Consider the following 131,493-nt stretch of genomic DNA (forward strand, 5'->3'; position numbering starts at 1 on the left):
ATTCCAGGAGTGCCTCTCATTTTGATATGGTTAAAGTAAGACTGACTGCTCTTATATCACAATGACAATTGTGCAGTCAGCTTCAGCATTTAGAGAATTGGCTTAGGAAGCCACGTGATGAATAGGATAGTAAGTTGTAATAACTTAGACAGAAGAGTGAATGCAAGGTTTATTTATGCACTAAAGAACTGAGAATGGTTACCCCACCATAGCAGTCTTTGTCTAGATGAACAAGGAATTAAGAGCTGCATGCATGTGACTGAGTGTGTAGGCATACATTTTAGTAACAACAACAACTGTTTAGTGTACTTATGAATTGTAAAAATAAATGGGTTAGTTAGATTCAAATTAAAACTAACCAGATGAATTGCAGAGAGGTAGCTTTGTTTGTTGAAACAGATTTCAGTCATGGTACAACCACTCATTTGTAAATTCCCACGTTTTTTTAGTAGGAGAACTGGATGTATTTATTATTTTACAGGAATAAGCAGACCTTAACATTGTCATGCAGAAGGATAGGTTGCTTACCTGTAACTGTGGCTCTTCAAGTTGTTATCTGTGAACTCACATGTATGGGTTATACACCTGCACAGAACAGTCATTAGAAACATTCTAGAGCTAAACAGTTTTAGACGGGAACCCCGCCTCCCCCTCTGCGCATGCTTTGGGCATGGCTCCCACTTGCCTCTCAGTTCAGCATGCACTGCAGCAGAGAAATATGAAAGATGAGGCATTGAAGTGGGGAGGAGGGTGGGTTGTGTGAGTTTCCAGCTGACCACTGAAGAATCAGTTACAGGTAAGCAACCTGCCCTTTGTGGTCTCTGTGACTCACACATGTAGGTGACTGAAAAGCAAGAGAAATACCAGAGGAGGGAGATGTCATGCCAGAATTGAAGAAAGGACCACTCTGCCGAAAGCCACATTGGGATGAGCTCTGATATCTAGCTGTAATGTTTGATGAAAATAGAGGGCTGAGCCCAGGTCACTGCACCACACAGCTGCAGAAGCAAAATACCTCTGAGGAAAGTGGTAGAGGAGGCTATGGCTCTAGTCGCGTGATCCTGTACTTGTAGGGGGCCAGTGACAGTTGGCCCACTGGATGAAGTGTTGCAATGATACCAGGTGGCCTTTTTTGGGTCCCAAGTGGCAGATGAATAAGCGGATAGATTTCTTAAAGGATGATGTTCTATGGACTTAGAAAGAAAGTGCCCTTCTGACATCTAGAGAATGAAGCATGGCCTCCATTGGGGAGGTAGGCTGAGGAAGGAAAGTTGGTAGTACAATATCTTGAGTTAAATGGAATGGTGAGACAACCTTTGGAAGAAAGGAGCAGTCTGGATGTAGCACTACTTTGTCCCTGTGAAAAATTAGGAACGGTAGGTCATGCCTTAGAGCACATAGTTTGCTTGTTCTTCATGCTGAAGTAATTTTCTATGAAAAACCACTTCATTGTGAGGAGCCTACAGTCAGCAGTAGCCATAGGCTTAAACGGTTTGGCCGTTAATTGAGCCAGTACCACTGACAGACTCCAGGCTGGGACTAGTGGGGACAGCAGTGGATAGAGGATAGCAAGTCCTTTAAGGAACGGTTAAAGTGAGGGGAGGGAGAGAGAGAGAGAGAGAGAAACACCCTCTATATTGTCATGATTAGCCGATATGGCTACTAAATAAACTTTGAGGAAAGAGCTAAATGTCTAAATTTCAAAGAAAGAAGGAAGTCCAGTATATGTGGTAGACCACAGGATTTGGGGTCCTGTTCTGTTGGAGTGATAAATTATAGAAAAACCTTCCACTTGGCAGCATATGAGGCCCGGGTGGAAGGTTTGCATGAAGCAGTCATTACTTCCAGGCTCTTGTTGGAGAATTGGTGAGGTTGCTCACTTTCCATGCAGTGAGACACAAGAGTCTCCAGGTCCAGGTGCCTGATCTTCCCTTTGCTCATTGTGAGGAGATCTGGGAGCTGAGGGAGATGAAGAAAAGTGTGGTTGGACTGGAGGAGAAGTGTTGCAAACCACGTTTGCAATGGCCACCATGAAATTGCAAGATGCAGTGAGCCCCATTGTCCTACAGTATTTCTCTTTCACCACTCGTTTGACTAGAGGGAAAGAGGGGAACACATAGGTTAGAGTGCCTCCCCAGTGAAGAAAGAAAGCATCTCCCACAGTGTCTTGGTCGTGCCCAGCTCTGCTGTAGAAAGATTGGCATTTCGTATTAAGTGAAATGTGGCGAAGTGGCTGATAGTTGGGATGACCCATACGTTGAAGAGTTCTAGTGTGACTGTTGGAGAGAGTTCCCACTTGTGAGGGATGGTTCCTGACCAGCTGAGAGAGTCACCGAGAGTGCTGGATGTTCCTGCGAGGTGTATGGCAATGGGAGCCATGTGACAACACATGCACCAGTCCCAGAAAACTGAGGGTGAATCGAAGGAGGGGAAGGGATCTCATCTGCCCTGCTTGTAGACAACTGGTATTGTCTGTTACGATTTGGATGGATTGGCCCTTGATGCAAGATTCAAATGCCCACAGGGCTCTAGCAACAACTAGGGATGTTGGAGAAATCCACTACGGATTCAGATGGATTCCAAAGAATCCAGCCTCCAAAATCCATGGCAGAATGGCCCCACTTACCTCCACTGCAGGAGGATTCCCCGCGGAACGGCACTCGGCTTTAGGCTTAACTGGACCCATTTGCCTCCGCGCCAATCACCATGTTGCTTAAAAAAATGGTGAGCAGCAGGATGTGCCCATAGACTTATACGCAAAATAGACCCGTGAATCTTGCGTATAAGTCTTTAAAAAATGGTGATCGGCAGGATGAGCCCATAGACTTATAAGCAAAATAGAGCCGTGAATCTTGTGTGTAAGTCTATGGGCATATCCTGCCAATCGCCATTTTTTTAGGCAACATGGCGATCGGCCCAGAGGTGACCGGGTCCACGTAAGCGGCCCTCAAGCTAATTGGCTCTGCAGAATCCTCGCAGAGCGGAGCCGCTCTGGAGGATTTCAGGGGCAGGGAGGAATGGATCACGCGCCCCCTCCGGCGGATTCCCCACCAGAACGGACGGTGGGGAATCTGTACACCCCTACCAACAACAAGAAGCTTGAGTTGATTGATGTGTAGGGTTTTCTCCTGATGGGACCACAATCCTCTGATTGTGAGTGAACCACAGTGGTCTCCCCAGCTGTAAAGCACCTCCTTGGTGACAGTTAGAGAGTCTGGAAATTGAGTAGGGATGTCAGAGAATTCCGCCATGGATCTCGGTGAGGCCGAATGCCAGTGCATTCCGTGGCGGAACGGCCTGCCACCCCCCGCCCCCCTGCGGATCCCCCCCCCCGCTTTCCTAAAATCCAGAGTATGCATTTGACTACACTCGGCTTTTGCTTCCCTTAGAACCAAGAATTCAAGTATAACATGGTCACTTTCCCCCTGAGTTCCTGTAACTGCTACTTTATCCACTAAGTCCACTAAGTCATCTCTGTTGGCTAGGATCAACTCCAGGATAGCCAATCCTCTAGTTCCTTCCTCTACTTTCTGTAGGAGGAAGTTATCCGCAACACAAGTCAGGAATTTCCTGGAGGGGCCATGTTTTGCAGAATTTGTCTCCCAAGTCCCCCTTAACTACTACATCATGCTTCCTTGAAACATTGGCTATTTGCTTTTCAAAAGTTTCATCCTCGTCTTCTCCTTGATTGGGTGGCCGGTAGTAGACTCCGACCACCAGGTTCCTTTTATTCTTTGCGCCATTTATTTTGATCCAGATGCTCTCGATGGGACTACCAGGCTCATCCTCCTGTATTTCTGTGCAGAGATATGTATTTTTCACATCTAGTGCAACCCCACCTCCCTTTCTGTTCCCCCTGTTCTTTTTGAACAAGTTATATCCTTCAATTTCTGTATTCCAGTCATGAGAGTCATCCCACCAAGTCTCAGTTACACCTATCAAGTCATAATTTCCCTCTTCTATTAAGAGTTCAAGTTCGTTCTGTTTGTTTCCCATACACTGGGCATTAGTATGTAGACATCAAAGACCATGTGCTTCATAGTCCGGCTTTCTTCCTACATGCTTCTGAAGGCATTATTGGGCGCTATTAGAGCTGTTCTCTCCATTGCAGTGCATGAGCCTTCGTCCATTGTTACCCCCAATTTTTCATCTTCCTTCCCCATAGGATTCAGTTCAAAGCCCTCCTGATGAAGTTCTTCATGCTGTGGCCAAACACATTCTTCCCAGCCTTTGTGAGGTGCAACCTGTCCCTTGCCAACAGTCCATCTTTCAGGAAGTATAGCCCGTGGTCCCAGAATCCAAATCTCTCATGCCGGCACCACCTTCGTAGCATTCACCTGGAGTATTTTTCTTTCCCTCTTCTTTCCCTCTTCTAACTACTGGAAGGATGGATGAGAAAACTATCTGGGCCCCAAAATTCTTGAGTTTCCTTCCCAAGGCTTCAAAGTCTGACGTGATTTCTTCGTAGCTCCGCTTGGCGGTATCATTTGTTCCCACATGGATGAGAAGAAAGGGATACCTGTCAGTGGGCTTTATGAGTGCAGGCAACCTTTCAGTCCGTCCTCCCGGGAGACAACATACCTGGCGAGGTCACAGGTCTTCATGACATACTTGGGTCTCGATCCCACGCAGCAAGGAGTCTCCCACTACTACCACTCTTCTTGTTGTAGGCCTGGGTTTCATCACATCTGTTTGACTGACCTTCAGCCTCTTGCTCACTCTCATATAGGTTCCCCTGTGATTCTTCCTCTGCAGGCTGTTCTCCAGTCTCATCCGCAAGTACCTGGAATCGGTTCCATAGCTCCACTGCTTCCACTGATGCAGAGTGGCGTCTGGTTCTTCTCCTAACTGTCACCCTTTTCCAAGGAGTATCCTCTACTCCATTTTTCTTCACCTCAGCATTTCCCACTGCCTCATCTTGCTGTTGCTCTTCAAGCTTCTAGTCTTCCCTTTGCTGCTGTAGTTCCACCATTCTTTCCAAGAACTCTTCGTGTTCTCTTATTCCCCAGAGGGTCGACAGTTGCCGCTCCAGTCCCCTTTACATTTTCTTCCAGCAGCGTGATGAATTTGCACTTGTTGCAGGTGTAGGCCGTGTTGTTCTCAGGCAAGAAAACAAACATTGCACACACCTTGCACCACTGGAGAGTCTTGTCCTTCCATAGCCTCTTTTCCCTTTTTGTGTCTCGCTTTCTGATTGTTCTAGACTAGCCTGTGCCTAGTCCTCTACTCACTGGAGGTTAAAAGCAGAGTCCCACTGGTATGGAAGTGTGTGTTACAAGAATTTTTTTTTTTTTACGTTAGGGGCCTCCCCCTTGACCTCCCCTGCCGAACTCCCCTGGCCAACTCCTGTTTGCTTCCCCTGTTTGCTCACTCTGATCACTCGCTCTCTGGGAGCTTGCTTGCTTCTGTAGTCCCTGGACCAGCTGGAGCAGCTTCTTCAGCTGGGAGGCAGGAAACAGAAGGAAGCTTCCTGCCCACACAGCGGCTAGGAGTACTCAGGCCACACACCCCCAATTCAGTTGGAGCTCTCAGGAGCACCTGGTGAGCTCACAGCCACTCAGAAGGATAAAGGGCAGCCCCCTGGGCTTCCTGCAGCCCACTTACCTCTTTGCCTGTCTCCTTTGTCTCTTCTACCACTGCAACTCCCCTGGCCAACTCCTGTTTTGCTCCCCCTGTTCGCTCGCTCTGGTCGCTTGCTCTCTGGGAGCTTGCTTGCTTCAGTAGTCCCTGGACCAGCTTCCTTTGCTCTGCTCAGCTGGGAGGTGGGAAACAGACAGATATGGTTTGTAGCTTTCGTCAAGGGCGTCATCCCTGGATGCACTGAAAAGGCCTTCACTGTCAAATGGAAGATCCACCACTCAAGATCTGGCCTCCAGGTGGAGTCCTGCACTGTGAAGCCAGGCATGATGTCTCAAAGAGATAGCAGCTACCATAGCCTTGGAGCCACAGTTGGCCATGTGGCGGGCCATGTTAATTTGTTAGCCTGCTAATCTGTGGGCTTCAGCTTGCAATATAATTGCTAGGTTTTTTCTGTCCCCTGGGAGACAGTCAAAGGAGGTTGCTGCTTTTTCCCATAAGAACTCGTGGTAGGGGAACATCCGTTTGGAGCCATGGCATCCGGCAGTGACTTGTGGAGTTCTGCAGGTTGCTTATCTCAGCTGGGAAAAGGTTGAGAAACCTTTTTACCTTCCCCTGGAATTAAAAGGGGAAGCTTACAGCACCATCCGGATGAAATCTTGGAAGAACAGCTGCTTCTGTGAAGGAACAGAGGGGCTGAAATCTAAGATTAGATGCCAGAGTGTCATCTACTGAACGCTGTTTGAAACTCCTAAGCAATTAGGCGACATAAGGAGAAATGGCTCCAAATAGCATTTCTGAATTTAAATTACCAACAATATCTGTAATTAAATCTGCGTGTTTGCTTTTTTTGTTTCTGCAATTATACTTGCTTGTTGTGCTTTTGAAAGTGGAGAATGGCAGTACCAAAGTAAAAAAGGAAAGGCTTGAGAACGCCACCTACCCCCCAAATTGCTCCCTCAGCAAAGGTTTCTTGAAATGCCGGAGATGAAAAGGAGTTGTTTGCTTTGATAAAAACTATGTCGTCTCAGCTATCAGAGTGGTCAAAGAAACTTGAAACAATTCAGGACTCAATTACTGCCCTTCAGGGGGCTGTGGATTTAATTAATATCTCTTTTCAAAAGATGGAAGCGAAGGTTAATGCTCTTGAAGATCGGGTTACTGCTCATGAAATGGCCATCGAAATGTCTTACAATATTTTTTCTGCTCGAATTTCTCAACTGGAGGCCTTCACATGCAGAGCGAATCTACATATCCTTGGTATTAAGGACGTGGCTACTGATATAAGTCTGGCTGACTTTATGCATAAACTTTTGCATGAGCTATTTGCTTTACCATTTGATTTTTTACTTGATATTGAGCATGTGTATCATGTTCCTGGTTCAATACGTGGCACTAAAGGGACCTTTGGGACTGTTATTGTTCAATTTTCACAAGTCTCCACAAAAATTATGTGTTTGGCAAGAGAACGAGGTGAGCTCCGGTGGAGACCAGCAAATGACAAAATTATGCTATTTTCTGATTATACTAAAGAAAGCGCTGACAGAAGAAGGCAATTCACCAAGGCAAGAAGTGTGGCGAAGCAAATTAACCTGCAATATCATATTAAATATCTGATCACATTTTGTATTCTTTTTGAAGACCACATGAAATATTTTTGGATCCTGATGCTGCAGAATCATTTTTAATTGGTATTAAAACTAAAATAAGGCAACCCAACTCTCTCAGCCTCCGGAGTTGGAATGTAACCATTTTTACTGTTCTTTTGAAGTGTTGTTTGGGCTTTAGCTGATAAGATGTCTAGGCAATATGCCAGAATAAATGTTTGCATTTTTTTCTTCTTTATCCTTTTTAAAAATGTTATATTGTAATAAATTGCATATTTGTGTGTATACATATAAATATATTTTAGATATATTACTTAAAATATACAAATGATTGTTCCTGTTTTTATCCTTTTCTTAAACTTTTTTTCCTCTCCCCTTTTTATTAATATTATTATCATTATGGGATTATTATTATTACTATTCCTTGTTGGCTAAACCTTTAATGTTTATTAATACGTGTTAACTGAATGGTAATTTATGGCCAATGGAAATTGACTGTTTGCTTCTATTCCTGTGCTATAAGACTGTTTGGATATTTGGTTTGTTCTTATTGAAGTTTAATATAATTTTTTTTCTTTTTTTGTCTTTTCCTTCTTTTGCTATCTTCTTTTTTCTTTTTCTTAGAATATTGTACTGTTGGAAACCGAAGATTCTGATTATATTGTTGGTAGTCTTTATTTCATTTATAAAAATAAAATAATAATAAAAAAACAATTTGTGGTAGGCTGCCATGCATGCCTTGTAATTCACCACATGGAATGGCAGGGCTGCAGTGGAATAAATCCTGTATCCCTTAGAATCCAATTTCCTTCCCTTTGAATCCACAGGGGTAGAGTGAGGCTTTTGTCTCATCTTTGATTGGGATGATTCTAGTATTATGGAGTTAGGTGTGGGGTGTTTGTGGAGGAAGAAGCAGTCATCTTCCTGGACCCTGTATAAGTTTTCTGTTTTGTAGACATGGGCAGCAGAGTAGAAGGTTTTGCCTAGGATTGTTTGATTACATGCAGTAATGTTGGACGCATCAGGATAGTAACTGGTGGAGCTAAGTCTGGTTGTACCTTTTTAAAGACCAGATTCCAGACTGGGACTGATGGGACCTTAGTCTCTAGCCCAAGGGATTTTGCCATTCTGAGGATTTGTTCTGCATATGCCGTTATGTCATTTGATGAACAGAGAGGATGTTGATCCCCTACGACAGCATCTTGTGAGGAGGTTGAGGTCTGGACAGATGAAGTGGAAGATGAGTCTGAGCAACAGTCATCCTGCACCGAGGAGGGGGCATTCAGCAGTGTATCCATGTTAGGGGCCAGTGACGGCTGGGTGAGTTGTACTGCCGGTGGCGACTGCATAGCAGTCTGTGGTTCTGGAATATTTTTCAGGATTGTGTCTCTGCTGGAATAGGAAGGCAGAGAGGCAGACTTGTAAAGCTTGATGCTGTGGTAGTCTCTGGTAACTGAGTGTCACGTAGTTTAGATACTGTGTGACAAGCTGTTGCAGTTAGAAGTTGACTTAGGTTGTTCTAAGAAATGAAAGAAATGGAGTGAGGTGGGGCTGAGGGAGGGAGAGGGAGCCATGGAAGGTGTGCAGTACCCTGCAGGCTGGATTGGAGGTTGCCCTCCCCTGGTTTAGAGGAAATGCTCAGAAAGTAAATCTCTATAATGCATATATGTAAAGAATTGCCATAGATTGATATTCAGCTACTTTATCATAATGCACAAGCTGTGTTCTTGTGCACTTATTTGGGAGTAACTAATAGGATAGAGAACTTGCTTCTGAGTAAAAAGCACTATAGCTTCTAAACTTCCACTTTTATGGGTTTGGATTCAGACTTGCCCTTCAATGAACAGAAGGTCTTTAGATCCAGCAGAATGCCAGCTGGAGGAAGGGGAGGGGCAAGGTGATTTTTGCTGATTCTCCCCTAAATCCCCAGTCTGCAGCCTTTAACAAGTCTATATCCTCTGGGAGTGGACAGAAGCTAGTAAACTCTTTGAGCTGCTTGCTTATATCACTTGAATGTAGCCATTAGGCTTGATGTTGACTTTTCACCAGGCCAACTCTTTCCCTTGCCCCACTGGTTTAATAGGGAGGGGGAAAGCTACCCTGCCAAAAGGGCTCTAGTCACTCAGCCATGAAGCCCCCTGCATGACTTTGCCCTCCTAGTCACTGACTCTCAGCCTAATCTACCTAGCAGGGTTGTTGTGAAGATAAAATGGTGAGGATGAGGAGGATCATGTATGCTGCTTTGGGCTCCTTGGAAGAAAGTTGGGATATAAATGTAACAAAGAAATAATAGATGTATTTCACTCATCCCTTTATGATCTTGGATTATTAACAGCTTACTTCATTTCTCTATGGAATTTTGAATGTCAGTGTTAAGAGAGAAGAGCATGAGTTATTTTAGGAAGAACAAATAAATAGGTAAATCAAGAGCTCTCGATTTGATCTCCATTTCAATTCATTTTCCAAGGAATGAGAAGCCTGCAGGCAAAGAATTAGCTGGTTATTTTGAAACATTGCTACTTGAATCATTGAATGGGTAACCTCCCCCCCCCCCATTTTGTGGGTGCCCACATCATTCTTTTAATATTCCAAATGTGCCCACTGACCCAAAAAGGTTAGGAATCCCTGCTGTAGGCCTAGGAACAGTATGCCCTCTTAGTTTGCTGGCTCCCAGAACAGCCCTTCTATGCCTGCCATTTTCCTACTAAAATATTATGCAGTCCTACTTCTTCATGCCATAAGTGCAGTAGAATATAGATGGTCTTTGGCAAACAGACCAGTTTGAAGGCTGTAAACTTTTGATAAGGTCTTGTGTCAACAAATTCAAAAATAGGGCAGAACATGTGTTCCCATTTCTCGAACTGTGTATCTTCATTATCAATTTCTTGAAACATCTAGGAATGGTACATTGCCAGAACAATCACTGGTCATTCAGAAGGGATTAGAGTCAAATTATTTGAGACACCATTATTAAAAGACAAATGTTACTTCGACTACAATGAAGTTTAGAAATGCACATTTATTTGATTTTATTCAATTTTACTATGGTTTCCATTAATTTTTAAAACAAAATGATTTCCAATTAAAAAAAAACAATGCACTGTGACCACATAATTCTTTTTCATTTTATACAGTTATACAAATATTCTAAATACACATTTTCTCAAGATGATGGCAAATAAATTGTAACTGTACAATACATAATGAAATATTAAGCATATTTAGAAGCAATAGAAATGTCTATACAAAAGCAAAAATGGAATAAAATTTCTTATTTAAAGTATTGCAACAGTCCCACAGTTTTGTAACAAAAATGTCTTTGCACAGTTCCTCACAATGCCCCAATTAATAACTAAAGCAAGACAGTGATTTTTAGAAAACGTTTCAAAAATGCTACACATACTACTGTTTGCACAGTCTGGTCAAAACAACAAATCTACTTGGAATCAAGCAAAACTGAAGAGGAACTACCTCAACCAACTTTAAAATTGTCTGTATAAAATTCATTGCACGTTATTTTACTCAGTTGTTTGAAAAGTAAAAAAGTGTATTTACAAAATATTCTGCAGTCAAAATTATAAAGTGGATGAGATATCTATAAGTAACACATCCTGATACTGACAGTTCAATAAAACACAATGGCATTTCCCCAAAACATTTTCAGTACTTCTTTAGAAGTCCATTGGGAAGTAAACTTTTATTTGAAATGGATTTACAAGATGTTAACACACAGCTATTTCAACATCTGCATTATAAAACAGTATGTTAAAAAGGCAGAAGAATGAAGAAAATTGACATCTTAAAAAGTGAGCTATTAACAGATTAACAAATGTATTTTAGTTTACTTGGGACAAACATTCATTATTTTTCAGAATAAGTCAACAGTTAATGAAAATCCTGGACAAGATGAAATTGAAGGACCATGCATGATAGTTTTAGAGTGGTAAACATTGAAAAAATAGCACCTGGAATCCTGTGAATATAGGCAATCTAAAACTGATCAAGTAGTTGGCGAAGATATGGTGCCTTGGATAATTCCCTGCTCACTCTGGAGACCTTGAAAAGTACTGGACAGTTCAACGAAACACATGGTATCTGTCGATCCAAGCAACCTGTACAATTCTTGCATATCTAGAGGTATATAAAATGGATTTGTGTAAAATATGTTTAACTGGAAAAAATATGTAATTAGGCACATGACAGTCTTGACTAAAACTGTAACTCTATAAACATTTACTTGGGCATAAGACACACTGAACACAGTGGAATTTACTTCTGAGTTAATATGCACCGGATTTGGACTTCAAATCACACATTCCAATTTTCTCAGTCTACGCTAATACTAAAGACACAAGATGCTGAGATAACTCAATGGGTTGTATGCAGTGGTGGCTTTGCCTTAGTGGAAAGTACTTCCGCTCGCGCTGTCAGGAGCGCCCTGGCGGCCTCTTTTAGTAGACTCCAATAGCCAACTCAAGACACAGACGAAAGAGTTCTTTTCAAAGCTTTAATCCTTTTACAACTTAATGACTCTTTCAGATGCTAATCGCCAGCAACTAAAGCAAGGAACAGCAGAGTGGCCTAAGCTTCGAATAGGCAGTTGATCCCCATTTGAAAGAGAGTCACTTGAAGACCCAGAACTTATGGGCTAGGGAGAGATCCTCCCTCTTTCTCTTGGGTCCATGGGAGGTGGCCGCTGCTTGCGCACCAAACGGGCGCTACGCCTCCTTTCTGCGCCCTCCATTGCTCGTTGCTCTCTGCGTCAAGCATTTAGCAAGCCTCGTTCCCACACTTTCTCACTGCTAGGATCACTATCTAATTAAGGAATGCCGGCAGGAGGAATCTGTTGCTGCTGTGCCTGTGAGGGATGAGCTGGCTCCTCCTCAGAATCAGAACTGCTCTGGGGCTCTATGGGCTCAGTTTCCACCCTGACACACACAACTTGGAACCAGATTTTTCCCAGTCCCTTCCCTTAACAACTTGGATAAGGTTCATTTGATAACAGATTGGCTTATACTGTGGTATAAGCCAAATCAGTAAACATATGTATGTAGATTAGAGACAATCCATCATGAATGATTTTTATATAAAGGGGTTCCTGTGTAAGATACTGGGTAGTGCAACATAATTTAATATCAAAAAGTGATTGTTATGATCAATTAGCCCTTAGCACAGTTTGTTTTTGGAATTCCTTTTGTTATTTTGTTTGCAAGTGAATGTGTCTTGTTTTTATGTAATTAATTACATACAAATATTCATTAAAAGTTTATAGTTATTAAATTATGGGGGGGTTAATGTCAGAAGACCTCTACCACCTTCTAAGATTGTTTTCTGTATTTGTCCAGTTTACTGAAAGCTAAAGGGATTATTCACCCTACTGGTTTTCTCCCTACCTTGACCAGGTGTTCATGTTTACGCTCCAACTCTCGAATTTCTTGATTAAGGATTACTACTACATGCTGCGGTTGGCTTCTACATCTACTGCAGATCCCATGCTGAGTCAACTCATCACACACAGGGCAATGCAGAGTGGTGAAATACTGGGAAATTGTTCCTTTTCGACTTTCCTGCTCAGTGTGGAAATTAGTGGCAGCTTTCTGGATCTATAGGGGAAAACAAATTAATAGGATACTTACAAGAAATAGCTTTATCTTTGCCAATGTAATTTTTAATAAAATTTACACTTTCCCAAATCAATATTTGTTGAGTCTAGGCAACCAATGTACCCCAAGGTATATCAAGAACTGCAACTATCCTTGAGAGCTTCTTTGGATATGCGCTGCAACAGGCCTGTCCACACATAAAGTTGTTCACATCAGGAAGGAAGGCAGCCCTGCTCATAGTAACATTCTTCCTCCAGACAGTTAAGAACACTAGATTGCTTCACTATACTGACTGCCAGTCTCAACACTACAGACTAGGAGACAACCTTCAATAGCTACAGAATGATTTTTCCAAACAAGGGAAAGAACAGCACAGTTTCATGTCATCTGCAGGCATCAATGAAGGTCACGAATGTCAGTGTGCCTGTCCAGTGGCATTCTTAGCTGGTCCACTCAGCTTTAAAGAGCCAGAAGCCCCAAATCGCTGGTGGCTAGAAGAGGGAAAATGCATGTGTAGCAAATGCTGGCAAGAAGCGTGGACTTGCAAGATAGGTAAACATCTATTCCACAGAAATATGCAAGATTATCCAATGGCTGGTGAGGCAGATCTCTATACTCATCTAAGTACACTCTTGATTTGTGTATCCGAACAATTTTACAGAACATCCTCAGTTCTATGGCTGCAGCCTCATACTCCATTTACTATTTCACTTACCCTTGGTAATTCATGATACCAGCTGAAGACATCTATACCAATAAGTGATAAGATCCTAGCCAGTGGAGGAAGAATTTGCTTGGTGATATAGTAAGTGGCATTCAACCGCAGGTTAGGGTCCTGTAGAATCTCAACGGGCCGCCTAACCAACTGTATAAGAGGCAATCCTGGCATGCCATACACAATGACATAGGGCACTCTTTCACCAACTCGTGGCTCAGACCGCCGGTCATAAGCAAGCATCCTCCTGTTTGGAGAAATAGAATCCATTTCAAAATCCATTCTTGCATATAGAAGAGACAGTCAACTGAAAGTGTAAACTACTCAAAAGCCGGACAGATTTATAAGTTGTTTGATCTCCCATTAACAGTCCCCATATATTCCTGCAATCTTCTCCCACCAGTCCTACCTGCATGACACTAAACACACACAAAAGAAGAAATAAAACAAAGATGACATCTGATGTACCCAGAGCAAATTCAGAGGACTGAAAGTCTTGAACTTACCCCATCAATTTTCACAGAACTGTTTTAATGCTTTGAATCATCCCAGAAAGGGGGCTGTAACTTAGGGCTGGTTCCTATAATCCTTTTTGTACTCAGAGAGCCAAGTCTAGTGCAGTAGCTAGAGTGTTGCAATTAGATCAGGCAGACCTGGGTTAAAATTCCCACTGAGAGCCATGAATCTCACTAGGCAAACCTTGGGCCAAGCACTCTCAGCCTAATATATTTCCCACTCAGATTTCTAGTCTTCAGACAGCTCATCTTGTCTCTAAGATTTGTGTGAGGCTTTAATCCCAAACGGACGATGTTTCATTTCCTTACAGAAGCTACAGGGAAAGTTCTGTTAGTGACAGTTTTGTTCCCTGAGTAGCTGGAATGTTCATGAACATTCTTTGAAATCACAAAAGTGTAGCCAGTTGTTGACAGAGGTTTTATCACACTATCTTTCAGTACATTACAGCACAGATTCACTAGCTATATTTTTTCTATAACGTTATATAGCTTTGAGTGGCCTACTGCAGCAGTTCAGCTAGGTAGGTTTTTCTTCAAAGGTAACAGTGAACTGCTTTGAGAATGACATTTAGTTGGCTAATAATCACACAGTATCAGCCCCCGCTCTCTAAATCTTCTTACAGGCCTTGTCAAGAATAACCCCTTCCACATTACCAGACTTCCAGAACTCTCTTTGCTTCAGTGATAGCATCTCTCCACACACCCTCCTATTCAGGGTTGACTCTCGAGATGTATAAGGCATAGTTACAATAAAATAGAGATAGAGAGCTGGTTTACACATAACGTTAACCCGTGGTTTATTAACTCATGGCTTGTTGCCCTACCCAGAGTTTGTCTGATGGATGATTGAACAAATTGCAGTTTATTTTCTCAATCCCTCAGTTATTTGTTTCCCTCCTCCTTCACCCGCTCCCTCCCTGTATCCCCAATGCCTTTGTGGTGCTGTAGTACTGGCAAGTAGAACGGTTAGATTTTTTAAAAATTGCTCTTGCCTGCCACCTCTGTAGGCTAGCCAAACAATCCATTAACAATCCACGATTGTGAGTTCACACACAATGACCAGTGATGGTTTAAGCAACCCAGAGTTCACAACTCAACAACAAAACATGGATTCTCTTTCTGGGTTGTTTGTGGTTAACAAACCATGGTTTGTTCATGTGACTGGGTTCACACAAGACAAGAGCCCAGAATTCAACAACAACCCAAACTGTGAGTTAATGCTATGTGCAAACCCAGCCAATGAAAGTTTCAGGTTATAGCATGTATTCATATGTAAAAATGATTTAGATTAAGAAAAATAGTGTTTTACATAGAACTCATCACTTCAAAGTGTTATGGCTATGGAATTGCAGATCTCCCTTCAATAAGATATTGAAGTTATTATTTCAAGTTATTTTCTACATCAGAGGTTGGAAGAACTGCTGTTCAGCTATTATAATGTTTAAATAACTCATGACTAAGAAGCTTCTCAGTGACCTGGTTTGCATGTAATGACAACCCAGAGTACAGGTTGAGTATGGATTGTTGTTACACGCGAACCCTACACTATGGTTTAACTATGAACAACCATGAACAACCAGAGTTCACAACCCAACAAACCATGGATTAAGGAGCAGGGCTGTAGCTCATTGGTAAAGCACATACTTTGCATGCAGAAGGTCCCAGGTTTGATCCCTGGCATCTCGAGGTAGGGCTAAAAAAGAGTCCTGTCTGAAACCCTGGAGAGCTGCTGCCAGTCAGTGTTGACAGCACTAGGCTAGATGTACCAATGGCCTGATTCAGTATAAGGCAGCTACCTATGTTCTTCCTGGGTTGTTTGTTGTTTAACAACCCATAGCTAAACCATAGTGCAGTGTCCGCACGTAACAACAACCTATGATTCCATGGGAACTCATACTCAACCCATACTCTGGGTTATTGTTATGTGTGAACAAGGCCACTATGGGTAGTAGTGGACCCACCAAGATTATTCAGCTGTGAAGATTTTGGAATTTCAGAGCTTTTTGGGGGGATCTGAGCAGCATCAACTCTGAATCAACTATGGAGTTGTGGCATTAATGTTGAGGTATGAACTGCATCAACTTCAAACAGCAAGTCATATATATATTTAAATTATAATTAAGGATACTATTTCAAACATTTTAGGGGATTAACCCATGTTCTTAATGTCAAGTAATGATAGACTGTATTTTGTTTTTCATTACTGATGTATTTTCTATTATTCAAAAGATAGCTTTTAACATAAACATTTCATATTGTATTAGCTATGTGTTTGCATGAGAATGGACTTTTGGTATACTAGTGAGTTGTCTTCACTTTCTCCCTTCTTTGATTGTATTTGTGGTCTCTGGAAAGTTACCAGAACTGTTTCACTATATCTTTCGCTCTTATCCTCTGCCTCCATCTTCTACTAAATAAGGTAGCAACTCAGACTTCATTCCTTCCTGATTCATAGAGAGACTATGGACTGCATGAGAATATGGCAATGTATTGTTATACCATTAGCAATATTATTTTATTATGTAAATATCCTGCTTTCCAGCCAAGATTGGTTCCCAAAGCAATTTAAAGTTAAAATCCATGCAACAGTACAATATAATCAGGGATATGTTGGTGTGCATATTTGTGTAGGCCAGTTTCTTCTGGCCTACAGGTTCCAGACTTTGCCCTACAGAGGAAGGGTGCAGAAAGAGTTGTAGATGGATTCAGGTGCTGGCTGATGGTTAAAATTATCCTTTGACATTTTTGAAAGGAGACATAATTTCTATAATGGGCTTTAAACTAATCCTTGAACTTACACAACAAAAATGATTTAATATCAAATAAAATATTACATTACATGTCCTTATTACCTTGTGATTTCTAGAGCTGGTACACAGGCTCCAGGCCTGTATGCAGAACTTCCTCTGTACTCCTTTGCAAAGATAAAGTCTTGCATGCTGGCCTTCCCTTCTAATAATTTTATGCATTGATTTTGCACATACTGCTTGATATGACTTATATCACGTGTTTCAAACAGCAGCTTGATAGAACGCTCAAGTATCTGGAAAAGAAAGCATGTGTTCAAGTATCTCTTGTTGCTCAAACAAAAATAAAGATTTTTTTTTCAAAAGAAAGAAACACTATTTGAAATACTGACAGCACTATTAATCTTGTTCATTATCCTTCAACTTTCAAAGGGCTTTTTACTGCTTTGAAACTGTTATGGTATTTAATAATTTTTTTTAACACAACAAAATGCCTGTGCCCATTTACCTTAGAAACAGCAGGGCAAGAATCTCTTCTAACAGTTTCTATTCCTTTTGCATCAAATACTGGGTCCTTCTGGTCCAGAGTTTCATACATGTAACCAACATACCTCTTCTTGGTCTGCAGAATACATGGCAAATAGACCTAAAATGTAAAAAAGCATTTTAAAAATCTGGTATTAAGTAATGCAAGCAAATTGCAGAACATTTTTCTTTTCTACACATTTCATAAGTACACCTAGTTATAATACTAACAGACACATCTAAACCATGCCTATACATTTATCTTTCAGCAAGAAATGTCATTTAGTCCCTGAGCAAGAGGGCCACTCTGCACGTGTGGATGGGTTTCCAACTCCCAACTATTTTCAAAATCAACTCCCTGCACCACTTGGCAAACAGCCCCCAAAATTCAGAGGAGCTTCGAAACATCCTCTGATGCACTGTGAGGAACTCCTGATATCTATATATATGGGACTGGGGGAGAGAACCCACTGTGTTAATACAGCGTAGCATAATACAGGACATTCTCTGCTCCCTTGGAAAGCTTAAAACCTAAAGCCATGCAATTTATTTAGATTTGAAGCCTGCTTTTCAGATAAATATCGCCCTGGTTCGCACATGACAGCCCACTGCAGCTTAATATACTTGCAGGGGCTGCTGAGTTGTGCCACGCCCCCGTGGGTGCCATTTGAGAGAGAGAGAGAGAGAGAGAGAATGAATGTAATGCACTGGGATAGGAAGTGTGGATCAGTGGACTGAGGTCTAAGCTTTGATCTGGGAAGGCTGGGTTCAAATTGCAGCTCAGTGGGCAGCCAGTATATCAATTTTCCATTTGTGAAGTGGGACTAATAATGTTGATTGCCCTCTTGCGACTGCTGTGTGGGCTATTTTATTCCCTCTCTTCCACCATGGTACTCATGGTGTATACACAGTACAGCGACGTAATGTATGTTCCACTGTGAATTATGCGTACAGTGCCTTGCACAAGTATTAACCTCCCTTTTGACTTTTCCACATTTTGTTGTGTTATGACCTGGAATTAAAATGGATTTAATTGGCGTTTTTACCATTTGATTTACACAACACACGTAATACTTTTGCGAAATATTTTTATTGTGGCACAAAAGTTAATTAAACAAAAACAAACTGGCATTTGTTGTTTGTGTAAGTATTCACTCCCCTGAGTCGATACTTGGTAGAAGCACCTTTGGCTGCAATTACAGCTATGAGTTTTTTGGGGTAAGTCTCTACCAGCTTTGTGCATCTGGGCCCTGGAATTTTTGCCCATTCTTCTTGGCAAAATTGCTCAAGCTCTGTCAGGTTGGATGGGGACTGTTGGTGAACAGCAGTTTTCAAGCCTTGCTACAGATTCTCAATTGGATTGAGGTCTGGGCTTTGACTGGGCCATTCTAAGACATTGAGGTTCTTATTTTTAACCCACTCCAGTGTAACTTTGGCTGTGTGTTTAGGGTCATTGTCATGTTGGAAGGTGAACCTCTGACCCAGTCCCAAGTCCCTTGCAGACTGAAACAGGTTTTCTTCTAGAATTGCCCTGTATTTGGCTCCATCCATCTTGCCCTCAATCCTGACCAGTTTCTCAGTCCCTGCCAATGAAAAGCATCCCCACAACATGATGCTGCCACCATCACGCTTCACCGTGGGGATGGTGTTCTCAGGGCGATGAGCACTGTTGGCTTTATGCCACACATAGCGTTTTGCGGTAAGACCAGAAAGTTCAGTTTTGGTGTCATCAGACCACAGAACCTTTTCCCACACGTTTGCTGTGTCTTTCACATGTCTTTTGGCAAAATCCTAACAGGATTTGATACTTTTTTTTCAGCAATGGCTTTCTTCTCACTACTCTTCCATAAAGCCCAGCTTTGTGGAACATCCAGGTGATAGTTGTCCCATGGACAGTTTCTCCCATCTCAGCTGTGGATCTCTCCAGCTCTTTCAGAGTTACCACTGGCCTCTTGGTTGCTTCTCTGACTAATGACCTCCCTACCCAGTCACTGAGTTTTGGTGGACAGCCTTCTCTAGGCAGAGTTGCGGTTGTGCCATATTCTTTCCATTTTGTAATAACGGATTTAACGGGATGTTCACAGTTCAGGATTTTTTTTTTTATAACCCAACCCTGCTTGGTGCTTCTCCAGAATTTTATCCCGTACTTGTTTTGATAGCTTCTTGGTCTTCATGATGCTGTTTGTTTAGATTTGCTCTCCAACAAACTCTGGGGCCTTCCAGAAACAGGTGTATTTAATCTGAGATCATGTGACACTTGAATTGCACACAGGTGGACTCCAACTAATTATGTGACTTCTGAAGGCAGTTGATTGCACCACAGCTTATTTAGGGGTGTCACACCAAAGGGGGTGAATACTTATACAATCCAGACTTTTCAGTTTTTTATTTGCAAATCATTTTGTAAAATATGTGGATTTTCCCCCCATTTTGACATTATGGACCGTTTTGTGTCAGTCAGTGACAAGAAGTCCTCATTAAATCCATTTTAATTCCAGGTTGTAACACTGTGGAAAAGTCAAAGGAAGGGAATACTTATGCACTGCACTGTACCTGCCCTACATTATAATGTTAAAATATGTGTTATTTCATAAAAATCAGTAATCTGGAAGTAGGATGCACAGTAAATCCCAGGTCTGGACAGATTGAAGAGCACTGATATATATTTTGAAGTAGGTATAGTAGTGTCAGGGTGGACACTGAGCCCATAGAATCCCAGAGTAGTTCTGATTCTGAGGAAGAGCAGTCGCTCCTGGGAGAGGAGCGCGCTCTGCTTTCCCAGGGCCCACAGCTGGCGGAGATTCCTCCCACCAGCATTCCTAGACTTGAAAGCAGTCCAGGGAGTGACTGAGCAGAGATAGCAGACTTAGTAGATGCGCGGCGCAGACGCAGAGAGTGGCGCCAAATGGAGAGCGCAGAAAGGAGGCGTAGCGCCCAGTTGGCGCTCAAAGAACGGTTGCGCCCAGAGAATCCAAGGGAAAAGGGGAGGGATTCTCCCTAGTCCTTATATTCAGGGGTCTGCCAGTAATTGCCTTTCAAACGGGGACCAACTGTTCTAACTTAGGGCATAGGGATGCTGCTGCTCAGATCTAGTTGCTACCTGTAGAGCTGTTAAGTTGAAAAAGAAGAATAAAGCTTTGAAAAGAATCCCTTTGTCTGCGTCTGGACTTGGCTACTGAATTAGACTGACAGAGCCCTCCAAGGAGCCCTTGACAAGTAGGTATAAAATAGAGCCTGTAGTAGTGATCACTGAGGCCATTCCCAGCAGAGGCTGACATTGCTCTCTCCCTCTCTCACACATTCAATTTCCCCTCCAGTGGCTGTGCGGTGCACCACTGCAGCTAGCCAGGCATGTTGCTCTTTGCCTCTTGGGCTCCTCACCCACCACAGCTAATTGGCTGATTGCTCATGTGTTTTCCCCGCCTCCCTTGCTATCTTAAAACTGATGAATAGCAAGTTTCCTGACTCCCCACCTCCAAAGCCTCCTCTGGTAGCTTAGATCACAGCAGCTGTCCCACTAAAGCAAACATCAAGACAAAGCTAGGGAGCCTATGCTGAGAATGAGCAGCTATTGCAGAGGGGGAGAGAGTGAAGGAAAGCGAAAGGGAAAGAGAGAGGCAGAGAACTGCACTTGAGGTGACTGGCCACTGGCCCTCAGGTCTTGCACTGAAGAACCCTGGCCTATAGCATTATACAGGCAGCAGCAACTAGAAGAATGACATAACTGGTAGTAGAGTGAAACAGTATAATTAATGTTGCAAATAATTTTATAAATCAAAATATATATATTTACAAATTAAAATAGATCTCAGTGTTGCATCATCCATCTCTTAACTTATTAATGAAACAGTTGATCTTTATTTCACCCTTTTAGCTTCTCTTATCACATATGTATAACATTTCTGAAGCCATGCTCCCCCATGCACGTTCATTTTCAGATAGTTTTCTGCTGCAAAAGTGTACAGATCTCTCTACATTTTATAAGGAATTTTAATACTCCAAGTTGAAGATATATTCCTAAACCTCCTTATTCTGTCATCTTCTGGAAGGGTGCCTTACTAAATCTTGCAGTCAAGCAATACTAAGAATTGTTAGAATATTTAAGAAAAATACACAATTTTGAAATATTCCTGGAAAAATGTGAATTAATAACTAGTGTAATTATTTAAATACAAAAATGCACATTTTCACTTACCTTTTCAAACTTCAGTTTTACTGGTTTTGGGTTGGTAGAGGTTACAGCTTCAGCAATTTCTTGGCCAATCTTAAAAGATTGTTCCTTGGTAGCTCCTTTCAGTAGTACAAACATGCTGAAATAAAAGAATGAAAATTGGGAATCATCTATTTAAAACCTTTTCCTAGAACCATTTAACTATATGGACGTTTTTACCTTTTACCTTTGTGAACCACCCAGAGCGCTTCGGCTATTGGGTGGTATAGAAATGAAATGAATGAATGAATGAATAAATAAATAAATGTAAGCAGTATGGTAACATTTCTTCTTTGTTGGGACTGAAAACAGAAAATGTCCAGGTAAGCAACTGATATTTGGAGATGTAACCTTCAGTTAAATCTGAAGTTGGTAATGGGACTACATGTGGGCTAGCAAACTGAAACTTAATCCAGGTAAAACAGAAGTGCTCTTGATCAGTAGGGCTATTGGCCCAGCAATAGGTCTGTTTTGGACAGGTTGCACGCCCCACAAAAAATCACACTCACAGTCTTGGGGTGCTTCTGGCTGAAAAAGTTACAGCAGTGACCCAGAGTGCTTTTGCCCAGATTAGGCTTTTAAACCAACTGTTCACGTTTCTGGAGGAAAGTAACCTGGCCACAGTCAGACATGCAGTATTTTGAACAACAACTCTCATCAGGCCCAGCCAGCATGGCTAATGGTCAGTGTTTATGGGAGTTGTAGTCCAAAACATCAGGAGGGCACTAGGTTGCCTACCCTTGCCTTAGTTACATCAAGATTGAATTACTGCAATGCACTCTTATTTTGGGATGTCTCAGAAAAGTGTTCAGAAACTTCAGCTAGTACAAAATGTAGCAGCAAAATTGCTGACCAGAGCTTTTTTGTGGGGGGAGGAGCATGCATTAACTCATTAACACAAACTTCACTGGCTGCCAGTCCATTCCTGGGTGCAAAGTTCTGGAACTCCCTGCCCCCGGAGTTCAGTCTGGCCCACTGTTTTGGTCATCATATTAACTGATTACTCTTTAGGCAGATCTTTGGTCTGACAACTGATTTAATTTTGTTCTCCCCTGACTGTATTTTTATTTGGCTGCTGTTTCTTTTTAAATTGTTTTATCTTGTGGTTGATATTAACCACCATGAGCACTCTACATGGAGAAGAAAGTAGGATAAAAATCTTGTAAATAAGTAAAACCATGCTATGGATGTTTTACCTTTTCCACTTGCAGATAACTACAATTTTGCTCTTCCCTCATCCTTTAAGTACTATTCCCAGTTTTAGTAACTGCTTTCACTGGCATTTCTATCAATCAACCAATAAAGTTTGTTCCTTAGTTTTGTTTATTGCATTACTAGTTCCAAGTACCAGGGCATGGTCAGTGAGTGGCAGGTTTTGGAGTATGTAGTTTTGCAGAAACTCATGTGTACACAGCAGTAGAGTTTGGGTTTCCTAGCTTTTGTACAGTTTTCCCCCATTCTAAAAGGTTAAAATGCCTCTCCTAAGGATTAGTTACTGGCAGTAAGAGATTTAACCTAAAATATGTTTGGCCCTGCCCCTGCCCACCACTTCAATACAGCTCTCAAGTGCCTCTCTGAAATAGAATTCAGCCCTTTGGCTGAAAGAGGTTCAACACCCCTGCTTTAATGAAACCTTTGTGGTTAAGGAAACTGACCCCTTCCTGTCCCTTCTTTCTACTGTGTGTGCTAAATTCTCATACTGGTTCAAATCCCATATGAACCAGGAGCATTTTGATTTGTGGTAAGGAAAGGAAAATAATCCAATTACATATTACTGATTTATAAGCCTCCCAAATGAAAGAACAGTTTCAATTACCTGTCTGTGTCCCCATAAACAACCCGTGCTCCCCATTTTTTTGTATCATTCACCAGCTTTATTGCTCGTTCCAAGGTCTCTCTGGCTTTGTGCACAATGCTGTCACCAATCTGTAGATACAAAGATATTGAAGATTGTCCTTTATCAGAGCCTTGATTTACATAACATTTCTTAATTGACCATGCATAGACATTTAATTTTATGATACTCTGGCCACAATTCACAAAAGTGTGGGACTCACTCTAAATATCTTGTGGAAATGTTTTGATTTAAAACAATAATACAGCAACCCTCCTTTCCCCATATGACTAGCTGTTTTTCAAATTCAGGAGAATTTCAAAAGCAGTTTGTGCTGAAAGTACAGAGACATGATTTTCAAAAAATAAAAATCACAAATGTCTGTTGACTGTATCCAACCCACTGGGCACACCAACATAGTTCTCTGGATTAGTTGCATTCAACAATGTAAAACAAGTAGAATTTAATATTTTTTAAAAAAATTATTATTTAAGTATACTGCTTATAAACAACGTACGTAACTATTTGAACATGTAAGCGCTCGGAACCAGAAGTTGCATGGGGGAAAGGTTCCCTTGTCCAATTTCCTACTGCAGGCCTCCTGCACAACATCCCATGCTAGGCTGGTTTGCACTATATGACAGCCCGCTGTGAGTTAATTTACCCATGGTGAGGCTGTGGGTGTGCGGCCACCATTTTGCATATCCAACCCACGCTTGGGGGTTGTTATGCAAACCTGGTGAGCATGGGTTATGCGAAGGTTAAACAACCTTCACTTAACCATAGGCGAGATCATGAAGTGTGCCGTATCGTGTGAACCAGGCTATTGTGCAGTCCTCCCGACTTTCCAAAGTGGCTTTTCAGGGCTACAGGGTGCAGGAGAGGAATGGCAGTAAAACCCTGTTACACGAGTTTGGATCCAACCTAAGGTATTTTATCAATCTTTAACTTGCATGTCCTCCTCAGAATCTTCTGAATCAAGTCATTATTCCTACATTACAATTAGGGAACTGAAACTGAAAATTAGCTTTTGCCTTATAGTAAATATTGGATCTGTTCGCACGTAATGGTAGCAAACTGTGCGTTAATTAACCCATTACTTTCTGGGTTCTGTGCTATGAATGAGCCGCTTCTGCTTTGCATACAATTGGCCTTATTGTAGGTTGTTGCATGATATAAGAACCTTGACACTTTGGGGGTTTTGTGGGTTAAAAACCTCAAAGTAATCTAACAACTAATTAACCTGTGATTTGCCACTGTTATGTGCAAACCAGGTCATTGTTATAGTAAAGACAGGTTTGTTTCTTTTTCCTGAAAAATCTTAGCATTTTATTTTCATCACTTACCTCTATACATGGCATCCTTCCAGAAAAATTAGCAGCAGTATAACCAAATGTGACATTTGATATAAGTTTAAGGCCAAGCTGACGTGCGTCAAGCATTCGAGTGATAGCTTTGTCATGTTTATAAGCTTTCATAGACTGCTTCACCATTATTCTAGTCTTTAGAATTTCTTCCAGCATTCTTGGCAATACACCCTTTCTCACTGAAGACTGCCATATAAAAAAGAAACAACAAAACATTAAAGTACATTTTTAAAAAATCAAAAGCTTTGGTAACTTAAGGATTTATGCACAATATTAAAAATATACAATCAGCATCAATATTAATTTTGTTCATTGCAACTAAGTATCATCTCTGTCCATGACGGCTGAATTAATATTTTTGAATAACCGCCTTATGAATATATTATGAATTCATATATTTATGGCATTATATTGATAATAATTAGGGAGGGTTACCAAAATTTGTGCAGGCAAACTCACGATTATTTATTTATTTACTTTATATCTTGCCTTCCTGTCAAAAATGGCATTCAAGGCCCCTGACTCAATCAGAAACCAGATAGGCCAGTCAAAAGCCAACGAGTGATAATCAGATTGTTTTGAAACTTTTCCTTTCTCACAATGTGAGCATCTTAAATATAAATGTAAAATGTATTTGTATATATGCCCAAGCTGGGAAACACTTTGCTCCTTTTGCAGTCTCCTCAAATGAATCATCAAAAGGGGAGCCCTTGTCTCAATTTTTGAACAAGGGTATGATCAGAAGGCCCATTTCAGCTCAGCCCCATTTTGAGTTTATTATGGCAAATCACACAAATATTAAAATAATTGTACTATGGCAGCCTTCACCAACCTTCCAGATCCAGTTGTTTTGGATTTGAGATGTTTTGGATTTCAACTCCCATCAGCCCCAGCCAGCATGGCCAATGGTCAAGAATGTTGGGAACTGTAGTCCAAATCATCTGGAGGGCAACAGGCTGGGGAAGGTTATACTATACGAATGGGTGATTACCAAAGTGCTCACACTGAAAATCAATTGCTTCCCTTGGGCGTTCAATATCGAAAGCTCGGAAACTCCAAGTTCAAATGTAATGTTCAAATGTAATGCTTGATGGATGCAATGGCTGGTCAGCCCTACCCATCTCCCTGGGGAAAAAAGCCTCACTTTGCGGGAGGAAACAGCAGGCAGTACAAACCTCTTACAAAGATAGGAGAGGCTCATCAGGCCCCATACTGACAGGAAGTGGTGGTCAAAATGTCTTTTTCTCCATGGAATCATGGAGTTTTTCATCTATCTCTATGGCTCCTGGCAGGAAAAGATGCTCAGAGCATCATATCCCATTGCAGAAGAGGCCCAATGGGCCTCTCCCATCTTCACCTGAGTTCTTCTCCACCAACTACTTCATCCCCTTTCCCCAAGGAAAGGACTTTTTAGCTTAGGGGAGTGGAAAGGAGAGTGGGCAGCTGAGGGCAAAGTGGAATGCAAGCAGAATCGAGGCAGGAGACCTCACCTTATTCCTATTCTACTAGTTACCACTTGGGATTTTTGTCCAGACACCAAGTGCTGATTTCAACCTTTCAAAGCAATCTATATGGCCCAGGCCTGGGATATCTCAAAGAGCACCTGCTCCCTTGCCTTTTCCTCTGTGGGTTGACACTGGGGATGAGGGCCTTCTTTGGGTGCCATATTCCTGAGGCAAGATTGGTTGCCTTTAGAAACAGTGCTCTTTCACGGTGGTGGCCTCAGTCTATTGAACACCCCTTGAAGGAGTTACATCTAGATCTGTTTTAGGAGGGCGTGAAAACATTTTAAAATTTTAATTTATTGCCTGTTGAGAGCTGGATTGATTTTTTTTAGAGCTACTGTATATACTGCTCTCTGTTTATTAATATGCTTAGTATTTGTAAGTTGTATGCTTGAATGCTTTTATCTCTGTGGCTGAAATGTGAGAAAGAAATAAAAAATATAGAATGTAAGCAAGAAAATCCAATTGCTTGAGATAGCACATTACCACTGTAAATCAAACATTACCTTAACAAAAGCAATTCCACTGGGTGATACTGTGATATCATGCCGAAGCTGATATAGTAAATCAGGAGATACTCTCAGAGATGTGCAGCCAAATTTAAATTCATCATATCTAGAAAATAAGAGAAAGAGAACGTAGCCTTGAGGAACAACATAGACCAACTACTGTTGCTAGTCTGCATTAACAGATGAGATCTTTCCATGCTACACGTTATTCAGTGAGACTATGGCAGTATAATACATTTTAAATTGCTCTGCATCCGCTCTATACCTCTCAGTCTCTCTCAAGCTCCAGCATGCCCCACTCTGCAAACTACCTCCCTCTCATCTTCGCCTATCTTCACAGCTCCTGCCATCTCTTTTGTTCTTTAATTAAGGATTTTACCCCCTTTCCATTTATAAAAAAACTTGTAACTGTGCTTGCAGTAAAATATAGAAACTAAAACAAGAATAAAATAGCAACACAAAATAAAGCCAGCAGATCATAGGAGCCATGCTCTTAATTAAAAGCTTGAAAAAATAGGAGGGTCTTAACATGACACCGTAAAATTACAGCCGCAATGGCACCAGCAAATTTTATAAACTGATATACCGACATTAATATGATGGGCTTCATACTACACAGTAAACAGAATGCTACATTTCTGTAGTACCCTTTGTATAATTTTGTTGTGAGAGCAGATGCAAGAGGTTTTCTGAATATTTTAGAAGTTATCAATTAATACCTTACACTTTAAGGTTCAATAATGGTGCAATCCTATGCATGTTTAGACAGCAAAAAGTCCTACAACTCCTAGCATGCCCCAGCTAGCTATGATGGGAGTTGGATGACTGTTTTATGTCTAAACATGCATAGGATTGCATTGTACGAAAACATTTGCTCCATCCTTTAATGGAAGTGTGGGCAACTTGTGGCCCACCAGATATTTTGGTCTACAACTCCCATCATCCCTCACTATGGTGACTAGGGCTGAATGAGAGTTATAGGTCAAAACATCTAGAGGGCCACAAGATGCATTAGCATCTTGAAGAATTTTTCAAGAACTCATCTTTTTCCTCAGAACTTACGATATTTTTATGTGTGCATGTGCACACAAACACACTAACTTTATTCCATTTGACTTTTGATATACTTATTTAGTAACAGAAAAATGCATGGAGATTTAAATGATTAATACTTACTTCCCCAAGTTCTCAACATGTCCCAAACATGTGGAAAAACAGTAGTTGTATGCTATCACGATAGATGGATATAAAGACTGAAAATCTAGTACAAGGACAGCATTACTGTAGAAGCGGGACTCTGGCTCCATTATTAAAGGGATGCATTGAGGGGCTCTCATTTGAGCTCGCTGCTGAATGCTGGGTGTCACAGCAATGTAATTCATTGGCTTAGCAATACGTAACATCATCGACTCCACACGGTACTGCAAAGGAAAAACATTACTGATCAAATTTAAACACTGTGGTGGAATGACTATAGATTTGATATTCTTAACCTAATGAGCAACAAGGCTAGTTACAACTGTATTTTTAATGTCTTTCCCAATTGCCACCTTGTTTGCACTGATGCTCAGATTCAGAATTTGGGAGAAATACCCTGTGGTCTGGAGTCACTTTGGATAGCACTGATTGCTCTATGCACTCTTGCTTCATGGAGGACTTCTCCCAGGTCTCAACTGTTCAGAGCTCTCCATTCACAGAGTTACCTATGGCTTTAATGCAGAGTACCACAACTGTTGACACTATGAATGCTTCATTGTCAATGAGATGTGGCATCAGTGAACTGGAGCTATAACCAGTGGCTATAGGCCTCTAGCAGCATGGCTGGAGACAAGGCTTCAAAAGACAGGAATGAATAGAAACAGTCTTCCTGTTACAAATGGCTTCCTCTACAGAACAGTAGCCCTCAGCAAGAGAGTGGAGTGGGCCAGAGTTAGCAGCATCTGCCAGAGAAAAGATATCAGATGAAAAGAGAAAAAATAGATATCCTAGAACTGATTCAGGAGAAAGTTTTTCTGGTTTGACCTGCCTATTAAATGTTGCCCTTCCTCAAAGCGGCAGGATAGACCTCCTCCATGGGGACTCTCTCTTGAAATCTATGTCCTGCCTATATAGTTTAACTTTAAGACCATCTTGAATTTTGATTTACCACATTTCCCACACATTAAAAAAGGTCCTCCTAAACATGTTAATTTTTCAAAATTATTAAGGAAAGCTTACTTGTGATCCCCTTGTTAATACATGCAGGAACTGAATTCCAAATAGCCTTGCCATTTCACTTGTTCTGCCAATCAAGTCCACTTGTTCTAACAGTTGGACATTCCCTCGGACACGGGTAGTGTAATAATCAACCATTTTCCACCTTTGAAATCAAATCACAACATGTAAGAACCTTGAGAGTCTGAAAACAAAAGAATATTCTGAAAAAAAAGTTTCAAAACAGTAATCAACAGTTTGTGAATATTCTGAGTAAGCTGAAGAACTGAGAGAGCCAAGATTGCTGCTAACTGAAAATGTATGATGGCTCTGTTGCCACATGGAGATGAGCATCTATCAGATCTATTCATACCAGATAACCTGGTTCTACTGTGGCCATGAGGTCTTTCATGCAAAAGGGGCTCAGCCCTAGACATGTGTTTTAGCCATGAATAAGCCCAACATCTGTGCAGTGATGTAGGGTGGATTTTTTTCCTTTATTTTTAAGGGCTTTATTTTTCTGTGGAAAATTTTATGTTTCAAAAGTTCATTAATAAAAATTGAATGTGTGACAACTGCAAATACAATATTAGGAAATTCCCGCATGAAACCCAGAGGCATTCTTGGAAATAAAGGTGCTGAAAGTGGCATGCTGCTTTGCAGCACACCAGCTTTCTGTTATAAAACAAAATACTTAAGTAAAATCTAAAGGTGTTTTTTTTTTAATCAGGAGGGGCAGCGAGCCTGTCAAGTGCCAAGGGAGGTGTCAGTAGGCACAGTGCTACATGCAAACTCTCCCACTGAGATTGATTTATAAGCCTTAGTTATTTCAAGTCATTCCTGTTGCTGGGTTTTGCCTCTTTTGTACTATATGGAAGTATACAACTATCTATGAATGAACTGATCTACCCTAGCCATTGAGGAGGAATAGCAAAGTGTTGATTTATATTTAATACGTGAATACACCAGAAAGAAAACTGCAGCATGAAATTTTGTTACACTCGAGACGGGCAATGGTAAGGTCTAGTTTACACCTTCCCCTTACAGCAGACTTGCTACTCCTGTGGTCAGCTCTCATGTTATTTAATTTCATTTATTATATTTGTATATGCCCCATAGCTGAAGCTCTCTGGGTGGTTCACACACAAAAAAAGCATTAAAATACATTATATAAAGTATAAAACCATTTATGTAATGACATGGAACCAACAGCACACACAACATATATCTAAAACAATTTAAAACAATCAGCCCAAGACAATCAAAGAGACTCCTTATATGCTGCCAAATGTCTGAGAGAAGAGGGCAGTTTTAACCTGGCGCCGAAAAAAATGGCAACGCTGGTGCCAGGTGGGCCTCGTCAGGGAGATTATTTCATAAATGGCCGGGGGGGGGGGGACTTATGGAAGTAATGTCTTACATTCAGAATCATATAGATCATTTTGATAATATGAGTGCTACTTTCATTGGGTATGTGGAAGTACCCACTTGATCCACTACAAACTGTACTTGATGAGACAGGGGAGCTGATCATGCAGGGGTGGTATGTAAATTTGGCCTAAGTGATTGACAGCTGAGTGATATGGGTAAGAAATTGAATCATGCACTTGAAATTGACAGTGTATTTATTAATCTTCTGCCAGAAGGCAACTTACTTTCATTTTTTCTTTGCTAATTAAGTTTTCATCCCATTTCTGATATGTTCAACAGGCTACATTTTGTATCTGGAAGCATACTTTAAGATACTCATAAAAACAGGAAATTACCTATAGATATCTGCCTTGTTGTCAAACCAATCAGACAGAACACGAGAAGTAAACAGTGGAAAGCGCTGATGGAGTATATGAAAGCCCACATTTTCAAAGGTATAGTTAGTTAGAGCCACCTAAAACAAGAGAAGACTTGTATGATCATATGTTTATATAATCTGTGCCCACAGCAGGGAGCATGAGAATGCAATAATTACACCAAGACAGGGAATGGGATAAAAATGGTCACAACTTTTATTGGTTACGGCTTACACTGAGTCTGGTGTGGCAGAGAGCAAGGATTCAGGTCTCTGACAGCTGACTAAGACAACAACCCAGCCCCCGTGCTGGGAAACTGTTAAGGAGTGGAAGGCAAGCTTGGGCCCACCATGGTGCAGACTGGTACTGCAGGCTATCACTGCCAATATGGGCATATAGCAGGCATCCCAACTCCCAAGCTGGGCTGGGGCCTGAAGCGACACCCCCAAGATCCCTTAAAGGGGGTCCCCAGTAGAGTGGGAGCCCACCCCAATGCCTCCAACACCAGCAACAAAGCTGTGAGGAAACTATAGGGCAATGTAATTGAAAACCAAGAACATTGATACAGAGAAGACCCCCACACACACACACACTGCTAAACTAATCACAATTCCTTCCCAGCCTTGTCAACCAACTTTGACCATTACAAGGTGATGAGTGCTGCAAGACATCAAAGGGCAGGAGGGAAATTGGCAATGACACTGCTGAAGCCCAGGCCAGTCCCGTATTTATAACTGCCTCTATCAGTTATGCCTCTGGTCCACATTGAGGCCCTGCCTCGACTCCCAGGAAGACAACTTGTGTAGCCAATTGGCTCCAGGGGTGTGGCCTGGGCTACACTGTGGCAGGACAGCAGGGAAGACCCTCTCACCCTCCAACCACCGCCCATGGCAGACACAAAAGGGGACACCTTGATAAATGTGGGGCATTGTTGTTTCACTGAGAATGAGAAAGATCCTAATCTCATCTGAATGAGTACAGGGCATTGCTTTGTCATTACAAAATCCAGAGCAATAGTCATGCTAGCTTGTGGCAAAATCAACAATCCCATGGAACTTGAAGGACTAGCAAATTCACTGACCCGGTTCATATGAGCAAAATGCCCACCAAATCTTATTTAAACCATAGTGGGCTATGGCGTGTGACAGCAGCCATTTTGAATATTCACCTGGCTGCAGCTTGTCATGCCGTCTGAACCCAGGCAACAGGGATTGTGTAAGGAAGACTCTTACAAGTCCCCTGGACTGCAAGGAGGTCAAATCAGTCAATCCTAAAGGAAATCAACCCTGAGTGCTCATTGGAAGGACAGATACTGAAGCTGAAGCTCAAATATTTTGGCCACCTAATGCGAAGAGAAAACTCTCTGGAAAAGACCCTGATGCTGGGAAAGACTGAAGGCAAGAGGAGAAGGGGACAGCAGAGGATGAGGTGGCTAGATAGCATCACCGATGCAATGAATATGAACTTGAGCACGCTCTGGGAGAGAGCGCAGGACAGGAAGGCCTGGCGTGCTATGGTCCATGGGGTCACGAAGAGTCGGACACGACTGAACAACAACAACAAAACCCTAGAACAGGCCATGAGTTATATGAGGGTTGTTTAACCCTTGCACAATCCCCGCTGCCCGGGTTCACATGACACGACAAGCCAATGCCAGGCAGTGAATATTCAAAACAGTTGTTTGCGTGTGCTGCAGCCCACCATGTTTCTAATAAGCCATGGTGGGCTGTTCAATCATGCGAACCAGCCCATTGTAGTATAAGTCTTTATAGGCTAGAGTTAATTTTGACAGATGTGCTACTTTGTATCTGATGACAAGGTATCTTTGTATCCCTAGCCCAGGAATATGTACACCACAATGAATGTTATTCTTTCAGGTGCCATGGGGCTCTTTGATTTTTCATTACAGATATGCAGTTAATTCTGAAAGGCAAGAAGAAATATTTAAGTTGGCAGCAACACATATGGGTTTAATTAATACATTTCTGCAAGTGAAGTAACTCAGAAATTAGGCCATTAGGCTGTAAATGCTAAAATGCAACCTCGCCATGAAATACAGAGGAAAGGTTGTTTTAAGTGGAAAATACAGAGTATGGGTTTTATCCAACAATGTAATCCTGCTAGCAGGTAGAGTTTCTGCTCACAGATATTTAGCCACCTGCGCCATCACTTACCCAATTTAGGAAGTTTCCTCAACCCTATATGTATCATGGGGCGGGGGGGGGGGGCGCTAAAAGGGAAAGGAGGGAGCCAGAAGTTCTACTTCTGTGAACTCCCTTCCACTAGCATGACTTTGGACGGAACCCTATAGCAACAGCTTAGCAACATAATGGAAAACTACAGTCATCAATATATTTCAACAGATTTCATATTTCCTGTACCGACAGAAGCATATGAACACTCTAGATGGGGAGAGGGAGATATAAATTTGGAAATCTACATAAAAAGAAAATGTTTATTACTGAAAATATGATGGGAAGTGATTTATTTTAAAGTAAAAACAGTAAGTCTTGTGGCACCTAAAAGGCTAGCAAATTTATTCTGCCCTAAGCTTATATGGACATTGTCCACTTCATTAGATGTACTGTCCAGAAGTAGACAGTGTCCATGAAAGCTTATGCCAGAATAAATGCGTTAGCCTTTAAGGTGCCACAAGATCCTTCACTGTTTTTGCTGCAACAGACTAGCACAGCTACCCCTCTGGAAAATTGTTTAAAATATGTTCTTTTGAAGCTATAAATAGTATATAATAATTTGAGTCAGTATACTACATACCAATTTTGTTACAAATCAGTCTTATCCAATATTCAATATAATTTTGCTAGACTTTACCTCATTTCGCATAATTCTCCAGATATTTAGTACAACCCGTCCAACAATATTTATTTCACTCATTGTATCAGACCCGTATTCATCTTGATCTGCAGCAAATCTGTTCTCTTTCTTATCATCTAAAACAGTAAACACAGAATATTTCAATAGCTCAATCAACTCTACTACAAAATCCAACGAAGTATTTATCAGAAGAAACAGTGATGCTCTGAACCAAGACACTAGAATAGTGGTGGCCAATCATTTTGGCAACTATGCTGCAACTCAACTCCACAGAAGTTACTTCTACTATATAATATGCTGCAGCACATAAGCAACTCTTGTTGTGGTTTTTCCTTGTGGCATTTTGCGGTGGGCATGTGGTAGGTGTGCTTAGTGATGGTGTCGTCACTGTGTGATGCCCCTTCACTATTGTAGTCACCCCCTCCTCCTCATTCCTTTGCAGCTGCGCGGTTACAGCAGCATGAAGAAGCGTGCTCATTTCTTCAACTACTACCTTCGCAGCTTCCTATCTTCGCAATGGCTGCTTTGGAGTCAGTGGCCAAAGGCTGGGGGTTTCATGGAAACACCTCGAGATACTGGACTACTAGATGTGTAAGGGGAGCAGAAGGTCCAGGACCAACTTCACTGACTGTTTGTATTTAATGGTGGCAAGAAAGGAGAAGCTCTGCCTTTGGCACAGCAATGCTTTTGCCCTCCACCGCCTAGCATCTTGAGATTCAAGGCCCAGAAATATTTTGTAAAGACTCACTATGTTCCCAAGAACAGCCAAGATTGCAGAGAGAAACATCCTAATTTCAGAGGGATCCATTTCTGAATGATGGTTGGGCATGTACCTCTCACGAAGGCACACCCCTTTGCATGTGCAAACCATCACAAGAGTACGGGGCTGGAGGACCACTGGTGTGATTGAGTACAAACAGTTGGCATGGTAACGAAGGAGAAACTTGCCTATATTTTACTGAATGAGAAACAGGCAGACACAAAAGAACCCCTAACATGCAAAAGAACCACTAAAAACTGGGGTATCTCAGCTGCGTCCTCATGATTCTGCTCAGCTGAGCATTTAAAAAAATGTTTAAAAAATATGTAGCAGTGTGACTGGAGACTGCTGCACTTTACTCCGCATTCACAGCTGTGTGTCACAGCACAGTGGATTTTTCCCTTGGAGAAGTCTGCAGTAAATCACACAGTGTACCGCAGCAGAAGCTAATTAGTAGCCACACTACTGCGCAGTTACAGCAGAACAAAGGTTGAAAGTGGTGCTGTGTAGATGGCCCCCAGGAAGGAGTGCAGAAAAGGCAGATAGGAATGCAGGTCTGATCTTATGCCATAGCCAGGTTTTCAGGTCCTCCCCCAATTCTGTTTACACATGCCTCAAATCCCATTGCCTAACACACTTATGGCACCTATACTGCAGGCCTGTTCTCCATATACTAAAAGGACCAGAAGTGTTCATTATTTTAATTTGTTTTTAAAATCTTTGCTTTGTAGCAAATGGAAAGAAGGATCTGTACTAAGCTGATTATTTATTAGCTTGCTAGAAAGTGGTAGAACACAGGCAGCACACATAGCTACATTCATTTTGAAAAACAGTAAAATGGGGCAAACATGAGAAGATTAATGGTTTTATATACAGACAAATATTGGAATAAAGTTACAGCTTCTCACAATGACTAAGAATGTTAGAACCACAAACACACCTGGAACACGAGAGATCATCTGACATAAATCAACACCTAAAGCAGCAGCTCTCTGTAAGAGGTATCCCCAAGAATGCATTTGGACTTCATAGCCTAATAAAATATCTGGGTCGTACCTAAAAGAGAAAATATATTTTCTTCATAGAAACAATCCTTTATATGTTTAACAAATTTTATACTGAATTTAAAGTCAGCAACCTCTGATAAATCTGACCTGTTAGCTTCATTCCTAAGAATATAGAAACAAAGACACACCCTGATCCAGAAACACAACCTGCATGGAAAAGGTTTTAGCACACAGATCTGCTGCATTGGATAAGCAAAACTCTGCCAAGTTGGTGGACTGGGAAAAAGAACACAATACATTTAGTTACCCATTAACAAAGTGTAATTCTGTATCTTTCACCATATAGAAACTTGTATATATGATTAGCTGTGAAGTACCATGTATGTAATTCTCTGGATTAGGTCTAATGCTTGCAGATTTTCCAATAATTATGAACAGCAACTATTTGTGGCCAATCACTTGTGTTAGAGGGTGGTGGAGACAGTTGGAAGTTACCAATGAGATGCGGGGGGGGGGGTGTGAATGGATTTAGAGCCTGCCAATTCCCATCCCTGGATCTTTTCAGCACCAGAGAGGTACAGCCCTCACCGCTGAAAGGATCTGTGGGAAAGGGCGAAGACAGAAGAATAATTGGATTTGGAGGATGTGTGCACCCTATTTTACAAAATAGAGGAAGTGCTTTAAGAAAAAAACTCACACAGCTTTACGGTGGGACTCATTAATTAGGTTGACAAACATATAGTTTGAACTGAGAAAGTACTTCTGTTCTGTTGTCCTTAGCACTATTATGACTATTTTAGGAAACCTACTGTTAACCTGCACAATCTTTAATGCCAGGAACAATTTCCAGAGGGATATCTGTGTTAGTCTGTTGCAGCAAAAACAACAGAGAATCTTGTGGCACCCTTAAAAGACTAACTTAAAAGACTTCATTCATTCATTCATTCATTCATTCACTTATTACATTTCTATACCACTCAACAGCCGAAGCTCTCTGGGCAGTTCACAAACATTTAAACCACAAAAAGCATAAAATATAATATAAAATATAAAAGCTTAAAAAACTACAATATAAAAGTACAGCCAGCATAAAACCTAGCAGCAATGCAGAGATTTAAAACACAACAGCAGATTAAAACAGAGCTAAAAGACTAAAATGCTGAAATGCCTGGGAAAATAGAAGGTCTTCACACTTATTCTGACATAAGCTTTCATGGACACTGTCCACTTCATCAAATGCATGAAATATTAAGTTGGCAGATTTATATACACATGCTTTGGGGTGCGGTGGAGGGAATGTAAACAGTGTGGTCAGAAGGAAAATTGAAATGCAAAAAAATACACAGTGATAATTACCTTAACAATTGCCATTCACAAAACCTTGTTGGGTGATTACGCAGACAGTAGTGCAGTGGTGAGCAAATTAACATATGTACTGTACGTTATGCCAAAATAAATATTCTAGAATAATTAAAATTTACCCCAGAATAAACTTGTTAGTGGTTAAGATGCCACAAGACTTTGTTAGTGCCAGGAAATAGTTTTGCAGGTCAGAATTCGTCAAGATTTGTTCTATTTCAGGTTCTGCTCCAGATTAATGTAAAATTGAGCAATTCTTGTAATTCATTTTTTCCAGGAGTTACAGTTCTACTCCCTACCTTCACAGGTTTTATAAAAATGTGATACATACTTTATTTTAAGAATATATTCCTTGCAGAGAGTTCAAGCAGCATGACTTTTACAGTCCACAGAATGGGGGGGGGGGAGGGGAGGGAGGGAGAGAGAGAGAGTGTGTGTGTGTATATATCTCTATATATCACCTTTGATGTGTAGCTAGCATTCTACAAATTTGTCTTCAAAAAAACTTCACGAGGCAATCTAACGTTACAGTTATTCCCATTTTACAGATGGGAAACTGAGTTGACAATTTGTATCAGCCTTCCCCAACCTGGTGCCCTCCAGATGTTTTGGGCTACAACTGCCATCATCCCTCACGATTGGCTATGCTTCTGAGGCTGATGGGAGCTGAAGTCCAAAACATCTGGAGGGTATCATAAATCAGGAAGGCTGGTTTATACCCACAGTGGCTGGGATCCAAAGAGCCACTTTAGGCTTGCTCAGTAAAGTTTTTGTCTTTTTTTTTTTTGAAACCGAAGATCCTTATGCCATAACATAAACTCCTCAGTTTTTAAAAGAGATGTGCCATGTGGCATGGAAGACTGCTGTTTGATACACACAAGCCGAAAACTAAGTTGGGCACACAGAACTAGTGATTCTTTGGCTTCTACCTAGGAAATCATTTGCCTAGTTCAGATGTAATGGAGACTGCAGGGCTGTCAGTGGGTTTCATAAGCCAGCATAGTTTGAGTGAAGTGGTAATATGGGGGCTTTTCGAATGGTTTCTGTGATTTGTGCGATCAGGGTAGCTAAAAAAAAGCACTGCAGCAATCATAGAAATCATGGCAGCCATGTAGATAACCACCATTTGGAAAGCTCTAGTTCTCACAAGCAAGACACCATTGGAGCTCTCAGTGATCTTAGTTCAGGTGCGATAAAACATCTCTCTCAATGTTTGAATAAGTTTTGCACACCTAGGAATCTGTGATGCTTCACACAGACAGCAAAAATTGTTGGCCAAGTTACACATTGCCGAGTTGACAGGCTGGCTACCAGGTTAAGGTATGCCAGCAGAGTATTTTCTTCATAGAATTATTAGCTTAAATGACGGTCCGTGCTTCAAAAGTTATTTTGCTTGCCCTTATGCAGAAACTGAGCACTATTTATATTCAGAATGAAAACACAAAGAACAAAAAATAGTGGTCTCATTCTCACCAAAATGGTACCTATGTATCAACTGTACCATATCAAGTATGCTCCTTCATACCTAATACTCACTCTACATAGAAAACTAGACCTAGGAACATATTAACTACCTCAGTGAGAACAAGGCCTGAGTTATATGCATCAGTGATGAAAGAATCCACACAGTTTCCCATAAAGCATGAAGTGTCAAGTATTCTTTAGCTCCCCTGTAAAGTTAACATTTACATGCTCCGGGAGAGAGCGCAGGACAGGAAGGCCTGGCGTGCTATGGTCCATGGGGTCACGAAGAGTCGGACATGACTGAACGACTGAACAACAACAAAGTTAACATACCCTGTATCAAACTTAGCTTGCTGTAATTTCCATTTGAATTTTCCTATAACACAACGGCCCACACCCCGGTGAATTCTTCCCATGCAGCAAGGTTTCTAAGACTCTGTTTCCAGAAAAGGCCTGCACAAACCTCTTCAGAAGGAGCCTCCAACTTGGCATAAGATGCTGCTGCCAAATAATACTGGGGCTCTTTGAATCATGGCATGTATCTATGAAATAATCTTCCACATAACTTTGGCTAACTATTCTGCTTTCCTTGTCTCCTTGTGAGCAGGGTGGTGGTGGCGGCAGCATTCTTGCCATCTAATTTCTGTGATGTCCATATCTTGCTTCATAAGGTATGACAAGTAGTTCACTATTTCAGTGAAAAAAGCCAATCTTCTTCTCATTCTTTTCAGGAACCTGGCCTGTCTCATTAAAAGTCCAGGTTGCCCTCTGAATCCTATGACAGATGGGTTGGAGAATCCCTCTAGTCTAGATGTCACACATCAGTAATTATGGCAATTCTTCAATGGCTCTGTGAACTTGTAGGCCACAGTTGGTTTCCTACATTCTGGAGGTTTTTGATTTTTTGGCTTAAAAAAATCCAAAGAAGAATATAGCTACCATAGTTCTGGCTCCATTTTGTGTGTGGCTATTTTGTTCTGTTTATCCTGGCTAGACGTGTTTGCGGGGGCTTTTCAAAATAAGAACTTACTATTATTGGGCACCTGTCACATTCTACATTTCATAGTGCAACAGTATCCAGACTTGTGAGCCCTCACTAGGCAGCGCACCATAGCCCCCAAAGGTGTTTCTCCTCTTGTCCCCTTCACATTCTCATATAGGTTATATTTGTTTTCCTCAGAAGGGGGCAAAGGGCTCTTCTAAATTGCATGGTTTACACTAGAAGGAACTGCAGGGCATTCAAATATGCAGAAAGTTATTTAACTAGGTTCATCTATTAGTAATGTTAAGGTATTTTCAATTTCTCAAAACATTTTCAGGTTCTTCATACAATTACAAAAATATTGAGGTTTCAACTAGAAATTAATTTCATTCTTTTCTTTGTAAAGCTTCTGATTTCTGAATTAACTCATTAGGTTTCTGAAAAATCATGCAACAGAGATGCCACCATTTTCAGGTTTGTTTCAACATAGTCAGAAGAATCCGTGAAAGTATCATCCACAGCTAAAATGGCACCTACGAATGCCAGATTTTTTTACCATCTTGAATTCTTGTGAGAATATTTGAAAATGAGTAGAGACCATGGCTTAGTGGCAGAGCACGTGCTTTGTATGCAGACACTGCCAGGTAAAAGCATCAGTTAAAAGGTACTCTGGTACCAGATGACAGGAAAGACCACTATCTGAGATGCTGCTGAGATGCCACTGCCACTATTCAAAGCAGGCAATACTGGGATAGATGGACAAATAGTCTGACCTATTTGTCCATCTTAGGAAGTTTTGTAAATGCTTATTCCGTCTGGCTCACTGAAACCTTTGTCAAATCTTGGTCAGGTAAGTTATTTCCGAAAGCCAAAAAATAAACCATGACAGATTCAGGTATATACTACGAGCACATCGTGATCAATTATGGTTTAGAATTACAAAGACGCGCTGTGGATTTGCTCGTTCCTCCCTCCTCTGTTCCAACACAGCTATGAAGAGATCAGAAGATTCCACCAGCCACAGCTTAGCATGTCTTCCAAACCCTACACTGTGATTAACATTAATGATGGTTCATGAAAAGAAGGAATATTTGTAAACTACAGTTTGAAGCTGGCATGTTTCCATGAACCATAATTAAGATTAAACACAGTATGAACAACATAAGCCATAGTTAATAAAAAACACTCTTCCTTGTGCCCATTTCGCAGCAGGAGTGGAAGCGTAAGAACCTGAGGGATCGCCTAGAATAGTTCTTGTAATGCTAACTATAGTTTAGTATTATGTTCAAACCAGCCCTCTTGTCACAGAGAAGGCCAGGATGTCTTCTTGATCATCCCAGAGTGCAGGACATGGAATAATGGGCTCAAGTTACAGGAAGCCAGATTCCGGCTGAACATCAGGAAAACCTTCCTGACTGTTACAGCAATACGACAATGGAACCAATTCCCTAGGGAGGTGGTGGGCTCTCCCACACTGGAGGTTTTCAAGATGAGGCTGGACAGCCATCTGTCAGGGATGCTCTGACTTGGATTCCTGCATTGAGCAGGGGGTTGGACTCGATGGCCTTGTAGGCCCCTTCCAACCCTACTATTCTATGATTCTATGAAAGGAGCCCCCGCTTTTTTCAGTTTGGGGAAACTGTATACCATAGTCTTAACATCAGTCACAAAGGCCAACTAAAATGTTTTACGTTACTGGAACTGAAGCAGTTACAATGTCCAGCATATACTTTAGTCCGTTTCTTTGTCAAACCAGGAATTTTTCCAATCAGTAGTCATTCTACTAAATCCAATGGAACTGTATTTGTGATGCATAATGATTAGCAACAAAAGCCATTTTGGATTTTTTTGTCCAATACAAAATCTATTACAGTTAAACTTTTAGCCAATGATAATTGGGGAAGGGGGAGAAGAGAGGTTAATATTCTAGTGAGGGTTCGTACCCAAATTGGAACACATTTACCTGGAAGAAAGTCCCGCTGATTTCAACAATAAGCAAAAATGCCACCTACTTTTATGCTAAGTGGAAAATTGCCTGAAAATGTCTCCTGTCAACTCTCTTAGGGGAAGTATAAACTGCTATTCTTCCCAGAATAAAAAAAATACTCTAGTCAAAATATTTGAAGATACATATTGTACTCCAGTAGTTGTATAGAGATTGCAAGCAGGTATATAACACCTCAATAAGCGTTTACCAGGTAGAAATGTATTTGCTTTGATTTTCACCACAAAGATCTTAGAAATCAGTGTGCTTTCTTCATCCAATGAAGCCTTCAGCACTCAAGTCTTCATTTGGTGATCTTGAGAAATAAAAAGTAGTAATAATGTGCTATTCTGTGGTATATTTTTTATATGTAGTAAAGTGATTCTTTCCCTTTGGACTTTAAAAAAAATAAATAAAAGGACAGCAGTAGCTTGTTACTTCCAAGTTGTTTTCTAAGCCAGACGGAGCAGCGGATTCCCAAAAAAGAGAAAGATAAAATTAATTTCCTTACCTGTAATTTTGTCTTCTCTGAACAGGAATCCGCTGCTTCGTCAGGACCCACCCTGTGTTGGTTGCTTTCAGCAACTCTAGTATTCTGGCTTCCTGGATTTGGTCAATGCCATTCTCATCAGAAGTTTTCTAGTTGGAAAGAGAGAGAATGCAAATGTACTCTGCCTAGTACACATTTTCCTTGAGAATGTATTCCAGCCAGATGTTTCTAAGTTTAGTTTTCTTGGTAACATTAGGAATGTGAAGCTTTGGCAGTTGACCTGAAGAAAGACACATCTGAAGTTCCATAGATGCATGATCAGAGGGTGCTATAAAAATGGGTCAGAAACAGGGAAAGGGCAACCAAGCAGTTTTCCAAGCCTGGAAAGCAGGAGTTTCCCACTGGGAGAAGACATGTAAAAAAGCTAGCTTTCATGAGAGCAACAAGTTTTGCCACAAAGTTCTTCAAAAAAAACCACCCTTCTTCCTACTTATGATAGTGTTTCTTTTATTTGTATTGTAAGATGCTTTAAGCCCAAAGAGTCTTCTAGGTTTGATATATATTTTGAGGATATTACAACTTCAGTAAGATTGATGCGAGAGGTCTATTTGGAGACTTGCATAAAGTACCTTAGAAGATAAATATATCTGTTGTGAGCAGGGAAAGCAGACTTTTCCAAGGAATCAAACTTTTTAAACTTGGGGAAAGAAAGTAGGGAGGACCAGAAGTTGAAACTTAATTAGAAGTTCAGAAGCTGGAAAAAAAACAGAACACAGATATGCTACCTTTTAACAATATTCACTACTTCCTGGAAAAGTGTTCTCTCATCGGTAGCATATGTGACTTCCAATCCTGAGAGACCAGACCTTGTAAGCAAAGGGGCATGGTCTCTGTTACCTGAAAAGCAAATTAAAAATTTATTTATTTCTAGAAAAACATCACCATTCTGTTGGAAAAAACAATTAAAATGAAATGATGGTTTGACATTGTTCATGTCTCCCCACCCCACCCCCTGCCATATTTCTGCTGCTCACAGAGAATGAAATAGTTTATGGCAATTTCATATTTGAAAAAAATATGTTGGAAGGCATACCATATGAATTTTGTAGAGCTTTATTCCATCCTAAATATATTGCACATAAGTGGGCTAAGAGTTCTGTAATGCTCAAATATTTATGAACTATCAGAAGCATAAATCTGGCAAAAATAAATTGTAGCACCTCCCCAAGTTTCTCTATCTTGGAGGGAAATTTGGTTTAACTATCCATTAAAATGATACTAAACAACCTTATTTGAAAATGAGGTTCTTAAGCAGTTTGTATTTTCTCTTCACCCACAAATTTTACAATGAATACATTTTTCAGTGCTTATCAACTTCTAATCTGCTTGATCCAAAGAGCAATGGAACCTCTTTACACCCACAACAAGACAAGTTACTTTTAGAGAACTTTGTAAGAGCAGTGCTATATAACTCATATCATTATGTAACAAGTACAAATCTTGCTGGCCCCACATGCAGAGAGCAGGGTACAAAGTGGCTCCATTAAAAGTTAGCGTAGAGCTTCCTGACCATGATACCTTGGTGTCCAGCCACTGCTGCTCTTCATGCAAGTTCCCTCATGGCCTGGGTGTACACTTCAAGGAGTACCCTACTGCATCTTGCACTGATGGCATTCAGGGACTACCTCCTCGACAGGCTCCTTACGCTTGGCATAAGCAGAACAGCTGTAGTCAGGGTACTGGGCAGGAGGTGGACATTTTGCACTTCAGCATGAGGCATGGCAGGGCCTCACTTTGAAGAGGAGCTGAGGCAGTGATAGCTCATCCAAGAACAGCAGTGACAGGCTCTGAGCTTGCACAGTGGGCAGGGCGCCACCTATACTTTGGCCTTTGAGGGAGCTTCTCTGCACCCTAGTTCCTGCATACAGGGCAAGCATGACCTTATCCAATATTTAAACTGTTAAAAATGGATTAGTAGTTAGATTCAAATGATTACTGACATAAGCCTTATCAGTTCAAGTAGTTACAAGTAAATGGTTTTTTAAAAAAAACCAAAAACAACCAGCCACAAAAGCCTTGAGCCAAATTAAGTCAAGACAATATAGAAGACACTCCCTATCCACTTCAGTTTCTGTTTAGTTGATCATGACTTGGCATAAGAACCCATGAGTAGCTAATATGTTTTTAGAATTTAAAAAGAAACATGGTAAGATTTAAGATTAACCACAAACTAGACCTTACTTTGTCATTCAGTAATACTTCAAATAAACCAATAGATTCTTCAGAGAAATATGCCAACACTCAATACTAATAAAGGACTCTGCAACATCAAATGTTATTGCAACTTCTAAAGAAAATGTATTTAATCTAATGTGACTTTACAGTCTAGTTTGATTCATACGTTCTCTTTTCAGAATTTATCAAGGCAGCCTCTGGTCAGGATAATTTTATACAATGTCAGGATAATTTAATACAATGATCTATCATAAAAGTAAAAGTTTTAAATAGAAATGCTACCAAAGTATACTAAAATAAGAACAGGAAACTAGTTTTCATAACATCTATAAATAAAAGTGGATGAAAGACAGTACTAAATTTATTTTTCTCAGATCTTAATGACAGGCAGCATAAAGTTGTTTAATAAGTCATATCACAGAGTTTTAACATTTTGCTGTCAAGATCAAATCTAGTGGGGTTTTTTTTACTAGCCTAAACCAGTGGTACTCAACCTTTAACAGCTGGAGAGCCACTTCACCATTAACTGTTGTTGCAGAGCATAAAATAAAGTATTAACATTGCAACCTTTGCATCATGATGTTACAGTAATTTGTGATGGTGCTTTGTCAACACAAAACATCACATATTGAAACATTACATGACACATCATCCTTTTTCCCACCACTATGAACTTTATTTCCTACTAGCTGCTGGGAAAAAGAGGGAGGCTTCCCCATTCTCCCCCCCACCATGGCTGCTGGGTTTTAGGTGATTTCTATTCTTACCTGTGGGGGGGATCCCAGCAGCTCCTTCGCTTTCCTCCTATGGGAGGAGGTACTTCAGTGACTCCCACACTGCTGGTCCTTTGGTCAGTGCTCCCCGCGCTGCCTGCTAGAGTGGAGCGCCGATCAGATGCCTACACTGCGAGAGCCGCCTGTAGGGCCTCAAGAGCATCCGGCTCTAGAGCCACAGGTTGAGTATCACTGGTCTAAACAAAGCCAAAAAGGTACAATACAATAAGGGCCCTGTTTAGACCCTACAAAGATCAGAGAAAACCACAAAACAACCCTTATGCAACATTTAACATAATTAACTTTCTATGTCTACTTAAACCAATTTTGACAGATTACCAAAGTTGCAATTCTTGAACAGCCCCACAAAGGTAAAAGGGACTGGTCTAGCACAAGGATTTTGAGGACTGCCATCTAAGACTTGTTTTCCTCTTTATATCTTCAGGACTTCTGCAGGAGCATGCCACAAAATATGAAACACTTGTTTAACATATATGATATACCTGGTTGATACTTAAGTATTATAGCCCTTGCAAATTTCATAGGAAGATATAAGGTGGAAAGCACTACTATGCTTCCCATGATTCTACAGTGAGATGACATGAATTTAAACACTAGCAAAAATCCTTCAAAATCACATTTTATCAGATTGTTTAACACCTGAATACAATGAAAATCAAAATGTCAAAGTGAATTCCTAAAGAAAACAAAAGTGAAATAAGAACCTTGGCTTGAGTTTGTTCTTGTTCTGTCTTTATCAATCACTATAGCACCAGTGATTTCCATTTTATCAGTATTTGGCAATGGTGTATCAGATGAGATGCAGTAGAATAAAGCACAGATAGGATCAAATTCAGGATCTGCCTCCAAGTCTCTTCTTGTTCGAGCGTGTAACTCTACACTGAGCAGTGTAAGATGTTGAACCTATGGATAAAAATAAACATTGTTATCTTCTTTTAAAAAAAACTTTTGAAATAATATAAGTAAAAGCATTATAGACTGCAATCAGTCTATATCAATTAATTTTACATAAAAATAAATAAAAATAATCTCATGTTTCTTTGTGAAACTAATAAAAGCAGTGTACTTGTATTTTGATCATTATAATGATAATAGGGACCAGAAGGATAGGTAATCTGAAATTAGGCTGCTCGCCTCTTTATTATAAAGGATTTATGTAATTTTTTTAAAGACTTGAAGCTCTACTGTTTGCGGTAGGCATCAGATATTTAATAAGAAGTAAACTTCAAGCATTTTATAAGATGCTTTAAAACTCTGGGGATATTTTGTAAGGCTTGTGCCATGTCTCTGTCTTCACATTTCCTCCCAAGGAATTATTTTGGAAGAGCACTAAAACCAAATATTTTAACAGACTTCAGTCATTACTAAACATGCAACCATACAAGAAATTACAATCAAGATAGTTAGAAGCATCCACAGCACATATCTATGATCATTGGTGGGCTCAAAATGTGTTTCTTTTTAGATTTTTAATTGCTAAGTAAACATAGTAAGAATCACTAAGTTACATTATATTCTATAGCTATATTTACTTCTACTTAATTCAAATACACAAGAACATCCACCCCGGTTGAATACCATTGCAATTCACATTTCGCATGAAGTTTTAAAGGCAGGTAGCTAAATTAAACACACGAAACCACTCCGGAATTTATTTAAATATGGAGCAGTATATAAATGTTGTAAATAAATAAACATTTACATGTGGATTTTAATGTGAAATCCAAGGAATGCAAACATTAATGAACTGTACTTCAGTAGCTCTGAAACAATGGGTTCATATGATCAAAAGAAGTCACGGTGGTTTGTTTAAATCATGTCATGTGTCAGGCCCGATTTCCAATTTCCATAATTTCCCGGGGGAAGCTTGTCATGTCATCTGAACCCTGACGGCATGGCTTGTTGGAGGGAAAACAACCCTTTAATGACCACACAACAGCCCGTGGGTTATTATGGAAATCATGCCCCGCAGATGCTGAGATTTAAATAAGCCACTATCAGAGAATAAGTGAAATTTAAGTTCGTCAGATACAGATCATCGGAATAGCTATTCCCTGGCTTGGCATTTTTACCACCAGCCAGCCTTGAGTCCATCTGTAGTTTCTTCTGCCCCCTCCCCTCTGGAGGGAAGAGCCTGCAACCTGGACTATAACATTAACTGGAATCAGTTAGGGATCAGAAGACACTGCCATAAACATCTTGACCCTATCCCTACTACATTATACACTTTCTAGATTTTAACTGTTATACTGCTTCTGGAGCCAATCTTGGCTGAAAAACAGAGAAATAAAATATTTCATCAGATCAAAAACTTGTTAAAATTGTGTAAGCTGACAAATTTCAAAGTTTCTCAGCCATAGATGACCAATGCAAAAGTTGAAACGTCTTGTTCTATGTTGAGGAGGATGGCTACACCTGGCAGGGTCTGCTACTCTTAAAACAAAGAATAAGAAGCAGAGCCTCTTAATTAGAATACAGAGGAAAAACTGAATGAAGAAAGTGTGGGAAAACTAGCTCTCATTTAAACGGGAATAGAGTGACTTGAGCTATATCTACAATCAACTAAAATTGATCCCTATGCATTTGATATGTCAGTTCTGAGCAGTTGTCCCAGAGCAGCCCAACTGCAGAGGGACAGTGAAATGCGATTCCAGTTCTAAAGGAGCAATCATATTAATGTATCCTCAATAGACATGGTTCTGTTGCAGTACTGACTTACTACATGTCACTGGACTGAGTCTTATGAACAAAGAAGAGATTATAAAAACAGAGATATTGACCATTACGGAGGTAGAGTGCAAAACTGTAAACACTGCCATTATCAAAGCCTGATGGAAGCCTGCAGAACAAAAGAAGAGATGAAACAAATATGGCCACGTATGATACACAGTTCACTGGCATGTAGGGATTGGATCCCTTTTGCATCTGAATCCCCCTCCTGTGTTTAGCATTACATGTAATAAGGATCAACCGGGTTTGTTTCTAACACACACTTTAAAAACCACTTTTTAATAGAGGGGAAATTAGTGGGGGGGGGGATGAGGGGATTTGTGATCCATGGGTTATTCTTGATCCCTAAACCCCATTTAATGATTTGTAAGCCTGAGCGCAGGATCATGCTTGATCGATGCAAGCCGCTTTATCTGATGAGCAGGATAAAAAAGATAATATAATTTAATAAATCCAATGGGTAAGCAAAATTACACATTAAAGTCCTTCAATCCAATTAGAAACCAAGATCTTCAAAATTTAGTTACTACTACTACAGAAGTTTTCTTACAAATAAAGCTTGAATACTAAAACAGAAAGATAAATGTAGGTAAATCATCTTCACTGTTAGAGAATATTACCTCATGTAAAGTCTTCGCTTCCTGAAGATTTTGTACACTTAGTTTGAATCCATAAGAGTTGTTTAAAGATGGTCCTAAAATCTGAGAAGTCTCTTTCTTTGGGGTACTTAGAGCAGTGAATTGATTCTGTCAAAAGAAAGCATGCAACAACAGCAAAAAAACACTTTTCACCAATTAGATGTGGTATAGTTAATACCCTAACTACTGGACAAATTGTGCTTCTTTGTTTGTTTGTTTATTTATTTCATTTCTATACCGCCCAATAGCCAAAGCTCTCTGATTATTCAGATTACTTGTGTTTATTCAATTATTAACAAGAATAAAATATGGTGATTCCTCATATCAATTTCCAGGAAGATAAGCCCTGCCATATCAAACTTCTATTTGTATTAAAAAAATGCCTCTTTCATACCCACAGGGCCGATTATAGAGCAAATGGCTAAACCTTTAAATGCAGCTATCTGGATCAGGCCCTCTATGATGATTTTGTGATTCTGCTCTTAAATTTCTATGTAGTTTATTTTAAAATATGTGTTTTATATTCTTTTACCCTGTATGCCAGTGGTCAGTAAACCTACATACACACAGGTGTCAGAGCCACTTCCCTGTAGTGTCTCTGTCTCTCTCACCCCACCCCACCCCACCCTCCACTGGGCAGTATTCAACTGGGTCTGGGCAGTATTCAACTGCAGACTCAAATAGCACTAGCAGAGCTCTGCTGAATCTTTTCGTTGTGCAACCATGCTTGCACAAATATAACTTTAGCTGGATTCTCCTCTTGTTCATAGTTTGGAACCTATTTTCCATCAACACAATGTCATTGCCCACTCTTTCTAAATGAAAGCAGTGACATGGGTAGAGCAAATTGCTGCTCCTGGCTGGGTGACAAATGGATGGAAACAGCTGCACAACTAACCCTACCCATGTGATTCAAGTATTCACATGCATATCACAACACTATATAATTTTTTTATTATTTCTTATACAGTTTTCTAAAAAAAAAAAAAAAAAGACTCAAGGTGACTTAGAACAAAATTAAAATACACAAAATTCATGGAATTGCACCACAGAAAAACGCTACTCGTATGCTGCCGCATTCTAACTAAGGAATCCTTAGTCTAACTATATCAGGCTCTAGGTGAGAAACATGATCTTCAACACTATGGAAAGTATAAGCTACTACTGAATTTGGCTTGAAAAAAAATCAACATTCTTTACAATCAGTATCATCTTTAAATACATTTTAAACAAAACAATTACATATATATATATATATATATATATGCATGCGCAAGAACTAATAGCAATTTTTGTAATGCAGCTTCTCCTCACAGAAGGACTATTTTACAAAACCGTGCTAGAGCAGTTTCCAGTATTGAAAGATATTTATTTTTATTCTATTTATTAAAAATTCTACCCTGGTTTTGAGAGTAAACCAGCTCAAGGCAGCTTACTGCACAGTGGAATATAATCTCAACATTATAGAGCAGCAAAAACAAAGCCATTAAAAGGTCTGATATATTGTTAAAAGTCCAGAAGAAAAGGTTGGACTTCTCCTGACATCTAAAAAAAATAGCTTGAACCAGGTGAACCTATCTGGGGAGAGAGTTCCATAATTTGGATGCCACTACAGAAAAAGCCCACTCTCCAGTAGCACCCACCTGACTTTAAAATGTGGGGGCACCCAGAGAATAGCTCCGAACATTTAAATGGACAGGCAGGCTCATGAGGGAGAAGGTGGTCCTTTAGGTACCCTGGCTCATGCCATTTAGAGCTTTAAAATAGCCCAAACTGGCACTTTGAATTGGGAAACAATTCAAACAACCAGATTATTTCATAACACTGAACTGATGTGTTCACGATGGTCAGTCCCATTTAAGAGTCCTGTTGCACTCTGCACCAGTTTATGTTTCCAGACCCTTTTCAGAGGAAATGTTTTTATCATAATTTTGATAGACAGAAAAAATAAAAAATATATAATTACACAGAAGTAAACTTATTGGAATATGAAGAGCTGGAATCATGTACTACAGAACTAGAAAAAAGAATTAAGACAGAACCTAATAAAATGTGTATTTATCTTCATTCCATTTTTACCTTAGCCTGAGTTGTTAAAAGTACTTTTCGAAGAGCATCAGCATTACGCCCTCTTCGAGGAGTCAATTTCTGGATGTTTGGTCCTGTGGTTGAAGCATGAGGGAGGGGGTGAGGAGAAGATAATGAGTGTATACACCAAGTGGTAGCACACTAAAGCATGCTACTTGCTCAAAAACTACAAAATGCCCCTTCTGAATAGCAAGGGGCCATAGTTCAGTGGTAGAGCACATGCTCTGCATGCAAAACATGCCAGGTTCAATCTTTGGCATCTCCAGGTAGGGCTGGAAAAATATCCCCTGAAATCCTGGAGAGCTGCTACCAATCAGTATAGTCAATATTGATCTAGACAGACTAATGGGTCTGACTGGGTATAAAGCAGCTTCTTATATACCTCATGTTTAGAGTGCAGTAAAAAAATTCATGCAAAGCTCAATATCTAAGCATAGAATGGTCCTACACTGCAGCATCTTATATTGCTGGTCTTAAAGTTAAAACTAGTTACTACTATTCTAAGAATGAAAATTGTTCTTCATTACTTTGGTCATGCTAATTGCACATATATTCTGATAGATATGACTACTTTACATTAGAGAATATAAAATTGCTTGTCTAACAATACTTTCATATCTAGTTTCAGCCAGTCAGCATGCCTCTCCTTGAATAAGCTTACCTGGTAATAATGGAGTAAGTCCAAGTGCTTCTGGTATTCGTCCTTCAGACACTTTCTCCTTAATAGGTGTACTATGCAGGCAAACAGTTTCAGAATTGTCATCACATTCTTTGCTCACCAATGGGGAGACACTGAAGGGTATTTTGCTTTCCTTTTTTACAAACTTCTGTTCTCTCTTAGTTAGTGTTTCATTTTCTTCCACAGAGGATGATATACCCTCTGAGTCTTCTGAGTTAGACTGTTTGGAATCTGGGGATGTTACTTGTTGCCAAGGAGGAAGTACTGATGAATCAGGAGAACTGTAATTAACATAATCCTCATCTCTGTCCATCTCTGATGCTGCAGTGACAAGTGGCACTGTTCTTTTTTTGATAGCAGTCTTATCCATTTCAGTGATATTTGTTCCACAAGTTTCCAAAGTTTGTGGTGGCATAGGCCTTGAGGATGAAAAACAAAAATCTTCTGATAGTGCAACAGGTTTGCTTGATAAATTGGAATTATCAGCTGCCTTGGCCATTTGATAACACATATTTTTACGCAAAGACATGAAGTTCAAACTCTCACCAGCCTTTTCTATCTCAGTCGATTTGATGACAGTTCTTTTCTTAAAGTGTTCATAATCTTCTTTGGCCTGAAGCCATGACTGAACTTGTTGGCAACTTGGTGCACATTTGCAAGGCATGATCACAATCTTTTTGTCATCACTAGTTTTACGGCTATTTCTTTGTTTTTTGTCAGTAGTAGATTGGCTATTGCGAAGGGGAGACCCTGGTCTAGGGCTTTGTGCCATTGCTAAAAATGCAGTCTTCCATAGACGTAGCCCTTCCAATGAGAAATCTCCTTCAAACTCAAGCAGGTCATTTGGAAGTCTAGTTTCTACTGTAAGTAATCTTCCTCCAATCTCTCTGTGAAGATAAAGGTTTCAGTTATTTCCCCTTAAGATAAAGTTGAAAGAATTATTGCTTTTTCTAGTAGTTTTACTGGACATTAATTGTTTTTTTCTTGTAAAAACTATATTAGAATACACAATGTAATACTGGCTTCAATACAACACTAACACATATAATAAAGTTATTTTAAGAAAAGAAAACTCAAATAAAAACATTTCTTTAGTTAATAACAGTAAGAATTTAAGAACTCTTTATCTCTGTCAATTTCCAAGTTAGGACATCAGTGTTTCTAATAGTCAGAAAGTCTTTATTTCAGTACTTTCCCATAACAATGGCTAAAAAATGCTCTGTTAAGGTCTTCACGGTGCTACAGACCTATTTATTTGCAAAGATGAAATGGAATGTTTTCTTTTTATAGATCACAATTATTTTAACCCATGGAGTACTGGCCCTTGCTTATGGGACCAGAAGAGAACGCTATATCAAAGCTATGTCCAATTTTTTAGTTCATGTATGACATTTTAAAAGCCATAGTAAAATGCATGGATACAAAATAGGGAAGTATGACCATAGAAATCTTGATAGCCCACCTGTATTGTCACATTACCTTGGCTTTTCGGGTGCATCAGAAGGGTTGCTGCAAAATGGTTCCTGATAAATTGTTTCTGCAAGATCATGATCCAGTAAAGTAGACATGATTTCTTCGCGACTTGGAGGTGACATAAGAGGTTTAAGGATGTGAGCAGCACGAGGTGTAGAACTTCCATTTTTTGACTGGGAGGGGGAATTTGTAGATCTGGGGGAACTTGTAGATCTTGGTGAACTATCTGGGGTTGGTGTTAATCCCTCATTGTTTCTTGAAATATACAACTCTAAATCCTCAGAAGTGGCATCCATGAGTTCACCATCCGGTGAAGACAAAATGGAGGAAAAAGATATACTAACTGAGTCAAGTGACTGACTGGGTTCAGAGGTAGCTTCCTTTCCAGAGTGATTTTGATTCCAATCACTATTTGGTGATGAAAGATTAAGAAAAATTCCTTTCTTCACTGCATTTCTTTCCATTTGAAATTGCTCCTTCTGACATATATCTGCCTGTTGCACATCTACTGGTGAACTAGGTTGAGATGCTGATGGAAGAACATTATTTTTCCACTGGCTGTGGAGATGGTTCTCATTGTTATCCAGACACCTTTTATCAAAAAGTTGAGGACTCAGTGGACCAGATCTTAACCATGTTGCGGTGTCTGAAGAGTAATGGTTTTCTTCCTTAGATAATTTGCTGTTATGACTTAAAATTTCAATTTCTGCTGCTTGACCTGGAAAAAGGTCCTGAGCAGCATCACTCAGAAACTTCTGTGGCAGATTTTGATCTGCTGGGACAAACTGACTTGCAGAATACAAACTACAAAATCCAGTCTGCCCTATGGAATTAATATCAAAATTGTAATTATGATCAGGTGACAGACTGTCTTCAAGTGAGTAACAACTTTCAAAACCTGGGTCTGAATAAAAAACTGGACTATCTACAGGTGTAACGTGACCAGTTTTACTATTTAGATGCTTTGCGGTATCTTTTAAGAGCTTGAGTGTCTTTTCTTTACATTTTTTATCCTTAGGAATACGAGGTTTTCTTGGGGATGCAACTGAACGAGACTTTTTAATTGATTTGTTTTGATCAAGAGGATATGTAATACCTCTGCTCAACTGAGTTGTAACTGACAATTGTTCATGCATGTTGTTCACATGCACTTTTTGTTGTCTCTTTTGGAGTAATTCCTTCAGAACAGCTAAGCCAGAATGTCCTTCACTGAATGCTGAAGGAGTTACTAGAGTCTTGCCTTTACACTGGGAATCAGTTTTGGTTTGGGAGATTGCTTCTGATAGATTCTTTTGTTTTATATTTTTTTCAGGGTTAAAATGTGACATATCTAGAATAAATCCTCTCTGTTTCTGTTCCCATCCTAACTTTTTAACTGGACTTCTCAAAGAAGCTACAAAACATTTTTTTGGTAACTGAAAAGATCCATGGCTTTCCTCAGAAGTTTTAAAAAAAGAAATATGATCAGAATGTTTTGTTGCTTCTGATAGATAAACTATCTGCTGCTGATTATCTTTACAATGCAAAAAGTTACCATGATGAACCTGATCAGTCTTCATTGTGTCAGAAGAATTATAGTTTTCACTTACTTTTCCAACTGAGGATATAAGTCTACTTTGTGAATTTGTAACTTCTTCTGCCTTTTTAGGCATTATGTCCTTAGAATTGTATGCATTCAATGCTACCTGAGATATAGGATTAGATTGGTCAAATACGTTATTTTGAATTAAAGAGGGTTCTTTTGTCCTAAATACACCACTTTGACTGTTAGATCTTTGGAAATTTAGTTTGGCTTTTTCCCTTCCAGACACCACAGAAGCTATGGCTGGATGAAGGTCTTCTTGTGTCAGGGTGGAGCCTTGGTGCCCTACAGGCTTTTCATTTTCCAACAGAGAATGGAAATAAATCAATGGATTTACTTGTGCATTAGCAGTCAATGGAAGTTGTGTTGATGGTAGATGTCCTGTTGAACAGCCAGTTGGCGAGATCTCTCTCTGGGTATAAAATGGCTGTGAATTTCCCAAGCTGTGAACATTCTCAGGTAAATCACGGTGCTTCAGTACAAGTTTAACTTCTGCTGCAGAAGGAATACTATTTTTTTCATCAGTAACCGTTATCAATTTTGATACTTTTTCTATTTTTTGTTTCTGCTTTGCTCTAGGTTTTTTCTTCACCTCATTTCCTACTTTATTAGTAAGATTACTCTTGCTCTTTTTATTAGTTCTTAAGGTAACACTAGCAAATTGCTTTTTACATTTCTTAACCTGAGTTTTTGATTGACTATGTTTTCCCATGTAGGGATTAAGAGTCTTATTACTGTATGTGTTGGCATTTTTAAACACTAACGTTTCTTTTTCTAGATTAGTCATAATTTCTTCTGCATTTGGATCAGTGGGAGACCAGCAGCGAGGTGGAGATACATTAACTGGACTTGCACTTCTTTCTGATAGAAAACCTAATTTAGACATAACATCACTATAGCTCAAGTCACAGTCTTCAGCTTCACCACTATATGATGGTAGAGGGGGAGAAAGAAAAGCATGCGTTCTTTTTCTAAAATACAGAGTTCTTTTAATATTTTTACTATTTATATTTTGTAGTTTCCCAATCTTTTTCTTGGCAGACTTGCATTTTGCTTTCCTTTTGTGGCTTTTCTTTGGTGTTAATGGATAAATAGGATATTTGGTAGCTGGTGAATCAGGAACTTTTGGCCAAAAGTCCTTTAAAGGTGCAAGCTTCTTATATAGATTCATTTTTTCTTCTGTAAGTATAACTTGTTCCTCACTAGAATCAATTTTTGCTAGTTTAACAAGCATATTTTTCCTCCCTCTGAACCTATTAATAATAATATATTTTATAATAACAGGTGGCAACTTTTTAGAAAGTTTTCTTCGTTTTCGACATTTTTTAGACCCATCCATATTTTCATAATTTTCCACAGAATGAGGTAGGATAATTTTTGAACTGTGCGTGCCAAAGCTAGATTCACTGTCTTCAGTCTCATAATTTATCTTACGTTTAGCTCTGAGTGTGTACTTATTTCCACAAAGTCCAAACACTTGCTCAGGTTCTTGAGCGCCATCTTCAAAATGGCAGTCAATACAACTACTTGTATCCATAGACATTTTGTTTTCATAAGCACCATGAGGAACTTGAACAATATCGTTTGGTAACAAACTGTCTTTATCAGGAATGTTGTTACTAGCATTACCTTGTACGTAACAGCTCTCTTTTGTGGATGCAATATCATTGACACTTGAAGACTGTTGATTGCGAAATATCACTTTCTTTTTATTTAGTTTTAACTTAGACTGTTTTTTGCCTTGTTGCAGCTTATATGTCACAGGACCTAATTTCTGTGGCTGACTGAGACAATTAGAAAGGACAACACTAGGAAAGAACATGTAATGTGCCGTTTGATGATTCACATTTGCTTTTTCACCCTTATGCTCCTGAAATTCTTCATACCTAATTTTAAGATTATTAAGGCCATTGCCATCAGTGCTACTTTCAGAAGAATGAATGATAGTTTGATTACTCTCTGAGCAAGACCCAGACTCACTGTTTTCTGGTGCTGGGAAAAGGCTATTTATACTTGTGCTACTGGCTTTTTTATTTGTTTCAAAGGATGCTTTATTTTTGGAGTGGCCCAGATCTGAAAAGTTGGAATTTTTAACTAAAATACTTTCACCAGCTTGGTTCATATGCAGAGACATGTCCTTTGTAGCCTTTCTAATTCCAGTGTACTTTCTGTTAGGCAAGTTCCTGTTTACTGAAGAGATATCTTCATAAGCTGTTTCGCACAAAACTGGGAGTATTTCACTTTTATTACTTTCCTTGTGTGAATTCTCAGAATGGAGGATATTGTTGAAAGATGTTGGGTATTTCACATTGTAAGTGCTTTCTTTCGTAAGAGAATGGACTGATAATTCAGGTCTTATGTCTGCTGTGTTTGGCTGAGAAAGCCCTTCTAAGTCATCATTGTTCAAAACATGAGAAGAAAGGGCACTTGTGTGTTTACACTGAAAGGTAATCTTAGCAGAAGATGGAGGTTCCAGCGTAGCAGCATCTTTGTGAAAAATAGAAGTCTTTACAGATGTTTTGCTTGTTGCAATTACAGAAGTGTGAGTTCGAGAACCTTCATTGTTCAAAGGATTGTCTAGAACAGAACAGACACAACACAAGCAAATTTTACTATTTTTCTCTCTCAGTGTTATTCCTTAAGATGTCAGCCATATTAAAGATGTGTTGGGTCAAATAATGGATAATTATTGGAGATGTGAGAAGATGTACAATTAAGGGAACTGTACAGTATAAGGAAAACTATCCCCTACGGCTGCCAAGCTCCATTTTAAAGATTGTCTCCACTTACAATACAATCCTGTACATATCTCTTCAAAAGTAAGTCCCACTGAGTTGAGTGGGGCTTATTCCCAGGTAACTGAGTATAGGACTGCAGTGTATGTTGTAAGAGTTTCAGAATACCAAAGAAATGTTATTCTATAATCTTAGAATAATCTATAATCATAGAAACCCTGAACCAGAAACAAAATCTTCATACTTGTCTATATCACCTATGCAACCAGTTTGATTTAATCTTACAGACCCACATCATTAACTTTAACCCAGTAAAGTTAATGATAACTGCAGGAGATATTTAAATAGATGAAATAATGTAGTTTTACAATTCCTATTCATCATGAGAATTCTAATTCAGTCTAATTCTGCAACTAGATAACAGAAGAAACTAAAATTCTATAAAGGAATCAACTGGGATATTTTAATACAGAAAGGGAGAAGGAAAACCTCCAATCCATGGAAAAATGAGATCCCAAGCTATTTTAAGTCTACTTACCACTGTTTTCATCTGCAGTTCCATCTAACTGAGGTATAGATAGGCTTGCTAGAAGCAAATGGTTATCATTCCAATCCATATCATCTTCTGAAGAGCCATCATCTTCACTTGAGCTCTGATTCCTACTTCTTCCTACTGACCTAGAAGTGCAACTTATTTTAGATATCTAAACAGTTTTGGCCAGCAACCACATAGTTTAATTATTATGTTGCATGACACCTTATTTGAGAAGGAAGTAATAAAGCATTCGAAAATCTCTTTACTAAAAACGGGACATTCACCTTACACTACAGAATGTGGTCTAATACCATGGGTTAGGTTAAAAATAGACATGGAATGAAGCACTTGAGGACTGAAAACAGGAACCACATTATCTTGCTTTTGTGCCACTATTTTCCAAAGTGACAGGGTGCAAAAAGTAAACCATCACAGACTAGAAGGAGAGTAGGGGCTGTTTCATGCAAATTATGGTAGGGTACAAATTTCAACAGTGGTGAAGTACCTTGTGATGCATGTGGAAATGAACCAGAGAAGAAAGCATTAGAAAAGGCCGTGTTGGACAAAGACCTTTAAGAAGAAATTCTCCTCTTCCTATTCCCAGAACTGACTTCTTTCAAACAAACAACCATGTGTCATTGTCCTTTTATTTATCTCATAGGAATGTCTAGTTCAGTATTGTCTACACTAACTGGTAGCAACATAAAATGATATTTTAATCAGAAAACAAAGATTTTCCTATATTCCACATAATTTTCCTCTCATTTTGATTCTTCATTCTCACACTTGGTATAACCTTATAAGCCTTACATTTCTCTGAGTATGCTAACGGACACTGCAACTTAAACTGCAGTTTCCCTAACTTAGTTTGGTTGCATTGGCTCTCCTGGCAATGGTATTTTGAAAGCTACTTGGAGAAGCTACTATGAATGCAAAGCCACCTAAAGAGTTCATGGCACAGGCAAAACTTAAATCCAGGCTCAAATCCAAAGCTCTGCTTACAGACAGTACATTAGCTTTCTATAAAACACTTCTGTGGCCCTGCAACCTGTATATAATTTCATTTGTTTACACAGCTAAAAACTGGTATTTTATATTGCAAAATGTGCCATTGCATAATTTAGCTATCTGAAATTAAATGCACTAATTCTTATTCAGGAAACCAAAAGTTCTAGATTTTTTAAATTCCTCAATATGTATTAGTGTATTTAATTTCAAATTGCAGAATTTAGCACCAAACCATAAAATTTGGTTAATTCACAATGCAAAATATGCTGTGTTCATTCCCAGGGAGGCTTACTACCCTGATTTCTGCAAGCTAAAGTGTCAAAAGAAGGGGAAAGGGCCATATCTCATGCCTTGCATGCAGACAGTCCCAGGTTAAGAAAGCCAAATTATATAACTTGGTCATTTGGTTATTTCTCCTGTTAGATGAAGCAGTTGTCATAGGCTCAGCTCAGACATCATGTTTCCCCATCTCCAAACAAAGGATTATTACACCTTCCCTCCAAGGACTTCATGGTACTCCCCCATCTTTTATCTTCACAACAACGTTGTGGGGAAGGTTAGGCTGAGAGAGTGTGAATGCCAAAGTCACCCAGTGAGCTCTATGGCAAATTGGAGATTTGAACTGGGTCTGTATACCCTGGCCCTCATGTGCTATAGATGTGCACACTCATTCTCTCATGTGCGCAGATTTCTTCCCTCCCTTTTATGGTTTGCTGTAACACTGTGTGAAGGTAGACCTGACTAGGCCTTGTAAGTAGTTTGGCTCAGGCAAGGTGCCTGATGGGATTGAAAGAATGTGTATGTGTCTGACCATGAGAAGTTAATTGTAACTTGCTCATTATAAGCAGGAAATTCCTATGCACCAAAGTAGTTCATCCCTGAAGATAAAAATGCGGCTGTGGGGATAAGACTGTCACTAACTAAATTAGCTCTTGAGCATGCATAGTGTATTTTCTTTGTTCTCCAACTAACAGCCTGTATAAATGCATATAAATGTTTTTTGTATTTGGGGAGACTCAGTGTCGACTGACTCTCCCACAGCTGTGATGTGCTTTAATAAATTCCTGACTGTTCAACCTAACCTGCCTTGGTTATTTCCTTAACCATTAGAATCAGGACTGAACTATATTTAGAGCAAACAGGGGTTGTGTAAAACCATGGCTTGCAAACATACTTCAAACCATGGAATACATACAATCCAATGAGAAAGATACCTATCATTAAGCAAAAATATAACAAGCTATTGGCTGCCTGTATGTTTCTGAGCTCGATCCAAGGTGCTGATTTTAACCTATAAAGCCTTACATGGCTCAGGACCGCAATATCCGACAGAGTGCCTCTCCTGACCTGAACCTATCGGACACTATGATCAACATCTAAGGCCTTCCACAGGGAAGCTTGGAAGGTGGAACAAGGAAGAGGGCTTTCTCAGTGGTCCCCCCCGCAATTATGGAATCATAATTGTAGAGATGATTTCATAATTACGGAATCATCTCCCCACTGTGGCCCGCCTGGTGCCAACACTGTCATCTTTTCGATGCCAGGTTAAGACTATCCTGTACTCTCAAGCCTTTAATGGCATATGATGGGGCATTTATGCCAGCTGTCTGAACACGTATAGTATGTTATTGAAATTGTGTTTCGCTGTTGGGGGGTGCAATCCTATAGCCTCTAGTCAGCGGCTAGACGGCTATAGGATATGTGGTTTTCCAGGAACTGACCTCAGAGCCTGAGCTCCGAGGTCAGTTCCCAGAGAACCAACCTTTCCCCCTATTCCGTGTTGCCTCGCAGGCAGTGCGGAACAGTTCTGTGCTCCGCACTTGGAAGAGGAGCATGAAGCAGCCAAAACAAGGCATTCTGGGGGGGCGTTCTGGGGCAGGGAAGGCAGAAATGCTGGTACAGTACATCCTACATGTCGTTCGGCAGCCTCCTCCCCCACTCCGACTTGTGAAATCGGCTGTCTAGCCGCAAATGCAGGGCAGGAGAAGTGTGGAGGGAACGATCCGCTCCATGCTTCTCCTGCCCTGCATTGGATAGGCGGTTGCCTCTGAGTTCGGAGGCGGCCACCTATCCCCATAGGATTGCGCCTTACATTGTTTTTAAATTTTGCATATTTAATTTGTTATTGTGCATTTTATTTTGTGGATTGTTGTGATCTGCCCAGAGAGCTTTGGCTATTGGGCGGTATAGAAATGAAACAAATCATCATCGCCATATTTTATAAACAGAAGAGAAAGCAGGCAGAGAGAAAAACCTGAATAATGTATCTAAAATTAATTACTGGTGTTATTCTTTATTAATATAATGTAACCACTGTGTAAAATATGCCCCTACAGCAATATAGGATAAGGAGTAGAATTCTGGAATAGTCTGTAGAACAAACAAAAAGTCTCTCCTCCTTCATTCAAAGTCGGATTATCTAGTAAGCCTTGAGTTCTCTTATCTGCCCACTTCTTGAGCCACCTGGGTTTGCATCACCAACTACATTTTACAGACCTCTCTTCATAGTATATGAAACTCTGGACACTTAGATGGACTTCCTTTGGGAGTATGGGAACTTCAGCGCAGGATGATTAATGTAATTTCTTCCAGACCTACAATCCCACAACCAGAATATACCTTTTCTTTGCATTGACATCATTAGGGCTGCTGTCCCATCTTTGGGACATAAGCAAACTGAGCTCTATTTCTTCCTTTTCAATTTGTGGTTCATTTTCTTCATCATCACTGTTCTGTGGATTTCTACAGCTTCCAGAAGAGAACTGTTGCAATAATGTATTCTGTCCTCCAATTTTATATGCATCCTCCTCCAAACCAGCCAAGAGATGTATCATGGCTTGATCAGCACTACTGTCTACTGCAGAAAAAATAAAAACAAATTCAGACATATCCTTTTAGCCTATAGCTTGCTTTTTAAAACGGTGTCTGGGTTCAGACAACACGATAACTCATAGTCAAGGGTTGAGTGTGGGATGTCGTTGAACCATGGGTTGTTATTGAAATGTGGGGTATCATGTTGTCTGAACCCAGCTGTAATAACAAACCATGGGTTGTTATCATGGCTGGGTTCAGACAACACGGTAACCCACATTTAAACAACAGCCCACGGTTCAACAACAACACACACTAGGTTTTAATGGTTTTTAGTCATTGTAAACTGCCCAGAAAGCTTCGGCTATGGGGCGATATACAATTATAATAAATAAATGAATAAATGAATAAATGAATAAATGAAAACAACCAACGATTCCACAGCAACCCAGATTCCACCCATACTCAACCCTTGAGTGTGGGTTACTGTGTTGTGTGAACCCAGACTATGTCTATCTTGTGAACTCAAAAGATATTATTCTTTTTCTTAAATGGCCTATATACCTTACATTTCCAGACTGAATGCTTAAAAAAGCAATATTACATGCTTTACAAGATCTTCTTTGGCTCCTCTGTCCTTCAAAACCCTAATAAATTTACTATTACTTCTACTTTTAATGTATATTAGAAATATTTTAATATAAACTAGGTATATTTTATGCTCAAGCTTGCACCAGAAAGTAGGTCTACAGAGCACTAGGATCCAAAGACTCCTCTTTTCAGAAGACAATGACAATACACTACTGAACTATTTATGAACAACTGGACTCAGAAATCTATTTTTGGAGGAGAGAATCTCTCTCAGTTTAGACAAATTATATGGGGTACTAGTGATAAAATTGCAAGTATATGGAAGAATAGCTTTTCTTACTGTAGAAAAGGACAATATATTTCTGGATTAGACTTACCGAACACTGAGGTGTTATTAAATCTCTGAGGTGAAGGTTGAAAATGCTGACTATTTTCAATGATGTTCAAAATGGCTTCTTCATTAATAAGTGCATCCTCCTCTTTATACTTGTTGTTGGACTCCTCTAAAAACGAGATTAAGAATTCTGTCAACATGATTTCCCTGTATAAATAGCTCAGGACTAAACATATTAGCATACTCAAATTACTTGAACATAATTTTCAGAAGATATGATTAGAGACACTTGTACTACGAGAAGTCTGCCACTTCATATTGCTTGCACTGTTCAAAACAGACAGGCATTGAAGATTTCTTCAGCATTTACATTCTGCATTTCAATCAAGTGAGACTCATGGCAACTCTTTTTTCCTTTCTTTTAAATTTTTTATCACATGAAACATATATAAATGTAATATTACATCCAAATATTGACAGGATAACTATACAGTAGCTTAATAAACACATACTACTTTCTTATTTCAAAGATGGGGAAGCTCTATACAGTCAGTAAAAACAAGACCTGGAGCTGACTGTGGCTCAGATCATGAGCTGCTTCTTGCAAAATTTTGCCTTAAATTGAAGAACGTAGGGAAAACCACTAAACCATTCAGGTATGACCTATATCATATCCCTTATGAATATACAGTGGAGGTGAGGAATAGATTTCAGGGATTAGACCTGATAGACAGAGTGCCTGAGGAACTATGGACGGAGGTCCGTAACATTGTTCAGGAGGCACCAATTAAATCCATCCCAAAGAAAAAGAAATGCAAGAAAGCAAAGTGGCTGTCTGATGAGGCTTTACAAGTAGCTGAGGAAAGAAGGGAAGCGAAATGCAAGGGAGAAAGGGGAAGATATATCCAACTGAATGCAGAGTTCCAGAGAATAGCAAGGAGAGATAAGAAGGCCTTCTTAAATGAACAATGCAAAGAAATCGAGGAAAACAATAGAAAGGTAAAGACTAGAGATCTTTCCAAGAAAATTGGAGATGTCAAAGGAACATTTTGTGCAAAGACAGGCATGATAAAGGACAAAGAAGGAAGGGACCTAACAGAAGCAGACTGTGGCAAATTCTTAAAGAGATGGGAGTACCAGACCACATTCCCTGTCTCCTGAGAAACCTGTATGAGGGTCAAGAAGCAACAGTAAGAACCGGACATGGAACAATTGGTTCAAAATTGGAAAAGGAGTACGACAAGGCTGTATATTGTCGCCCTGCTTATTTAATTTATATGCAGAGTACATCATGAGAAACGCCGGGTTGGATGAATCACAGGTCGGAATTAAGATTGCCGGGAGAATTATCAACAACCTCAGATACGCAGACGATACCACCCTAATGGCAGAAAGCGAAGAGGATCTAAAGAGCCTCTTGGTGAGGGTGAAAGAGGAGAGTGCAAAAGCTGGTTTGAAACTCCACATTAAAAAAACGAAGATCATGGCATCTGGCCCCATCACTTCCTGGCATATAGAAGGGGAAGAAATGGAAGCAGTGACAGATTTTACTTTCTTGGGCTCCAAGATCACCACAGATGGTGACTGTAGCCATGGAATTAAAAGACGCTTGCTCCTTGGGAGGAAAGCTATGGCACACCTAGACAGCACTGTAAGAAGCAGAGACATCACCCTGCTGACAAAGGTTCGTCTAATCAAAGCTATGGTTTTCCCAGTAGTAATGTATGGCTGTGAGAGTTGGACTATAAGGAAGGCTGAGCGCCGAAGAATTGATGCTTTCGGACTGTGGTGCTGGAGAAGACTCTTACGAGTCCCCTGGGCTGCAAGGAGGTCAAATCAGTCAATCCTACAGGAAATCAACCCTGAGTGCTCATTGGAAGGACAGATACTGAAGCTGAAGCTCAAATATTTTGGCCACCTAATGCGAAGAGAAAACTCTCTGGAAAAGACCCTGATGCTGGGAAAGATTGAAGGCAAAAGGAGAAGGGGACGGCAGAGGATGAGATGGCTAGATAGCATCACCGATGCAATGAATATGAACTTGAACACACTCCGGGAGAGAGCAGAGACAGGAAGGCCTGGCGTGCTATGGTCCATGGGGTCACAAAGAGTCGGACATGACTTAACGACTGAACAACAACAACAACTTTCTTATTTAGATAGTAATTAGTACATCTACATTTCCAACATGTAATCTATCCCTTATCTTCCTTACCGTTACCCATCTTAATTTTCTTAATAGAACCTATATTCCTAACACCATATATATAGTGAAAAATATAGCTCTTAAAATTCTTTCATACACTGATGTAAAAAACATAGTCACTGAAATTATTATAGTCAGAAGTTAGCCATAAGTCCTATTTAAATAGCCATTAATAATCATTAACAGTCATAACAAAAACAAACAAAAGAATATTTATATTAAAAAGCCTTAAATAGTCTTAAATGTTCCTAACTAATCACAAAGTAAATACTAACAAATTTCATATAAATATATGTCCTTAAAATGATTAAAATAATATATAGATTTATTTCCATAGTAACTCATAGCATATTAAATAATGGTATCTCTTTATATCCAAGCATATCTTCTTTGCATAAAACTAACAAATGGTAACCAATTCTCATGGAAAGACCTCATCATTTTCTTCCTATCCCTTTACTAGATATCCTCTGTCATTTTCACTACCTCTGCAATATGCCTAAGCAAGTACTTACTAGCAAGTACTTCACTACTTCCCTATTTAGCAGCAATTAGTATTTTGTCTGTTGTCAACTAATTCCATAGCACTTGGTAGTGTTTTTTATGACATCTTTAATATACCCTAATAACATTCTGCTAGGAAAAGCAAAAGAAGAGAGAGAGACACATGTGGACACATTCCTTCGCACCCTCTCCCTGCCCCCCATATATACACAGAAAAGAGCAAAAGGGCAGCACGCTGGGAATAAATCTGTGGTCCCCTGTCCCCATCTGTCCTCTTGTGGATTGATAGGCATGCAAAAGGAAGAAATAATTCCTGGTGTCCTCTTTCGTCTCTGATCTCTCTCTCTCATTTAGTTTGCTTACAAAAATAATTCTAGTTAGGTCCTATTAATGCAAGAGAGTGGTATTTGGCCTAAAACATAAACTGTACTAAAAGTTTATGTTAGTTTATGTTTACCTTTGTTCAGCTCTTTATCTCTGTGCACTTCTACCATATTTGCTGGTGAATATGGAACCTTGGGAGATTGTATGTCAGAATGTAGTGTCAACTCAGGAGAGAATTCTTGTGATCCACAGTCCGGTGATCCAGATATTGTCCTAATTAATAAAAAATGACATTTAAAATGACTGAACGACTGAACAACATAGCTCACAAATAAAGACAAGATTAATAGCCAAATGAATGCTTACACAGAAAGACTGCTTTGCTTGAGGATTTCTTTAAGTCTCTTCTGAAAGAATTTTTCACTTTCTGTTGGGGTCACAAATCCACGATCTTTAGTTATGAAAAAAAGGTTATATAGGATGTTTAATATAACAAAGAAGGATTGCTGATATAATTCATAAATAAGGATGGAAACGTCATATATATATTCTATTAACAATTACCCCTCTCCTTCATGGATTTTTTTTTTTTACTAAAAAAGTAGTTGAGAGCAAGCAGTACATGGTCTATGAATTTCAAGCAAACCTGAGCCAAAGGACTGTTGTCTTTTAACAACATTTTTATATACTTATATTCTGTATATCCATAAAATTATTACAAGGTTATCATACACAGCTGTATCCAAATGTATTGTTTCACTTGTAGAATGCCTCTTCCACTCACAGATGGGCTGTTTCCAACTTAGTGGAAGAGAATTGTGTGAGAAAATTGACTCCAAATCCAGATGAGTCCTTCTATTTGCACACGCTCTTGCGTAAGGCTTTGCACAAACTCATTCTCAATAACTTTTTATGATCCACTAGAACGGGATTATATATTACAGACTTTATTTTCCTTATTCATCATCACTTAGACTGAAATGCAACAACTGATACACTGGGGCACTGCAACCATGATGTCTTCCACTAGCTCTTGAGCAGGAGTTCACAGAACAGAACTAATGCATTTTCTCCTTCTACTCACTGTTCTCTGAATCTAAATCTATAACAAATTTTACTTGAAGATACAAACTTTTAAGGTAAAATGAACTATAGAACAGGGAAGACATATGACAGCAAGAGGTATAATACCAGGAATACAAGGAATAGGTACACATCTCAGTTGACACAATCCAGTCAAAGTTAAACACTTTCATCTCCTGTTGATTTCAATTAACCATTCGATACATATTTAACTTTTTCCCACTGAAAGGAATGGGAAAATTTTGCTTAATTTTGGCAAGATCACTTGTTATTAGCTTTTTAGTTTCATGAAGAAACCAGTATTGCATGCTGAGACATCAAAAAAGCAGGGCCAGGATTAAGTATCACAATACAAGTAATAAAAAGAGATGGACCTCAATATAAAAAGGAGAAAATATAAAAGGAAAAATAAGTATAGGAGTATTGGGTTCAAAAATATCATTGTTAGAATTAATTATATATATTTCAACTTAGATAAAAGTCATGAGAATCTAGGAGATCTACTTGGATAAGACTATTTAGACCTATTTAGATAAAATGATCTCATTAACCAAGTACTCTCATTTCATAGCAAGTAAATCAGGTATTACAGACTTAAGCAGCAGCTTACATAAAAAATGTTAAGTTCAAGATCACTTCATGACTTATTGCATTAGAATAATAATTATGGGAATGTTTCTCAACTTTCTGGTTAGAGAGATAAACTTAGCAATAAATGCTTGATCAGTACTGACCTATACTGACCTATCCAGAAAAAATAAATAATAACCGTTGTCCATCTACCTTGTGAGTTAGGAGGACTAATTTGAGAGGCCTCCTTGTTCTCCCTACGTCGTTGTTTCTCATCTTCCCATATTGCTTGTAAACCTGGATTCCGACCAATCTGGGCTGGAAATGTAAAAGTAAAAGATACAACAGATTAAATGGAAGTATCAAGCTTACTAAAACCTAATACAAGAGCTTTCAGCCATTCATGTCCTACTGTTCACAAGAATTAACCAGTTTCCTGTAAGTAATACCAAGTTAAGCGTTACCCACTGCCTTGTTGTGGCGAAGGGGCTTGCATAATTCAGTGAAGCCATAAGCTATGCTGTGCAGGGCCACCCAAGACGCACAGGTCATGGCAGAGAGTTCTGACAAAATGTGGTCCACTGGAGAAGGAAATGGCAACCCATTCCAGTATTCTTGCCAAGAAAACCCCATGGAACATATCACAAAGCTAAAAGATATGACGCCGGAAGATGAGCCCCTCAGGTCGGAAGGTGTCCAATATACTACTGGGGAAGAGCAGAGGGGATTTCCAAGTAGCGCCAGAAAGAGTGAAGCGGCTGGGCCAAAGTTGAAAGGACACCTAGCTGTGGATGTGTCTGGTGGTGAAAAGAAAATCCGATGCTGTAAAGAACAATATTGTTTAGGAACCTGGAATGTCAGATCAATGAATCAAGGTCAGCTGGAGGTGGTCAAACATGAGATGGCAAGATTGAACATTGACATCTTGGGAATCAGCGAACTACAATGGACAAGCATGGGTGAATTTAATTCAGGTGACCATCATATCTACTACTGTGGGCAAGAATCCCTTAGAAGAAATGGAGTAGCACTCATAGTCAAAAAAAGGGTGGGAAAAGCAGTACTGGGGTACAATCTCAAAAATGATAGAATGATCTCAGTACGAATCCAAGGCAAACCATTTAACATCACAGTAATTCAAGTCTATGCCCCAACCACTGATGCCAAAGAAGCTGAGGTTGATCGGTTCTATGAAGACCTCCAACACCTTCTAGAACTCACACCAAAAAAAGATGTCCTCTTCATCATCAGGGATTGGAATGCTAAAGTAGGAAGTCAAGAAATCACCGGGATAACAGGCAAGCATGGCCTTGGTGTACAAAATGAAGCAGGACAATGGCTAATAGAGTTTTGCCAAGAGAACACGCTGATCCTAGCAAACACTCTTTTCCAACAGCACAAGAGGCGACTCTACACATGGACATCACCAGATGGTCAATATCGAAATCAGATTGATTATGTACTTTGCAGCCAAAGATGGAGAAGCTCTATCCAAGGTAACTTAAGGAGTGCGCCTTCTCCCCTACGTCCCCATCCACCACCTAAGGTCCTCTGAGGGCTCTCTGCTGCGGCTGCCTAATGAGAGACTTGCAGCCACACACAAGGAGACCTTTTCCTTTGCTGCCCCTCAGTTGTGCGATGACCTGCCAGTTGAAATGCGCCTGCTGACCTCGTTGAAGGTTTTTAAGCAGGCATTAAAGATGCTATTATTCCTGCAGGCCTTCCCTTTTTAGAACTCTTGTTCCTTTTACAGGCTTTTGTATACTGTTTTTAAGCAGTGTCATTTTAAGCTGTGTTTTATTGTTGGATTTTTAAAAAATTCTTTTTATTTCAAAGTTGCTTTTAGTTATATGTTTGTATATATTGTCCATATGTTTTTATGTAAATGGTTTTTAAACTTTGTATATTGTATTTTAATGTTTCAACTTTTGTAAACCGCCCAGAGAGCTTTGGCTGTGGGGGGTATAGAAATGTAATAATAAATAAATAAATAAATAGTCAGTAAAAACAAGACCTGGAGTTGACTGTGGCTCAGATCATGAGCTGCTTCTTGCAAAATTTCGGCTTAAATTGAAGAACGTAGGGAAAACCACTAAACCATTCAGGTATGACCTATATCATATCCCTTATGAATATACAGTGAAGGTGAGGAATAGATTTAAGGGATTAGACCTGATAGACAGAGTGCCTGAGGAACTATGGACGGAGGTCTGTAACATTGTTCAGGAGGCAGCAGTTAAATCCATCCCAAAGAAAAAGAAACGCAAGAAAGCAAAGTGGCTGTCTGAGGAGGCTTTACAAGTAGCTGAGGAAAGAAGGGAAGCGAAATGCAAGGGAGAAAGGGGAAGATATATCCAACTGAATGCAGAGTTCCAGAGAATAGCAAGGAGAGACAAGAAGGCCTTCTTAAATGAACAATGCAAAGAAATCGAAGAAAACAATAGAATGGGAAAGACTAGAGATCTCTTCAAGAAAATTGGAGATCTCAAGGGAACGTTTTGTGCAAAGACGGGCATAATAAAGGACAAAGAAGGCAGGGACCTAACAGAAGCAGATGAGATTAAGAAGAGGTGGAAAGAATACACAGAAGAACTATACAGGAAAGATCTTAATGTCCCTGATAGCCATGAGAGTGCAATCACTGAACTTGAGCCGGACATCCTCGAGAGTGAAGTCAAGTGGGCCTTAGGAAGCATTACTAACAACAAAGCTAGCAGAGATGACAGTATTCCAGCTGAGCTATTTAAAATCCTAAAAGATGATGCTGTTAAAGTGCTGCACTCAATATGCCAACAAATTTGGAACACTCAGCAGTGGCCACAAGACTGGAAAAGGTCAAGTTACATTCCAATTCCAAAGAAGGGTAACGCCAAAGAGTGTTCAAACTACCGTACAATTGCGCTCATTTCACATGCCAGCAAGGTGATGCTCAAAATCCTACAAGCTAGGCTTCAGCAGTATGTGAACCGAGAACTACCAGAAGTACAACCGGGGTTTCAAAGAGGCAGAGGAACTAGAGATCAAATCGCCAACTTTCGCTGGATCATGGAGAAAGCAAAAGAATTCCAGAAAAACGACTATTTCTGCTTCATTGACTACGCTAAAGCTTTGGATTGTGTGGATCACAACAAACTCTGGCAAATTCTGAAAGAGATGTGGGTACCAGACCACCTTACCTGTCTCCTGAGAAACCTGTACGAGGGTTAAGAAGCAACAGTAAGAACCAGACATGGAACAACCGATTGGTTCAAAATTGGGAAAGGAGTACAACAAGGCTGCATATTGTCGCCCTGCTTATTTAACTTAAATGCAGAGTACATCATGAGAAACGCCGGGTTGGATGAATCACAGGTCAGAATTAAGATTGCCGGGAGAATTATCAACAACCTCAGATACGCAGATACCACCCTAATGGCAGAAAGCGAAGAGGATCTAAAGAGCCTCTTGGTGAGGGTGAAAGAGGAGAGTGCAAAGGCTGGTTTGAAACTCAACATTAAAAAAACTAAGATCATGTCATCTGGCCCCATCACTTCCTGGCATATGGAAGGGGAAGAAATGGAAGCAGTGACAGATTTTATTTTCTTGGGCTCCAAGATCACCGCAGACGCTGACTGTAGCCATGAAATTAAAAGACGCTTGCTCCTTGGGAGGAAAGCTATGGCAAACCTAGACAGCATAGTGAGAAGCAGAGACATCAACTTGCCAACAAAGGTCCGCATAATCAACGCTATGGTTTTCCCAGTAGTAACGTATGTCTGTGAGAGCTGGACTATAAGGAAGGCTGAGTGCCGAAGAATTGATGCTTTCGAACTGTGGTGCTGGAGAAGACTCTTACAAGTCCCCTGGACTGCAAGGAGGTCAAATCAGTCAATCCTAAAGGAAATCAACCCTGAGTGCTCATTGGAAGGACAGATACTGAAGCTGAAGCTCAAATATTTTGGCCACCTAATGTGAAGAGAAAACTCCCTGGAAAAGACCCTGATGCTGGGAAAAACTGAAGGCAAAAGGAGAAGGGGACGGCAGAGAAGGAGATGGCTAGATAGCATCACTGATGCAATGAATATGAACTTGAGCACACTCCGGAAGAGAGCGCAGGACAGGAAGGCCTGGCGTGCTATGGTCCATGGGGTCACGAAGAGTCGGACACGACTGAACAACTGAACAACAACATTCTTTAAAAACAGAACAATAAAATGTTTACCTCTAAGAACACCAACCAAACCTTATACAAAGATAATGCTACGGGAATAGTTAAAGAACTGTTACTTATATCTTTCCATTATCTTATTAGGAAACAAGAACTTCCAAATTACTTTTAAAGATTCTCTGTTTTTAAACCTTTATAATACTAGGTTTTTCTAACATTTGGCTTCCCTCTCTTGTGTTTATTATTTAACTGACTCCTCCTATTATAATATTTTATTGCTAACTAAAACCCGTAGGTTTTAAACACTGAGGCTAAGCATTGTAGAAACAACTTATCAGTGTCTTGAATGATTTACACACAGAAAATGTGCTTACCTTCAATATCCAACCTATTTAAAATATCAGCAGCCACTGCATCCACTTCCAGTTCACAAGTACTCTGTGGTTCAATAGCTTCCAGTATTAAAGAGCTGCAGTTACATTAAAATGAAAGTTCAATTAACATATGATATTTCTTATTAAAATTATATTATGTTAAATTCAAAAACAGGAAAGAATGACATTAGACATTTTAGATCAGAATATATTTAAAATAAATAGCCGAATCATGTCAGGTTCATAGCAGGTCAGGCCATAGACTGATAGCAGGCAGAGATGGCTTAGTTATGTGCCCTGAGAGCTGAAACAATAGGACTCATCACTTATTCTCTACCCTAAAAGACACTAAAAGAGAGAGGCTCCCAATCTCACACAGCAGCAACACAGGAAGGCAGGCACCAGAGGTCAGGGTATACAAAGAAGCTAGGTTGGGATCATGTCACATGGTATAAGCAGAGCTGAGTCAGGTTACTGGAATCTGAGGACAGGCCTGGAGAACAGGTTTGTGAATGTACTGGAAGGGGAGGCTAATTTACGTATTTACAACAACAGGCACATATGCAAAGAGGGACTGATTATAAAGATCAAAGACAGACATGCTTTTAGTTAAGCACAGAAGATATTCAGAGAAAGAATTCAGAAGGCAACCATATAAGTATTTGGGTGAAATGTGTCCAATATATGTTACATGTTACAATGTTCCAAATTAATAAACACAAGTCTTCTTCTATCAACTAAGCAATGCTCTTCAATAAATCCTGTTTGGTGGGAACTGTATGCTCACTAACAAACTTTTAACAGCAATTCATATGTTAGCACTAGACTGTTAGGTCATCTTTATCATTCCCTGTTACGACAACACACCAGAGCCAAAATGACTTCAAAAATAAAGTGACTTCAACCTCAGCCCCACTGATTAAATTTTTTGCCTCTGCTGATTAGTCAAACTAAAAGCTTTTGTTGGTTAAACTAATAAGTAAAGTTTGCAGACATATTTAAAAGTGATGCTGAAGTAATACACACAATGGGATGGAACCAGGCTAAGTCAATCAATGGGACTTAAATCATGATTAACTTGTATTTATGATTTCAACGGGAACTAAGTTCAACTTAGTCTGGATCCAAACTCATCAATTTTCTACTTTGAACTGTGCTTTATTTAAAAAATCTAGTCAGCTATGCTAACCTTGGTATTTGATTATCTTCCCATTGAAGACGGGTTCTGGTAGCAGAATGTCCTGACAAAGTATCTTTATAACGTCCAATTTCTTCAAATGCATCACCTAAAAATAGAGCGCAATATGTAAACTGTCCAGTATTGAAAATTATCTGTCAACCTGTATTACCCATTTAAATACTGCAGATTTGAAATAGCAATTTTTTTGTATCTTGAACAAATATATTCCACATGCAGTGAGTAGGCAGAATCCTATAACGACAATAAATACAAAATCAGTTTAAGAAGAGGTGCTTTGTTTATCCCCATGTGCTATTTATCTAAATTTTATCTTTTCAGATTCAGAGGACATTGGAACTGGCATAAGAATAGGAGAACCTAGCAATACACTTTTAGAAAAAGTTTCACGTGGTCTCAGCATCTCCTAAAAATGCACTTGTTCACCCAGGCTTTCTCTGGCTTGTAATTAATTGTAATTAATCATACCACTCTATCTTACTGCTTACTGTTTTTAATAATATGATTTTAATATTTATATGTTAACTGTTTAGGGACTTATTATATTAAGTGGCATAGAAACATCACTAATAAATAAATAACTGGCTTGGGTCACCTACCAGCAGTTTGTTCTTGGCTCCCTTATCACTACATTCTGCAGATTTGTCTCACTAGTCCTTAGCAGTGTGGCTATCAGTATAACATAACTGTCTTTGTACAACAGCGTTAAAATATTTACTCATGGATTTGCATTTCTTCCACAGAAATCAATGGGAGCCAAACACTTTTATAAGAGAACCGAAACAGACTGCAATCAAGACAACTGAGATGAAGGCAAAACTTGCCCTTTGACTGATGGAGAAGCAGTGCAGGGAACAGAGTCAATGGGAACTATTGTCATTTATGGGAGGGGAGCATGAGAAAAATTAAGACAACCTACAGTGGGGAGAGAGAAGCAATCTCTGTGCACACTTATTACCTCTACTCCATACAGGATCCTTGCCATGCTAGACTCCATATGCACACCCGATAAACAGCACATCAGGAAATATGCATGTATACATAAACATACTAGTAATTCAAGTTACATGCATACCAAAGTATCAAAAGCATTAATGTATTTATCCATGAGTCCAAGGATTGGATTAAGATGCAGCACAAACAGTGACCAACCCCACTGCAACTGAAGCACAAATCTGTCTGGCAGGAAACAGTACTCCCTTACTAGTAGGACTGGTGCACATTGTCTCTGTGGCACCTAGGAAAACAGTTCATAGATAAACCAAACCATTTACAGGGATACTACTTTGATATGCATAAAGCCCTTAGTATAGGTTCATAGCGCAGCTCTGTCTCACCTGTACCTGGCAGGGGAATGCATAGGCTAGTCATGACATGAACTGCCCTCTCACAGAAGTACTTACCCACAACTTCCAGTGCTTCAGTGGCTCATGGATTGAGCCACAGTTTGTTCTCCAACATATGTTTCATAGTGTCATCCACCATATTTATTTAAAAATTAAAGCTCAATCACTCAGAATCAGTGGGTGAACTTCAGTGTGTGCATGTGCATGTGTGTGTGTGTGACAGAGAGAGTGTATATGCCTGAGTATACACACTATATGAAAAGTGCTGGATAACATACTTAATGTAGCTAAATGTTTCCGCTTCCACTTTTGTTAATAACAGCTGATTTCAAATCAGGCACCAGGAGTCAAATAACATTTCTAAAAAAAGTGGAGGACATGGATTCTCAGGAGTGTGAACTCTGCTATATAAAAGAGCAAGGTAAGTTTTTTTTTTTAAGTATTAAATTAATAAGTATTATCCTCCAAAAGCAAGTCAACTCCATCCTCAGTATTCTTAGGATTATCACCTTCGCTCCTAGTGTCTGGTTTGAAATCCAACTGTGAAAGTGACAAAGCAGAGACAAAAGGTTTAACAGATTTAAGATTTGTTTTGTCAGTCACTCTGGGCTAAACTAGATGTAACTTGTGAAGTGTCTCCTGATTTCCTCACCAACTTTTAACACAGCTGCAGGAAAATGAATTTGATTGGAGCAGGGGTGGGGTGGGAAAGAAGAGGTACTTAACCTTTCCCTTGCAGGCAATTTATTGCAGGGGAAAGATACACAGACATCAGTATTTTTTTTGCACCAACTGACCTCAAGATTTTTTTCAATTAGTTAACAAAGTGTATGCATTTTAATGGGAATACACAGCAAGGGGGTTGCAGTATTTGGAGCACAAGGAACCTCCATGTGCAGAGGCAGTGTATCTCTGAATACCAGATATTGCTCATAATTAATGATGTTTGGTATGTATAAAGTTATCAAACAGGAACCGAGCTCTTGCTTCCTGATATACTCTTTCACAACAGTTAGTGCCAGAACATAATGGCTGCGTTCACATGTCACGGTAAACCATGCTTTGGAGCTACATGCACAAGCAGGAATGAACCACAGCTAGCCTCGAGCTTGCATGCTTCTCCTCCTCTCTCCTTCTCCTACATGGCTAAGGGACAGGAGTTCGAAGCTTCTGCTTCTAATTAACTACAGTTTGCTGTGTTGTCCAGACCCAGGGTTGTGGTTAATGTTAAATATGGTTAGTTTCAACAAGCCAGCTACAGAAACTAAGGTTTTGAAGTTGGCTAGGTTGAAACTAATCATGGTTAATGCTAAACACAGTTTGTCATTCCCAAGAAATGTAGACTGGAGCTAACCAAAAGCAAAAATGTCCAACTTTTCCTCCTGGCTATACAGCAGAGCATTCCAACCTGAGGATCATTCCTGTTTGTGCACATTGTGCTAAACCATGCCCTTATATAATTGTGCTTCCAGCACAATTCTAGGTATGCTTACTCAAAAGTAAGTTCCACTTCCATCCTAGGAAGTGTTTAGGATTGCAGCCATACTGACTGATCAGGTTTACTCAAAAGAAAGTTCCATCCAGCTTAATGGGACTGACTAATAAATGTGGATGGGATTGCAGCCATAAAGTTTGCAAGACCCAAAGAATTCTGAACCAGGAGGAGGCTTGACACATGGTGCTGTGCTTGCACAGACATTCCTCCTTGCCTCAGAGATGATCAGATGAGCTCAGCAACTGTGGAACATGGAGGCAGACAGCAAATGGAAACAAGTCTCCTCATGCTCTCATCAGTGTACACTCCTTTAAGTAACTTGAAGCAAAAATTATTGAGGATTGTTAAATGATTCTTTGGAAAGTATTTGTATTCCATTCATTTCATTATTACAATGAGAAATCCCATTTCCATGCAGGAAAAAAGGATGTCTTTTGCATTGCTATGCTGGATCTCAGGTCTGCTGCGGCATGGCTGTCCTGCTGCCCCTGGTCTGCTCACATCATCTTGGCATGCAAGGAGCATATCAAAAGAAGCAGTATGAAGCCCTTTTACTTTGGTAGATTGTAAGCAGGGAACAGGGTAAGTACTAAGACCCACTGTAAGAATTCAGAAGGTGCCTTGGAAGCTGAAACCCAGTGGCTTTGTCCCTCTTCCCCATCTTGGAAAGACATTTCCAAGTGAGAACACAGCACATTTAAATAGTTAGAGAACTGACTGGCAGTCACTGATCTAAGTCTTTCTTGGGAGAGTCTAACATATTTACCACACTACTGGTGGTTCTCCAGAAACTGCCTGGTAGTTGAACAGGGGCCACAATTGGTGTACTGTTCTAATCTGTTATATGGACACATTCTTTCTGATAAATACATAACATCTCACACTTGTTGTTACCACCACAAAATGAGTCCTACCTTGTGGCAAATTTCATAAAGCATAAACAAAGACTGTTCAGATGTTCTCCCCATCACACACACATGCATGCACACAATATATATACAAAAAATGAACATGTATGGGAGAAGTGGGACTGTACCCTGTGGCCAGGCCTCCAAATGCTGACTTGCCCACTGGCCACATGCCTGTAGCTGCTGAGGTGGCATGGACAAAAAGGGTACATCAGCATCTGGGGTGGTGTTAGCAGACACACTTCTTCCCCCCTCCCATGCATTCTGGTGAGAGGGGCTTAGTCTCAACAGCCTAACAATACATTCTGGGAAATGGTATCATCCAGTAATGGGGAGTAGCTCTCTATATCCCAGATTTATGTTTATCCCTTCTACACATCATGAAAACACCTCCAACAGAATTCAAGAATAGAAAAAGTTCTTGAGTGTTCCTTTTTACCTATGCATTCATTCCTCAGTTCAAGAGCTGAAGGGAAGCACACTCTGGCTGCATCCAAAGGCCAGAGGACCAAGGGCCATTCGGAAGCTACAGCCTCTGCACCTAACACCATCACAGCAAGCGGGAGACCAATCTGGCCTCGTACACTGGCCAGAGAAGGAACCGCTACAGGGAACTTGTTTCACCCTTCCCTGCCAGAAAGAACACCTATAAGAACTTTGTAACTAAGAACTAGCGCCACAGTTTGTTTTTTTCTTTCTCCCTACAAATCCTATTTTCTTTTGTGGTTTGTCTTTTAGATTTTAAGCCTTAAGGCAGGTAATTAGGCCACTCCTCAAGAAGACTTATCTAGATCCCCAAGATGTTAACAGCTATAGGCCAGCTGCTGACATCACCTTCCTGGGCAAAGTGCTGGAGGGAGCAATCCTATGGCCGCTAGACAACGGCGAGACAGCCATAGGATATCTGGTTTTCCAGGAACTGACCTCAGAGCCTGCACTCCGAGGTTGGTTCCCAGAGAAACAACCTCCCTCCACTTCTGCGCTGTCTCAGAGGCAGCGTGGAACAACCCCATCCTCCGTGCTCGCAAGAGGAGCGCGGAGTGGCTGGAAAAGGGTGTGGCTGGGGGCGTTCCAGGGTGGGGAGAGTGTAGCTGCCTGTACAACACATCCAATGTCTCGTAAAGCAGCCTCCCTCCCCACTCCATGTTCCCACAGCCACAGTCGGCTATCTAGCTGAAAAAGCAGGGCAGGAGAAGTGAGGAGGGAGCAATCCCATCCGTGCTTCTCCTGCCCTGCTTTGGATAGGCGGTCGTCTCCAAGCTCAGAGGCAGCCGCCTATTTCGATAGGATTGCGCCCTGAGTGGGTGGTTGCTGTCAACTCCAAGCACTTTTGAATTTCAATTCAGCTTCAGGCCTAGTTTTGGAATAGAACTGCATTGATTGCCCTGTGGCCTTTGCCAAGAGAGGGACAGGGGGACTGCAGCCCTGTTGATTCTCTTGGATCTATGAATGGCTTTTGATACCATCAATCATGGTATCCTTCTGGATAGGTTGTCTGGGTTGGGAGTTGGAGGCACAGCACTACAGTGGTTCTGATCCTACTTGGATGGTCAATTCCAGAAGGTGGTACTTATTGCTCTGTGACTTTTCAGCTATGCTGTGGGGTTCCATAGGGCTCTATTCTATCCCCCATGATGTTCAACATCTATATGAAACCAATGAGAGAGGTCATTCAGAGGTGTGGGCTGAGGTGTCATCAATATGCGGATGACACCCAGCTCTATCTCTCCTCTCCATCAAATCTAAGTGAGGAAGTGGCTGTTCTAAATCAGTGCCTAGGCACGGTAATGGACTGGATGAAGGCCAATAAACAGACTCAATCCAGACAAGATGGAGGTAGTGTTAGTAGGTGGTTCATCTGCCCAGCTAAGTGATGTTCAACCTGTTCTGGAGGGGGTTGCACTCCCCCTAAAGGATCAGTTTTGTAGTTTGGGGGTATTCTTGGATCCAGCACTGCCACTACAGGTGGCTTTGGTGGCACAGAGCGCCTTTTGTCAGCTTAGGCTGATATATCAACTATGATCCTATCTGGACAGATATAGCCTGATGACAGTTATCCATGCTCTGGTAACCTCTTGTTTAGATTACTGTAGTGTTATAAATGGGGCTGCCTTTGAAATTGGTTCAAATGTCAGCAGTTCCAAAGTAGAGCAGCAAAATGGTTAACGGGGACTGGCCTATATGATCACATTACACCAGTGCTCTGTGATCTGCACTGGCTTCCAGTCTATTTCCAGGCCCAATTCAAAGTGCTGGTATTAACTTTTAAAGCCTAAACGGCTTGGGGCCAGGTTACCTGAAGCATCGTCTCCACATAGACCTGCCCAGTCCCTAAGAACATCCTCAGAGGCCCTTCTCTGGGTGTCCCTGATAAATGAGGTGAGGGCCTTTTCAATGGTGGCACCCTGGATGTGGAATAGCCTCCCCAGAGAGGCTCACCTGGTGCCTACATTGTGGTTTTTTTGCACCAAGTGAAGACCTTTTTATTTTCCCAGGCTTTTTAGTCCTTCATTTTTGTTTTTAATTGTGTTACTGTGTTTTAGATCTTTCCCTGCTGCTGGTTTTTACTCTAAATGTTTAAAAACTAAATAAACTAAAGAATAAAACAAAAGGTTTTATATTATGTTTTATCATGTTGTATTTTAGGTTTTTCATTTTTGTGAGTCGCCCAGAGAGTGTTGGCAATTGGCCAGTATAGATAATAAATAAAATTAAATAAACAAAATTCTTGATCTTTGTAAGCTGTTCTGGGATCCTTTTTCAGTTAAACAGGTAAAATACTTTAAATAAACAAACTCCATCCCTGCACATCATATAGCATATATTAACAGTGAAGAGTAGTACAGAATACACACCAACTATTACAAAGGCAAAATGAATTATCATCGATATTTTACATAAAAGAAAGTATATTCTAGAGATTTTCCTAAAACTGTACAACAATTTTTATCAATTGGACTTACATACCCTTTTTCTTTGCCTTTCTAAACTTGACAGCAGCCAGGTTTATTAAATTCATCCCATACAAGTTGTAATCTATGAAGAGCTGGAGGAGGTAGGGAATATGAGCTTCATGAGGTTGGTAAATTTTATTCATTATGGCTCCACCTTGTAGAAGCTCGCACACTCTATAATTGAAAAAGATGTCAGAGATGGAAAAACATTACCATGTTACTTAACATTCCAACATTATATTTTAATATGGGATAATTACTGAAATATAAATCAAAAGAGGCATTTCCTAGCACATACTCTCAGAATTATAGCTAAACAGCCAAAATTTTAGGTACTAAAACTATGGTCCAAAGAACCCACTTCCATGTGTGTAAGCTGTTCAAGTAAGTTATTTGCATCTGTTTAAGCAAAAGGGAACAGCTCATACAATTGGAACAGTAATGCAGCTCATTTTGCATGCACAGTTCCATTTACATAAATGCATATAAGAAGCATCTTTGAAACGCAGTCTCAGAGTCAAAATTACAATTACAGGCACTTGAATAGATCTGCAACAAAACTATAAAAGGTATAAACTGAAAACCAACTCATATTTTCAAGTTCTATACACAGTTTGCAAAAGCCCTCAATTATTACAATGCAATCATAAATTTATTTCCCATGAATAAGGACAGCTTCCAAAGAGATTGCTTGTCATTTACAAAATAGTGCAAAGTTGTAACTTTTATCACATTTGCTGTTTTTAAAAAATATCTGAAAGAGCCTGTCAGTTTTGGCACTTTTTGTGAACACGTACATATTGTTTCAATACTGTTTTATTCTGCACTATTTTCCTTTGCCTTTACAGTCTTTACTACTGCTTAATCTTAATGGCCATGGTGATCGACAATTTTGTTGATGTTATATGCTACATCTGACATGAGGACATCCACAAAAGCTTAAACACCAAATTACATGGCTCACCACAGCCAAATTAGTAGCAGTGTTGGCAGATGAGATTTAAGACTATGAGGGCAAAAAAGAAGGAAAATGGCTCTGAGAAGCAAAATCAACCAGGAGAATAAAAGGGTGCCAAACAACACTGAACAGTGCAAGTATTTGGCAAAGATTTTGGGAGGGCAATCTGTTCAGCTGCATCAAAGGTGCTACTTTTGAAGCAAATATTGAAATTAGAGAACATTTGGCATAGCTGTACGCCTACACAATACTTTGCTTTTCCCCAAATAAATACCTATGGATGCATAGTTGTATCTCTGAAGCCTATGCATATTTCCATCAGTATATTTAGGAAAAAATAGAACTTAGGAACTCAAGTTTCTCACTAAACCTATAAAACCTTCTTACTTCCCAATAGCTTCAAAGCTACTAGCTCTCAAAGCCTCTCACTTCCACAAAGAGTTCTTATTCATTTTTGTCCACCTTTACTTCCCTAAATCTGAATAAACTGAGATTATTTGCTCACACTAGTTGCTTTTTGTAATAATTAACCATGGCTTATCATTGTGGGAATGAGCCACAGTGAGTCTTGGGATTGTATGCTTCCTCTCCACTCTCATCTTCTGTTGTGGTTGCAAGGACATCAAAAGCTTTTACTTCTGTTTTTGATTAACTGCAGTTTTTGCATCCAAGCCCTAAAGTGTGGTTAGTCTTACTCTTAGCTATGGTTTGTTAAGTCAAGTCAGCTTCATAACGCATGGTTTGAATTTGACTTATTTCAGAAAACCATGGTTAACCACAGTTTGTCCAGGTTTGGATGTAACAACAAGCTACAGTTAATCAGAAATAGGAGCAAAAGCTTCTAATCTCCTGCTTGCAACTGCACTGGAAAATGAGAAGGGAGAGGGTTGCACCAGCCCAAGGTTTGCTGCAAAGTGTTCCATAACAATAAACCATAGATTATCGTTACCTCCAAATAATTGCTATAAGATATGTAACCATTCCAGTTACAGAACTAAACAACACGTTTTATGACTGTTTTATCCCACCTATCCATTTTTGCTCAAGATGGCATCAACATATTTTTAAACATATAAACAAAACCAGATACAATAAATATACAGAGGAACAAAAATACAGCAGCAATATAAGTCATCCAAAGACTTGTGCCAGGATCCTTCTTCCTTATCTTTAAGATAGACCCTGGTAGAGCACATTACAGTAGTGTACTTTTGTGAAATATTAATGGAGAAAGTGTTTTTTTCTACTTCACTAACAAAAATAGAGGTGTCAGACTTTTGCTACATCGTTACCTTTTCACCATAGCAGGATTGTAAAGATAGATCTTCATAAATTGCCTTTCCTTTTCATGGTAACCATAAAAAGGCCTGGAAAACAAAAATTCAGTACAATGTTATATCATTGTTTGTCCTGCTGTAGATAGTCACTCTGATCCAGTAGGTCCATATGTGTACTGAGCTAGTCTCATTGAAGTAAATGGGAGTAAATGGGACTTTTGCACATTAGATCTTATACCAAGCCCTAGATCTGGACCTCACCCTGTGCATCATAATTACAAATATTTGCTACTCCCACATGAGGCGCATATATTAAAGTATCAATGACCGGTGAGAAGAGTATGTAGTAAAGAGACAAAATGAATTACAGAAGACAACAGCTATGTTTAGTAAAAGAAACGTCAGATGGTTCCTTCTCTCAGTCTCAAAAGCCAATCTAACAAATCCTCACCAAAAATATAGTATAAAATGTTAAAGAACATGGCAAAAACTTAGTGGGATGGTTTGCACGTCAAGCCTATCAAATGCTGCCCAAATCAGCACACTTTCCAGCTTCCAAGGCCATTGCGGAGCTGAAGCGCTCAGAACACTATGGCTGCACTATGGCCAAAGCTGCAGAGCATGGAACCGGCAACCTTTTGGCTTGGATACCAGCCAAAAATTGTGGCTCCCCTGGTTATAAATTAATGCATCTACATGCTATGTGGAGCCGTAACTCCCTACAGCATCCACATGCAATTAAAAAAAATCAAAACAAAAAAGACAAATATAGCACTCAGATATTTCAGGAAAACCATGGACATATACAATATGTAAACATGGTCCGCTAATTTGTATAACATCTGGAGCAATCAGTAGCCTGAAGCTCCTGTATACATTTATCTTGTCTTATGTCTACAAAAGGACCCGCATTTTAAATTCAGCCATTTTTATTTCACAAGTATGCAAAATTGAAGAATATACAACCAACATTTGCTCAAAATACACAAAATGTTTCCTTATCTCAAAAGGAAAAGCGAATGTGCCCTTCATACTAACTGTAGCTCATATACATGTTAGGAAATTTCCAAGAAATATGTCACAAGCGCATTTTATTTCTCTATTCATCACCATCACCAGGTATCCCCACTGACACAAGCACTCAAGCAGAAGGTGAAAAGCTGAGCCATCATACCAGCAAAGCTTTAATATAGCCAGTTAACACCAAGCAAAGTTACATGACATGTCTTCCCGTAACATCCTGGCTAGAAGGAATTACCATCAGGACATCAGATTCTCACATCTGATCCTTTGATGGAGCCTAAAGGGCAAGTTTGTTGGAGGTAAGGAATATGGTACAAGTTGAAACTGATGATTGGGGAAAGGGCGGAGGAGTTGTTCTGTATGTGAAAACACTAAAAAAAAAGTCTTGTCAAAATGTTTTGAAAGTATTTCCAAAGAATTTTTATTATCTAACAGTGCTTTAAACTTTGAATATCTGATACTTTTCTTCCAATTTTGTCACAAGCACAAAATATCACACCATATTAAAAACACGTAATAAAACCATACTTACATTCCACAGACTAGCGACACTTTGAACACATGCTGAACAGAAGAGGATGGATTTCCTAAAGCAACATTGAGTGCTCGGTCAATGCTGAATGCTAAATGACGCAGATAATGGTCTGGCAGCTGTCCACAGCCATCATATGGTACATATAGGTAAGGAAAAATACCATGTAAATGGAGACAGGTCTTCTGACCTAGAAGACAAGAGACAACTCTTTCAGAATGATATAACTGGAAGAGTCCAGAAAGCCATCAACTCTTCCTTGCCAAAAGGAAGAACATTTCATATGAAAAGTTTGTGGATAATGCGCAGTATACACTGCCCCTTCCATTCAGCACGTGGCCAACCCTGCCAATTCTGTTGCACAACGGCAGATTAGCACTTCTGGGGGCAAGTCCTGAAATGAGCAGAAACACTCATTTCTGTAAGCGGGCAGGCTGGCAGGGCTCCCTTATGTGAACCTGCCCCCTTCCAGAAATGAGCATTTCGTTTCCGGTTGTCCCTTGAAGTGCTAATTCACTCTTGTGCAAGCGGTAGGAGGTGCCTGTGCAACAGAATCAGCGCAAAGCCAGTCACCATTGGATACTACCCATAGATTTATATGTGTACATGAGATGTGAACAGTTTAAATAGCTAGTTTCCAGAAACAGGTTCAATGTGGGACCTATCACTTCTGAAGCTCACAAAAGGTGATTTTTGTGTGTGTTATGATGTTTCTAAGAATGCAAATTTTTCAGTCCTTCTCTTTCACCTTAACCTATGTGCATGGTAGAGCAGCATATTCAATTTAGTGGCAAAAGACCTATCAAGAGATGCAAAGATATGACTATTTTAATGCCAAAAGGTAAAACTATGAAAATTCTATCATTAGTGATCAGCACAGTGATCAGCACAGAGGCCTTAACTCTGTATTGCAACACGAATAAAAGCAATTAGATGAGTCTGAATTTCACCATTCATTAAATTTAAGAACACATTTAAAGTTAAACAAAAATCAATTTAAAAGTATACTTATTTCAGATTGCCTGAAAAACATTTCTTTTAATTTTAACTCACCATATTCTCATATTTCTATACTTCACATGCTCTTTAGCCAAACATCCTCTCAATTTTGTTTAAGTCTAAATTCCTGTTTATTGCTGCAAAGTAGGCAAGACAACACTTGCTGGCCAGTAGGGGCAGGAATTGCTCGATTCTACCCTGATGCTTCTTCATAATGTAGTGGATATAATCTTATACCCTAACTCTGCAAAGAACTGAGCAAGACTTCAGGGAAATAACTCTCTCCTACTGTTGTTTCCTAGAGACTGGTATTCAGAGACATATTGCCTTTGATCCTGGAGGTAGTGGGACTGTTCACATAACGCGCTAACCCACACTCAGTGGTTGAGTGTGGGTTGTTTTGAAAAGTGGATTGTTTGTTGAACTGTGGGTTAGCATATTGTCTGAACACAGCACGTTCTCCACAAGGTGGGTTATCATGTTGTCTGAATGCATCCAAGGTGGCTTGTTAACCATCTTGAACAACCCAACAACAAACCATGGGTTCTCAAGGTGGCTTGAAAATAAGCCACATTGCATGGTTAACAAGCCACCCTGGCTACATTCAGACAACATGCTAACCCATGGTTCAACAAACAATCCACCATTCAAAACAACCCACACTCAACCACTGAGCTGGCATGTTGTGTGAACAGCCCCAGTATATAGCCATCACACCTAGCAGCCGTTGATAGTCTTATTTTCATTAATTTGTTTAATCCACTTTTATAGCAATCTATGTCAGTGGCAATCACCACATCTTCTTGATGAGAATTCCATAGTTTAACTATGTGCTGTGTGTAGTACTTTCTTTTGTCTGTCCTGAATCTCCCACCATTCAGCTTCATTGGATGACCTTGTCTAGAGTTAAATGTGGACTTAAGAGTCCCCAGCTGGACTCACACCTCCACCCCCACAGGGCCATGTATTATCAACTGCCCTGCGGGAAAGAGTCAAGGAAAGAGAGGGAGAGAGGCAGGCAAAGAAGATATTCAAAGCCTGACTTTCCCTTTCCCCACCTACAGGGCCATCTGCCCTGTGGGAAGAATTCCAGGAGAGAGCAGGAGGTAGATGAGGAAAACACCAGACATCTGCTACTGTTCCAGCTAGACTCTCCCTGCCCCCAGGGCTATCTTTCACTAACTGCTCTGAGGGAAGGATCCTGATGGTTTCTTTTTTTACTTTTATTCTCTTTTCAGTTTGTTACTATTGTTTGTGATAGTATTATTTTTATGTTACCTATAAGCCAGCTGACAGTTGTATTCTGAAAGGCAGGATATAAATAATCATAATACATAAATAGTATTGAGAAGCAAAACACACACACACACACATCTCCACCCACTTTCTCCACCTCATGCATACTTTTATACGCCTCTACATGTCTCCTCTTCCTTAATTTTTTGTAAACTAAATAGCACCAAACAATATAACCTTTCTGTTTAGGATATTTGCTTCGGTCCCCTGATCATTTTGGTTCTTTGGTGCCTGTTCTGCACCAATAAGCTGTAAAGGATTCTCTTGAAAATAATGCACTGAAAAACAAGCAGGAAGAATGGGTAGTCTCATCAGTGTGGGTTGGACAATCTAGCAGTTGGGGAAAGGAAGTTCCTTCATCCAATGATCAGTTCACTAGTAAAACTGGAAGCAATAGCAAATGCGAGAAAAGTTCAAAAATCAGTTAAAACCATGACATGGGGCAGAGTAAATTTAGTTGAATTCTAGTCTTACACCAAAAGTGGAAATCACCTGAGTCAAAGAATGCACCGACTTCCTGGAAAAACAACAGACTCTTGTGGCACCTAGTTGTGCCTATGAAGCACATCTAGGTCTACCCATCCTCCCATTCACCCACCATGTACATGTTACCTTCTCATCTCATCAGTTACACACTAGTTGCCTAAGTGTACAAAAATCAATATTCAAACTGTATGTGCAAAGTTAGAGGTGGGTTCCTATGATACATCAGAGAATCCAATCCAAGCAATGGTATAAAACAGACCTACAGAACTTGTGACCTTCTAATGTTTTTGCTGTCTGTCTGGGACTGTAAGAACAGACATTTGTCAAGCACATGGCAGGCTACATTACATTGCTAGCAGACTACATTCAGAATAAGAATGGAGGATAATTTTGTTCCATTCATTTTTTGATAAGAACTTACCCAAACTCACAAATTTCTCCATAAATAGGACAGAAAGAAAAAAATTGAACATGGAAGAAAGTGAAACTGACAGATTCACCCATCTGGGCAGAAGATTTTGAGTGCTTAGCTCTTAAATATTTGGGTTTGAATCCTTGTATATGCAACCATGTTTGTGGTGCTGAATTAGGGTTGCCACCTCTTATTTTGGCAGACTCCTTTGACAGCTACATGGCAGGCAGGAAGAACATGGTCCTCTCTATGCTGGGAATAACTGTGCCTATTGAATGTGACCAGTACAGATTGGTGAGAATTTCATTAAGTTCATGTTTTGATAGGAATTTAGCAAAATTTTCAAGTTTCTTCATAAAAGGAAAAGAAAGAACATGAGTTTTTAAAAATCAAGCCAGGGCCTGCAGGAGAAGCCACCACCACCACCACCACTGGGGAAGAGGCGTGCTTGCTGCTGCTGGGCCTGCTGCTGCCGCTGCTGGGCCTGCTGCTGCCGCCGCTGCCACCACCACCAGGCCTTCCCTGTGGACTTCTGCCTGGCGGACCACCAGTCCCTGCAGGACCAGGCCCCCAGGTACCGAGCCAGCTGTGCTGCTCCACCTGCCCCTCCCTGAAGAGGCTACATAAGCTGGCTGGCTGAGGTGGCCTGGGAGAGCCAGGGCCTGCAGGAGAAGCCACCACCAATGGGGAAGAGGCGTGCTTGCCACCGCTGGGCCTGCTGCCGCCGCCGCTGGGCCTGCTGCCGCCGCCGCCGCCAGGCCTGCTGCCACCGCCGCCGGGCCTGCTGCCGCCGCCGCTGCCACCACCACCAGGCCTTCCCTGTGGACTTCTGCCTGGCAGACCGCCAGTCCCTGCAGGACCAGGCCCCCAGGTACCGAGCCAGCTGTGCTCTCCACCTGCCCCTCCCTGGAGGGGCTACATAAGCTGGCTGGCTGAGGTGGCCTGGGAGAGCCAGGGCCTGCAGGAGAAGCCACCACCACCACCACCACCGGGGAAGAGGCGTGCTTGCTGCTGCTGGGCCTGCTGCCGCCGCTGCTGCCGCCGCCGCCACCACCACCACCACCACCACCACCAGGCCTTCCCTGTGGACTCCTGCCTGGTATTTTTAAGGGGATTTTAATTGTTTTGTTTGTTTGTTTTATTTTGTTGGGGGGGATTTTGTTGTGTTTTTAGGGGTGGGTAGCCTGCCTGATAGGCGGGAGCGAGGGGGCATGTGTCCACCTGATGGAGGCAGTGGGGGGAGTGTTGGGGGCCAGAAGATACCGAGGCTGGGCGGCAGGCGCTGGCGGAGCACTACGGGCAGGCCATGCCAGGTAAGGGGAACAAGGGAGAGATGTGTAGTATCTGTCCCCTGCTCCGGGCCTGTCCAGAGCCAAAGGATGGCTGGGGGAGGCGTGACCCCATCTTCTGGCCTTCGTTTGCTGCTCTGCAATGCCAGGTCTGTTACCCAGAAAACCTCCCTCATCCATGACATGATCCTGGATGAGGGTACAGACCTGGCATGTATTACGGAGACCTGGCTGGCCGAGGCTGCAGCTCTTAGAGGCTAAGAGGTAAGTGGGTTGCAGGAAGCCCAGGGCGCTGCCCTTTATCCTTCTGACTGGCTGTGAGCTCACCAGGAGCTTCTGAGAGCTCCAACTGAATTGGAGGGGTGTGGCCTGAGTACTCCCAGCAGCTGACTGGGCGGGAAGCTTCAGTCTGTTTCCCGCCTCCCAGCTGAGCAGAGCAGAGCAGAGCAAGCTGCTCCAGCTGGTCCAGGGACTACAGAAGCAGGCAAGCTCCCAGAGAGCGAGTGACCAGAGCGAGTGAACAGGGGGAGCAAACAGGAGTTGGCCAGGGGAGTTCGGCAGGGGAGGTCAAGGGGGAGGCCCCTAACATTTTTTTTTTTTATTTTTTTTTTACTAACTTTTTTTCATTTATTTGTCTTGTAACACACACTTCCACACCAGTGGGACTCTGCTTTTAACCTCTACTGAGTAGAGGAGCAGGCACAGGCTAGTCTAGAACAATCACAAAGCTAGACACAAAAAGGGAAAAGAGGCTATGGAAGGACAAGACTCTCCAGTGGTGGTGACCTGCAAGGTGTGTGCAATGTTTGTTTTCTTGCCTGAGAACAACATGGCCTACACCAGCAACAAGTGCAAGTTGATCACGCTGCTGGAGGAAAAAGTAAGTGGACTGGAGCGGCGACTGTCAACCCTCCGGGGAATAAGAGAACACGAAGAGTTCTTGGACAGAATGGGGGAACTACAGCAGCAAAGGGCAGACCACAAGCTTGAAGAGCAACAGCAAGATGAGGCAGTGGGAAATGCTGAGGTGAAGAAAAATGGAGTAGAGGATACTCCTTGGAAAACGGTGACAGTTAGGAGAAGAAGAACTAGACGACACTCTGCACCAGTGGAAGCGGTGGAGCTGTGGAACCGATTCCAGGTACTTGCAGATGAGACTGGAGGACAGCCTGCAGAGGAAGAATCACAGGGGAACCTGCATGAGAGTGAGCAAGAGGCTAAAGGTCACTCAAACAGAGGCGATGAAACCCAGGCCTACAAGAAGAAGAAGAGAAGAGTGGTAGTAGTGGGAGACTCCTTGCTGCGTGGGATCGAGACCCAAGTATGTCACGAAGACCCGTGGACTCGCCAGGTATGTTGTCTCCCGGGAGGACAGATTAGAGACGTGACTGAAAGGTTGCCTGCACTCATAAAGCCCACTGACAGGTATCCCTTTCTTCTCATCCATGTGGGAACAAATGATACCGCCAAGCGGAGCTACGAAGAGATCACGTCAGACTTTGAAGCTTTGGGAAGGAAACTCAAGAACTTTGGGGCCCAGATAGTTTTCTCATCCATCCTTCCAGTAGTTAGAAGAGGGATAGAAAGGGAACGAAAAATACTCCGGGTGAATGACTGGCTACGAAGGTGGTGCCGACGAGAGAGATTTGGATTCTGGGACCACGGGCTATACTTCCTGGAAGATGGGCTGTTGGCTAGGGATGGGTTGCACCTCACAAAGGCTGGGAAGAATGTGTTTGGCCACAGCATGAAGAACTTCATCAGGAGGGCTTTAAACTGAATCCTACGGGGAAGGGAGATGTAATGTTGGGGGTAACAATGGACGTAGGCACATGCACTGCAATGGAGAGAACAGCTCTGATAGCGTCCAATAATAGTCTTCAGACACAGGTAGGAAGAAAGCCAGACTATGAAGCACATGGTCTTCGATGTCTATATACTAATGCCCAGAGTATGGGAAACAAACAGAACGAACTTGAACTCTTAATACAGGAGGGAAATTATGACTTGATAGGTATAACTGAGACTTGGTGGGATGACTCTCATGACTGGAATACAGCAGTTGAAGGATATAACTTGTTCAAAAAGAACAGGAGGAACAGAAAGGGAGGCGGGGTTGCACTGTATGTGAAAAATACATATCTCTGCACAGAAATACAGGAGGAGGAGCTTGGTAGCCCCATCGAGAGCATCTGGGTTGAAATAAATGGAGCAAAGAATAAAAGGAACCTGGTGGTCGGAGTCTACTACCGGCCACCCAATCAAGGAGAAGACAAGGATGAAACTTTTGAAAAGCAAATAGCCAATGTTTTAAGGAAGCATGATGTAGTAGTAATGGGGGACTTCAATTTCCCCGATATTTGTTGGGAGACAAATTCTGCAAAACATGGCCCCTCCAGGAAATTCCTGACTTGTGTGGCGGATAACTTCCTCCTACAGAAAGTAGAGGAAGGAACTAGAGGATCGGCTATCCTTGACTTGATCCTAACCAACAGAGATGACTTAGTGGATAAAGAAGCAGTTACAGGAACTCTGGGGGAAAGCGACCATGTTGTACTTGAGTTCTTGGTTCTAAGGGAAGCAAAAGCCGAGTGTACTCAAACGCGTACCCTGGATTTTAGGAAAGCTGATTTTAATAAACTCAGAACAATGATCAGTAAGGTCCCATGGCAAGCAATGCTAGCGAGAAAAGGAGTCCAAGATGGGTGGGAACTTTTAAAAAAGGAAATTCTCAAGGCACAATCACAAACAATTCCAACAAGAAAAAAAAGGTGGAAGACAACAGAAGAAGCCACTGTGGCTTCACAAAAAGCTTAGGGATGACCTGAAAACAAAAAAGGACACATATAGGAAGTGGAAAGAAGGCCAAGTAACAAAGGAAGAGTACAGGCAGGTAGCACAGAATTGCAGGGATGGCGTCAGGAAGGCTAAAGCGGAGAACGAGGTGAGGTTAGCGAGGGATGCTAAAAACAACAAAAAGGCTTTCTTCAGCTACGTGCATAGTAAAAGGCAGAGGAAAGAAATGGTTGTTCAGCTATTAAATAAGGATGGCAAAATGATAACAGATGACAAAGAAAAGGCAGAGGTGCTCAATTCCTACTTTGGCTCAGTCTTCTCCCAAAAGAGGGTCTATGACCCCCCTGGCAAAGGCGAAGTACAGGCTGAAGGGGCAGGATTGCAGCTTGAGATCGACAGGCATATGGTCAAGGAACACCTCATTACTTTGAATGAGTTCAAATCTCCAGGGCCAGATGAACTGCATCCTAGAGTCATAAAGGAACTGGCAGAAGAACTCTCAGAACCGCTGTCTATTCTCTTTGAGAAATCATGGAGGACCGGGGAAGTGCCAGATGACTGGAGGAGGGCTAACGTTGTCCCTATCTTCAAAAAGGGTAAAAAGGAGGAACCTGGGAACTACAGACCAGTCAGTCTGACATCAATCCCTGGGAAAATTCTGGAGCAGATCATAAAGCAATCCATCTGGAAGCACCTTGACAACAATGCCGTGATTACTCGAAGCCAACATGGATTTGTCAAAAACAAGTCCTGCCAGACAAATCTGATCTCATTTTTTGATCAAGTCACCTCCCTTGTAGACCGTGGGAATGCTGTAGACATCATATACCTCGACTTCAGCAAAGCTTTCGACAAAGTGCCCCATGATATCCTGATGAGCAAACTAGCTCGAAGTGGGCTAGATGAAACAACGATCATGTGGATCCACAGTTGGCTACAGAATCGGACTCAAAGAGTGCTTATCAATGGGACCTTCTCAAGCTGGGGAGAGGTAACGAGTGGGGTACCGCAGGGCTCAGTCCTGGGCCCAGTGCTCTTCAACATTTTTATGAATGACTTGGAGGAGGAGGTGCAGGGAATGCTGATCAAATTTGCAGATGACACAAAATTGGGAGGGATAGCTAATACCTTGGAAGACAGAAACAAAATTCAAAGTGATCTGGATAGACTGGAGTGCTGGGCAGAAAACAACAGAATGGCATTTAATAGGGACAAATGCCAAGTTCTGCACCTAGGAAAAAGAAACCAAATGCACAGTTACAAGATGGGGGATACGTGGCTCAACCACACTACGAGCGAGAAGGATCTTGGAATTGTCGTCGATCACAAGCTGAATATGAGCCAACAATGTGATGTGGCTGCAAAAAAGGCAAATGCTATTTTGGGCTGCATTCATAGAAGCATCGCTTCCAAATCCCGGGAAGTACTAGTTCCCCTCTACTCAGCACTGGTTAGGCCTCATCTGGAGTACTGTGTCCAGTTCTGGGCACCACACTTTAAGAAGGATGCAGACAAGCTGGAGAGGGTTCAAAGGAGGGCAACAAAGATGATCAGGGGACTGGAAACAAAGCCCTATGAAGAGAGACTGAAAGAACTGGGCATGTTTAGCCTTGAGAAGAGAAGACTGAGGGGAGATATGATAGCACTCTTCAAGTACTTGAAAGATTGTCACAGAGAAGAAGGCCAGGATCTCTTCTTGATCATCCCAGAGTGCAGGACACGGAATAATGGGCTCAAGTTACAGGAAGCCAGATTCCGACTGAACATCAGGAAAAACTTCCTGAGTGTCAGAGCAATACGGCAATGGAACCAATTACCTGGGGAGGTGGTGGGCTCTCCCACACTGGAGGCCTTCAAGACGAGGCTGGACAGCCATTTGTCAGGGATGCTCTGACTTGGATTCCTGCATTGAGCAGGGGGTTGGACTCGATGGCCTTGTAGGCCCCTTCCAACCCTACTATTCTATGATTCTATGATTCTATGATTCCAACCCTTGCAGCCATGTGTCCAGCCGGATTTTCGTATGCACAGCAGCCGAGGGCTTGGGATCAGGGAGGGGGAGTGGCTGTTATCTACCGAGAGTCCTTGGTCTTCACCAGACCCCCTCTCCAGGAGACCAAGGTTGCTGAGTGCATGTATTGGAGGTTGGGCCCGAAGGGCGGTCTGGGGATTCTGCTCGTGTACCGTCCACCCCGCTGCACGACTGACTCCCTGGCCGAGGTGCTTGAGGTGGTCTCTGATGTGCGTGTACAGTCCCCTAACTTACTGGTGTTGGGGGACTTCAACGTACATTCGGAGGCCATCCTCACAGGAGCACCTCGGGACTTCATGGAGACCATGGCCTCCTGGGAGCTGCACCATATTCTAACTGGGCCCACCCATGTAGCCGGTCATGCACTAGACCTTGTGTTTGTTTCTGGAGAAGCGGGGAGTAATCTGGAAGTCGGGGGTATATCCACCACCCCCTTGTCATGGTCAGATCACTATCTGGTGATGTTGGACTTCTCGGTTCCACAACCCCTCCGCAGGGGTGGAGGACCCATTAAAATGGTCCGCCCCAGGCGTCTTATGGATCCAAATGGATTCCTGAACGCGCTTGGGGATTCTCTGGGGCATGCCAACGGCCACTCGGTCGAGACCCTGGTGGGTGGCTGGAATGCCGCAATCACTGGGGCATTAGATCAGGTGGCTCCGAAACGCCCTCTCCCCCTGAACAGGGCTCGGATTGCACCATGGTTCAATCCGCGGTTACGAGCTCTGAAACAGGAGGTGAGACGGCTAGAGCGCCGGTGGCGGAAGTCTCGCTCCAAAGACGATCAGACACGGGCTAGAGCTGTATCTTCAGCCTATCACGTGGCGGTGAAGGCAGCAAAAAAGGAATATTATGCTGCCTCCATCGCGTCTGCAGAGTGCTGTCCCAGGAGGCTGTTCCAAGTGGTCCGGAGCCTGGTCAGTCCTGTGGCTCCGGAACCACTGGAGCATTGTAAGGCCTCCAGTGAGGCTTTGGCAAGGCACTTTGCAGATAAAATTGATCAGATTAGGTGTGTTACCCTGCACACTGTGGATACAGTTAGTGAGCAAGAGGTGGCCTGTGGCAAACCGGTTTTGTGGGATCGGTTCCAGCTTCTTCCTCCTGATGAAGTGGACAAGGTGCTTTCATCTGTAAGGCCGACCACCTGCTTACTTGATCCTTGCCCATCTTGGCTCATTATGAGCTGCAGAGAGAGACTGGGTGAGGGGATCAAGGCGGTGGTGAATGCCTCCCTTGAGGAGGGAGTGATGCCATCAGCCCTCAAGGAGGCAGTGATAAGACCGCTCTTAAAGAAGCCCTCCTTGGATCCTCAAGTTCTGAACAACTTTCGCCCAGTCTCAAATCTGCCATTTTGGGGCAAGGTGATTGAGCGGGTAGTGGCGGTGCAGTTGAAGGCACACTTGGAAGAAACTAATTATCTAGACCCATTTCAGTCGGGCTTCAGGCCTGGGCATGGGACAGAAACGGCCTTGGTCGCCTTGCTGGATGATATGAGGAGGGCTCTGGATAGGGGTGAATGCTCCTTCCTTGTTCTCCTCGACCTCTCAGCGGCTTTTGATACCGTTGACCACGGTATCCTCCTGGATCGCCTGGAGGGGTTGGGCATTGGAGACACTGTATTGCGGTGGTTCCGGTCCTTCCTCTCCGGCAGGTACCAGAGGGTAGCACTGGGAGAGGAGGTTTCGGACCCATGGCCACTCACTTGTGGGGTGCCACAGGGTTCCATCCTCTCCCCGATGCTATTTAACATCTATGTGAAGCCGCTGGGTGCTATCATCAGGAGGTTTGGGGTGCAGTGTCATCAATATGCGGATGACACGCAGTTTTACCTCTCATTCAAATCTTCACCAAGGTTGGCCGTAGAATCCCTGTCCAAATGTCTGGAGACGGTGAGTGGCTGGATGGGGAGGAATAAGCTGAAGCTGAACGCTGACAAGACCGAGGTACTTTTGGTGGGAGACAAGAGGAGGCTGGAGGATGTTGACCTGGTGTTGAATGGGGTACGGCTACCCTTGAAAGACCAGGTCCACAGCCTAGGGGTCATTTTGGACTCCCAGCTGTCCATGGAGGCTCAGGTGTCAGCTGTGAGCCGGACAGCGCTGTATCAACTCCATCTGATACGGCGGCTGCGCCCCTTCCTTCCCGACCATTTGCTCCCATTGGTAGTCCATGCCCTGGTCTCCTCTCATTTAGACTACTGTAATGCGCTCTACGTGGGGTTACCATTGAAGACGGTTCGGAAGCTGCAGCTGGTACAGCACGCGGCGGCTCGCCTGATTAAAGGCAGCCGCCGGCGAGATCACATCACTCCAGTGCTGAAGGAGTTGCACTGGTTACCAGTTATTTTCCGGGCCAAATTCAAGGTGTTGGTTTTGACCTTTAAAACCCTATATGGTTCCGGCCCAGCCTATCTTAAGGAGCGCCTCCAGCAGCACCAGACAGGCCGCTTAACAAGATCAGCCTCGGATGGCCTTCTCTCTGTCCCATCAGCCAGGACAGCTAGACTGGTGGGGACGAGGGAGAGGGCCTTTTCTGTGGTGGCCCCCACTCTGTGGAACTCCCTCCCTAGGGAACTCCGTCATACCCCCTCTTTAATGAGCTTCTGTCGTGCATTAAAAACGTGGTTGTTCAGGCAGGCATTTGGGGTGGGTTAGGGTATTTAAAAAAAAATGTTATGGTAGAATTTTATTGTTTTAAATTGTTTTATGGTGTGTTGTACATCGCCCAGAGTGGCTGGGTGACCAGCCAGATGGGCGATTAATAAATTTAATAATAAATAAATAAATAAATAAATAAAAATTCAAATGTTGGAGAAAGCAAAACTGATGTCCCTAATATCTTCCATCCCTAATTCAGATCACAAGTTGTGTAGCCTTAGTGTATAGCAACCAGAGTGCAGGTGCACTGCAGCATTATTACTGAGCAAATAATTCCATGCTTCATGAAAGCTACACATGCTAAAGAAAAAAAGGCAGTCCCCCCACTCTGCCCACAAGTTTCAAACAAATCCAAAGATTTCAGAGATGGGTTCCTTTCTACCCTCAGTAAATAAATAGAGACCAATGTTAACAGTGCCCTGGTTTGCACAGAACATTAACCCATGGTTTATCGTCCTACCCAGAGTTTGTATGGCAGATGATTGTGGTTTATTTTCTCAGTCCCTTGGTTTATTGATTGATTTGTTTGTTTATTTATTTCATTTAAAATATTTCTTGGCCGCCTTTCAGGGCGGAAACCCTTCCAAGGAGGCATACAGCAATAAAACCCATAAAATCAATATGATATTAAAAGTGATAAAAACACAATAAAAACGGTAAGCACACAATAAAACCAGCAATAAAACCCAACAACAAAACCAGCAATAAAAATGTAACAAAAACTTCAACAACAGCACTTGTATTAGGAGAAGGCCAGAGTAAAATAATATGTTTTCAAGGCCTTCTTAAAAGCCTGCAATGATAGAGCATGGCAGACCACAGATGGCAACTTATTCCAGAGGTGTGGGGCTACTGTGAAGAAGGCCCTCTCATGTGTGGTCACTCCACCTAACTGTTCTCACAGGTAAGCAAATGAGAAGGGCCACCCTTGCTGATCTTAAAGTGCAGGCAGGCTGATATGGGTGAAGGGGGTCCTTCAAGTAATTTCGTTCCAAACCATTTAAGGCTTTAAAGGTCAAAACCAGCACTTTAAAGTGGGCTCAGAAACACACTGGTAACCAGTACAGCTGGTGCAGTACAGGTGTTATATGATCGGATTGCCTCACCCCCACCAACATTTGGGTGGCCGCATTCTGCACCAGCTGAAGTTTCTGAACCATCTTCAAAGGCAGCCCCACATACAGGACATTACAGTAGTGTAGCCTGATATCATGAGTGCCTGGATCACTGAGGCAAGCTCTTTCCTCTCCAGATAGGGTCACAGCTGGCATACCAGCCTAAGCTGATAAAATGCACTCCTGGAAACTGCAGTCACCTGGGCTTCCCCAGTTAGCGCCGAGTCCTAGAAGTCTCCCAGACTATGCCCTTGGTCTTTTAGGGGAAGTGCAACCTCATCTAAGACCAGTTGTAAACCTCCATCCAGAGTAGTAGGTTTCCCAACCCACAGTACCTCCATCTTGTCTGGGTTAAGTTTCAGCTTGTTTATCCTCATCAACCCCCAAACAGCTTCCAAACACTGGTTCATGAGTTCAACAGCCTCCCTGGGATATATAAATGGAAAGGAGAAGTAGACCAAGTTTCACCTGCACACTTCAGCCCAAAGCTCCTGATTACTTCCCCCAGCGGTTTTACGTAGATGTTAAAAAGCATCATTAGCTTCATTGTTTCCCTCCTCCTTCACCCGCTTCTTCCCTGTATCCCAAATGCTTTTGCGGCGCTGTAATACTGGCATGTACAGCAGCTGGTGTGTGTGTGTGTTTACCAATTTTGCCTGCCACCTCTGTAGTCTGGTGAAACTACCCATGAACAACCCAAGGATCTGGGTTTGCATGTAACAACAACCCATGGTTTGAAAAACCCAGAATTCATAACCTGACAAACCATGGGTTCTTTTTCTGGGTTGTTTGTGGTTAACAAACCATGGTTTGTGAGTATGGCTTGGTTCACATATCACAACAACACAGAATTCAACAACCATGGGTTAAAGAAACCATGGGTTAATGTTCTGTGTAAACCAGGTCAGTGAGTTGGGTTTTTTGGAAAATTTGTCCCTAAGTAGAGATGTAAAATTTCCAGAAATTTTGAGGCCATGGGGAAAAAAACGGTTTGGGGACAATTGGAAATTTTGGAAAAATAAGCAATAATATTTTTAAGCACTCTTTAAATATCTAAAGTCACTTTGTTGCTTTAAGACAGCCTTCCCCAACCTGGTGCCCTCCAGATATTTTGGACTTCAGCTCCCATCAGCCTCAGGCAGCATGCCAATGGTCAGGAATGCTAGACACCGTAGTCCAAAACATCCGGAGGGTATCAGGTTGGGGATGGCTGCTTTAGGAACATAAAACAGCCTTTCTGCTCCTAAAGTTATTTTATGTATGACTTATAGTGATCAATTTTATGAGCAAACTATTTAATGATTTATATTTAAAAACTTTTAAAAATAAACTCAGTAAATCTGTAGTTGTCTGAATAGATCAGAACTACATTAAATGACTGCTACAGCATCAGAAACACAGGACTCTATAAAACAAAACCCAAGCTGTCAGAAATGCACATTTACTGTCAAGAATGCTCAGTGGTGATTCTACTCACATGTTGGGAAACTGAGGATAAATGTCTATCAGTAAAATATACTTTAGATAAATAATTTTAATAAGGAATGAAAGAACTAACTATGCTGGGAATCTTACAGAGAGCATTGCCCATGGCTTCATTATTTCCATAGAACAAAAAATAGGGCCACAATTGTGGAGCACCAAATATGAAAGTGCAATTAGCGCACAACTGAAAACTGGTCTAGGTATATCAATCTAATAATGTAACAATATTGAAACACGCTTACAATCATTTATAATTTTTGCTGATTTATCTTTTTGTGAAAATGATTAGTGCTTAAACAGAAATATAAATGTGAAAAAACAATGTAAATATAATATTATACATGTAATGGAAAATTTGAACATCTATATCAAAAAGTATATTCAAAAAAGTCTTTCTGAGAATCTTTTTCCAAGTCTTTTCTGAAGGTCTTCTGAAAATCTTTATCCAAGAGTCATTCACTGAAAGTTTTACAAGAACCCGGTGTGATCCTGTTTCACATATACATACATACATACATACACACACATACATACATATACACACATACACACACACACACATACACATACATACACATACATACATACACATACATACATACATACACTTACATACATACACACACATATATAGCTTCTTCAGATTGAAAAACGCCTCAGACTCAAGAAAAGCGCCGTGGCAATGATGCAAATCGAAAAGTTTTTTAATGAACTAGGCTGCTTTATACGTTGGTACTGATTGCATTTTGTCTAGAACAGCTTCACAAGGCTCAAACCTGATGATTTTACATGCTCTAATGGCGGTAAGTTGAGTCATCATTATTTCCAGACATTTTACATCTCTGGTCTTTCTATAAAAGTGTACTTATTACATAGTTTATAGAAATCATTTTGGGGAGAGTAAAGGCTGGGTAATAGTATATAAATACTTTGTCTGAAATTCTAAAAGAAAATATTTCATAATCCAAAGCTGTTCAATTTTTCCTCTTTTTTTTGTTGAAAAAACTAGAACATCTCTTGGAATAAAATTGTTTTTTTCCTAATTTCCGCGGGGGTTTTCTGGGCCTTCACAGTTTGGACCCAATTTAGGACATTTATTTGACTGATATTTAGTAAATAAAACTTTTAAAGTATACAATGTTAATCTCGCATGCTATGTAAGTTACCTAAAAAAATTCTAATCACCAAAGGGAGTTGCACTGATTTTAACTCTGTGTTGTTTAATCCCTGAACAACCCCTAAACAACTCTGAGTGTCCAGGTTTGGACATCACAATGACCTAGTTTGCATGTAGCAACAACCCATCGGTTTCAAAAGTGATAGGTTGTCATGCACTAGTGGGTACACTGCAGTCACCTCTTCCGCTTTACTGCACCCGTGGTTTGTTGCTGGGTTAACCACTGGGTTATTTACCCCTAAACAACCCAGCTGAGTTCTGCACAACCTACGAAGGAGTTGATCGTGGGTCATGCGGTGAAGCGGAAGAGGTGGGCACCATCAGGGTTTTTTTGTCATTATTTGTGAAAGGCTCCAATAACAACCTACATATGGGGTGATCGTAGGTTGTTAGTTGAAAGTGGAAGTGAGCGGCACATTGAAGACATTCACTCACTCACTCTCGCTCATGCTCGACAACCCATGGGTTGTTGTTTTGTGCAAACTGCATATGTGTGTGTGAGATAAATATGCTCTTCTTAGGGATAATCACCTGGGGGGGTGGGAACTAATTACAACTTTGAAACTGTTTAATTTGACTGGTATTGTATCCAATCATTATATTACTAATTTTATGAAACTAATTTTATTTTCCATTTTTAAATGGAAAATTTTAAATTTTAAAATTCTCACCTTTTTATCCTGTTATCTTTTTGTTTTTCATTTATAATTTTGCCCAGATAATGTCTGTTATTGGGTGGATTAAAAACATAAATAACAAACCTGTTGAGCTCAGCAGAGCTCATTCCAAAACCCTGCTGCACCAACACTAGGCAGGGCAAGGCAGGGCAGGGCAACCCCTTCCCTTAGAAAGGAACAAATTGATTGGATGCTGCCTTAAGTCCAGGAGGAGGGGCTATCCTGAAAGTTCTGGAATGCTGTCCAGGAGACATATGAGAATTTGCAATGTGTGTGTTTATATTGGGTGGCAACAGCTCAAAAATGCTGAAGGTCTATGAAAACTGTCAATCTGGGGCAGGACAGAGTACACAAGACTTCGGGTGCTTTTTATTGTGCTAGCCACTATCCTCTTCTTCAGATGTGACTACTGGCCAATTAGGACATGATCTAATTAGGAAAAAGTGCTTAGAAAATGAGTTTGTGGTAAACTTCCAGGGACTATGTAATCTCTGCATTTTTGTAGGCAATATTACCAGCACCTTGGCCCAGTCCTTGGGCTAAATGTTCTCTACAAAATTTCCTCCGAGGTTTTTTTTTTTGCTAGGACACATTTAATAAAATCTAATGTTATACTCGGTTGGTGTAAGTTTAATACTTTGTGCCCAGTTTGAACCTTCAGAGGTTTCAAAATAACTGGAAGAGATGTGCAATGTGTTGAAATAATTGGAACACTGTGGGAAAGATGCACAGTAGACAGGCAAAATACATATAACGTAAGTAAAATAAACCTTATTTTGCCAATTTAGTTTACAGAAAAAAATATCCCCAGACTCAGTCTTTCAACCACATTATGCTCCAAATAGTTCTCTATTTGGCCTGTTTTCAGAAATAATTCAACAATCGGACAATTTAGGTATAACTGCTAGGGCAAAAAACATCATGGGTTCAGCCTCCCTTTTCTACCAGCAGCAATACTCACAGTTTACATGAGGTCCATGTAAAGTAACTGGAGAGTTAATTCATGGACATTTAATAAAAAAATAAGTAAGAATAAAAACAACCACAATTCTTTCACAGGAAAATAATATTTTCCTTATTTGGCAACATTAAATAAAATCTGTATAAGAACATAAGAAGAGTTATGCTGGATTAGACCAAGGGTCCATCTAGTCCAGCATTATGTTCACACACCGGCCAACCAGCTGCACACAGGAGAATCACAAGCAAGACAGGAATGCAACAGCACCCTCCCACCCATGTTTCCCAGCAACTGGTGTACATAGGCATACTGCTTCTCATAGTGGAGGTAGAATGTAGCAACCAGGACTAGTAGCCATTGATACACAAAGCTAATGTAAACAAAATATCATACATGTCTAACAAAGCTGATATTAATGCTTTCAGTGAGGGTAAATTTAATTTCATATACTTGAATACCTTGTAGGCAGAAATATGGGAAGAAAAGAGATTGAGTATATGAACACTTTTCCTATTTCACTCCATGTCACTACCAGATTTTTGAAAAATTTGAAATTGCCTTCAGTCTAAATTTAGCAAAATAAATACAAACCCATGTATTTTATACAACATACTGTAATCTCTGACTTCATATAGTTTCCAACTGAAGTGAGTCACCTATTTGGTTATTTAGTGTTTCTTTTAACATTAAGGGAATAAAGGGTGCAATCCTACCCATGTTTAGACAGAAAAAAGTCCTACAACTGGCAGTGCTCCCCAGCTGGCCATGCTGTCTAAACATGCATAAGATTGCACCCTAGATCTATTAGGATTTGTGCATTAAAACATGAAGGGTAAAATAATGACCCAAATTCATAAGATTTTAAAACATTTTCTTGTTGTGGCTGCTTCTTAATATCAAGGGATCAATTTTTTTCTGAGCAAACAACAATTATAGAAGTACTCCCAGTGGTGGTGGGGGGGAATCCTAGGTAAATACTAACAGGTTTCATTTTTCCCTAAGCTACAACCCAGAGAAGCTTTATATGTGCACAGTTGGGAACCATGAGTGTAGCTGGGAATCTGTTAACTTTTTCCTACATCAGCTTCCATTACCAAGGAGACAACTCAAAATTTAATTTAAGAGCTTTGGAGAAAAGGTTTCAGAAAAAGGTCTTGACCACAGAATCATTGACCTGGTTCACACATCATGGCTACCCAGGGCTTTTGCTCCCACTGAGCTAAACTACCAGGGGCGCTCTGTCCCTATGTTGTTCTCCATGACATCTGAACCTGGAATTGTGGGCTGTTGGGGGAAAGACACCCCAGGGTTAGAATCCATGGTCTGTTGTTGGGTTCTAACTCTGGGTTGTCTCTTTCCTAACAGCCCACAATTCTGGGTTCGGATGTCAGGGTCAACAACTCAGGGACGGAACATCCCTAGGTTTTTTTAGGTCTGTCCAGCTGCAGCGGGAGTGATCGATCAACAAGTGCCATCATGCTTGCTCACTCCCACTTCCTACACAACAACCCAAGGTTTAAACAACCCTGGGTTATTTTAAATGTGTGAACTGGATCATTAATTTCGTGATCTTACTTTAGGCAAGTCACTCTCTCTGCCTGACCTGTTTCAAACATCTGGGGTGTGTGCATGTATGTGCGAGAGAGAGAGAGAGGGAACATACATTGCCTGAACTTATAGTAGTAAGGGCAAGATATAAATGTGACAAAATAATACTAACTTCTTTGAAATGCATCTATAGTATGGTAAAAACAAAAACACAGTATTCCACCCATTTTTAATTTCTTCCATTTTTCATTACTGACACCCACTAACTAACGCATTCTTGGGACATCTTACAATACAAGAGATCTGATACACATTTTATGGTAAAACCATAAAATCTAAATACAGGATAAAAACCAGCGGCAGAGGATAAAATATAACAAAATAGCAGCATCATAACAAGTTTAACACTTGTTAAACTCTTAAAATGTCACAAGACCTATAGATAACTAAGGGTGCAGTCCTATTCAGATAGGCGGCTGCCTCCGAATTCGGAGGCAACCACCTATCCAATGCAGGGCAGGAGAAGCACAGAGGGGATCATTCCCTCTGTGCTCCTCCTGCCCTGCACTTTTGGCTAGACATCCAATTGCGGCTGTCTAGCTGCGGGAGGGCTGAGCGGGGGAGGAGGCTGCTGTATGACACACTGGATATGTCTTACAGGCATTTCCGCCCTCCCTGCCCCGGAATGCCCCCTGGAATGCCCCTTTTCGGCTGCTCTGCGCTCCTCTTGTGAGCACGGAGGACGGGGCTGTTCTGTGCTGCCTCCGAGGCAGTGCGGAAGTGGGGGAAGGTCGGTTCTCCAGGAACCGATCTCAGACCACGGACTCCAACATCAGTTCCCAGAAAACCAGATATCCTATGGCCATCTAGCAGCTGTCTAGCGGCCATAGGATTGCTCCCTAAAAGAATTTAAGATTAAAAATTAAAAGTTAAAATTTGTTGGAAAATAAGATCTTTACCCGGCTTTGAAAAGACCAGAGCATAGGTGCCATACAAACAGAGGCCTTCCTTAACCAGATGCCCTGATTGAAAATGCCCTCTACTTAGTAGCCACAGTCCGCACTTTTCCACCAAATCACTGTTAATAAAATGGAAGCCATAAACACAAAATACAGAATATAATATCAGTTTACCACTGATATGCCCTCACAGCCATCTGTCCTTGATGTACAGGGTCCATTCTCCATCAAAACAGCAGATCAAAGCACTCTAGGAGATAGTGATCAGGTGTATTTTTCTTATGGTTCTGCGTGAGTCATGGAGAACAGCTCACAGCTTGGTTTTCTATTTTGGTACAGCCCTCCTTTTCTTCTCTCTCTCTACCTGCTATATAGGGCTCCTGTTCTTCAAAAAAGTAAGCCCTTTTACTTATGAATGGCTTACCCTAGTCTGGATGAGAAGGCAATATGCTGGCCCTTAGGTAGAGGCAGCTGTTGGAGCCCACTTCTCTCTTCACCAGGACTGTTGCTTCTCTCTATAGCTCAGAAAGCCACCAGCATGACTTCCCAACCCTCTCTCCATTATCCCCCTTCTTCTTCCCCTATTCTTCACATCAGTGACGGATTCAGAGCCCCGCCCCCCGCGTCCTTCACATCATTTTCCAGGCCTACCCCCACCTCACTGTCTGAACTGTTCCTGCAGCCTAAGCAGGGAGCTAGTCTTTGGGGCTGTTTGCACATCACTCACTCTTGTTTGCTTGTGCCACTCACTCTGTGATCTTGCCAGTGACTGCCCTCCCACTGATGCTGAAATGGCACTTTGGAAGGACCATCACTTGTTCTTGGCTTTTTCATTTTTCAGTGTCTCAAAAATGTGGAATTGAGCTCGTATGATGATGATGTCAGTCTTTCGCAAGTGCACACTTATGGCTGTCCAATATGTATAGTCTTGCCTGGTCAATTCCCTTGTATGTTTCAGCCGTCAAAGGGGGCAGCAAAGTGGAGTTGGTAACATACAAGGAAATTGACAAGACAGGGTTGCCTATTGGCTAATTTGTGCACAGTTGAGAAGGACCAGGGGAGAAATGACAGTAAGAGAAAGGAGGGGCCCAATAGCTTAATCCAGAAGCAGCAAAAATGACAGAAATATCCAAAAGAGTAACTGCACCAAAAGAGGGGGGGGACAATATATCCCCCTTGGCAACGTGATTCTCTTGCTTTTAAGAGTTAAACTGACACTTCTCGGTGTCTTCTACCTCTTCAACCCTTCCTTGACTCTTCAACTACTCCAGGAAGGGAAGATATTAACTCTACCCCACTTTTCACAGCTCCTTTTCAGGGGAGACAAGGCAGATTTTCTGGCAAAGTTCCCTGGGATACATACTGGAGCCAGCTGGACAACTGAGGGTGAAGGAGGGGGAGAACAAGCCATGGCAAGCTGAATCATCAACATCCCTTTAATAAAGTTTTGTCTCACTCAGCTAATTGCTGGAGGTGTAAAATACCTAATGCTTCTTTTAACCGTATGTTTTATAAATGCCTTAGTTGCCTCCTTTTCGGAGGAAGTTATCATACGGATAAACTTCGTACTGAAATACTCCTTAATATTTACTGATGTACACGTTCTTCTAAATTATTCACTTGCTTCCTGGAATGTAACACATGGTAAGCGTAAATGGATTTTTCACATCCTTTTGACCACCAAAAGACTGATGCTACAACACTGGAAGGATAAATGCTCACCTCCTATAATGCAATGGACTGAAGACCTAACAACACAGCAACACTTGAAAGAGTGGTATACTGGTGCCACATGCAAATGGACCTATATATGGATATTTAGTTGGCTTTTATTGCAGTTTATATATAATCATTTTTTCTTTTAAAAAAGTAATAATTGAAACTGAGATCTTTAAAATATGTAGCTGTATTAGTGATTTTCAATTTTTTTCTGTTGTTCTTTTGTTGAAACTCACAATAAAAATTTGATTTTAAAAAGCTGGATCATCTGTCGAGTGTACTGTGGGTTGTTCTATGAACAAGCAACCTACTGTGGCTTATTTTCAAGGTGGCTTAGCGTGATGTCTGAACCCGCCCATTGGCTGAGTTCATACAACATAACCCACACTCAAGGTTCAATATGGGTTGGGTGTGGGTTGCTGAACCATATGTTGTTGTATTGCATGAACCCAGCTGCACTAACAAACCATGGTTTGTTAACCGCAAACAACCCACAAAGAGAACCCATGGTTTGTTGTTGGGTTCTGAACTGTGGGCTCTTCATGGTTAACAACCATGGGTTGTTGTATGAACAAGCATGGCTGAGTTGTTCACACAACAACCCACAGTTCAACAACAACCCACACTTGAATGTGGGTTGTTGTGTTGTTTGAACCCAGTCACTGAATCACAGAGTTAGAAGGGGGAAGACATCTAGTCCAAACCTCTGCTCAGTGCAAGATCTACAGTGCAGGATGTAACTACAGCATCCCTGACAGATGGCTGCCTAGGCTCTGCTTAAATGCTTCCTAGATCTGGAATCTTTCTATACTATTGTATCCCATCTTTTATTTGTTTGTTTGTTTATTTATCTTACAATATTTATATACCACTCCACATCAAAAGGTTGTGAACAACAAACATAAAAGAATAAAGCACCATGTTAAAACAATTAAAACATTTTAAAAGAAACAACTTCTGAATGTAAAAAACAGCTGGTCACTCAAAGGAAGGCCTCTCAAAATAACAATGTTTTCAGGAGGCGCCAAAAGCAATACAACGTTGGCGCCTGACTTCTGAAGGCAAGGAGTTCAACAGGAAGGGGGCCACCACACTGAAGGCTCTTTTCCTGGTGGTCTCCAGCCAGGCCATGGGTCCATGTGGAATCACCAGGGACATGCCCTCTGATGACCTCAGTTACCAGCAGGTTGGTAAGCAAGAAGGCCCTCTCTCAGGTATCCTGGTCCCAAGTTGCTTAGGGCTTTGTACACTAGTACTAATACCTTAAACCTCGCCTGGTAGCGACTAGGCAGCCAGTGCAGTTCCCTCAGCAAAGGAGTTACATGCTGAAAAGAAGCAGTTCCTGACAACAGCTGAGCTGCTGCATTCTGCACTAGCTCCAGCTTCTGGACCAGCCTTAAGGGCAGTACCACATAGAGAGCATTGCAGTAATCCAGTCTTCAGGTTACAATGCTTGTACCATCATGGCCAAGCTATCCCTGTCCAGGAGAGGCCGAAGCTGGCAAAGCAGCTGTAGCTGGTAAAAGGTCCTCCGAGCTGCTGTGGCCACTTGGGTCTCCAGCAACAATGATGGATCTAGGAGTACTCCCAGACCATGAACCCAATCTTTCAGAGGGAGTGCAACCCCAACCAGAACATGCAGTGAGCTTATCTCCCGGATCCAGGAACCACTCACCCACTGTGCTTCCTTCTTGCCAGGATTCATCTTCAGTTTGCTGGCCCTCATCTAGCCCATTACTGAGTCTAGGCACTGATCCAAGACTTGCAAAGCCTCCCGATTCAGATGTCACAGGGAGATAGAGCTGCATGTCATCAGCATACTGATGGCATTTAGCTCCAAATCCCCTAATGGCCGCTCCCAGTGGCTTCATATAGAAGTTAAACAACATTGGGGACAAGATGGTACACTGCAGCACCCCATTGCTCAATTGCCAAGGGGCTGAGGAAGACAAAGAACTTGATAAATCTTTGTGGAGTATTCCAAGAACACAACAGGTAGCTTAGCAACTATGCAATCCTGCACACTGGGAAGGTTTTAGTGAGACATTTTTAAAGGGAACGATACAGTCACATGTCCAGATATATAAAAAAGTTTATTTGGGGAAAGGGGAAAACAGGAAAAACAAGGGAAGACAACAACGACACAGAGAATTCCAAATGAAATCAATAAAGTCGATCTAACTTAGTTGCATGCTACCTATTTGAGCAGAATCTTAGGTTTCAGAGCATTTGCAGAGTTCATTCATACCCTCTTCTCTATAGAAAGAACATCTTGGTCTCTTCATTAGATGTGGATCTTCCTAGAAACATTATCTCAACTAGGGAAAGGACCATCTCACTTATGACACCCATTTATGGAATTTTCTCCATGGAGAGGCTACCTTGGCGCCTTTGTTATCTTTTTCAGACTAATATCTTTTTATCCTCCCAAACTTTTAATTTTTAATCTGCAGTGAGATCTTGCTGTCATTTTTACTTGTTTAATGTTATAATGCTTACTGCATATTTTTAATTATTCTGCTTTATGTATGTCAGCTGCTCTGAGAATAGTTATACTGAATGGCAGGATACAAATTAAATAAATCTCAGTAACTTTTACAATCATCCTGTAAGGTAGACTGCTATTATCTTATTTTGTTTGTGGTGAGGGAGCAAAAGCTGAAATATAGTGAACAACCTAAGTTCATGAAGTGAAATTTTAACATAGGACTTTCCAAAGCTTAGCCCCCTACATTACAAACTGCATGCTATCAGAATTAAGATACCTATCTCCCTCTGAGCAAAATGTTTGATCCCTAGTATAAACCAAATGATCACAGAATGAACAAGAACTTTTGCAGGGAGGGATAAAAAGCAGAAGCAAAAGAATGAGGATTGCACTGTGATCCATCGTAGTTAGGAGATAGTGCTACCAGATTTTTGTCCCAACCCGTGTCATGCTAAAAAAAAAAAGTTGTGGCACAAGATAGATGTGGGCAGGGCATTTAAGGCCTGTAACATGTACGCAGGACATCAGGAGTTCTGACAGTCTTTTGCATATTACAAGCCACGAGCCCAGGGTACTCAGGTGTCCAGGAGGACCATCAGCCACTGGGCAACAGTGTGCACTAACCTGGCATACTGATCTGTTGCTTAGTCCCTAAACAACCCAGTGCACCAGGCTGGCACATCACATTCAATAACCTATGAATGGGCTGATCATAGGTTGTTGATTAAAAGTGGAAGTGGCAGGAATGTGGGAGACAGTATGCCCACTCCTGCTTGTGTATGACAACCTATGAGTTATGTAAACCATGGGCTGTCGTTACATGCGAACTAGGTCTTTGTCTCCTGCAAATAGCGTATTTTCATTTATTTTCACTAAATGCTGATTATGAGCAGAGGGAGGGAGTGCTCTTGACAGGTCCACCTTCTAACCCTAGAGCATGTTTTATTATGGGCTCCAATCACTGTGCTTTGTGGGAGTGATTGAATTTTACTGGATGTTTCATAAAAATTATCGCTGTATTCCGTTTCTGTCAGTACAGTGTAGGAACTTAGAGTAGAAGGAAGATTTTTTTCTTACTAGGTGGGGCGGCTTGGCTTCAAGTTTTGTTTGGTTAATTTCATTCAAAATCATCCTTCCTGCTGTAACTCAGTCCTTCTCCCAGACATTTTCCTGCAAAATCTTTTTGAGATACCCTACTTTGATTTCTTAGTTGGGGTGTGTGTGTGTGTGGGTGTGTGTGTGTCTGTTGGATTAGAATTAGATAGTGAATCCATTTTCTCCTCCTCTGGTTAGGAAAAATGAATTAAGTATTAAGTATTTTGAATTTAGTTCCTTCCTGTTGCCCTGCAATTTTGTGTGTGAGAGAGATCTGATTCCCCTATTTTTGTCAGTGTTTCTTGCTTTACTTTCTCACCAGGCAGTTCACCACAGAGATCACAGCCAATTCTGTGCAGGAGCAGCTGCATTGGCCATGAATGCACCCCAGAGGGTGTTTGTAGGGCAACTACCTGGCCTAATACCTCCACAGTCATCCAGAACTATAAGATTGGTATGTATACATTGGCTGAGGCTTCCTTCAGTCGCTGGGTGTTACAGCAAGTCCCGTGAGTCATCTTTCTTGCTATAGGGGATACATTCCTGTTGGGAAGCTCCCCACAACATTCCTCCATTGATCAAGAATGGAAAGTTAGACTTACCATGAAGTGTGCTTCTGGATAGCAAAGACTGGACCCAACAGTCCCATCTTTCTGGGCAACTGTTTTTGCACGAGGGGGGTTCAGTATTCACGTTTGCACAGTTGTCCAATAGATAGATGGGGCCTCCTCAGCCTCTATCCCAGGGGTTGGCAACTTGTGGCCCTCCAGATGTTTTGGCCTACAGCTACCATCATCCCGCACCATTGGCTGTGGTGGGTAGGGTGAATTGTAGGATGGTGAATTGTAGGTCAAAACAACTTGCTCATCCTTGCTCTATCACATCCAGTGTTTTCTTCATATTTGAAGTACTGTTAATACAGCTTCTTGTCAGCTGAAGTTTCTGTTTCTGAACTACTGTTACAGCTCTACTAATTCAGCTGAAATACCTGACAGAGCACCAATCCTGGCATGAACCTACCCATTTACTAAACTCATAATCTAAAGCCCTCCTCCAGGTGCCTCCTCTGAGGGAGGCTCAGAAGGTGGCAAAAAGGGAGAGGACCTTCTCGGTGGTGGCCCCCCAATTCTGGAGCAATCTCCCCAGCAAGGTCAGCCTGGCACCAACACTGTTATCTTTTCAGTGCCATGTTAAGACATTCTTCCACTCTCAAGCATTTCGCAGCATAAGGTTTTAATCAGGTCCTGTATTTTCTTAATGTTAATCATTTAAAATTGCTTATACATGTGTGTGCTGTCTGCTTCTATGTAAACAGTTTGTATACTATGTATAAAATTTGTACTTTCAAGGTTTTTTGTAAACTGCCCACAGAGCTTCAGCTATCAGGCGGTATAGAAATGTAATAAATGAAATGGAAGAAGTCAAGTTCTGCAACTGAAGGGGACTTTCCTCCTCTCGGGGCAGGAGTGGAATATTGCATTGGCCCAGCCTTCTCAAGCAAGATGAGTTAACCTCTGATGCTTGAAACATGCAAAGTTTCAGAAAGACAGATGAAGTGGTTCATGTGGAAGGACAGTTTTCAAAAAAAAAAAAAAACTGGGGGCAGGGGGTGAGTGGCATACATAATATTGGTATACCCAGGCAAGAAACCTGCAAAGTTTCAGAATGATAGATGCTGGAGCTAGGGAGCTATGATGTGTAAAACCAGCTTAAGACTTTTCCTTGGTGAAGCATGGTGGCACTGGAAGACTTGTCAAAAAAGGAAACTTGTTGTAATACAAAATGTACTGAATGAAACTGGAATCAAAATGGAATCAGAAAAAAAAATCAAGTTTAATAAAGGGAAAGAAGAACTACATTAAGTTGTGGTGATATGCACACCTGCTAAGCAACCCAGCAATTAACCCATGGTTTGCTGTAGGGTTAACCACTGGGTTTAGCCCCTAAACAACCCAGCACTTCAGGTTTGTGTGTCACATTCAACAACCCACAAACGAGCCAACTGTAGGTTGCTGGTTAAAAGCAAAATGCTCTCTCCTGCTCATCCCCAACTGGGATTGCACTGGTTCACACAAGACAAAAACCCATTCTGGGTAATTAGCCACGATGGGTTGTCGTGTCATCTGAACCTAGCCCGCTTCCCTCAGGGTGGCTTACTTTTGGGCAGCAAGCCACCCTGACAACCCATGGCTTGTTCTAGAGGTTGTTCAACCCACGATGCATTGGCATGCCATCTGAACCTGGCTGAGCCATTTCATCGTGGGTTGTGGGAATTGGCCAGCAAGCTGCTTGGCAAGAGTGGCAAAAACTCCTGCTGCTCTGGGTAATCTTGACCATGTCACTGCTAGTAACAGCCCCTCCACTGATGCCTGAGAAGCAGTTTGGAGCCACCATCACTGGTTCACTTCCCTTAAAAAAAACAAAAACTGGTCCCAGAAATTTGCACAAATGTCTTCATATTTTTTTAAAAATACTGTTATTTTTATCAGTCTTTCACAAGTGCACTCTTACAGCTACACACTATGTGTAGTTTGCCTGGTCAATTTCCTTGTATGGTTCAGCTGTCAAAGGGACCAAAGTGAAGTAGGTAATAAGGAAAGGAAATTGACGAGACTGAATATAGGCTAATTTGCACACAGTTGCCAGGAGCCAATTCCCGAGCTGTCAATGAAAATGCACCGGTAAAGGGGAAAAAGCAGCGAAAGTCAGTGTACTAAAACATGGGTGGGACAATATCTCCCAGTTAGTAATCTGCTCCTCTGGGTTTTAAGTGTTGAGCTAACACTTGGTGCCCTCCACCTTTTCAACACTTCCCCAACTCTCCAGCTACTCCAGAAAATGGAGTTCTTAACTCCCACCGCCACTTTTCCCAGCTCCTTTTTGAGGCATTTACTGCTGCAGTTACCACGGTTCTCTGACAGTTCTAAAGAAAACGCCAAAATATGTGCAAATTTAATGTCTGGGAAGTAAAGGGAGAGGAAACTGTTCCGTTAGTGCAGGTGTGCAAATTTCCCCTCCATTTATTTCCCAGCCCTTAAATTTACACAAAATTCCCCTCCATTTACTTCTAAGCTATTAAAGTTGTATATATTTCTTAGTCCATAAAAATTGCACAAATCTTCCCAACAGCTTTTAAAAAAAACGTAGAAGTGGCAGAACGGGACAGAGCAAATGGGATGTCAGCACCAGCAGTATTTATACCCATCCCCTATGGGGCTCCATTCAGTCTGTTCCATTCAGCAGTCTTCTCAGGGGGGGTTTTTAGAACTGTCAGGGAACTACAGTAACTGCAGCAATAAGTGCTCTGAAAAGGAGGTACAAAAATGGGGGGAGCTAAAATCTCCCCTTTCTGGAGTAGCTGGAGAATCAGGGAAGTGCTGAAAAGGTGGAAGGCACTGAAAAGTGTCAGTTCAACACTTAAAACCCAGAGGATCAACACTGCTAACTGGGAGATATTGCCCCCCCCCTTGCTTTTTGGTGCGCCAACTTTTGCTACATTTCTTCTTTACCAGTGCATTTCCATTGACAGCTTGGCAATCGGCCTGGACAACTGTGTGCAAATTAGCCTATATGCAGTCTCGTCAGTTTCCTTGCATGTTACGTACTCCACTTTGGTCCCTTTGACAGCTGAAACATCTAAGGAAACTGGGCAAACAAGACATATTGGATAGCTCTCAGGGTGCACCTGCAAAAGGCTGACAAAAATAACTATAAAAAAATAAAAGACATTTGCGCAAATTTCTGGGGCAAATTAAAAAAAATACAACCCCAATTACACATTTTTGAGGTTCTAACATGTTTTTCTAAATAAGGGCGGCGAATGAAAAAGAGTGGCGACTGAAGTGGGGGAAACAAGACAGTTTCTGCCATGAAGGACACTGGGACACTGGCTGGAGAAATGAGGGGGAAGGAGGACGAGAACAACCCACAGTGAGCCCAACTGTCTGTTAGGTGAAGTGCGGGTTGTTCTGTGAACAACCCAAACCGCAGAGCTGATTTTCAGGGTTCTTTAACCCATGGGATGACGTTATATGTGAACTGGCTCATAGGCCTGGTTCACTAACTCATGGTTTATTTAACCCATGGTTAATCCATTGTTTGTTGCCCTACCCTGGGTTTGTCCGGCAGACAAATGAACAAACCATGGTTTGTTTTCTCAATCCCTGGGTTGTTTCCTTCTTCCTTTGGCCACTCCCTCCCTGTATCCCAAACGCCTTTGCAGCACTGTAGTACTGGAATGTAGAACATCTGGTTTTTGTGTGTGTGTTTTTACTGCCATTGCCTGCCAACTCTGTAGCCTGGCGAACAGCCCATGGTTCTGGGTTAAACAACTCAGAGTTCGCAACCCAACAACAAATCATTGGTTATTTTTCTTGGTTGCTTATAGTTAATAAACCATGGCTTGTTAGCATAGCCATATTCATACACCACAACAACCCAGAATTCAACAAACGGTACCATGACTTAGTGTTATGTGAAAACCAGGCCATAAAGTCTGTGTGCCTCTGAAATGCGACTGGCTAATGAAGGCTTGTTTTGGAGCAGCTTCATTTCTGTTGCCTCTGGACCAAAGCCCAACTTGGGAAGCAACAAAACCAGAACACGGCAGCCTGATTCTGCTCGGGCTTTGTTAGTGATGTCTGAATCTGGAATCATAAGTTGTTGGGGGAGGAGCACCCCAGACTTCTGACCCAAGAATAAACCATGACATATTAACCAGGCCAACGAATCTTACAGCCCATTCTCAGGCATGTCTGCTTGGAAGTAAATCCCAGTGAATTCACTGTGGTTTATTCACAAGAAAGCATGTATAGGAGGGAGTCGTAAGAGTGCTCAGAAGTGCTCCCCCAAATCTTGTTCCATTCTCTGGAACAAGGAAACTTGTCAGGCTCATCCTTTCAGATTTTAGGCTGTAAATATAAGCACACTTTCCTGCTAGTAAATCTAACTGAATACAGTGGCATTTACTTCTAAGTAAATGGGGTCACGAAGAGTCGGACACAACTTAACGACTGAACAACAACAGCAAATGAACATTTTATTTATTCCACAAGGTATTGGCAGATATTATCTAGTTGCTCTTGATGCTACAATTATGTTGACTTTTCAGCTTTTTGTTTCATTGTTATCTCAGATTTTTAATTTATTGCAAACCACCTTAGCAGTTGCATAGAACAAAAAGACACTATGGACATTTAAAATTAAACAGTAATTCAGTAGGACAATGGAACCACAAATTTTATCTTGGCTTACTTATTTGTAGTAGCCACTAACCCCTCCTTTCCATCACATCCTATGGCACGTGCAGTGAACTCTGGGGGAAGGGAGGGGTGTTTTTTCTGTGTTAACACTGGGCTTTTCCAAAGCGATGCACTGTTTTTCCCTTCTGTAAAAGCCCAATGGGGAAAAGAAAGAAAACACCACCTCCATCCCCCAAGCTGTTCATGGATTGCAGAGAACTTGGAAAAAGGAGGGTGTTTTCCATGCCTTCGTGTTGGGCTTTTGCAGAATACATACTGCTTCTCCTCCTCATTCTGTGCCCTGGGTGTGTAGGATGTAAGCAGTCACCAGATGGGACACTTGTTGCTGCTAGATGGATTTGTGGAAAAATGGAAAAATGCAAAAATACCCAAAGGGAAACAGCAGTACTAATTGGAATACTTTGAAAAAAACATAACTTATTGCACTACAAGAAACTACGCTTATGCACAAAAATGCCATCTTGCTTCAACAGATCAGACGCCAAGCTTATGAATTATTAAAAAAATTACAGAGGAATACATAATGCTCAAATATTCTCCTTTCATAAAATAGTTGAAAACCTACTTAAGTTTGACATATTTACACTATTGCCAAGAACATGTAGAATACCGAACACATGCAAACTGTCAGAGAAAAGCTTTCACTGTTTTAAATCAGTGTACCTTTGTAATGTCAAAATACTTTTTCGTTATTCATTTACAATATTTGTCCTTAATGTGAACTGTTGTGTGCCTTGCTTGTAGAATTCCTGCCATTCACTATGCCATCAGTATCATTAATACATATGTTACATAGTGCACCTGCATCACACAAGCTATGTAGTTGGCCAGATCACTTTATAGTTACCAAGGGTTGCATGACATTAGCAAAAAATGGTTTGCTAAACAGTAGTGGGCAGTAAGACAAAGTGTTTTTATTAAGAAAAACAAACTAAAAACTGGTGTTGGCTAGATTAGGGTGCAGTGACATGACAGAGTAGCTTCTACTCTGCACAAGAATATACAAAAAATAGAATACAATACATGACTGTTGTTGTTGTTTTAGAGAACACAATGTTAGGAAATCTCTGAGGGTCAACAAGTGCCTAGGGGCTAGGTCAGTCCTCCTGCAGTGGGCCATTCTTATAGTACTAATGAATGTATGAACTTTGAAGGATGGCAATTTAAGGACAGGGTTTGTCAGTGACTGAGGATGTCCTATCATAGAAGTCCCACGAAACCTTTTAAAACAAGTACAAGCTCCTACACCAGATGTAGAAATTCTATACCTGAGGATGTTACCCTTTAAAACGAAAAAAACCCAGGATGAGTTATGGCTCAGCACTGCCACTAGTACAAAAGCAGTGTTTATACAGCTGCATTTCATTATGGCTTATAATATATGGGGGCGGGAGTGGAGGGCGCTCGCCAGCTTCCAACAGCGCTTGCACGAGGATTATGCCCTTACACAGAGACACACCACCGGCAAGTACAGACCACCCTATATCCCCCACCCACCTCTCGTTTGTGCGACTGGAAGGGTCAGCGGCGCAGCCCCCGCAAGGGAAGGCACTCTCCCTGCGTCGCTCGCACGCGATTACGAACACAATGCACAGAAATACCCGGGGCGGCTGGCTGCCTTCTCCTTCTCCGCTATCACCAGGCGGGGCCCCGGGCACAGGCGAGTTCATTCAACCGCAGCGGCCAAAGGGGTGGCGGTGGCGGGTAGGCGAGGAACACGCTGCAGCGCGCCAACACCGCAAGGTAAACCGGGGGTGAAGGAGGGAGGGCAGCGCCTGTCAGTCACAAAAAAGAACGCCCGCCCTGGCCGAGAGGCTGAGGGGACGCGACAGCTGCAGGAATTCCAGCGCCCACCGGAGCCCCCAAATAATGCCCCCCGTGCCGCCGCTGTGCCCTGACCGGGCGGCTCTCTCTCACCTGACGGGGTGGCTCCGAAGACTCTCACCACGGGCACCTTCTTGACCGGGGCCTCTCTGAAGTGGGACTGGCAGGGGTCCAGGCCGGGTAGAGGGCTGCTCATGTAGTAATCGGCGGTCACGACCCTCACTGAGAACATGTTCGCCGCTGCGAGGAGGTGCCCGCTGAAGGCGACCGTTGGGCGCACCCCGAGGCTGGGGCTTCCCCCACCCCCGCCTCCTCAGGCAGCTACTATCGCCGCGGCCACCCCGCCGCAGCTCGAGCGCAGCCCCCTCCTCCTTCCCTCACCCGCTTGTCGCGCGCTCGCTCCCGCGCACGGACGAGCGGACGGCCCGCGGGGGGGCGGAGGGAGGGCGGAAGGATCCAGTGTGCGCGCGCGCTCACAGAGAGCCGCGGCGACGCCGGCCGCGCTCTAGAACCAGGCGAACTGCGGGCGCTTCGTGGCCAAAAGCCGCCCTTTGCCTTGGGCGCGGGAGCACCTCAACAGTAGTTTCTGGACTGCAGCTGTTGTTGCCATGATGATGACGTCACGGAACCAACCACCTTCGTTGGGTGACGGAAGGGGAGTGGTGTCGGTTGAGAAGTGCAGGGCGGGTCGGGCTTCTCCTCCTACTCTCGGCTTCAGCGCGAGAATGCCCCCTTTCTTTCTTTTTTTAAACTCTTGCTTAGTGAGCGTTTCTATCGATAACTCGGCGTTCAGCCTCCCAGACCTGGGGAGGCCGGAGAGCGCCGAGTCGCGGATGGGCGGAGAGGCTCGGACTGGGGTGCCGATTAGGCTCCGCGTTTAGCCGCCATTTCGGAAGTAGAGGCGTGTAGCTGTAAGAAACGGTGAGTCCTTCGGGGAGAGGAGGAGTGCTGGTTAAAGCGAAACCTCACGTCGCTGACGCCAGGCACGGAGAAGGGGAAGGCGGGCATGACTCGAGGCCCCGTCTGAGGTAACGGTTCTTGCGCGCGCGCGCGCTTTCGCCCCCTCCCTTCTAACTGTCCGGGTGAAGGAGGAGAAAGATGAATGGAGAGCCGGGCGCAGCCTATACAAGGGCGGTGGGGGCGAAGTCTGTTATTGCGGGGAGGAGCGGGGAGGGGCTGGGCCGTTGCCGCGCGCGCGCCCTGCAGTAGAAGAAGCAGTCGCGCTCTTCCCTCTCCGGTCCCCACCCGTGACTGCCGAGGAAGGGCTCAAAACTCTTCCAGATTCTGGGGCCGCCCCTGCTCTCGCTGGGTCCTGTGTTCGTGTGAGAAGCAAGCCGGTGTTGGCAGGGCTTCTGAAAGCTCGCTAGGTCTCCTGACTTACCCTCGGATGTGACAAATCTATTGATGATGCATGTGTGTGTATCATCAGTAGATTTGTCACATCCGAGGGTAAGTCAGGGGATCTAGCGAGCTTTCAGAAGCCCTGCCAACACCGGCTTGCTTCTCACACGAACACAGGTCCCAGCGAGAGCAGGGGCGGCCCCAGAATCTGAAACAGTTTTGAGTCCTTCCTCGGCAGTCTGTGTGTGTGTGAGGGATTAGACAAATTCATGGAGGATCAGGGCATATCAATGGCTACTAGTCATGATGGCTGTATATTACCTCCTGTATCACAGGCAGTATGTCTCTCAATACCAGTTGCTGGGGAATAGGAGTGTGAGGGTGATATTACACTCTTGTCCTGCTTGTGGCCTTCCCATGGGCATCTTTTTGGCCACTGAGGCCAGTGGATGCATATGTTGAATGTAAACAGTTCCTCCCAGAACATACATATCTGTGCAATGCCAAATAAATCTAGTACTTGCTTCATGGAGAAAGGCTGTTTTCCTGATGGTATCCATTCCCTACATTTATTTATATTAATTACATCTGCTATTTACATATGTGATATACATTTTAACATAACATAAAAAATTATGGTAATTAACTAACACCACTAATGCAGCTATCATTTCTGCTTTAACATTTAAGAAAATTTCACAATGATATATGTTTGAGCTGTATTATTTGTGACAGTATTTTTGGAGATGGTGAAAGTTGTGTAGTTATGTGGGGAAAAGGCATGTAATCCAGTCCCTGTAATGAAGTCCCATAAAAAATTCTATTCTGATTTGTCTCCCCAAGTTTTTCTGGTTCTCTTGTATGTATACTAGGTGGAATTGTTGGTCAGACATCACTATAGTCTGGAACAGATTTTCTAGACACCATCTTTCAAAATGGCTGCTGCCAAATTTTAACTGCACCTATTTCAGTTCCTAGAACACTTACAGACATCATTCTGGTGTCTAAATATATGTTTTGTGGGTCAAGGAATTTCATTATAAGGTTCTTAAATTCATATAGATGTTAGATTTTATGATAAACAGGTTTCCTGTTGTTTATTAAATACAAATTGTCATAAACAGTAACATATGAAATTCTGATTACCTGATATTAAATGTACATTATTTCATAAATTTCTGTTTCAGGTAGAGGACCACTGAAGAAAAATGAATGGTGAACGAGGGCTTGGAACTAAACTTGCATCTGTTTCATGAGGAAGAAATACAAGCTTCATTTGATCTGAAAAAGTGCATTATTTGCCAGACTGCAGACACTTAAGACAACAGTTACCACAAGTATAAATGGTAGAAAACAAGTACAGGAAGCAGCTGACATTAGAGATGCAAAAAGACTTAATTCTGTGGCAGATAAGGACAGGTTTGTGTATCTTGTGACTTACTAATGCTACAAAGCATACACTTTGAAAAAAACCTCTTGATAAAAAAGCTGTATGACAAGATAAAGAAGTAAGCAAGCATGAAGATTTGGTCAGCAGCAGAACTACCACTGCTGGAACAGCACGTAAAACGAGGTCAACAGTTCCACCACAACCACCATCTTTAGTTACGCCATCAACGCATGGAAGGTGTATAGTCTGTGGACATCAGTCATAATGGTGTGCAGGAGAATTTTCGAATAAGTAAATCAGAAAGAGCAAAGACGTTTTGAGCTGCAGCTATTTATTTTCAAGATGACGTTAGCACTCATGTGGCTGATCTGGAATCAGATACTCAGGTATGTGGTGCGGACATACTGTACCACAAAACCTCTTTGGAAGGATATTTAAAGTTGTATGAATATGGTATGTGAAATCCTGAAGATCAAAAAACAATTTCAATAAAAACGAGCCCTCGATGGTGTTTTCAGCAAATTTAGAGATTGATGAAATAGTCCGATGCATATGAAAAGTAGGCAAAACATATGTTTAAAAGAAACATTAGCTGCATTGCACCGCCAGCAATTAGCCAAATGAGACAATTCCTTATTTAAGAGACATTGTGTCATCCGATCGACATGAAACAAACGTTTTTGCTGAATAAGATGCAGCCTAAGATCCATAGATGTGACAGGCATAGACACCAAAGCAGTGATCCATTGATTAGGCAAAATGGGACGATCCAGTTCTCTATTCCACTCCTACTTAGAACACATGTATATTGTATGTATTCACCAGTAACAAGTATTCATAGACATGGATCATGGGTTGCTTTGCTTGACCAGCCTCAGTAAGTACTTCCAATAATGATGGAAGTACCTTGATGCTGTAAAGGTGGCAGGGCTAAACCTAGATACTTACAAATGCTACAATTGCAAGTATTGCCATTCAGCCGTAGCTAGCAAATCATATTTGGCATGCAGGACAGAAAATGACAAGAAATCATCAGCACCCACCAGTTGATTGAAAGTAAAAATCGCCCTATTTGTCCATCTCCACCACAAAAACATTTTCTTATCAATTTTTACATCTGGATTGCCCCATGAAGTTAATTTAGCATGAGAAAATGGAACAAAGTGTAATTATATGACATTATATGCCACACATCTCTAATAGCAGGAACTGTGGGAGGAACCCTATCCATTGACGATTTTGATCCTGAAGATAGATCAGCAATATCTTAACATGATGCCTTCAAAGTACTTGTACAGTGCACACGCACAACTTGCGTTACTAGTAGATGCAGCTGTCATTTAAAGTACGTGGCTTGCACAGAGTATTATAAATGTGGAGAACAATGTTAAAAGGAGGAACTGTTGTCACACTCTTATTCGCTCCACCCTGATAATAATTTATGCGTAAAAAAGTTAAGATAAGTGTTTACATATGCTAAATGTATGTCTTTGTTTGAATCACTGCCAAAATTCTTCATGTTGTATACTTTACTATTGCATTGTAATAAAAAATCTCGCAACATGTTCAATATTTATAATAATTTTTATTTCATAAATAACATGAGACCTTTTTGCTGTAAAATCTAACATCCATATGAATTAAATAACCTTATAATTGAATTCCTTGACCCCAAAAACATACATTTCGACACCAGAATGACATCTGTAAGTGTTCTAAGAGCCTAAATATGTGCAGTTAAAGTTTGGTGGCAGCCATTTTGAAAGATGGCATCTAGAAAATCTGTTCCAGACTATGCTGATGTCTACCCAAGGTTGTATGGTTGTCTTATATGTATACTAGGTGGTTTTGTCAGGTAGACAAATCAGAACAAATTTTTATGGGACTTCATTACAGGGACAGGACTAAATGAAGGCAAATAGAGATAAGGTTTTGCTTGGAAAATTAGTCACTGTCTGATTACAATACACTCCCAGAAATAGATGATCTAGAGACTGAGAAATGTCATATATCTGCATCTCAATTTTTTCAAAAGGATTTTCAGCAATTACCAAGATCCCTAGATTTTTATCCCCAGCATCAGAAATCAATTCATAGCAGAGAACAGGACATATATACCAGCAGTCCTTTAACACTTTCTTGATACTGTCACTCCACACAAGGGAAGTATTGTAAGGAAGTTGGTGACTAGGCAAACCTCTTCACTGAAATGTCATTGTTACCCAATTTACCTGAGTCTTGGTATACAAGTTCACAAAGATCTTGGTTTACAAATGCATATCAGTAGCTGTGCTGGCTGCTCTTCGATATATCCTATGATAAAGTCGTACAGATTTTGTCAGTTTGCTGGAATCATTGGTACATGTAATGTTCTACCCCAAGGCAGTTTTTCACAGTAGGTGGGTGATAATGTTGATCACAATACAGCAACAATTGGTGGACGTAACACTTCATGAAATAGGAGTTGTCCTGTGCTCTTCTGGTGTCAAAATGCATTATAGTTATACAGTAGTTTAAGCATGGTACATTTGGGGTAAACAAGATACTTTTTTAACCCATAATATAATACCACCCTTGACAGAACATGTAACTTAATCAGATCTCACATTAAATTTCAGTCAATAAGTTCTACCAGGACTGAAACCTTCTAGACCTCCTAGTCGCAAGAGGTGAAGCTTCTTACTGACCAAGGATAACCCTAGATGCATCTGAAGAAGTGGACTGTAGTCCATGATGGTTAATGCATAACGCATTTGATAGGGAGTGTTCAGATGATCTTGTTGGTAAAACAAGCCATGGTGGCTTCTCCCCCCACCCCTGTGCATGTCACACATGCAACTGTCATTTGCATAATTACCTGCGATGCAGATTGCCATGTCATCTGAACCCAGCATGTGGTATGGGGTGTGTGTGTTTCTTATCCACCCTAAAACCCTACTGGAAGTCACAGGTTGTAGGGTGGGTAAGAAGCCACCCCCACCATGCCATGTGCCGGGTTCAGCAACCCACGCTGCATCACAGGTAATTATGCAAATGGTGGCCACATGCATAACATGCGCGGGAGTGGCGGAAGAAGCCACAATGGCTTCTTTCACCAACAGGGCTGTCTGAACCCAGTTTTTGTCTTTAAGGTTCTACAGTACACTTTGTTGTTTTGCTGAAACAATCTAGTGTAATCCTGTTCATGCTTGCTCAGAGCCACTGCATTCAGTGGTAGTATTTACCCCTAGTATAGTGTGCATAGGATCATGGGCCAGCTTGACTACCACTCTGGAAGTTTCCACCAACAAGGAATAAGGATTATGTATGAGAAATTTGGAATTCACTTACCCTGGAGGAATTTTTTCAAGCTCTGATGTAGCCCCAGAAGTAGCAGTTTTGGTCAACAATCACAGAGATTTCCCCCAAGATTGAAATTAATATTTCCTCTTTCTTCAAGAGGCTGTACAAGGGGCAAACCCCCACACTGTTGTACAGAGTGAAGCTTTTCTCCAGCCTTTTGCACCAGCTTGACAGTTTTATAGGAAGGGACTTTTCCTTTGAAGCTCATATATTCTGTAAGGCTAGTCATGTTAGTCTTATGCAACAAAAACAAGTCTGATCCTTCTAAGTAGAAAACTTTACTTAGCAGCTGTGGATCTTCTGTTCCTTAATATGTTCCTAGCAATGCATAGAGGTTTGTCTACATATGTGTTGAGTTATTCCCCTTAATAGGAACATGGCATTTTCACAGCCATCCAGAAGTCCTACAATACTAGTCAATCTTCTAAGAAAAAAGAAAATTGTCATTAAATAATGTCTCGCAACTGAGGAGGCTTAGTATCTGTATGAGCATGCCACTTTGCATTTATAAAAAATTTACATTCAGTCTAACCCAGATTTCATGTGATACACTTTACATGTTTTTATTTCCATTTAAAATGTTTCCTCATATTTTTCTCCTTTGTTTAATCCTCCCAAATACATTTGGCAACAGCTCCTATGATTGAGCTTAAATTCTGAGCTTCCTGTTGCTTTGCCATTAACCAGTCTGATCTTTATTTTTTAATTGTTATCAGATATCATTGCCTTGGATTTGTTTTTGAACAGGGGATGATCTTGAGCACTAGATTTTTAAAATTTGCACATGCTTAAGTTGCATGGATTCTTGTGAATTTCCTTAGAGTAAAACATGAATAAATCTGAAATAGACGATTCCTAAACTAAAGCCGTTTATTCCATCCAATGAAGTAGTTTTCCTGTCAGCAGAATCAGGAGGGAGGTGATTTCCCCAGCAGCCCCCTATGTGCCCTCAAAATCTGCTTTGAGGACTAGATTTTCTGTGGGGCATGTGGGAGGAGAGAGAGAGATGGTCTTGTCATGCAAGCAGAGGTCTGCTTGCACCATGTTGGATTCTTCCCATAGTGTTGTACCCAGTGGTGTCTCTCTGCTGACAGATCCAGTGGAGGATTCTGTCGGTGGAATGGGATGATTTTTTGCTGATCCCCCCCTCCTACAGCCTCCCCCCCGCGCAAGTGCCCCAGAAGGTTTGGTGGAACCTTCAGAGCAGCATGGGAAGTAGGTACAGGCGGTGGCAGAGGAACTGGCAAAAATTGCCTTCTCCCCATTTCACTGCCAGAAACCTCCACAGCATCAAAGAGCCTTCCATCAGCAGAGGAACACGATTGTCTATAGCCCATACATCTTTACATTAGCTGTGTGTGCATTTTAATCTCTAGATTTTGAACACAGGTGAACCTCCTCAACCATTGTTCAAATAGAAATTTCACAGAAGAATCCAAAAGCCCCAATCGGATTGTACCTTATAACAAGGAACTTTGACCTTCAGAACTTTTAATATCTGTTGCTAAGCAACATCTACAGTCCCCAATAGTTAGCTGAAAATTTGGTAGAAGTTGTTCATTCAATCAAATCAAATTAGATAGTTCTATCCTAAACTTATGCATTTAGGCAGCCATTTTGCTTCCCCAAAATGACTTCCATAATACTGAAAACAGAAATAAGATACCACTAAAAACACTAGACAAACAGTAAGCAATGTAACTCCACCAAGCAAGAATAGACAAGGATCACGTCAATGTAATTAATAATGTTTACAAGCTGGAAACGGCAGGAAATTTTGGTGCAAAGACCCATGTTTTTACCTGTCTGCAAAAAGCCAAGAGGACATGGACAACATTAATTTCCCAATATTAACTGATCAGCCAAAACCATTTTCAAACCATAAGTTTGAAACGTGGTAGATGGACCCTATTCTGGCAGCCCCTGCCAGACTTTATTTTAATGTGTCATAAATACAATTAAAAAGAACTTATATGTAATAGAGCAGATTTATTTTCATACTGTACATTTATTTCATGTGTTTTGTTCTGTATTGTCTCTGTATAGTTGACATTCTTTTATTGCATGAAATCAAAACGGGGTGGGGGTACAAAGAAGTCACAATTTTTTGTTTTGTTTTCAGGACCTGTTTCATCTTTCTCATTAAATATACTAGTGAAGCTTCATCAGCAGAACCATTTAAGGGAAGATCGAAGCATATCAAAGAATGAAAGTAGTCTTTACAGCAGCAGCTGTTTAACATTGCCATTTCTAGTTTAGGCTTATCTGGAATCTGCATTTGTAGGTATAAGTGTACTGGTACAATGTGATCGCCATCCATGGAAAATGAAACTTGCTTAAGGCTGCAATCCTAGGCACATTTGCCCAGGAGTAAGCCCCACTGAACTTTGTGGGACTTACTTCTTAGTAGACATGTATAGGATTACTCTAAGTCATACTGTAAGCAAAAGAATTTCAAGTTATAGTTGAGGATAACAGTCCTGTTGATCTCTGTGTGGCTTCAGTGTGTTTTAATTGCCTCTGGATTGTCCCTACTGAAAGGAATGATAAGTTACTAATACGAATATATTTGAAAAGTACATCAAGAATGCAAACAAAAATGCCTTGATAGCTGGCTCTATAATGCCACTATTGTGTGGGTGAACAGTTAACAGCAGTGGCCTGACAGGTGGTTTTAATTAAATTTGGTGACTAAGATAGATTTAATGTTTGTCAGTGGTACCAGGATGGCAGGACTGGTCCTGGATTGCTCAATTTGGAAGGTCGTATATTCTGGTACTCCCTCCCCTTTCAGAGTAAGTGTAATAGGAGGGATTTGTTTGTCCTCAGTGACTTATGGGAGGGGGGTGGGGAAAGGTTCACTTAAACCTGAGCAATTGGTCTGGTTCACATGACACAGCTGGGTCATCATGAGTTATTTAATCCATGATGAGCTGTGGTGTTTGCGGCTGCCATTTTTAATATGTAACCCTTGATCGGGGGTTATGCCGTGTTGTGCAAACTTGGCCATTGGGAGTTATTTGAGGGTTAAACAACCTTGCGTAACCCTTAGTAGTAAGGTTATGTGAGGGTTGTTTAACCCCCAAATAACACACAATGGCCGGGTTTGCATGACATGGCACAACCCCCTATCGCCCCAGTTGGGTGCTGTGTATTCAAAATGGTGGCCACATGTGCCCAGCATATGCCACAGCTCATCGTGGATTAAATACCCACAACGAGCAGGCCATATCGTGTGAACTGGCCCTTCGTTAACACATTTGCTCAGGACATATATCTCTATGCACACCTTTAAAGTACTTCGTGTTTAGGGAATAAGCCTGAATGTCTCCACTGCAGCCCTGGCTCTATTCTGCCAGATGACAGGCTGCTGTCTGTCTGGGAGAAATGGTCCACAATCTAGCACATTTAGCAAAATAGACTGGATTATAGTGAGCTTAATTTAGGTAGCAGAGTGCCCTCATAAGGTACTCATGAGGGAGCAACAGAGCTTTTCCAGTAATTGAATGTTGCTTGAGAAAGTAAAAAGGCAATTTATGAGTTAAATATTGAAGGCTGTCCCAGGGAAGGGAAGGTTAGAAGGAGGAATGAAAAGTGAGACAGTGGTGAGCCAAAGGAAGTGTGTGCTGATGCGTCAGTGTTTTGAGTTGGGGAGGGGTTGAAGTAGTAGAGGCTGAAAAGCTGGTGTGTGAGAGAAAGAATTATACCTTTCTGTCCTTATGATCTATCTGAAATCACACCAGAAATAAAGGGAAGTGAGGCTCCTTAGCATCAGGGTGAGAAAGGCTTTCCTTCATTCCTTCATTTATTAAATGTATTAGATGCCTTTCTATAAAAAAAGACTCAAGGTATCATACAGCAAGAGCTAAAACATACAAATAATTTAAATAATTTAAAAGAACTAAAACAATAAAAAAATATCCAAGACCTAGCAAAATAACTAGATCAAGAAGCTCCATCATATGCTGTCAAAAGCCTGGGAGTTGAGGAAAGTCTTAACCTGGTGCTGAAAAGATGACAGTGTTGGCACCAAGCGGACCTCAGTGGCGGGTGGGGAGCATTCCACAATTGGGGGACCACCACTTAGAAGGCCGCCTGCCTTGTTGCCATCCTCCAAACCTCCTTCATACCAGGAGAGGCATTATATCAGGTATTTATTTATTTATTTATTTATTTATTTATTTATTTATTAGATTTATTAACCGCCTGTCTGGCTGGCTACCCAGTCCCAAGCCATGTAAAGTTTTATAGGTCAAAGCCAACACCTTGAATTGGACTTGGAAACATACAGGCAGCCAGTGCATGCGGACCAGAATCGGTGTTATATGCTCAGACCTTCTGGTCCCTGCTGTCAGTCTAGTTGCTGCATTTTGCACAATCTGCAGTTTCTGAACCATCTTCAAAGGCAGCACTACATAGAGCACATAGCCGTAATCTAACCTGGAGGTTACCAGAGCATAGCTGTGTCCAGATAAAGGCATAGCTGGGCCACCAGTCAAAGCTGGTAGAAGGCACCCATGTTACTGATGCCACCTGAACCTCAACTGACAATGATGACTCCAGAAGAACCTCCAGGCTACGAACCTGCTCCTTCATGGGGAGTGCAACCCCCACCCAGAGCAGGCTGAACACTCCATCCAGTCAGAAAAGCCATCCAGAAGATCTTGGTCTTGTCTGGACTGAGCTTCAGTTTCTTAGCCCTCATCCAGTCCATTGTCACAGCCAGAAACAGCTCTAGCATATCTATAGCCTCACCTGAAGAAAACAAAAAGGAGAAATAAGAGCTGTGTGTTTCTGGATGACCCCACTCAATGGTTTCATGTAGAATTGTAGATGTTAACTAGCATGGGGGACAAAAGCAACCCCTGTGGATCACCATGCTGGAGAATCCACCGAGCAATATCTCCCAAGCACTACTGTCTGGAACTGGCCTTCCTGCCTTCTGGAGCTGGGTAGGAGCGAAACCACTGCAATGCAGTCACCTCCACTCCTAGCTCAGACAGTTGCCCCAGAAGGATACTATGGTCAGTGGTATTGAAAGCTGCCAAAAGATCAAGGAGAATCAACAGCGTCACATTCCCCCTTTCTCTTTCCTGATATAGGTCATCATACAGCATGACCAAGTCTGTTTCTTTGGCTGCAACAAGGCTTTACTGGACAAAGATCATTGGAGAAGGGGGTACATAGATGGGCACCCAAAGCTGGGCATTCCAGAAACTCGTCAGGCAGAGTATCTGTCCGTCGTCAGAACTGCTCTTGAAATCACACTGATTGCGTCATCCCAGTATTGGGAATGGCTTCACAGATACATAGTCAAGCAGCTTGCAGATGTACAGGAATGCAGGCATGGCAACCCCAGAAAGTAACAGCTGGAGATGTCTGCTGCAGCTGCTGGTCTTGTAGCCTCACTTGAGATCTGTATTGGTAATATGCTCCTGTACTTCTTGCAGGGCTGTCTGGAAAGAGACAATCCCAGTTGGGGAAGGGATGGTAGCCACCCTGGTAGACAGTATTAACCCATTCCTTGTTGGGAGTTGCAGTGGGAGTCTGTGTGCAGTAGCCATTTTGTTCTGCTCAGTGCTCAGGGTATGAGCCTGATCATGCTTGGTCAGTAATAGCAATGAATGGGGTGGAATCACTGGTGTTTTCTAATAGTTACCTGCATCTGGGAATTGATGCCATCTTCTTTCTGCATAGTGCATACTTGCTCTGTGCCTCCTGTGTAGAAGACATGGCTACAAAATGGCTGCAATGGGGGGGAGGGGCATGCCCAGTCACAAAATGGGAGGGAGTCAAATCTATTAAACCAAAAACAGATAATGAATTTGCATGGTTTGTACAAGTGATCCCACCAAAACCACCATCAAATTAAAGCTTACATTACTGTCTATAAACTGCACAGCAAGGGTAACAGATCTAACATTTGCCGGCTCTGCCATTGCAACTCTCCTCCCACCCCCCAGGTTGATCTATTGACCCATTTTCTGTTTTGCTGGGAATGAGCAAGCGAGGACTGAAAACTAAATGAACATGGCTTCTCAATGATAGGGCAAATGCAAACCTCTCTGCGTGTGTGTCCTCATTTGAACTTGCGGTCCTCACAGATCTGTAAAGGATTATAACTTGCTATAACTAGACCAATATGAGTGACTATTTTTAGAACTGAACAGACTCCTTATTTAGCCCTCATAGAATAGAAAGGGTTGTTTTCCACAGCTCGGTGAAAAAATGTGTAACATTTCCAAAAGTAAAATTAAGCATTGTGGAACGTCTGTTTGAAGCACAGCCTTACTTCAAGAAACCACAGGTAGAACAAACTATGAAAACTAAGCTGAATTAATTCCAGATGTAATTATGTCCTTCTCTGGAACTATAGCAGAGTAAATCTGGCTCTCCACTAGTTAACTACTCCTATGAAATAAAACAGCAACGCATAATTAAGAGAACTATTGTACTGCTAGAATAATTCTTGATAAAGATCCAGGCCTTCCATGTTACTTTCTACAAGTCAAGAATGGGAACCTGTAGATTGGAGGTAGGCAATGTTTTGGGGCACATTTGTCAATGTGGGAAACTGTTGTGGGCATCGGCTGCTGCTATGGGAGGCATGGTAAAGGACAAGTGAGCTGGCCAAAAGACTTGAGTACAAGGCAGACGTGGGGTCTGAGCCCAACATACTAAACTCCTTTAAACTCACAGTTTCAGCACCAACAGAAACAGCAATCCCAGCTGCTTGGAATCCACTTTACCGCACAACCCATGATCGGCTCCTTCATAGTTTGTGCAGCGTCATGTGCGAACCCAACAACAAACCATGGTTTTTAAACTGATGGATTGTTGTTATTTGCATTATGTCTGTACATAACACTAACCCATGGGTTGTTGAATTCTGGGTTGTTGCGATATGTGAACCCAGCCGTGCTAACATGCCATAGTTTGTTAACCACAAATAACGCAGGAAGAGAACCCATGGTTTGTTGCTGGGTTGTAAACTCCGGGTTTGAAGCATGGGTTGTTGTTATATTGTTATGTTATGAATTTAGATCTGTGGGTTGTTCATGTGTTGTTTTGCTGGGCTAAAGGGCCTGCAGGCAAGAGTGGGGGGAAAAACCCAGCCACTCTACATACCAGTACTACACAGCCACAAATGTATTTGGGATACAGGAAGGGAATAGGTGATGGGGAGGGAAACAAACTGACTGAGAAAGCAACCCACAGTTTATTCAGTTGCCAGACAAACCTTGGGTAGGGCAACAAACCATGAATTAACCATGGGTTAAATAAACAATTGGGTTAGTATGATGTGCAAGCCAGCTCAATAACACCAGTTCCAATTTCTAAAAATGTCATTGTCACTGAAGGAAAAAAATGATCTTTTTTTGCAAATGGTATTTGCACTGGATGAGTACTGGGTGTACTGGATGAGACCTGATAGGGTTTGGTGAGTCACAAGGTTTTAGGTGGTGAACATTAGCATTTTGTTGTTAATTCTGGTTTAGAAAAGGAAACACTTTTTAAAAATTAGTTTGCTAGTCTGTGATCAGCTTGCTATGCATCCAGTGATGCCTGTGAGATTTAGTGTTTTATCCACTGGTAAATGAGAAAATCTATTATGCATATTTATCACATGATCCACTTCATTAGAAAAATGGATGTGGGAGAATAAGCTATCCTCCTAGAAGACTCTTCAGAGCTCCCACACAAACTGTTTACTGATGTATATTCTTCCTCAGTGAGGGAAACAATGAATTTCTTTGTAATGGAGTGAATGATTGAGGAAGTTCATTCTCTCCTATCCTTATTCATGAGCACAGAGTGGAAGCACCCAAAGAAAGATAGTCTCACAATGAAGCTACAGAGAACTTGTAAAGGCTTAAGTAAGAAAGTATAAATCAATGACAACTAGCTGTCGGCTGAAGCCTCAGCATTTGAACTTGCATATCTGCCATGTAGTGTCATAGTGTCCATGCAGCACTGTGGTTATGACTGGGGTTTGTATAAGCTGTGCTTGACACAAAATTGTTTCTGATGTGCATAGACATGAGTACATTCACATATTTTTTTTTAAAATATACAATTGATAGCACATGGTCTTTTGTCTTACAGCCTATCTGCACATTGTTCTAGGATGTATTAAATGGGTTCCAAATATTTGGAATCTCTTTGTTTATTAATGTCCATTATATCTACTGCTTTCTTTAACCAGTCTTGAAATTCTGAGGATTTAGGGCACAATCCATTACAGTGCATAGCACAGCCATTGGCATGTGAAGGATTGCCGCAGCACTCAGTACAGGCCTGTTACCTTATCCCCCCTTTTGATGCACTGCATTTTGCTGAACCATTATTGGGAATAGGTGGCCCATGTGTACCTAATATATTCCCATCAACCCTCCCTCTTGCCAAGATGCAAGTTGGGGACAAAGAAGGTCAGTGCTGGCCCAAGACATTTTGGTCCTGATATAGAGCCCAAATCCCCCTTCCTCTGCTACTTTAAGAAGTCATGCTTCACCATTCACCAGGTAGTCTTGGAAGATACCCATTGTTTGGATCCATTCCAATCTGGGTTCAAGCCTAGTTTTGGGACAAAAACAGGCTTGGTTGTCTTGGTGGATGACTTACACCAGTGAATGGACAGGAAGAGTGCAACCATGTTAGTTCTGGACCTCTCAGCAGCTTTAGATACATTGCCTATGGCATTTTTCTGGATCACCTGGCTGGGTTGGGCTTAGGGAGCATAGTGTTATGGTGGCTTTGATCTTACCTGGCTAATTGATTACAGACCCATGGCTTTTGGCGCATGGGATAATGCAAGATTCCATATTGTACCCTATGCTATTTAACAATCTACATGAAACAGCTGGGGGAAGTAATCCAGAGGTTTGTGCTGCAGTATCACCAATATGCAGCTCACACATGGCTCTGTCTCTGTTTTCCACTTACTAGTGATGGACTAGTGAAGCTCCTGAATAGGTGCTTGGAGGCAGTTTTGGGATGAATGAGTATAAACAAGGTGAAGCTTAATTCAGATGAGGTGGAAATACTTTGGGTGATGAAATCTGCAGATCTGGATAGAGGGATTCAAATGGCATTGAACGGGGTTGCTCTCCCCCTGAAGAACTAAGTTCATAGCTTGGACATCTTTCTGGACTCACTGGTGTCTATAGAAGTACAGGTGGCAGCAGTAACTAGGACGGCCTTTCATCAACTTTGCTTGGTGTGTCAGCTGCTACCCTGTCTAGGGAAAGTGGATCTAGCCTCAGTTATGCACATCCTAGAGTGCAGCAACAGAAAAGAGAACCCACAGCAACACCAGAATATTAACAGATTGTAACATTCAGAAATCCAGAACCTGTAAAGGATTTTCAGATTAAGCCTGGAGAAGAAGATAGAATCCCTATAGACTACAGCAACTGCCCTCCCCAATGCTCAAGTCTATGTTGGTGATGCACCAAGTCTCTGGAAGGGCGCAGCTAGGAGAGACTACCCGTCCAAGTCTCAGTAAAGCAAACCAGGTTTCATTGCTTCCTCTTGATCTTCACTTGATGAACTGCTTATTAATTTTCTCTCAAATGGATTCTCTTAATTATCTCAGTCAGTTTTGGTCCCACCTAGAAAGGGAGACTTTACTGATTCCCTCTTATTTTTAAATTTTTTTCACTGCTAGTAGGTTCTACAATGATAATTGTAATTTCTGTTCAAAACGGGGAGTGGAAGAGGTGCACAATTTTATGTCTGCAGAGGGTCTATAACCATTTAGCTACATTTAGGCATGGGTGAATCAGCCTATTTCCAGTCTGTCACTTCTACGCATGTTCTACCATGTGCGTGCGTGCGTGTGCGCGCACGTGCACCTCTTCCTCCGTCTTCCTTTTACAGCCATTCCATTCCCCTCCCATCCAGTTTTCCAGGTTTTCCCCTCTCAGACAGCATTGTAACTGTCGTTGAGCTGTTTTTGAGGGGTGCTCCCCCCAACTTGCATTTTTTTCTTAATATTTTCTGTACTTTTGCAAACCTCAGGATCACCCCATGTTTGCTGGTGCTTCCGTCTGGAGCATGAGTGCTGTCATTTTGGCTACATAAGCTGAAGTACTTGGATTGGACTGAACTGGAAATAAGAGGGAGTAGAAACCATGGTTTGTTGGAGGTGACGGTGATGATGATGAGATGCCAAACGAACAGAGCAGCTATTCTCTCTGGAATAGAAAGACTGGAATGATGAAGACGTTCTGGCAACAGCTGTGTTTAAGGACAATTGTATGGATAAAACTCAGCTGCGATCATGGCACAATGGAAAACATCAAGTTCAAATGCCAATTATCATGTTGACAATTATGGTGGAGGCAAAGTAGCAACATAACAAGCCAGTCTGTGGAACTGGTTTAAACACAATTGTGATGTGTACTGTTAGCGAAAGTAACTTTTGTGAATGTATTT

The 131,493-nt window shown here is 41.4% G+C and overlaps 1 protein-coding gene across 2 annotated transcripts; it reads right to left on the reverse strand.

The window, feature by feature from the left end:
* Positions 1 to 10,185: 10,185 nt before the first annotated feature.
* REV3L (REV3 like, DNA directed polymerase zeta catalytic subunit) lies at positions 10,186 to 115,762 on the reverse strand. Of its 2 annotated transcripts, XM_084827307.1 has the most exons (33): positions 115,077 to 115,762; positions 82,708 to 82,897; positions 81,168 to 81,242; positions 78,931 to 79,091; positions 72,206 to 72,302; positions 71,017 to 71,111; positions 66,709 to 66,813; positions 65,209 to 65,293; positions 64,976 to 65,115; positions 61,852 to 61,977; positions 60,692 to 60,929; positions 57,068 to 57,207; positions 52,219 to 56,371; positions 50,722 to 51,626; positions 50,052 to 50,134; positions 47,955 to 48,080; positions 45,309 to 45,507; positions 42,381 to 42,472; positions 41,597 to 41,724; positions 35,230 to 35,345; positions 33,527 to 33,645; positions 30,674 to 30,792; positions 28,932 to 29,073; positions 27,891 to 28,135; positions 26,712 to 26,820; positions 24,680 to 24,886; positions 23,316 to 23,425; positions 21,485 to 21,599; positions 17,273 to 17,410; positions 16,870 to 17,060; positions 13,503 to 13,749; positions 12,578 to 12,787; positions 10,186 to 11,315 (listed from the first exon to the last, which is right to left on the reverse strand). In XM_084827307.1, exons 1-33 carry the CDS (start codon positions 115,213 to 115,215, stop codon positions 11,175 to 11,177), a joined length of 9,486 nt encoding a protein of 3,161 aa, XP_084683433.1. In that variant the 5' UTR covers positions 115,216 to 115,762; the 3' UTR covers positions 10,186 to 11,174. The 2 variants fall into 2 exon arrangements, with proteins under 2 accessions (XP_084683433.1, XP_084683432.1); XM_084827306.1 differs by lacking the exon at positions 41,597 to 41,724 and having other exon boundaries at positions 42,361 to 42,472.
* Between the last annotated feature and the right edge of the window lie 15,731 nt (positions 115,763 to 131,493).

This window comes from Heloderma suspectum, chromosome 1 (assembly GCF_057233095.1).
Source record: "Heloderma suspectum isolate Gila_16-S chromosome 1, 16-S_ref, whole genome shotgun sequence".
Classification (NCBI taxonomy): Eukaryota; Metazoa; Chordata; class Lepidosauria; order Squamata; family Helodermatidae; genus Heloderma; species Heloderma suspectum.

Bases quoted from the DNA above. Each gene is read 5' to 3' on its own strand.
- REV3L (XM_084827307.1), bottom strand. From the start codon at position 115,215: ATGTTCTCAGTGAGGGTCGTGACCGCCGATTACTACATGAGCAGCCCT. The intron at 28,136-28,931 runs GTAAGCTTTCCT...TTTCCTTTGCAG, and splicing joins TATTAACAAGGGGATCACAA to TACCGTGTGGAGTCGATGAT. The intron at 13,750-16,869 runs GTAATAAGGACA...TTCTCCAAACAG, and splicing joins CCAGCTCTAGAAATCACAAG to GAGGATGCTTGCTTATGACC.